The 111,509-nt window shown below is 43.5% G+C and overlaps 3 protein-coding genes across 5 annotated transcripts in view; 2 read left to right on the top strand and 1 right to left on the bottom strand.

The window, feature by feature from the left end:
- Positions 1-1,738: 1,738 nt before the first annotated feature.
- On the bottom strand, positions 1,739-69,971 carry plcb1l (phospholipase C beta 1-like). Of its 2 annotated transcripts, XM_003971525.3 has the most exons (33): positions 69,522-69,968; positions 65,614-65,691; positions 50,367-50,435; positions 32,675-32,815; positions 32,514-32,593; positions 29,840-29,893; positions 27,841-27,916; positions 26,761-26,861; positions 25,881-26,047; positions 21,928-22,074; positions 20,835-20,992; positions 19,693-19,775; positions 19,417-19,501; positions 17,397-17,571; positions 16,474-16,560; positions 16,048-16,118; positions 15,821-15,917; positions 15,630-15,714; positions 15,425-15,549; positions 15,171-15,325; positions 14,938-15,102; positions 14,761-14,860; positions 14,566-14,670; positions 14,365-14,480; positions 13,415-13,553; positions 13,129-13,182; positions 12,814-13,033; positions 12,054-12,222; positions 11,346-11,422; positions 11,179-11,268; positions 10,998-11,055; positions 10,770-10,856; positions 1,739-3,655 (listed from the first exon to the last, which is right to left on the bottom strand). In XM_003971525.3, exons 1-33 carry the CDS (start codon positions 69,618-69,620, stop codon positions 3,428-3,430), a joined length of 3,741 nt encoding a protein of 1,246 aa, XP_003971574.2. In that variant the 5' UTR covers positions 69,621-69,968; the 3' UTR covers positions 1,739-3,427. The 2 variants fall into 2 exon arrangements, 1 of the variants encoding a protein (XP_003971574.2); XR_003891167.1 differs by lacking the exons at positions 1,739-3,655; positions 10,770-10,856; positions 10,998-11,055; positions 11,179-11,268 and having other exon boundaries at positions 12,824-13,033; positions 69,522-69,971.
- A 15,960-nt stretch (positions 69,972-85,931) lies between these two features.
- Positions 85,932-96,728, top strand: bmp2b (bone morphogenetic protein 2b). 2 transcript variants are annotated; one of them, XM_029849920.1, is made up of 5 exons: positions 85,977-86,057; positions 86,168-86,225; positions 91,516-91,687; positions 92,553-92,920; positions 95,488-96,728. In XM_029849920.1, the coding sequence occupies exons 4-5, from the start codon at positions 92,566-92,568 to the stop codon at positions 96,393-96,395; spliced, it is 1,263 nt and encodes a 420-aa protein (XP_029705780.1). In that variant the 5' UTR covers positions 85,977-86,057; positions 86,168-86,225; positions 91,516-91,687; positions 92,553-92,565; the 3' UTR covers positions 96,396-96,728. The 2 variants fall into 2 exon arrangements, with proteins under 2 accessions (XP_003971573.1, XP_029705780.1); XM_003971524.3 differs by lacking the exon at positions 86,168-86,225 and having other exon boundaries at positions 85,932-86,057.
- Positions 85,986-111,509, top strand: part of fermt1 (FERM domain containing kindlin 1) — a 36,187-nt gene continuing 10,663 nt past the window's right edge. Inside the window, exons 1-2 of the mRNA XM_029849910.1 lie at positions 85,986-86,057; positions 86,168-86,225. The gene's annotated coding sequence lies outside the window, so the exon portion shown is untranslated. The remainder of the gene's footprint in view (positions 86,058-86,167; positions 86,226-111,509) is intronic.

Genomic DNA, 111,509 nt, shown 5'->3' with positions numbered 1-111,509 from the left:
GGATCCTTTTGCCACAATGAAACTTGGTGTTTAGCAACAGGTCAAATCACACATATGAGCTACTCCCAGTTTGTAACTTAAGCTTTAGGAATCTCCCGGGAGAACAGTTTCCACAAGGATGTCTCCCAGTGATAGGTCTCTGCAAAATCCTAATATTAACACAAAGTGGGAGCTCTGAGCCCTCTGATAGAGCCAGTGCCCGTTTGACGTTTGAACTGTTGAGCAGAAAAGTAAATGGATAAAAAGATGGAGCGTTCACTTTCCAGAGGACATTTTTAGGTTTTAGGTCATGCTTTTGAAATGGCCTAGATGTGGCGGTGTGGTTTAATGTAAGCTTTATGTAAGGATTATGTCTTGGGGTTAGGATTAAAACGGCATTAAGTTTACATTAGGTTTAGATAGAAATATTTAAGACAAGGTGTAGAGGGTAAAGATTAAATATGAGGGCAGGAAGGTGTATGCTTCTACCTTATAATCAGCATCTTGTAGTCATCTTCCTCTTCTGCTCTCCAGGAGTGCCTCATTAAAGCCCAGTTACAGATGCCGCCTGCTCCTCCACTTCCTCAACCCTACAGCAGACGGACAGACGCAGGGTGACAATATTCCTGGGACTTTGTCAGGGCGTCACTGTTTATATAACCCAGAGAAGCTTATTAAATAGCCACCCTCCTTCCGTCCTGAACTCGGGGTTAATTAGCTCACTTCCTGGTTGCCGGTACGCAAGGAGACCTCCAAATGGTCGAGGCGGTTGTTACGGGTGACCAGGCCCGTCTCATCTCCTGTCGCTTGTTGGGATTCTGCTGAAGACTGACAAGGACACACTGTTTACACAGACAAGGAAGAAAAAAGACACTAAAATATAATGCAGCTAAAATTTTCACACTGAGCCACGTGGACATACACAGCAAGGAACCACACAGCTCGATAACGCGTCACAATCTGATCATGGGTGACTCCTGTTTTCATGTACCCACGCCGCACAAACATGCACTCCTGGCCAGACACAAGTCAACTCAGCTTATCACTGATGATGCATATCAAGGTGAATTGCCAAGGTTAAGTTGTACAAAGCTTGAGCCTTGGAATCGAACACTAAGGTCTGATGTTGCTGGTTGTCAGTCAGTCTCAGTGAAGTGCTGCTACGTGAATCATTGACGTAGAGGCTTGAAATCATGTTCCTGCTGGGTTGTTTCAATGTTACTGTTGCCCAGGAGATCATTGGAAGTAGGTCATCGATGATTTCGCCCCAACATCCCCTGCCCCTGAGTGTGACACATTTTCACATATGCTCACCTACACACACGTACACACACAGACTCATACACACACCCACACACACCTAGCCAATTGCTGTGCCGATGACTCCAAACACTCACTCTATAGGTGGGTTTGGGCCATAATTGCGAATGTTCAGTGGCGCAATCTTCTCTTTCCATTCCATTATGTTAGAATGAGGGTGGGCTAACACTGATATAATAATTCATTCACACACACTGACAAAAGGTGAATTTCAACACAGATGAATGAAAACATAACCGACGATTAATGACAATCACAGTCAAATAATAAGGAACAGTTAGATGTGACTATAAGAGGGTAAAATGAGGGTGTAAAATGACACAATCTGCAGTTATGTGACATACACAGACATAGTTTAGGATGTAAAAATAGCACCAAAATTGTTCTGAGAACAGTGATGACAAATTCAAAAGACACACGACTCTACTCCAGAAATTACAATAAAAGCCACATTTATTGTAATTACAAGCAATATTCCCTTTACGCTATTTTTTTTAAATATCAATTTGACATTTTAGCCTTATGTGATACATACATTTACATTTCTAGAGTGCATACATAGAAGGTGATGAAGGGTGATCTAGGGGTTGGTAAATAGAGTGGTTCAAGATGATAAAAAAAAGAGATATCTTGCATTTCATTTATCAGACCCATGACAAACACTGCTCATCACAAGCATTTCTCAGTAGTTGTACTGTACTTAAAACAGCCTATTTAATACCAGTCTAGAACATAATGGCAATTAATATTATTATTTTAAAGTGAGGGTGTAATTCACACATTCAACATCAAACAAGGCAAACCAATTCAAAGGCACAGGACTCTCACAGCAATATCTTTAAAAAAACTTGTACTTACATGTCAGGTCACCCTTCATTTCTTTTTTAACTGTATCAAATTACCCACAGATTAAATTGCACTGGACATTCAGGAAGTTGAGAACAGCTTATGGGTACCAAATGGGACACTGTGTTATTTAAAGAGGAAACAGACCAGTCAACACTTGACAGGTATAAACTCAGAGTTTGCTGCATGTTTATACATAACTGAACTAGTTCCCCACTTCACACCACAGCTACCAATTATGGGTGAATATTGACAATAACGTCAGTAGGTGACTTATTTCCAGCTGTGCTGGGGCATCTGCTCTGTGTACCGGGGAGCTGCGCGCACATTCCGCTGCATGTACACCACGAACCGAGTAAGAAGACCATTTCAACAAAGTTACAGCAGGATCCTAATTTGGTCTTATTAAGTTTGGTCTTAACTTAAGCCGGCTCATGCTCGATTTAAAAAGTTGTTGCTTATTTAAATCCCATTCAGATTCAAGCCAGACTGCATCCAGGGTTTATATGTTCAAGATGGAAATCATTGCTACAGAGCTACTGTATCATTGACACTTGATCTAGCACATGCAGATACTGTACAACACTTTCCCTTTACATCCGCGCCCAGTCCCAACATTAAAAACTAGCCGAACCAAAGAGAATGACAGAACACCGCCTAATATTAACATGTACAACATCATACAAACCACTTAATGGTTAAAAAAAGAGGATGGATTTTAAAAAGAAAGTAGCAGCAACTCATACCTAGGTCTAGTTCTGTGAGAACTAAATTGAGAACCAGTGAGCAACCAGTGCTTCTGGGTTAAATAAAGATACAGTTACTGGACATAATAAGCCTTCAGTGCAAATATGTAACGATAAATCTAATTCTTACAAAGATGGAAGAGTCAAAGGCTAACTATACACCGGTAACAGTGGAAGATGACTCCACTCGAAATGACAAAGTGAATTCAAACTCTTGGCACCTCGCGCCTCGCTGACCACCACAATCCATGATGGACAATCATGAAAAGAAACTGCACTCTCTGTGCAACAGTTCAAGTAAGGTACTCCTGCAAACATCAACACATCCCGTGGCCATACCGAAATGGACAACATAAAATATGCGGAAAAAAAAACAAAAAGACGAGACTGCATTCCATGAAGAAAGCACCTTTACTTACTAATCCTGTCTCAGAATGCAACTGATCCTGCCATTACGTTGTAGCAGTCTCTTCCTAGATCTGTGGTAAACCCACCCATCACTGTCCCAATGTGAGGCACAGCACGCGCTTTAGGCTCTAGAGGGCTGTGTCGTAGACCCTTTCTGTGGAGCCCTCCTCAATTTCGTCCTCCGACTGTGACGCCTTGTGGTTCAGCCTCTCTGTTGTCGAAGAAGAAGCCGGAAGCTTTCCGTACAAGCAATCCTCACTTAGCTTGGCTTTGCTACTGTCCTGAACAAACTCCTGGATCTCCACAGGTAGCCGCCGAAATTTGTCCTGGTACTCCTGGTCGAGGTCGCTCTGTAGCTGCAGAAGAACAAGGTAGACGTCAGAACAGGAGATTACTGACAGGTGAAGTCACAAATAAGACCCCTGAGAGGATCGGTGCACATCAACACAGGCTTATATTTGAAGCAGGCCTAAAATTAACAAATGTAGCATAGAAACGTGGGCATTTTAAGTTTAGTAACTATTAATCCATTTGAAATGATTTACACTGAGGTACAGTTAGTGTTCTGCACTGATTTTACAGCACTGTTTATAGAGTACCTGCCTGTGATTCTTGGACTGAATAAATAAAAAGGGTTTCAACGCTGCAGAAATGCACCACGGTTGCAGAATCATTGAGCAGACTGTGGGAACATGAAGTGTGTGACACGCACCGCTTGTTTATCTGCTGTCTTTGAACAACAACACAGTCCAACATAAAATCACTATTCATATTTAGACATGTTTCTGGCAGCCTCACAAAAGCCAGTCCAATGTTTGCTTTGATTTTCAGCTCTTTTTTTGATTTCCACCAACTCCCGAGGGACTTGTCTGACCGTTACGCTGCCAAACGCTTCCCCGCATTTACCACGTAGCTACTAACTGTGTCTGTTTGATGCTGCATGAGTAGCGCGGAGTAGGTTTATCTGAGGTTTTCAGCTGAAAACCGTTGCCTGTTGAGTCTGAATAAGGGGAATGGGGAGACAGATGCAACTCACAGCAAAAAAGAGTAGAAAGATGCTTAAATGCTCCCAGGAGCTGAGGAAAGTGAGAACTTGTATAATAATTCTGTTTGTTTTGATATTAGAACTGTCTGCTTTCAAAATCCAAATGCATATAAATTCACTGACTTAGGCGGTTCAGTGACCAGGAATGAAAGCGCCGAGGGGCATCACGATCCCCTCCTGTACAAAATCATTCCTCTTACTGAATGAAATAGGTAGAAGCTGTTTTTCTCTCAGGCATAGGTGCCCACAATGATTACAGATGACAAGGTTGTATTCATTTCATTGTGAGCCAATAATTGCTGTAATGCTGATTTCTCTGTTTAACTACCCCGCTGGTTCCCATGGGAGAGCGGTAATTAAAAGAAAATCTGCTAAGATGAATTGTGTCAGAGTCCTGAGGCTCAATACGGTCACATCAGCATTGTGAGATAATACCTGATAGTTCTTAAGGATTGAGCTGGAATCCATATTGTGGCTGAACAAAAACCTGGGCTAGAGTGGGGGGTTTCTAAAAAGAGCACATGCACCATCGTAGAAGCCCCTGCGCACATAAGACACATTGCTTCATGTGTTTTTTTAACTTGTTGAGCAATAAATGTGGTTAAAAAGACAAAAATTTTATTAACAAGAGGAGTTTTGTGACAAAACACCAGTTTGAACATCTAAACCCTGATAAAACAAATGAATAAATTTAAAGCAACAGTTTGTTCCACAAGGGGACAAAGAGACTGAATAAAAAAGGGGAGAGGAAAAGCAAATGAAGGTCAAGGACTGCTATCCAATGTTCTGCTCCCAGCACTTTAGCTTATGAGATGGCACATCCATTTAATTCAAGAGCACTGCATAGCAAAATAAGACAAGACTGTGACGGAGTACTTACTCTTAGCGCTTTGGCGTATTTCTTTACAATCAAACCACAGTAGTTTTTAATTACTGAACAGAATTGTGTCTCTGCAGTTTCAGATTGCAGTTGGAAAATCCAATGGCAGCGTCTCATGCTCAGATTAGAGTGTTAAACTATTATTACGTCGAAAGGTTTCTTAAGCTGTTTCATAAGAGTAGTTATAGATACCAAATAAATCATATGGTGGCAAACGTGTGTGGAAAAAATGTTTTACGACGCCAAAACTACAACAATGAAATGCTGTTTTTCTTGTGTTTAAGTGAATTATCGAATAAAATTAAATGAATTAGCTAACTAATTCATGAGCCGAATATCAATAACTATGTGGCTGGAGTTGAGTTGAAGCTGTGTTCCAAAACAAAGCTTATATTACCAGCAAAAATCAAGGTGAATTGTTAAAATGCAATTATATATAAAGTAAATGCTTGAATATTAGCTGCTGGAATCGACCGCGGATGAGTTACAGCAATTAGATGAATAAAGACACAAGGCCAGATACGACTCAACATGATAAAATCTCAACGGTTTCAGGTGCCTGACCTGAATTCTAGTAGCACTGCATGGACACAGAGTGCCTAAAACTTGGATAAATACAGAGGTCAGTTTGTCTCGAGTTACGTTTATCTGCTTAAAACATATTAAGGTTCATTACAGAACCAAAGGAATCTTTTCGTCCCCTAAAATAAAGGTGGAACCAGTGAAAAAGGGAAACTTAAACCGTGATGAAAAGGCCCTACTGAGCGCAGCATCATAAGGTCACCTTCTCTTGTTACTTCTCACTCTCTCTGTGGGGCTCTCACAGCGGACATGCAACACACCAGAACCAGATGGCTGAAGATGCCCCATGGTCCCTCAGCTTCACTCTTCCTGTTCTCTGCTGTTCATGGCCTAATTAGGGGCGGAGCATTCCTGCACGGCAGCCACGTGTATGTCCGCACATCTGCGAGGTCGGCTCCATCTCCATCTCCAGACCAATGAGCTCCTCATCTCCAACACGAACATTCGTAGCATTATGTTTTTGTCAGTCCAGCACAGTAAATTCAACCAACTCCCTGTTCGATACTTTGGTAAATCTGTTCCAGCTGAAAATACAAGTCATTGAGTGTTAGCAGCACAGTGGGCTCATTGTAAGTGTCCTCTGAACACTTCTGACCCCGACAACAAACCATACACACGCACGCATGCACACGCAACTCTCACTTTTGACTTTCTTAAAATATAGCATTCTGTGACCTTCTTCACACGCTGTCCTCGTTTAGAGGAGCTATCAAGGGAAGCAGAGGAGGCCTCCAAAGAGCCAAATTAATTCTTTGCTTTGAGCTGTGACGTAACGCCCGCTGCAGCAACATGCTGCTGTGCATCCACCCCGTGCAGCAGTCTCTCATTCCGCAGCTACATTCAGGAGGTCCAAGTGAGATGAGGCTGTCTGTGGCTTCTAACGTTTGCATTAAATGTCAGTTCTAGCTGGCTGATACTGCTGTTTTCACAGCCTTTCTGTAATCTGAATGCATTGAGTGCATTAAAGAAGCAGAAAACACAGCTTTTCCACGCATGCCACAGTAAGGTTAATTCCAACTCTGAGGTAGTCTCAATACGCTTTCCACTATATTAACCATGTAATGTCAAAGTGATCTCTACCCCTGCTCAGTGCAGAAGAGTGAAAAACACGTTAAGTATAATCAGGAAATACAGCATGCTCATTTTTCACCCTTCTATCTGTGTCAGTGCCCTTTCCTGGCTATATGAAATAATTCATCCGTTGTTTTGTGGAGATTTTTTTCAGGTTCAACTTCAGGTCCTGGAATTAAAATACACTCCTGCATACCTCCACCGTGCGCGTACAGTAATGAGTCTTTTCCCTAAAAGGACAGGTTCAAACTGAAAGGCTAGCATTGAAATGTGTTTAGATTTAAAAGATCTTCCATCTAAAGTTGGGATGCTCTACATGAGGCATTTAGCTGAAAAAAAAACTTAAATAAACACAAGTCTATTTTTATGAAGCACTGTTGTTGTTCATTGTTTCAAATAGTGTCTGTTGTGCATGCATATTTAATATCTGGCTGTTAAAAATGCAATAAAAACAAAACAGACCTCCTAACCGAGTGGAAGGTGATGCCACAAAAACAAACATAGTCCTGAAAAGTGCTCTGTAGATCTGGGAGGAAGTGTGAACCCTTTTGCAACAACCACGTGATGCATCGCCGTCACCACAACAACAACAACAGCTTTAACAGGACAAACTTTTGCTTCGATACCACTGAAACGTCTGCTAAATCGTTCCAGTGGAGTCGAAACCCACCAGTTCAAACCCACCTTCTCATTGTCAGGAGTCATAAATGCTTCATTAGTGCTGCTAAAAGGTCACTAAGGTCAAAACTCTTATTTCCAGGAGTCCAGCCGTGCAACAGGTCGTACCCACGACCTGGCTACATCATGAATGCCGGTGCGCTGAGCTAAAATAGCCCAATACAGCACCAGTGTACCCAAGCGTGCACTGCACACGCACATGCATGCACACACAATGGATTTTACTTCACTGTCCCCACTTTGGACTCTGTGTTCCCTCTGGGTATTGTGTGCATGTGTTTGTGAACCCAAGTGCATTATTGATGTGAGTCCTCCAGGCACAGATGATGCAGATCAAAGTCTGTGATGTGGGAACACAGTGGCCGCCCTTACATTAACCCATCGGGGAGGATGGGGGGGGGGGGTGATCAAAAAAACCACAGAGGAGGGGAGAGATGTCACATAAACACTCTCCTCCTCTTCATCTCTTCATCTCATGACAGTTCCGTCTGCGGTAACCTGCTCGCTCTTGCCGCCTTGCCCAGCCTCCATTTTGCTCCTGCTGGGTTTGTTCCACCTCCGGTAACCGTCCCCGCCATCGGGTCGCGAGCGCTCGGTTCCAAATGAACAGATTGCAGAGTGTCACGAAGGGTAGAGGAGAGTTTGAGAAGTGGGGAGGTGGTAAGAGCGGGGGACCTGAGTTTCCATGACAACCGCGCGGGACTCCAGCTTCCTGAATGAGCATGTGTATGTGGGTGTGCGCGTACGCCGGCGGTTCTGCGTTAGTTTAAGGCTCTCACCGCGGGGAGACACCGCCACATTCAGAAGAATCGGCGCGTTTCTTGCCAAAGCGCACACGTTGACACCATGCTCACACATGCTCCGCCGACACGCACTGTTGCAGAACATATTGCTGTAGTGCTACTTCGCACTCTCCTTCGCAGCCAAAAAAGGTGCGTGTGATGGGATGACTGGGAGCTGCAGCATGGCCTGATAGGCTTTCAGCCCAGTCCAAACACAGGATCTTCAAAGAGCGTATGATGGAGTCTTTTCACTAGACTTCCATCTTATCTGCCCCCTTACGTCCAACAATCCAAACACTTTCAAACAGGGCAGACGGAGCTTCAGACTGGATGTTCCCTGAAGTTGTTGGTGTTTTTGTGATTATTTATTGCTCACTCCTGACGTCTATTTGGGCATATGGGCTTTTACTGGCAATGACAAATGTTAAAAGAAAAAAAGAGTATGATCAACATGAGTCATAAGTAATTAAAGGTAGGCATATGGTGACCAGACGGTACATGGGAACCAGGTCCAGGAGGTGTTCCGGAACAGCACCCCCCACCCCCACGTCAGGCAGGAGCTCCTGGAGGGCATTTGATTGGATCATTAACAACAAAGTGACGCTTGAGATTGCACGCTGAGAGTGACGGCAAATCTCACCACCTTTCTTTTTTTTCTCCCCCCCTCTGTCGGGTTGTGCGTGATTATCGGGCTACCAAGGTCTCTGTCACAGGTATCCATTACGGACACCACAGTTGGAGTTTGTGAGTAACATTTGTGCAGCTATCTTTGCGGGGCCTTTCAATTGATATTTCTACTTGAGAATCCTAAACCAAACCTAACCAATTCTGGCTGACAATAACCTTAATCCGACCTTCATTCAGACACAATAACAACATGTCTGCACAAAGCTCTGTTATTATCTGTCCTCTCTACCTGGAATATACACTGTAGTTGAACAATGGTGAATAGCCAGCATTCACAAAGTGCACCATTTGTCTGAGGTGAGTGGCACAATACTTCATTTTCAGAATTGTCCACAGAACAGTTTGGGGTTCAACAAGGACCATTTCTCATGTGGTTACACAAGATAGAAACCAGACTTAACAAAGCTGGATATTTAAATACAGAGCTGAAGCGACATGCTCTATGGCACATGTAGTGGTCTGCATTGTAAATCAACACGGTTGACTGCATCTTTGAACAAACAGAACCACATTCTCCACTTGCCAGGCCTGTTTCCTCCGACATCTCTTGCTTATTTAAATGCTGTTATGACAGGGAGGAGGGTGGGGTGGGGGTGGGGTTTCAGTTCCAGTAATGAATTTGCAGGAAATTGCGTTTCACTAAGAACGAAATCTGATTAAAACACTCAAGAATCGAATATAAGTCGCCAAGGGTTTGACACTGATGATCCAGCTCCACAGCTCTTATTACACTTGTGACGGTCACCATAGGAAAGAACTAAAACAGACATCAGTGAGGGGAGAGATACACAGATATTATGTTCCCATTCATGCAGCGTTTTGCTGGCACTGCCACACCTTATTATGCTATTAAAGGAAATGTAAAAGAGCTCCATGCCAAAGTGCAGGGCTCCATGTCGGCGGCGTCCCTCCTACCCTCGTGTCTGAGCAGTTTTAAAGAATCGAGGAGCAGATAGCCGCCCAGTGTGGGCGGTTATCTAGCCACGGGAACATTCTTCATTCACACAATAGCCCATGAATAAAAACAGCGATCAATATTAACATAAGGAACATACTGTGTGATCTTGACAAATATAGAGCATCTGAAATGGGACACTAACATGCGTGTCCACATATCTAAAACAAATTCTTTAGACTGCTGTCCCAGTTAGGATGTCATGCTGCAGTGTTACTCAGTCTGCATCACAAAATAAAGGAAAAATACATTTGTGAACAGTAAAAGCGCATTTCCACTAATTCACACCATGCTGTAATTCTCTCAGCTATTAAAAAGGTCTCAGCTATTAAAAAGCTGCAACATTTTCTGTTCCCAGGTGGGTGTACGCAGGCTGTTGATAGTGCCACTCTGATGCTGTATACTACTGAACTACTGGGATGCTGGGGGGGGTCTTACCGTATTACTCATCTGCACCGTCATCCTACAGTAATATGGGGTATAGTGAATATCTGATATGCCAAACCTTCACGTACATGTACATTTACTGAGCCGTCATGCCAAACATTAACAAAACGAGAGCGTAGCTACCTTTGACACGGACCGCCCCCTAGTGGCCAAATAATGATTCCATTTAAATTACAGAGACGTACATTTAGAATTTAGAGCAAACTACTGATGGATGATGTCAAGAGCAAAAAATAAATAAATAAATAAAAAATCAAACATCAAGAGTGCCAAATGAGCTCTGAAATAAATCCCCTGTTTCATACACACAAAGACACACATAAAGGTTTGTTTTTTGTCTTACCTTCGGCCTTTCATCCAGGATTTGCTGACGGATGTCCTTGTGCTTCTCCAGCAGCCTCTCCTGTCTTTTACTCTGTGCATCTTCCAACTTTACACAGAGGAACAGAACAGACACACAAGGACAATTTAAGGGTGATACAGACGCCTTCAGGTTGAGATGGATCACATTTAACTCATTAAATGACACATGGTATACAAGAGTATAAATCATTCATCAAAACTAGCTTACTCGTTTGATGTATTGCACCACCTCGTTGACAAATGATCTGTTGATCTCCAGCTTCTCTCTGTGGGGATTTTTTTTCACAATCAAACCCAACAAATCCGAACTGATGCTGAAATATTAAATTAGTCTCTACTGACATCTAGTGGCCAAATATAAAACAGCACATTAAAAGTAAGAAACTTACTCCTCTGTAACGTTCTTGTCTTTGGATTTTGCTTCACTGATCTTCTCCTGTCGCTTCTTGTCCATTCTCTTCTTAAGATCTTTTTTTTCTCTTAAGTTAGACGCATACTTGAAGTGAGTAAAACCACGTGAGAGTTTATGGGAGCAAAATAAATGAACTTGCCTTACTTCTCACAGATGTCCTTCAGCTTTTTGAGCTGGATGTTCTGGCACTCCTCAGCTATGGTGGTCAGTTTCTCAACAAGCTACATTGAGAAGGAGACAGAGAGAGTTCAAAATCCCCTCCATATTCCCCTCCTCCTTCATATTTTCTTTTAATGAAGGAGCAATCACTTGTGCCTGTTTTTCTTTTGCTTGAGCGGACCTATAACATTTGAGTTGTGTTTGTCATGTTGGTGTATTTGAGCAGAAGTCATTTACTTTTCCACACAGCACAGGCAGCACAATCATGGCCGCAGTTTAGTCATTTGTATAATGCAATTAATATGTGCTGACCTGTATAAACTACAGGGCATTGACAAAAAGCACAAACCAGGCAGCGAAATTTCTACTTTCCCCATTTACAATGTAGGTTTTTGTCAGTACTATCGGCTCAGCTTTAGTAGAATTTCTTAGACACATTTTGTGGGGAGGAGATACATTTGTCTATTTAGGTGTCTATTCTCTAAGTGGCATAAAAGCAGGTCATTCCAAAAGAAATTGAAGAAAATTGCATTAAAACAAACAAACAAACAACATTTAACTATTTCTGTAGTCCCACTACAACATTATTTACCAGAAAAGGGAGTCTCAGGAGAGTAAAAGAAATCTGATATGAGACTCATCTGAGAGAAAATGATCAGTTATTGTGCCGACGTGTTTAAAAAGCCCTCGTACCTGTTTGATGTGCTCTCTCTTCTGGTACTTTTCGCTGTAGTACTGTTCCTGGCGGAGTGTGAGGAGCTGCTGCTGCTGCTGCTCCTTCAGCTCCGCCAGCCTCTGGCTGCATTCCTGATCCAGCTCGCACAGCTCCTGGTCCAGGGTCGACAGTGACTGCTCCGACCGACTGTGGGCACAAACACACACCCTCATCTGCACCTTTTCAACGCAAGCGGCGATCAGTCGATTTGACTGTCAACAGGAATTTAGCACAACAATGAAAGAAGCTATTCAGCATTTTGCATTTGTATTGTCTGCCACGTAAGCCATCCAGGCACAATGCGTGCACTTGAACCATATTGCCCTTGATGTAATGTTTGAGATTTGAAACATTGGAGAGGCGACTTATCTTGTAGCGAGGAGGAACTCGCCTGAAATAGGTTATCGGTCTTTCTCAGCGCTCCTCCTCTGGGGCTCACTGGCTGAGAGGACTGTAATCTTTGTTGCTCTCTGAATACTGAATCAGGTGTGAAGGACTCCTGAGGGCCTTGAATGCATCTCTGAGGCTTGAGGGAAGTCTTATCAACTTATTGTTATTCCTAACAGCTTTTCAGCTCTTTCCCTCCTATGGTTTTAAACTTTTTCCCTCTCTAAATCAACGAAATTGCAGCAGCAGGCTGGCGAGTTTCAAAAGTAGTGGGTTTATTTCTTGAAAATGTCTTCTCTAGTTGTGCCTTTTTGAGGGTAAATGTTTGTAAAGAGGTGAAAGTCTACCTACCTTTTCTTACCGTCTCGTTTGTGGCTCTTGTGCAAGGCAGCGCGCCGACGCTGGTGCTGGCTCTGCAGATCGGACATGCGGGCGTTGTGCTCCTTTATCAGCTCGCTGGTCTTGCGATGGTGCTTCCTGACCAGCTCCTTCATCTCCTTGTACTGTTTCCTCTGCTCGCGCACAAAGCCCTTCTGCTGCTTCAGCTCCTCCAGAGTCTGAGCCTCCAGTTCTCGAAAACACAGACAAAGGAAGCTAAACGTGGCCACGTTTGGGTCGCTACACCCAGCTAGAACGTTCACCAGGGTTTAGAAATGGGAGTCTTACCAGTGAGGACACTCTGAATGATGTCTTCAGTCTTTACTGTGGGTTTCAACGAGCCTGACCACCCAAAACAAGTTTACGTGTTTGATCAGAAGACACTTTTGACCAGTAATTTTTATTTTATTCCAGGAAAATAAATAAAAAATCAGAACTTACATGGAATGATTTGTAAACTCCCAAATGTATTTATTGCCAATATACTGATATGATACAAATTGGTATGCACATCTTCTGATGTGAAGGATTTCTAACAGATTTCGGCATGTGATGTTGGTCTTGCATACAGTACCTGCAGATTGAGGCTGGTGGCCTCCCAGTGAGGGGGGTTTGGGGGCGATGATGGGCGTGTGGCTCAGTCCGTTCTCTGCAGGCAGCATGGCCCTCTGGTCCACCTTTGACTCGGACGGGACATCACTTCCTGCCTCCACCTGTCATACACAAGCGGACAGACTGATGATGGATTTCTGGGATGAGCGTGAACTTGTTGAGACCCTTCCCAGGAGGTTCTGGTTGTACCTGCGTCTCACAGGACAGTTTGTAGACGTAGCTGTGATAACCCACTCTCAACATGTCTACCTGCGTGTCCCGGTCTCTCCTCGGTTATCTCTGAGATCTTAAATAATCTCCACTCCCCTCTGCACACACTTTCTCCCCCTCCAACACCGTGGTCTGTTTTTCCCTACACTGATAAATTTGCTGACTGTTGTCATGGCGACAGCATGAAGCAGCTCGCCGCCTACCTTTCTCAAGGGTAATCATATCAGCTGGCTAATCAAATAAGAGGAACCCCTTTGGGAACAAGCCCCTTATTTCCAGTCGCTCCGGCTCATGACCCCAGATAAACCCGAGTCCTGTCTGAGCCGCTCACCTGCTGTTCAGCTAAACAGCCATTACTTAATAAAAATTAAGGTTCTCGCTGAGATGACGATGTTCTATTGTTAAGTCGATAGTCGGGTTCATAAATAAGAGAAACAGTATGTGATTTTCTGAGAGTTTGAATCCAAATAACTCAATAAAACAGTAACGTTTAATCCCAGCAGAGTGAAATATAAGAAGAAAAACAGAGTTCAGGGCCTCCTGGTGTCATTAATCAAATGGAGACTTAAAGAAAAACAGCCTGAAACAAAGTCTGCTTATCATAGCTGTGGCATAAAAAACAAAAAACTGCGATTAGGTAAACTTAGTTCCACCTGCAGCCTCTTCATTTGCCAGCCGTGGATTTTAAATGTCCAAACTCACCTCTTTGTCCCCCTCGTCCTCTCCGCCCTCCTCCAGGGTGAGAGCAGCCAGCTGATTGGCTCTCTGCTCCATCAGGTTGACGTAGCGGATGGGATTGGACAGGGCTTCAATGACGTCTGAGGGAGAGAAGGAACCAGTGTTTGTCTGGGTCCTGCAGAGATTTGGGGCTTTTGGTCTCAGCACATTTCAACGGAAGCCTACCTGCGAATGTGTCGGGGACGTAGTCCTTCACTTCCACGTACACGAACAGAGCGGGTAAAGTCAGAGCCTGATTCTTCTCATTCCTTAAACTGATGTAGTGGTAACCTGCACAAAGAGGGTTGAATGTGGGCTCATCACGACAGCATCACAGTCTGGTGATAGCTCCTATGTGATGAACATAAAAGGTGTCCTCACCTGGACGGATGGCTGAGACGGGGATGATACGGTGGCCGATGAACTTCCCGCCTTCTTCAAAGACGGCTATCCTGATCGAAGCCAGCGTGGGCAAAACAACCTGACACAGACAAAATAAATGACCTTAACTGCAACATCACAACGAAGCAGCTGCTTTCAGAAAGTTCCGTTTCCCACCTTCTTGAAGACAATGGCCTCCTCGTCCCAGACGGGGTTGATGGCGTTGCCCTGCGATGTCTTGGTCTTAAAGGCTTTCCTCTTGGTGTCCACCGGGAGACCAAACATGTCGATCTCCACATAGGTGCCCACTTTCTTATCAGTCAGGAACTGGCCTGAGATGATCTTTAAAAAGAAAACCAGGGCATCAGACACACATCTGCAGAGTTCCACCGCCTCAGTGCAACACACACCTTTACAGACAATGTGTTGGCCACTATTCCATCCACTGTGCTTTCAGTAAAAGGGTCAAAATGCTTGTCCGGCCGCCTCATAAACTCCGGTTTGAGCCTGTAGCCACATTTGCCGTTGTATTCATACATTCCCAGGTTCAACTGCATGGACAAATCTGTAACACAAAGAAGGAATCTTCGTTCACTCTGTCTAGTAAAGAGCTTATTGTTGGAAAACGATGAATACAGGATCGAACAGATTTTTATAAGCATACCAATGGTTTGGAAGTTGAGTGCTACCAACTGACAGCCGGCGTTCCAGAAGAGTTGAGGGTTGTAGTTGGATGAATCCACTCGGGTGCCTTTTGGGTAGATCCTGCTCAGCTGCAGTTTGTTGTATCTGAACGGAACTGTTTAAGGACAATGCTAAACAGTCTGGATTACAGAACCTCTCTCACCTTTCAGGAAAAGGAAGGATACTCTACAAACTCCACTGGGGATTTAGTCAGTTGCTCCAAAGCTTTGGTCTCAACAAACGACGACATCTGGTAGCTGCGATTGATCTCTGTGAAAATAAACATGATAATGAGCAAAAAACACACTCTCCTAACTGACTGAATCTTGCAGTCAGTTATCTAAAAATCTCAACTCTCCACATTGACTTTACTTACTTTTAGATGCCTCAAAGCTGTGAAACTTCACTGGTTGGATGTATATAACCAAGTTGGACATTTCCTCTGTCGCAAAGGCCTCACTGCCAGCTGTGCCCTATGTGTGAAAACACACAATCAAATAATAATAATTGGAACTTTTCATTTTAAATTGCGTTACCACATGTGTCCACTAGAGAGAGCTGTGCTGTAAAGGTGGCGGTGAGGCGCGTCTCGAAATCACAAACCTCATCCATTGAGCCTTTTTTGCAGTCATCATCATCGTCATCATCATCCTCGCTTTCGGCCTCCACCTCACCTGAAACGCGAGTCACCAATATTTGAAAATCATTCAAATGCAAAATAATGAATTCAATTAATTTGGTTTCAAGTGGGAACACGAGTCTTGCAGGTTTTGCACGAATTGTGGCTGGACTATCAATTGGATTTTCTTCTGAGCGTTTTGCTCCCACGTCATCGGTGCTCAGGGCCACAAAATGTGAGCTCAAATGAAGATTTAGCACGAAATCCGTGGTCACAGCGAGAGTGATGAAATTAATTCTGCAACGTGATGGTCAAACCGACCTTCAGCTTTCTACAGCTGGGCTCATGGCAGCATGGCTAATTACCCTCCCCTAAGAATGTGAGGTCACTGTGTGCTATGTATAGCTCACCGATGGACTTTCTGCCGTGCGCCCTCAGGCTGAGTTCAGCACCTTCAGAAGACTGAGAGGGCTCTGCTGTCTCCTCTTTGGTGGAACCTGTGGGGAAAACACAAAGTAATCTTTTAACATAAACAGTGTGCACTCTTTCAAACACTTTGTTTTTAAAGGGTGTGGGGAGCAGAGAGACGGGAAATGTTTTGCTCTGATTTGGCTTCGGATGCACGTTAAAAGTCTAATCATTACAGATTGAGATGAATGGATCAAGTAAATGATTTACAGAAAAAAGATTTTTTTTGCAGCCATAACTCTCTGCCTTTGATGTTCCTCCCACCCCAAATTTCTTAATCTACCTCCAACTGACTGAATTTAAGACATTTTTCCAAGCCTGCGTTGCCCACATTTCCCACCAGGGGGCAGTATGTGTTTTCTGTGTGCGTGGTTGCAAGCGCAGTTATTATGGCTCGCCTGGTCGATCATAATTTACAGCTAAATGAATAAAGCAACCTGGAATATAAAAAGATTACTAAAAAAGTGAGGCACATACTTGCACATGCAGGAGTATGCAAATATATCTAAAGATATGACACATTAACAAAAAGAAAATGAAGAATATGAATTTGAATAAAGGTTAATGGTTTTACTCACACACGGCTGCATAACTGGTCTGTATATAGGACACCCTGGTGACTATAGCAGCACACTGTATATGTCTGACAGGAAGTAGTGTATATGCAACAAGCAATAATGTGTCCAGCTGATGGAGAGAGCAATAAAAATGATGGATGACAAACAAAAGCAGGGTGCTGCTAAAGTGTTTCCTGGATGGCACGGAGGCATCTACCTGACTGTTAAATGGCTCCAGACCTTTTGGCCATATTTCACGCGAGGTCATTAACTCCACAGTGTCTCTTGAGACGGTTTTGAGCGTGTACCTGCGCTTGGGGACGAGGGCTCGCACACGCTGGAAGAGTCGCTGTAGGTGTTGGAAACCTGCTCCGACAGTTTCTTCTTGGTGCTTCCGCTTGTCTTGTGGTGCTTCTTCTTGTTCTTTACCAGGATTTTACCCATCAGCTCCATGGGGCTGGGAAGGGGCACTCCAGACTCCAGCTGGCCACCATGAAATAAAACGACCACATCAATCAAATCACAGTTCAAATCGAGAGTGAGGTCAGAAGAGGGAAGAGGTATGAGGAGACAATCACCACGCTCCATGTGCTGGCCCAAAAGTTTACACAGATCTGCTGCCTGGGAGGAAACTGAGCATCAAACACAAACACTGGTCCTCTCAGAGGAGACGGTGCAATGGAGGCTGATCTTTGATTTATTCATTGGGTACACTGCTTTTGGACAAGTGTGTTTATGGATATTAAAAATGCATTATTGAGGAAGACAGGCTGATTCTGAATAAACACGGCTGTGCTCGAACACATCGATTCAGTGCACTGACAAGTGTGATTTATACCCAGCTGTCACACACATCCATCAACACCTCTGTTCTGATGTCTTTGGAGGGTGATAAATGTATGAGATTACATGTCCTGCCTGAACAAGATGAGGTGCACCCTCCACCATAGAGTTACAGACTCTATTAAGATGCATAATCTTAATACCGTGCAATATTGTTAACCTTCCAGCCGCAGCTCGGTCTGGTCTGCCGCCCACTTTTTACCCAATCTTTTGCCTTCTGGAAGCCGTGCGTAGCAACAGAACACACGACGCAAGATAAGTCGATTTCGCTCACATTTTTAATTTGAAAATCAAGATGTTTGGTAACACGGCTTCCAATAAACCCGCGACCATGCTCACAGCAAATTTTTAAAAAGTAATTTCAGTATCGGTGGAAGTCTAACCTAATCAGACTGTATGGCGGTAGCATAATCCTCTTCCCCGTCACCCAAGGCTCAGCTGAAACCAGTCTAGCCATTTAACCACATCTCTGTGGACTGAAAGAGCTGTTTCCCGTCTCCACGTACGTAAAAGGGGAGTGTTCGTCTTTGCTCTCACCTTTCCCAGTTATTACACGCTCACTGGTGGAAATCTGATTCTTCGACAGCTTTTTCTGTCCGCTCTATCTAAGTTTTCCCCCGGTGTCTGTCTCTTCACAGCATCTATCCCTCTGCTGACGCATTCCAAAGGCTAATACTTCACTGTCAAATCCAGTAAGAAGTGCTTTTAGGGAATTCAGGAGACGTGAAGGATGAAAAGGGGATGAGACGTCCTTGGAGAATAACGAGCGTGGAAAATGTCTATGAGGCCACTAAAAGAGGGAACAGGGATTTGACAGAGCGCGTGAGAGTCTGGGCAACAGGTGCCGGCATTTTCCATCATGCAAGCGCCTACGTGACCTGACACAAAAGACGTCTTAGAGGGAAAAACAAAACAAAAGAATTTGGCCACAAAGAGACAAAAGGAAGCTTTTGACTGGTAGCCATGGCAACAGAGGAGCAACAGATAAGGCGCTGCCAAGAAAAGCAGTTCGATTACGGCTTAAAGCACCTCCTTTTAATGTTACATTATTGTCATTTGTTGTCTCACCCTCAGACAAATGAGTGGTGATGTTTGGGGATGGGAAAAATGTCTGTGGGCTGGATCATTAAAAGTTGAGCATGTTAGGAGAGTGCTGGGACTGACAGTAGGAAAAGCACTGACAACACACTCTGCTATGTGCTGGAGGACATGTCAATATGTCGCGTTTAATGGAAAAGATGCAGAGACAGATGAAAAGGGTCAGAAAAACAAAGAAACCGGAGTACGGTGAAGAAAGGGATACGTGTGGGTCTGCAATAATGTGCAGCTTTTACCCTCCTGATGGGCGTAAAGGTCAGGAATGAATCAGAGATGCGCTTGTGTGCATATGTTAAAGGTCCGTTCATGTCCGTATGTGCACAGCAGAAAGGGCAAACGCACTGGAGAGTGTGAGACGCTCCTGTGAGGAACATCTTATGGACTCACCAGATATTTCTCAAGAGGTTCCGTCAGTAACGCATCTCCAAATATTGACCGGCAGTACTCTGCCATCTTAGCCTGTTGCTTTGGCCTGAGAAAAGACAGAAACAACATCGGGGTTTTTCCATGTTGGCAGTTGATGTCACAACAACATGCTTATCGAGAGCAGAAGCTTGCGGGAAACCCTGCATATCAGCTTGTGCATCTTATGCATTCAAAATCGATGGATGGAGCTTGACATCAATATCGTGGAATTTGCACCCATGATTTGAAATGACTCACGAGTCCACGTGGTTCTCGAAGGAAAGGATGATAGGAAACGGCGAGGTCTTGAAGGCACACTCTGCAATGGCCTCAATCACCTCCTAAAAGACAGAAAGAGCTACCATAAGGTACGGCGCAGCGGAACGTTTCCATCAACGCGAGATGTGGCCTGTCTGCAGCGCTCGGAGGCTGCTGAGGCTCCCCGAGACGGTCGTGGGTGAGGAACGCAGGTGCAGCCTGGAGATGATGGTACATTTTCTGGTAAATAACATGAAACAAAATCCCTTAAAAGTGCGCGCTCAATCGTTACGCCTCGGCCAAGCCGGGATGTTTACGGGAGCTGAGCTATGAGCTGGCACCGCTGCTCAGCTTCAGCGAAGACAGCACAGCATCTCATATTGGATTTCTATGCCACCGATTGTCTAAGTCAATTACGCCATCATTAACAACAGTGGCAGTTCATTTAATGCCTTCATTTCCATTTGCACCATCTCCTCTTATAAAAGTCTGGACCTCCACCTTTCTTATCCTGTCTTTCACATGTCTTTAATTTATTTGTTTTTCTCTGGGAGGCTAATTGCTAATTAAGTTTGTTCTCTTATGTTACTGTGATTAGATCTAGATTTCCTCCAAATCACTCCATCCCATTCTGTCCTTGGATATTCAGGCCTTTCTCCTTCGAAATCTTCAATTACTGACCCATCAGGGCTGACGTCCTGCACCATTTTATCAGCTTCTTTTATTCTCTTCTGGCTTAATTCAATCAACCATCGTCTGATTTTTGGGGCTAGTTTTTAAAGGTGGCCTCTTTGATTTGTTCCTGTCAGGTTTAAACGGAGGGCCAGGTTTAGGCATGCACGTGCAAGCGTGTGTTTGGCCACAGTTTCGCCATATAACATCACTGTTGACATTTGTGCTGACTTCATTACTGCTGACGCAAAAGGAAATCCTCCTGCCTTCATCCATCCATCTTCTGTTAACCAATCATATCACAGCTCTAATTATTATGAATGCATCTTCTAAACAGCTCCGGTCTGCTCGGCTGCATCGCAAACAGCCGCTTTTTCTGACTCTGCAAGGAAAAGCGAGTGTTTGCTATAAAACAAATCAAATCACAGGTGAGGGAAAAAAAGAAGAGACATTGCTCAACGAAGCGTTACCTTAAATGATATTTCCGTTGTCATGGTGAAACCGTGAGTGATGACGGGCTCTTCCTCTGTGGTGCGACCTTTCCAGCAGTCCAGCTCGATGCAGCGGCAACCTGACAGAAGGACCTGCTTGTACATCTCCACTGAAGAGTTCCCGGCGAGCTGGCCAGCTGCACTCCACAGAGAAACAAACAGCACTTGAGGCTGCATCGCTCCCCACAGTACTACGGCATGTGCGTCCACGTTTCAAGAGCACGCCATGAACCGCTATCAACGGCGGGAGAATCTCGTCCCCCCCCCGCTGACATTAGGGAACCAATTACCTCTTCACATTAGAAACAAGTCTTAACGCAACATGTTGGGAATAGTGTCAAAGTGAGAGGCAGATGCTTGCTCTCACTTTTGGCGCCATCATTTATTTCACTGCTCAAATTTACGAGCCGTAGAGACTGATGGAAACGCTTCGCCGGGAAGGACGAAGATGAACAAGCTGCTGTGGCCGTCTCATAAAAATAATCAAGGATGTGTTGTTTGTGTTTACTTCATCTAGGTGGTCTCCCGATCAGACCCCCCCCCTCATTTTTATTTAATCGCTGAAGAAATGTGATCCATTTGAAAGACTCAGTGCTCTCCAGTTCCCCACTGAATAGATTTAAATAGATGAATTCTAATAACCATTACGGAGAAAATGGCCCCTGTGTTGTGCCTGTCATGCTTGTGCACTGCCAGCGGCCAGTTACTGTGACTACCAGTCTAAAGAAATATTTAACTCATGAATATCAATGACTTCAGTCCCATGGCATGACTTGATCAGATAAGGCCTGATGCGGGGGGGTGGGGTGGGGGGGCGCCTTGGGTGCTTCAGTGCATTTCGCTGACTGACCTGTGAGGTATAAAGCCCAGTATAATGTGCAGCCTCAACTGCATTTCCAAATTGGCAACTAATGCGTTCATGCGTGGAAGAATAGATGACGAGCACATGTAATCAGTCAGGAGTAAAACCCAGTCCAATGATATTATGTAAATGCAAAAGCCGACCCGGGAGAAGGAGAATCTACATTCCCCAGCAGCCTCAATGTGTGTGTGTGTGGGTGTGTGTGTGTACCTGTGAGATATGTGTTGTGTGAGGAGTTGATGAAATAGTGGGAGAGGGGGTAGGTCATGTCTTCACTCTGGTCCAGCTTCTCGGGAGGGATGATGGTGTTCTCCTCCCCATTCAGGTACCGGGCAAAACCTTCCACTGAGATTTGACCTGGACACACAACACGTCATGTCATCATCAGCATCCATTTGAATTAGAACGAATGGAATTAAACGATGGCAACAAAACCAACACTTAATTTGTCTAAACACTGTGGAACCTGATTCGAAATGGATGTTTTCTGATCTCCAGAAACAACACCCTAAATTAAATCAGTAGGCACCTTCTCAAACTGACAAAAATAATCTGAGTACCTTCAGTTGGAATATACCCCATCGCCATCAGCATTCAAGAGATGTACAACCGTCTAGTGTGGGAAAGAGTCCCGGAAAAAAGGCAATTTACTCTTATATAAGTCATTTTTAGGAAATATGGAGCATCCGCTGGTCTCTAAAATGTTAACCTCTTATTTAAAGATTTAGATCTTCAGAAATAATTAAAAGTTCTTTCAGCCGAGTACCACAGACGGGGTGGAGGATTCTTGAAATGACAGTCGAGCACATTACATTGACATCACATTAATCAAAGCAAGTAAATCACTGAAGTTAATTATGTAAAATGGAGCATCCTGGTTATCAGATGTTTGAATGCTAGTGATTGAACTGTGCTGTGTAGACACCGAGATGACGTTGGTGCCATATTAGCAATTAAAATTCTTCTGCCAGAATGGGAATTTGTGTTCTTAAGCCTTGCGGTTAATCCTTAAAGCCTCTAACTCCCTGTTCATTTGCACATTTTACGCTTTTAGATTTTATTCTGCAGCATGATTTTGGTTATTCTTTGAAAAACACCAGATATTTCAGGGTCGAGCAGATTAATTAATTAGAATAATTTATTCGGTACATCAAACTGCACGCACAGGGTCTCTAACCACAAGGATGTTCTGGAAGTTTGATGTCAAGGTCACTCGTGCTAACATTTATTTAATCATGAGTCGGGCACGTCTTCACTGCTGGTGCCTGTCACAGCGAATTACAAAAAAAAAGCAGCAACAGAAAAGCTAACATCTTCAGATGCAAGATTAAAATGTCCCTGCACGTTATCATAAGAGTCAAGCGACTCATCTCCAAGAATTAAAAATAGTACAAACTGTAACAAGATCCCTAGGTAGAGCTACAACAACCTCCACCTCCACCCAAACTCACCCACACGCACGGGTACAATCGACTTGTTATGCTAAATATGCTAAATGATGCAAACGCAACGGGTGCGGCGGGTCCCTCTGGCCACTTTATGCTAATTAACGGAGTACCGCCCTCTGCAGCATTGCTAGACTGATGCTGTGTGTGACACTTGGGTTCGGTTCTATTCAGCGTTTCACTTCCTGCTAACAGCCAGCCAGTACCTCCCACTGTGGGCTAAGGGTTAATCGCTTGTCCATTCCCACAAACACGCAGAATCCCCAGATCCTGAGGCATCTAGAGGTCATCCTAGGAAAACTGTCAGAAAAGAGCTGAAAGGAGACAGTGTGAACGTGTTGTAAATTTGAATGTTAAGAGCTCCCACCTGAAGTTGAACAAGTTGTTATCTACTCAGGACACAACAGAGTAGAGGTGTCTCGTTTGATCAATTCCACCAAATCCAACCGATGCCACGTGGCTGAGCGCGCACGGCTGCAGCCTTGATCGTAATAAATTGGTACTTTTGTAGTTCAGCATCACAAACCACTTTTGGGTTGAGTCCATATTATTATGGCAGAAAAGCACTGAAGGCTTTCCTGTGAAACAAAGAGCGCTCCGAGCACGAAGAGCCACCTCCTCCACTATAATCAAACAGTGAAGAGCACATATTTTCACCGATATGCATCCATCCGCTGCATCTCAAAACAATAATCTCAAACCAGCCACCTTTATATGCACTTGCGTCCTTGACAAAATAAAAAAAAAAAAGATAAGAAACGTTTGCATGTATGAGTCACTGAATGGAGCATGTGGGGCTCTGGACCCGTCTGCAGAACAGATGGTAGCATTTCCTCCAGCTAGATAAATACTTCACATAGGGAAAACTGCCAGTGGGACAGAGAGGGGCAGGCTTCCAGACAGCCTGGGACGAGAACAGCGTGACCAGAGTAGACCCCAGGAAGGTCAGAGGGATGTTCAAATGGTCTAATTTTCTCAAATGCTGTGATATAATTAGGGCAACCATGACTCATTTTGTGGGAAAAAAAAATAGAATAGAATGTAAATGGAATGTACTTTCCTGCAGGTGCAGCTGTGACTGGTTTTATAATGATATGGAGATTTTTACACGCATTAAATCTTCACTTCTGGTGCAAAAGATAAGCAATTTTAAAACCACAAACATTAATAACAGCCTCAGGACCTCCGGATAGTTCTCGAAATATTTCAAGAATACATTTAACAAACCTTAAAGCCAAGAATAACCACAAGGAACTGTGAGAAATAAGGACTTCCCATCTTTTTGGAAGCAAAATAGTCGCATAACAAAAAAGGAAAGGACTAAAGCCGGCTCGTAGAGGGCCCTCTTATTTGTGTGGGCTGATCGACACGCCGCATGAATAAATAATGAAGGAATTACTTGGCAGACTAAAGTTGTATTGATCTGGAAACTGAAGCAACATCAATCAGAATAGCCCGTTTGGTTAAATGGCTGTGTAAATTGAACTGCATGATGATACCTAATCCCACCTTTCATCACAGTTTAGCATGTTCGCTGGTCCACGCAGGGAAGGTTTTTAAGGATAAATGCAAATTTTACACCATTTTTACCACCATTTGGACTTGGTTGAGGATAAAACAAGGTGGTGTTGTCACCCACTTTGGCAGCGCTTTTTCAGATGCTTTCCAGCACAGATAGCGTTGTTGGCGCCCGCCCATCCCTGAGCCACGATATCTGGAGCGTTTTCCAGATTTGGCTGCTCCGTGTCCACCGACAGAGAACATAAAAGCACAACAAGACTGCTGAATCCCCAGCTGACATCCGTGCCGGCTGTTCATGAATTATTCTCTGTCATTCCTGATGAATCCAACACCTAAAGCTTGTTTCTTTTTATGAGGGCGTTCATGTGACGTTAATGCTGCCCATTATTGTAATTTATCTGTTTGAATATTCAACTTTTAGGGCTTATATTTTAATTGCTCGCATACAGTGATTACATGCCTGCCTGTTGGTCCAAATTCAACACATAGGATGTGCAATGACAGAGAGAGAACCAACGTGGACACCTGGAGACAAAAATCTAAACTCAAGGACCAGCACAGCAGAGAATTAAGGTACTCTTGACATTAGCGTCACTAATTCGATTCAACTTGTGAAAAATAGTTCATTTTTTTAGTTATTATAGTGTCTGTCTAGAGCCACAGTGGTCTTGGAAGACCAAATCAAAGGGAAATCTTAAGATCTCACATCCAAGGCCCTAATTTACCTGGTCATCATTGGTGTGGATGCACAAAATCAGAATAAAGACATCTATAGTATTGGCAGTGGGACAAATAACCTCAAGCTATATCACAAATTAGAATTAATAAAAGTTTTGTCATTTTAAAATTGCAACTGTTATATCTTAATAATGCTGACTTGTACTTTTGGACTTATACTACTGTTTGTGCACCTTCATAGCTAATTAGATGAACTCATTTGAAGTTACTAAGGCTAGCTGGACACGTCCCTCATTGAGGCTGCATCAAATCCTGACGCCGGACACTTGACGTGACAGCTAACACTCGGTTGATTCTATCAGTTCATCAGTTACCACGGAGTCTACAGCGTCACCCTGCAGCCGACAAGAGCCACAGAGGCTGGAAACTGCCGCTGACGGTGCGTTTTGTTCTGTTTATGTGTACGTGTAAGCATTTTATGTGCTTGTGTTTGCACTGAAAGACATTTTAGCCGCTGACCTTTCTGTGCCAGCGAAGCGTTGGGCTCGTATTTATCCACCAGCAGCTGGACCTGTTCTGCTTTGAGAGGGGGGTAGAGTATCTCATTCAGGCGAGGGTCTCGTTGTTTACAGTTGATAAACTCCGTCATCTGCTCCACCGTGAGGTATGGTCGGCTCTTGGCCCCTCTGAGGAGAGGAGATAAGGAGGAGTTTAAAACAACAACAACAACGTTGGACTGTGGACTGAAGATGAAAGCAGGAGGAGATGATGGAGGAGATGAGACGTAATTAAAGTGTCAACCAAAGAAATGTGGAGACGGAAACAGGAATGAGAAGGGGCACAGGATTAAATATTGTGTGGAGTAAATTACAAAAGTAAATTACAAAACCTGATTAAAATGCATTATGTCCCTTCCACTAAGTTATTATCGTTTCATCCTCCTGGCTGTAATGCCTTCTCACTTAACCGTGATTAAAATCTATGACTCTGACTGGGCCTGGCTGAGCCGGCATGCTGCCTCGGAGTCCCTCAGGGCCGAGGGGGGCGCTGCTTTGGCATCACGAGGGGCCGCAAAGGCAGACTCCAGCAGCCACTGCTGGGGCGATTACAGAATAATTACAAACCACCTTCCTGTGCGGATTAACTGCTTATGATGACACTAATGGGCAGAAGCAGGTGTCTTATACCTGCAAAGAAATATTAATCTTTCATGTATTACACCTTCACTGTTCTCAGGCTGCCTGTCGAGGGCGACACTGTTTCAGGGTGTTTAGCACATTACGTCCCATCTGTAAATTACTGTGCTACTACTGCCGACAGTTTCGTTTTGGGAGGGGAGATGGAAAAGATGGTTGCTTCCCAGCAGAAAACCACAATAGAAGGGAACATTGGTTCTTACACTTCAGAAAAAATGTGATCCAGCTCTGATCGAGGGCAGATATTGCTGAGGAACATGTTGTAGACCTCTGGGGTAAAATCTTCTTGTGGGATGGAGTCATTCTGTGGAAGACGACAGCATGGATGGTCACACATACGTCTGCTGGAGCAGACTCCAAAGACAAAATACTGAAACATCTACAAGGAAAGTGGTCAAGACAAGCTGTAAAATCTGTCACGCTGCTGTACATGGTGCGCTACTAAAGTCTGCACACCCTTGATTCCACCCTAAACACAATGAAAGCGCGGAGACTTGAACTGAAACGCCTTGACTGCAAGAACTGTATAGAGTTATCAGAGCCAAACAGGTGTGATGGAGGTGCAGCACGCTGAGCAGCAGGCAATAACGTCAGGACAGCAAGATGCAGAGCAGAGGCAAACACTGGAGAAGAGTGGGGGAGAAAAAGGATGCACAGGGGGGAGGGATGGGCAGGTCAGGCCCGGCTGAAAGTCAGTGATTCATTGTAAAGACCTTGGTGCAAGCTCTAGCGTGCGCGCGCTGCTGCCGTGAGTGTTTAAGTGTTTGAAGGATTAACAGGACTATCATTTAGATGCAATTACCAGCAACAGTGGAACAACAGCAAATCCCATAAGACCTCCATAAAGCAACCCATTTTTATCTCCTGCGCTCACTCCCTGTGCTAATTATCTATAGTTTGCTCTGCTGGTGTGTGTTTTTTAATCCTGTGTCTGTACGTATGCTCATCCTTGTCTGATCTAACGTGTGAACGTAGCGTGATAGAGAAGGCGGCCCAAAGTGCATTAGCAAGGAGTTGTTGCTGCCATATTTTGAAGCTGTTTGCTGAGGTGGGGGAGTGTTTACAGCCCAGCGCATGAGGGGACAGCTTCTCCCCAGTGACGTCTAAAAGGGGTAACAATAAAACACATCTTGTCATCTCTATCGCTCCCACCAGAGCTATTCATTTCGACACTACAATGGCAGCGCTGATAGAACAGAGGTTAGGCAGGCATGAAGAAAATAAGACCACAAAAATGCTAACGCTAAGATCTAAAATGGAGGAAACGTATGGACGATGCCCACTCTTCCTGAAGGGAGGTTGCAGTTTTCCAGGGCCGTCTCCACTCGTTTCCGGTCTGCAGAATACATCCTGAAGATGCTGCAAAGACAGAAAAAAAGCCTTGTAGGATTAAAAAAAGGATTAAATCACTGGATTAATCACAGCGTTTGCGCTTTACTTGAGAATAATTGATTTTTTTAAAGCAGAGAAATAAAAACAGACTCCAGAGAAAAAAATGATAGTCACAACAACCTTGTATATAAAGCCACTGTCACCTCTTTAAAACAATTAATGGAGGCTGGTTATTTATCTGCACTTGGCTTGATTTGATCGACTAACAGTACTTCATGTCAATAAATCTGTTTAATCAGGGCCCCACTACCCACATGTGGCCCACATGTGTAAGAGCCACACGGGTAGACAGACAGTGGCTGAGTTCAGTGTGAATGATCAAAAAGACAATCACAAATCTATTATAGGGTAATAATGTAAATATAAAAAGATTAATTGCCTCAAATGAAGGCACTTAGCAGGAAATCAGAGGAGGAAAAGCAGCCATAAATAATCTTTACGGATGCTAAAAAACGACACATAACTAGCAGCAAAGAATTGCCCCAAATATCAACTTCACACAGGCAGTTTGTCTCATAATGAACAGCAAAATTAAATGGAATGATTTTTCTCTAGTTGCAGATCCAGAAATATAATACGGATGGAGAACAGAACAGCTACTGTATTGCCTGTAGATGAATACAAATATAAAAATGAACATTCACGCACTCAAGACGAGTTTAAAGCAAAATCTCCCACTTGAATGAAAATGAAGCTCTGGGAGTGAAGGAGGTGTTGTAATCTGGGAGCTGCAGCGAGTGTTACCATCATCACATTTAATGCCATCAGCGTGGTGAATAATAGAAAAACCTCAAACAACAGTCAAATTTGGGCTGTTTTGTTCATTTCGCTCCACAGAACTTCAACTGGAAAACATTTGCTGAGAGGAATTAAGAGGACCTCATATTATTCATCAGTCATATTGCAGCATGCTCTTCGCTTGAAAATTTGCACCCCTAAAAGTGTGGTACTGCTGCTAATCTTTTATCACATTTCCTTTTTTAGGACCATTTACCACTTCCATTCCAATCCATTACAACCATCGCCATTCTTCCCACGCTTGTCCCATCTCACCAGATTCAACGGTGGCAGTCCGACACGGCTGAATACATAAACCACACGTGATAAATTGTTTGCAACGTCAGCCATCCACCATCTTTTTACCAGCCTGGTCTCCCTGAAGTTCTCATGCAATTTAATATTTTCCCTTCTTTTTTCTCTCTTCTCCAGATACAGGATATGTCTCGTTAATCCTTTGACGGCCTGGTTTAGCTCCTTTCCCATGTTTTATTCCAGTACACATGCACATGCGTACATATTAAATGAGATTTACTGCAGTGAACTCCAGACACTGCTGGCTATTTAGCCTTGGATGGCCTTAATTACATGTAAAGGTATGCGTGTGCGCATCCATGTGCGAATACTGCATGCTCTGCGGGATAGCATTGTCAAGCTGACATTAGTCAAGCTGACATGTCCTCCCAGTGAGGAGGTTAATTCCCTAAACGGCAAGGAGTGTCTCTCTTCCACTCTGTGATGACACCCACTGTTTCCCTCTGTGACTCTATGGGAGATTATCACACAAGTGCACAGTTGCTTGCCTGAAAACTGAATCTGAGCAGTCGTGATGGCGGAGGGGTTGGGGGGAGGCTTTACAAACAGCTTATAGCAAAATTTCTAAACGTGCCCAAATGTGTCGGGCACGGCACATACTGGCACATTTTGAGGGTATCTCTGGCGCTGTCTTTGTCTCCCACGTATCTTACACACAAGTAGATAAAAAAAGGGGAAATGAAGAGAGGATTTAATAAAGGCACAAATGGATACAGAGGATCTTCCTTGCAGAAAACACAAAAAAAATGTGTTGATCAATACTAGAGAAGAGAGCCGGGATGAGTTGCTTGTACTTACTTCTTGATGGGAATTCGGCCCTCAGGGTTTAGCTGCAGCTTCAGTCGAGTGTACCTGTATTAAACATGTCCACATGTTATCAAAAGCTTGTTTGTGTGGGCTACAATATCAGTTTTATTATTACAATATTTCAGCACACTGCGAAAAAACACAAAGTAGAGCTTCGGTGCTGCGGCACCAACTGTCTGAGGAGCTCGTTGCACATGATGAAAATAGCTAGCTTTGTCAGATTGTGGCTAATCTCTGCAATCTTGGGCTGGTAGGAGCGGACCATGCTGCTAGCAACATAGAGAGATCTATAAATAGCGTAACTGCAACAGGAGCCTTCATTACAGGCTGGGCTTTAAGTGGCTTCTAGCTAATAATTAATATCCATTACGGTGTCCACTTTATGGGGCAGACTGGATGCCACAGGCAGAGGCACTGGTAATTGTAATAGTTAACCGGACCAGAATAGGTTTTTCCTTTTTTCTTTGAGGAAAGGGGGGAAAAACCCCAGGAGGGGGACAGAAAGAGAGGGCTTGGTGCTTCCTGGTGCATTCATCTGCCTTACGACGGCCTGCATTATTTATGATCAGGGAAAACTTGACCAACCCTCTTTCAATGAATAGTTTCTCTTTTTTCCTGCCTCAACTTTTCTTTAATGCTAATTTAAGAATACCTCAAATGCTAAAACATACCATTGTTATTTTATTTATTACATCAGAGGATAGGGGGGTCTTGCACTCTTACAGGCCCTCACAGGCCGTTCTCTTGTCAACAGGAATCCACCTTGCTGTTACTGTCTCGGTGCAGCACTCAAGTTCACTTCTGGATCTGTCCAGATCAAAATGATGCTGCAAATGGAGGTCGTGATTCTGCTGACACACTATTCCAGCGAATCCCAGTGAAAGGTATACAGCTTTACGGAGCAGATGTGCGCTAAATTGAATGGCCATTGCAAAAAGAAACACAATCCAGAGAATATCCTCAGCCTAATTGAATTGAACTGATGAGAACATTTGAGGAGACACAGTAATGGCCTGTTTCCTGTAGCCTGGAAAGTTCTCCATCTAACTCCCCTGCCCTAAAAAATGTATTACAGCTTTAACAGCTTGTGAGCCTGAGAATAACCGACATGTTGAAGCTCATCTACTGAGAGGAAGTTCATCCATGTTTTAGTAGTGGCTGTGCTACAAAGAATCGCCTTATTTGTCAGCAAATGGCACACAGCAGCTGGCGCTGTGAGCGGATAGCACGGCTGTCAAACCTGTGTGACTCGATTTCATTCAAATCCCTGTGCACTTCGTGGTCAATGGCGGATTTCATTGTCTCAGAAGTCAATATGGCTCCTCGGGGGAGCGAGTTAATGGCTTCTGTTCACAGATAAACATCAGGGAAGCTGGGAGTTGTTATGAGCAGAGCTGAGCATAATTTTTTTAAATGTAGATTTATATTTAGTTGCACTGCATGAGCTTCACCCGGTCAGTTATATACATGTAAATCAGCTGTGAGCAACATAGCAGCTCAGAGCAGAACAATAGGAATTTGATGAAGACAGCTGTTACATGCAATTATTACAAAAGATTATGGGTACTGTGCGAATAATTGCTGGTAATAAGGGTCTTCCTAGACACATGATGCATTGTCGGGAGGTAAAAGGTGATGGTTAATATAGTAGCGAGGTTAAATTGATATCCTTCCAGTCGTTACACCTGGTGATAAATCTGTGTTTGTGAGTGATTTCCAGTCTCAAAATAAAAGGTTTTTAGAGACTCAATGCAACAGGGGAAATAAGAAAGACAGTAAAAAATAGGCAGCCAAACCCAATGATGCTTCTGGGCACCCTTTTTACAGTATCAGAGTCAAAATAGAAATGATGCATTGGGGCATTAACAGGGCATCAACATTAAGAGTGCCATGTGGTGGCATATTGACAGTAACAGCATCACTGAATAATGGCAATAAAGCACTGGTGTGGAACACATCATTTTCAGTTGTAAATAGACTGTGACTGTAAAATGATGGATATCAAACGACCTAGAAGAGTAGGGAGTGATCAAAAATCTACCAGGAGCAACTGCATTGCATTTTAATCCAGCCCGTCAATGGAGAAACTGGATTTGGCACCAAAAGGGGCTCAGATCAGGTTCTGAAACGTGTCAACGATGCGATTGTGTAGAGCTTCTGACAGATGTACTCGCACACAGAGGAAAGGAAAATCCCGCTAAGATGCAGAGCAAAGTTCATGAACTTTCACACATTTCCAGCTGTTTTATTTCTCTCCCGGCGCTCTTCCTGTCTGCTTTCCCCCCTCTTACGCTCTGCACCAATGGTACAGAGGTACAGTGCCCTTTGTAGGCTCAAAGCCTCAGGCTGCCTTGTGGAGCTGTGAAAAGCAACATCATACCTCTTTTTTAAGTTTGTGTTTAAGCAGAGCACGGCCCATATGGATTTGTTGCACATATATGTGATCCACGTGTTTATTTACAGTTACGTAGGTGCGTTTGAAAAAAATGTCCTATGTTGATTTGCTTTTTTTCCTGCTGTTGCCTTTTCCGTGAAACACAAGACAAACATGATGTGACAACCTTTTCAGAGCAGACCTGATTTGCATTTTCCTCTCAGGATTCATGGGGTAAACTTTGAGTGACTCATGCATGAAAGCATGTGTTTGTGTGTTTGGATGACATACGCTTTCTCGAGGCATGCCTCTCGGGATGTGTTCTGTACCAACAGATTAGATGCGAGGTTGAAAAGTTCCTCTGCCCATTCCTGCAAAGAAGTAAAATTTAACTGTCTGTAAATATATTTGAATGCATAATTGGTCTACACGTCATCGCTCTGAATATTTACCTTGGCTGTTTCCTCCTGGAAGGCCATGAAGTTCAGATAGGTGATGTTGACCATGTCAGGTCCAGTCACCACTGTCAGCATCCTGTTCTCCATCTTCCCTGCCAGGGTGCTGACATCCAGCAGCTCCCGCAGCTTGGCCTCCTGAGAACAAAACAAAGACAAAAAAAAAGCTGATCAAACATATAATAGTTAAACAACTGAGGTCCCGACCGCTGAGGAAATAGGATACAGCTTTGAAATGCAAATGACCATGTCATGGCACTGAAGTCAGACAAGAGGTGCCAGAGTTTGGTGTGAAAGCTGACTTCTGTGATTAATGAAGGGTCATTTGTTTGGGAGAGAGGGCGGCTCAAGGTGAGACAGCTCCAGGCCTCAGTTAATCCTGGTGCCACCAGAGGATTCCATACTCCAGAGCATAAAAGCAGCAAGCAAGCGAGACATGAAAATGTGCTCAGACAGAGGAACATGTTATGATATTTTGAAACACTTTTCCTTAAATATAAATCAATTGGCTTTGAGAGAGGCAATTGTTGGGCTTGCTGTTATTTTCCAGCTTTCATTGTCTATGAAATTCAGCGAGCTATATAAGGGTGTTTTGGAGACAAAACACAAGCTGCTCTCAACTCAAAGGAAAAGGAAACTAAACCTCGACTAATGCGGTGCAAATTTATTTAAGCAGCTCATCTTTGGTGTAAAACATATGAAAAGCAAGTATAAAAGCCTCTGAGGTCCAAGACAGGAATAATAATGAACTTCTTCTCTCCTTTGCGGTCCAGTACTCAAGCGCCATACAAAATGGTTGCTGCAGCTTAATTAACACAACAAAAAAGGGCTTTAAAGCATTTAGCAGCAGAAGCAAATGAGCTCCCTCTAATTTAACCTATCAAACAAAGCGCATTGGTGCCCTGTGTCACGATGATGAATGTCCTCTATGTGTTCCTCACAATCCTGATCAAATTGTGGAAGGTGCAAATTATCACACTGAACTTTTCGGAGACTGCGCATTCCCCCTGCATCCCGGAATTTATCACTCATTGGTATTTGTAGAGGAGTACAGGGCCACATGACTCACTGCACCCATTACACAAATCGTTGATTTCTACTGGTCTGGGATCTGCTGATGAGTCACACTGATTCCGTGAGAGTTGCACCGTCCAGAGCCTCACCACCAATCAATCGAAAACAAAGTGCTGACTTGAGCAAGAATCCATCATGATCCTCTCATATATTCAAAAGGGCCCCACCCACATCAACCAAGGGATAAAAAACACTTAACTGGCTAAAACCCGTCATACCCAAATTATCCTGGGACGCTTTGGCACACTGTCAAAGGCAAAAAGGCATCCGAGACCAGCAGAGATGACGTCTCGATGCATATTTCATATCTCGCAGTGAATCAACATCAATGCAATTGATGCTATTGTTGCCATTAGCTGAGCTAACGGCTCATCTTCTCGTCAGTGGTCAGTGCAAAGACGACCTGGGAGGCAACACACAGCGCCAACAGCACATCAGCTGGAGAAGTTTCAGCAGTAATGAGGGATAAATGAGCTGATGTCAGGGAAGAGAAGGGCAATAAAGACAGCAGCCTATAAGGAGGGAAAACTTACAGGCTCCTTACAATCTGAATGTGATGCTGTTGTGAGTGAGTATTATGAGAAGTCTCTATCAGCAGCTGCCGTGTGGGAACGTTTCTCGATCTCTAGTGCTCGGGTGGAACTGCACCTATAGGAAAAGACTTCCTCTTTTAACATTACTTACTACCTGTCTACCTGTTTCACACTCAGCCAGGCACCAGACAAAGAATTCAAATTGGCAAAGGGAAACACACAGGTCATTAAACCTGCAGCACCCGTGCAGACGCAAATCTATACGTGTGCAAACTGCGCTCAAGTAAGAACAAATCAGGATGCAGCCACGATTGAATGCACATGCTGTGGAGCCCAGATCAAAGGAAATGCCAATATGAATGATTGATGCAGACTCTGCTACCTACGCACATGCCACCAAACAGTTGCCTTTAATCACAGGTTCCTATGTGTGGGTGACGTGGCGGCAGATGCCACACGATCCACTTTAGAAACCCGAACGGGTCGGGCAGATGAAGCAGAAATGTTGCAGTTAAAAATATTTCATCGTCTTTGTGGCGCACAAGGTTGCTTGAAATAAATAATACATAATAGATATTTAAAAAGTGACCAATGGCCAGATCAATGAAGGTGTCTCTGGTGGAGATATTGATGTTACAAGTTTTTTTGTGAGATTGAAAAATGGCACATTAAAAAAACGAAAGACAAGAAACATGATGATATTCTCATTCTGTACACAAGTGCACTTTGGTGCCTTGGTGTCTGTGTAAATAGGTAACTATTTACTGTTGCATGAAAGAGTGTGTGTGTGTATTGGCTGTCACAAGTGCTAACTTTTTATCAACCATAAGACTAAAAGTCCACAGAGCATTTCACCCAGAGCAAAGCTAATTTGAGATCCACTCCAGGCGATGTAGTCATTTATTTAAGAAGGTCACGCTGCATTTACAGAGCATGTTTTAAACATTGGCTGCTTCATACTGTAAACCAGACAGAGGAAAAGAGCCCTAAAACTTTGATCCCATTAGAAATGGAAGCCACTTTTTCTGGCAAATAATAATAAAAAAGTACATGATATGGAGTTTTGGACGTCACATTCTTCGAGTATACAGCTACCAGCATCTGTTTGGGTTTTATGTCCTCTTATGCAAATGATGCTGACATCGCTGCATCGGTGTCAATGGGGAAGTGGGAAATGAGGGCACTTAAAAACAACTGCAAACACACATTTACTCAGCCCCGCAGCTACATGGTTTGAAGAAGCTGTGTGGAGAAACACACATAGCCAAGTAGACTTACAAACAAAGAAACTCAAACTCTTTTTAAAAACTCAAGCTTCTTAGCCTCACAGTGGGGAATTTCAAAGCAAGGTGAATTGCTGCTGCAGGGTGACACCACCATGTTCAGTTCTTTAAAGCGCTTCTACTCATCAAAGGGTCTTTTTAATTCAGCATCAACGGCAGAAGCCTCACACGTCCCAATCTTTAAGCGGTCAACTCATCTTACGGCTTTATAGTTCAGAGGTTTAACTTAAAACCACAACATTTTCGGGGCTAAGGATATTCAGTGTGTACACACTGAGGACAAAGTCTGAGGACAAATACCACACATATGCTCACAAACACCACTGCATTGTTAAAAATGATCAAAGAATGTCATGGAGAGGAGCTGGGGATAAAATGGAAGATGTGACGGAATCAGAGAGACGGATCATAAGGGAGCCTTTGATTCTGGGGCATCCGTCTCCCCATGCCCTGTTATCCTCCTCCCACTTTTATCCCCTGATCTGCAAGACTCTGTGTCTCTCCTACATTTTATTCCTCGCCCACATGGTCATAAGTCAGTGTAGCACTCGTGTGTCAGCGGATGCAGACCACCATGGTTTCACAAGGCCAGGAGCGAAAGGTCAGGGCTTCATCAGTCAGCTGTCATGTGATGTATCGCTGACCACAGTATGGATGGAAGAGTGCACAAACTTGGATTTTTATGTGAGTCTCTGCAACAAAGCCAGAGAGACTATGGGAAAGTAGTCTGATGCTGTTTGTGTGCACTGCAATGATGCAAAATAACTTAAAATGCCACTTTTTTTCTTATACTCCATCTGGTTTTCCTGTAATGAAGCTGCTTTGGCAACCGTCCATAAATAAAGCATCAGTAAACACAAAGGAGGAATGCTAAGCGGTGTGCTGAGGCTATGTGTAGACAGGGAAAACATATTTAAACAGTATTTGCCCTGCACCAGAAGATGAGGAAATAGCTTTCTTTGAATTTCTGGTATCTGATTAAGGGTTTAGAGTATCACACAATCAGATTACAACATTTGTTCAGCTTGAAAACACTTTTTTTCAACAAGAATATTACTGATGTTTGTGTGTTGAAGCAACAGTCCAGAAAATGTGTGGGAGGCTGCTCGCATAATCTTAACTAGTCCATCTTCTCTATCTTCAACAGGGGCATTTCAATGACACTCCAAAGTATTAAATTAAATGAGAGGTGGCGGGTTGACGGCAGGGAGTTCAGGAAATTCAGAAAATGATTATTCCCTTAATTTTAGTTTGATGATGTGCCATAAAAATATTATTTATTGATTTGACCCTTCTGCCAGTTGGATGTGCAATAATACGATACCCTGTGGTTCACTTTTAGGACGACTTCTTCCATTCTGCACATAAAAATCAATTTGTGCTTCTGCACCATTGAGCAGAAACTCATCCTTCATTGGGAACAAAGACATGTTGACAGCAGTTAACTTCCACCTGAATAGCTTGAATTGGTCACAATGGAAATGTCAGCACTTCCAACTATCCTGCTGCAACCCCTCTCTCTCTCAGTCTTTATTTATCTCTTTCTCATGCTTGTGAGGGTTTTATACTTCCTACAAGAAAACTACTGGACCCAACTGTCCTGTCACAGTCAGGATTCGGGCAATTGATTTGGGCCAATTGATCATTTTCAATTGATTGCACAAACCGTTTGATGGACCTTCATGCTCATTTTTTAAATAATTTGATACTAGTTGCTACAGGCTTTAATAAAATGTCTTGGTGAGTGTACAAGATCATCATAAAACTAAACTTTACTCAGTGATTTACTCGGTGATCTGCAAAGCCAACATGTAAAACGTATCTTAGGTTAGAGCGGCAATGAAATAATATATTTTTTGTGAACAAAAGAAACAAGCAGAGATTCTATTTTGTTTCACAAAACTATAAAGACCCTTATACTTGTCTTTTGAATAAATTATAATGGGTATGTTGGTGCTAAAAGACATGTTTAATGTCCATTTTTGAAAAATCCATATTACTAATAAATATTATTATACTATATTTAAAATAGAAATGCGGGAAAAGGTTGGAATCTTTGCTAACAACTTCCTCTTTCCCTAATCACAATGCAAAACCACAATGAGATGAGGCCAGTTTAACAACCCTTTCAGTCTGAGATCAATAACACCAAAGACATAAAAAGGCATATTCTTGCAAAGTCCAGAAATAAAGAAACCCTGACATCATTTAAGAGGAAACTTAACATGGCAGAACACGGCTCATGTGAGGGAGATGCGTCCAACTTTTTTCCCCTTTCTCTCACTTTCTGAAACGAAATAAATATGTATGCATGTACATATAGCATGTACACACTTGTTGCATGTGACTGCATGACTGATGAGAAGCCACTGTGTGAATCATTGTGAAAGAAAGACGGAGAGACAGAGAGGGCAAGGGGCAGGTTTGATGAGGTGGAAGGAGTGTACCTGGCATGCACTTGTTCTCTCTGGCTGAGTTCACATCGAGGAGACAGGGAAGCGGTGGCACCGAGAGGAAGGAGCTGACCTCAGATACACCACACACACCAACTGGAGAAAATAATCAGCCACTCTGACTCACAAGCTCAGCATTTCTATTCAACGAGCAGAAGTGGGAGTGCAGTGCTGTTAAAAAGTCTGTACTGGAATGTCGGTAAATAATTCCTACGCAAATGAGAAACAGTTGCGACATGATGAAACTTGCTTATTTTATGATTTCTTAAAGGACAGTTGCTGCACCTGAACATACCATGGGTGTTTTGGTCATCACACCAAGCATCGCTCTACAGAAGTTTCTCATCAATTTTAAGTTCACAAGCGTGGGTCTGTTAGAGACACCCATCAATTTTCAGTCTCTCAAGGTTGGTAATAACGAATAAAAGATCCGGAACACCAGAAACCAACAAACCTGCAGGTGCATAAATACAGTAATTATCCTGTAGAAATGCATAAGCTCTAATTTTGCCCAGGCAGGCCTGGGCACATGTACATTGGTGACAGCAATTGGTACATACAGTACAGAAGAGAAACACATGGAAGCAACACATGCACATGCACTGGCATAGAGAAAGGCACAGATGCATGTGCACCCACACAGCCTTTAATAAACACAGTTGGTGCTGCGACGAACGGAAATGGATTTGTTGTCCATCTTTCAGACAGACAATGAAATTTCCTCCTATTTTCCTCTCTAAGTGACTCTGTGGAGATGGACGCTAATAGACGTTAATAAAATACACCCAAGAAGACACAAACATTGCGTGTAATTCTCACAATTTGTGAGTCCCATTTCACAGCTAGAGAAACGCTCGACTTGTCAAGGCGAAATGCTGAAAATAACAGTGCTCCTAAACTGCCAATAACCCCAACCCCCCCCCCCCCCCCCCTCTTTTCATCAAAAGAACCCTGTGCCTATGAGGCCTTTTCATGCGGTACACTTTGTTGTCCTTCCTGCTGCTTTCTAACGTGGATATTTCACAGCCTGATTTCACTTTCTGTTCTGCAGGCGAACCCTTTTGTTCCCCCAAAGCGGCCTCACGGCGCTGGCATCCTTCCCCTACCCAGAAGTCACATGGAGCGAGGCTCTGCAGGGAAAATGTCCACAGTGGGGTCCAAGAGTAAATAATTTATGAAGGTCCCTGTTGGCATGGTGCAGCCTTGGAGCTGTGGATGCTCTGCCACTGCTGCTGTTTCAAGGAAGGGGCATATGTTCTTTCCTTCTGGCAGTTTCCATTCTTGCCATCTATTCCTGATGCCATACTTTTGGAAAAAAAAAAAACCCAACTTGCAACATGCTTTTTACTCTGAGGGTGACGCTGAGCAGAGCTGAATGCCAGTGCCATCCATAATAATCTGACCAAAATGGATTTAGCTGGTGAATCTCACAAGAATGAGCATGACTCATGCAAAATTTCCAGTTTTCTATGATTCTACGGTCTGGTCAGGTCTTCTCAAAAGAAACAGCTGATTAGCAGCGACAATGTCAGACAGACGGATGAAAATATGTTTTCATTTGTATAAACAAGCCTAATTGGATCTCTGAAGAACTCAGCAAACATCACACCATACTAATTTTGATTTATTATCTGTATGTAATCATTTAGCCTTCTGCCATCATTACTTTGTTGTTCCTTCACCAGCAGACCATCTGCCAGGCCTGGCGATGCCAGTTACCCAAAACCAGCTACCCCCCCTCCCCGCACATAACGTCCCGTTCAGTATCGCACCTGATCCGTTACCGAATGTCGAAACCACCTTTTAGATGTTAAACATGCGCACATGGTCATCTAATCCCAGGGTTTGTACTTGATCTGTGGACAGCTAATTTCGAAATGGCACGGCATTAATAACAAGCGTGATGATAGGAATCAACACACTGATGTGTTACGAGCCTCTGTGCGTGATTGCCTTTGATACGCTGTGACTGAACTCTGATAAAAGATGATTATCGGTCCATGGTTATTCTGTGCCAGACAACAGAAGCACCAGGTTTAATTAGCCTGTCTCGGTTTCCAATGACAGGTCAGGAGATGTGTCTAGACAAAATGCCTGCCGCATGATTAGAAAAAAAAAGGCAATCCAGAACAGCTGATTATCTGGGGAACCTTTCACCCTGCTTTTTTTTAGCTGCTTGCAGACATTTTTCCTTTATTGTCAAACCTTCACAGAATTAACTTGGATAAGTCTCTGTTTGAGGATAATACTTTCCAAAGGTGCCACAGGTGTGCAGTGCTGAATGTTACTGGTGGAATGCACGTTATATAGTTCACTATTATTACCGGTTGGGTCTTTTTATTCATGCTGCAGACAGAAAGTTGGAAGCATGAAAATGAATATCGGTGAGATTTATTGTTTGGACTGTGTGCACTGGGACAACACTGAGCTGATAAATGTGACACCTCTAAAGTAAATTCATGCTCTGGACTTTGTACATTGAGGAAGCTGTGGGTGTGTGAGAATGGCCGAATGTGTCACTGCAGCGGGTTGTGTGGGTTTATGGGCTGTTACCTGCGTGTTACGGATCAAACAGAATGCTTCTGTTTATTATTTATTGTTTGTCCTAAAGGAAAATTAAAGACATTAGTGTAACTGCAGAAGAAGATCATAGAAATAAATATTGTTAGTTCAATCTACGACTTTCTGAAGCTGAGGTTTGCTCGTGGATGATTTTCCTTAATTTCTAAATACATCAGAAATATATAAGATTATAGAAATATTGATATTTTCTCACACAGTAGGTAAAAAATGTAATCAAATTCAAGGTAGCTCTGAGCATATAAGGTGGTTCTCCTTGAGGTGTTAAGGTTGAAGAAACAAAACCATATAAGAGATATGTTTTGGAAGAATCTAACAACTAGCCTACTGTTAAGTGCACGTGCTCTCCTGAGAGCATGGTGAGAGTGTTGGAAGAGAACCGACATTCCGGCCCAAACAAATGCTCCGAGAATAATAATGGATCTATCTGAAGAGACAAATGAAAGTGAAATTACTCAAGAAAAAGCTGCCCTAGGTTTGTGCTCTCAGACACGTTCGCCGCACACAATTAAAGCGGAAAAACATAAGAGAATAAAAATCTGCCATCTCCCACCAATTGCTCTGGCAGGAAATAATCTAAAGCAGCGGCTTGGTCGGCAGCACAGCAGCATTTTCTTTACTGACGCCTCTCAGATTTACTTCCGAAAACTAATTAAGTCCTTGGCACGCTTGTGAGCTCGGAAAGGATAGTTAGCGGGAGTAAAAAAGGTCACCTGTCTTTTTTATGTCTTCGGATTAAACCCAACCCCCCCAACCCCCATCATACACACAGACATTCCTGTGTAATATGTCCCCCAATGTCACCTCTCTTATTAATGATGTTAGGAGCTGAATAATTTCACCACAGCAGCAGCAATCAGGTCCTCTCTTAGTCTGGCCCTCACTCACAAAATAGCTAATTTCTGTGTCTGCTAAGAATAAACTGATAATAAAACCGAGATGGGAATCATGTAAAAGATAAATAGTAAAGCCTCAGAGCCCATCTGTAGGTTTATTTTACTGAAACTGTTGGCTCAGTTTTTTTTTTTTAAATGATGTCATATCTACAATCTAAACGATCAATGTTCATTAACATTTCTGCTGCTATTTTTGATAGTTGATAAATTAGGGCTGATTAGAAGTTTCAATCGTAGGTCCTTTCACACATTTGCTTCAAAAACTATCATCTCTGGAATCTTGAAAAGAATCTTTCAGTAGAATTAAAATAGAAACAGCCCTAAGGTTCCATAAAAGATGCATCTTTGCTCAATTAGGGGCTTAATGGAAAGGCAGAATGAATGAAATTGAAAAATTTGTTATGTGTTTTGGCAAAAATTCATATTTGACTTAACTGTTCAACAGAAACAACATTTACTCCACTAAGACAAATGGCGACATTGACGAAAACATTTTTTTTCTCCCTAAAAAAAGTTTAATGGAGCGGCAAAGATGGAGAAAGCAGAGGTGTGAATTTTTCGAGATGGCAACAGAAATAATTAGTGGTTGATGTGATCATTTCTGTCACCTCTATCTGCTCCTATGATTCACAACGACTTCGGTTTATGATGGTCCTCTCAGCCTCCTGGTTTCCATAGTAACATACCTATCAGACAGCGCACAACCACTTAAGATTAATGTGCAAGATGTACTGTATATTTTTGAGTGGCACAGCTGTCTTCCTTTTTCATTTTACCCTGCTGCCTCCAAACCCTGACAAGCATTGGAAAATGGAATGGAATGGATCGGAATGTTGGATCAATGAGACTATAATATTAATTTCTTGCTTATGAATACAACAATATAGGTTGTGAGTTAAATCCCATATGTACTCAAACACCTCTGCACAAGTTAATGATTTTTTTTTTTAGTTATCCTACCTGATTGCTGCAAAAGAGATCCTGGTTCAATACTGACTGTGGAACACTGAGGATCCCACATGGAAAAGCAGCTAGAAAGCGACCAGGATCAGTTGATAGTAGGAATGCTGGACACTGACTGATAGTAAGTTAAGAGTCAGCGTTGTATTCAAGTTACACTTAATATTCATGCTGCTTCACTACGCTGATCCCAGACCAAAGTGAAACCAAAGTCTGTGTGAGGATTCAACTCTTAAACATCGTTTGGAATAGTTGGCACTCTTAGTGCTCATTGCTATTTGTTAAAATGTCTTTCAAAAGTTGTACACACATGTTGCTGTGACTTAGTCGGTCAAAGTCTAGTAAACAGGAGATCCTGGGTTCTAGTCCCAGCAGTGCCTCTATCATTTATTTCTAGCAGTGAATAAAATGCTCTCAGTGAGATTATATTAGCTTTGATTATGCTGAACGCAACAAACTACTGTTGACCAACAATGGTTTAATTTCCTTATGCATTTTTCTATCGCACCCATGTCCACCCAGATGAGCTGCACTCTTACCCCATGTCACACAACATAGAGACTCTGCTGGGACTCTAACCTGAGGTCTTTTGTTTCCTAGATATTTAGTAGAAATCTGCTTAGTTAACAGGAAGTAGACATTTGTGTCCAATTGTGGGTCCTAAATTGCAAGACCCTCAGGTATGGGTTAGGATTACCTTTGTGTAACGCAAAAAGAACATGCACCTGGACACTGTAATGAGGGAAATAGGTTGGTGAGATGAAGAAAAAGGTGAGGTCATTCTCTGTACTATACTTTTATTGATGTTCATTTCAACTTCAAGAGTAAACTGCTCTAGAAAACCTGGATTTTAAATTCTTTGGAGTCAAAATGTCTGGTGCTTATCGTAGGTGTCACCTGTACAGACCACCCTGTCACTGGGAGCACAAACTGGAACAATCCTATGGCATAGCTGCATGAAAAAATCCCGAAAGTGCAGGAAAGGAAGTTATTGAGTTGTTGAGCAGCACGATGGTTACTCGCACCAACTTGGGCCACATTGAAAACATTGAGACTCAGATATATCAACAAGTGTTTTCTGTAATCACAGCTCAATGTCAGTATAATGGCATTAATCCCCGTTTAATATCATGACTTATGGAGATGCGTCCCCTCGACGGAAGCAATTCTAACAGGACAAAGACAATGTTTTGGTCTGTCACCTGACAGTAGTTCTGCAGCCTGACAGCTCTCGTCTGAACCCGGCTCTTATCTAATCTAATCTTTGCAGAGTTGATAAAATGTCACATTGGTTTTAGGAATGAAGTGACTTGAAGATGCATGCCGCCTCACACGCATTTCTTTCAGGAGTTCAGGTGGCTGCCAACTGAGCAGTGATCTTAACACAATGTCTCAGCATCATTTTGTTAGACTGCTTGGGGCCTTTGGCAGATCTTTCGTGTGTAAAAGGCTTTTTTCCCACCTGGCTTGCAAACCAAATACAAAGGAAGCAAAAAGAAAACGAAATCCATTTTTCTGCATAAATACTTTGACATTCTAGTTGGGTAATTGGGGATTCCACCTGCACAGGTACACCATTGTGTTCCTTCTCACTGGTTTCGGTAAGATAGCCATCTTTGAACCCACTCGGGCAACTTTCCCTCTGCGGTAACACGAGCAGCTCTGTTCATTACCTCTACCTCTGTTGCTCCCTTTCAGCTTTTCAGTAATTCTCTACTCTGCGGCTGTCCGGAGAGAGGGAGAGAGAGCGAGCATCTCATTCGATTTCTTCTGAGAGAGAGATAATGAGATGACCAGTTTCACATCAGGGGAATTCATCCACATGCCTGGATCATCTGAGTAATTGGCTGTGGAATCAAACCCAAAGCTATCAGCATCCATTAATGCTAACCTTTTCTTTACTCGGCCCCTTTCCTGTTCTGTGGCAGCACTTTCATTGATTTATGGTCATAGTCAATTGCTGAGATTTGACTGATGACAAATGATGCTGCAGTTTATGTTATGAAAATCAATGAGTCCATATGTTCTTCCCCGTGGTCAATGCTGCTGAAAACGATAACAAACCGTATCGGTCTCCAGTTAACTACAATCAAATTTAAGGACTGAAGACCACAATGGAGGGACCAGATTGTTTGTGCGACACTTTGATGATGTTGTGTATCCTCAGTCGATGAGTGTGTTTTGATGAGTGGTTTTAATTTCCTTTAATCTGATGCTATTTAGAGAGACTGAAACACAGTAACTGTCATTTGAGCAATACTTGTGACTGAGGTGGTCAGGTGGGGAGACAGAAACTCAATACTGCAGCTCCACTGCCTGGTCAACACTGCACAGGTTGGCTCCAGATGACATCACTGATGAATAACGGCGGGGTGCATATTGGCTTCTTTGTTTCAAATATCTCATCCATCTTTGTGTCAATAAAGGTAGACTAAAGACTATTTCATGCCGCGTTAACCTGTTTTAAGGTATGCCAGTGCTCTATATTTCATGTCGGTTCTGTCAGGATGATTTGGAATATCCTTGGGCACTTGCGCGCAAATGTGCACATCATGTTTAAAATTGGAGCATAGGAGTTCTTTCTGAAGACCCTATGAAGAGGCATATGATTTTACGCCTTCTTATTCCAAAATGTCTCTTGGGAAAGTAGGAAACTCAATAGCATGTCAGTCTGACAGAGCTTCTTAAACCCTTTCATGCTACAATGGATGATTCCTCCTTTTTCGCCCAGTTTTTTTCTTTTCCAGAGAGACAACGTGTGCGTATTAACTGTAATGAAGTCAAGATGAGTGTTAAATTGATTAGAAAATGAAAGGTAACAAGTCACTGGATTCATTTCCCCAGGAGCAAAATGATCCCATATTAACTAGTTCCATATTCTTATGAAAAATGGTTCTAATCCGCAGCAGAAAAATGCTTACACTAATAAATATCAATTATATTTATATAGGGTAAAAAAAATCATGCACTAGTTATATCTGGGTACAGTGTGGAAAATACATAAAATTAGTTTAAATAAAGTCAAATTAATTCCCAAACCACAGATTGTTCAGTAATCTAGAGTAAAGTATTAACTATAATAAACAGCTACATTAACCTTTTGAGTCCAGAATCCCTGAGCTGTTGAGTAATTTGTCCCTCTGTCTCTCAGACCCTCAGAGACGCTCATTTCATTGATTGCACACGCAAAGTTTCCTTTTGCATTCAGCTGCTCATCTCTCAAAGGCCTCTTCATTTGCACAGCTGTCACTTTTACGGATTTCCTCAGTGGTGTGCACACTAATGGTCAAGTCCATTATTTCAACACACCGGTCGTGTTTTATGTCAATCTACTGCGCAACAAGTGAGGCAATTTAGATCAGTTTTCCAGGATTATGGCTGCAGAATCTCAAAACTTTCCAAACCACAGAAATAAAACTGCACGCATCAGTACATACACATCCGCCTTAAAGGGGTGGTCAAAGTGTGCAACAGCATTTAAAGAGTGTGCAGTGGAGGAGCGTGGGAAGTGCTTCGCACACATCTTCAATCACAACAGATCGATACAATCAGTTTCAGGTGGGTATCCAAGATTAATGTTCCCAATTTAGCATCCGAGCAAATGTCAGATACATTCAGAGCCAATCCTTCTAGTCCTGTGGAGTAAAAAACAGAAGGAGCCAAAGGTAACAGTGAAGTGTAGCTGCTCCATCTTTTCAGGTGATTAGACATTTCAATCTGGTCATAACTTGACTAATGCGTTTTAACAAAGGTTGAAATGTTCCTACAGAAATATTTGTATTATTGTTGAAGCGTCTGCTCTTCAGCTTTGGGATAGTTATAATTTGTTGAATCTAAATTTCTTGAGATCGTTGTGACAACCTGTTTGCCTGTAATTGTTTTTGAACCAGTAACTCAGGCTCATGTTCCTTCCACTGACATAGGCAAACAAACATGTTTGAACAAAGCACATGCTTTGCACACAAATAACCACACAGTTTCACCTCCTGCAGAGGCCTTTACATTGGCACAGACACTGTTTAAGTAGTTATATTTAGATAAATATTTCATCTCTTCCATCTCCCACTACAGCTCATAGATATCCCACCTGTCACTCGTTTTGCAGCCACTTTAGTGCACGGTGTACATTACAGCGTGCACACGTCACATTGTCCGTGACCCCTCGTTACCTGGTTCCCAGTCATCAATCTTGTCATGGCTACAGATGTGCTCAGGGTCATTAAAGGGCATTGTCTTCCAAACATCTATCTGGCGTGCTGTGACCCACGATTGAACTAAAACCGCTTGAGGTTTTATGGAGCATTTGATTATAAATTTAATGAGGATACAGGAAATCTACTCCACATTTGTAATTTAAAAATATATAAAGGAAAAACTGGTGTGTTTACAGATCAAACTGCATTAAATCCCAACTTAGCGTCTTTGAATATGCTTGTTGTGCTAATGCGGGAGGAGTTAAGCATTAACTGCTGTGCAAGTTGCAGTCGTTGCTGGTCGGACGGAGCCAGTGATCATGGCCTGTCCCGGATCCTGTTACACTGCTGGGGACACTCAAGCTGCTCTGTATTTAGCAGCAGCCCTCTCTGCTTTGAGCCCAGCCTTTAACAGAGCCCCTGGCCACTTCCTCTCGCCTCACAGTGAAGGTCTGAGGAAACAATTAGCTCTGGAAATGAAAACCAGAAGCTTTACTTAGCTGCTCTCCTACAAAAAAGGGCCACCTTTTTAAGAGAAGTGTCACTCTTAATGTGACCACAGCTTTGTTTCATCCCAGTGCGACCATTAAGAATCAGCACAGAGGTGCACATCAGTCACTCACCAGTTGAAATATATACGTTTCACAGTATGTGCAGCAGTAATATGATCCTCATCAATTGTTGGCCACATACGAGGGCTGCACACCGCGTTGAGAAATGAATCACCATGCCACAAAAGATGTCTCAAAACTGGCAAATATGTAATTAACTGTTCCATGCATGCACATACTGCACACATCAATGTGTTAGGCTGATGGACCACCATTGGACTGTGACTAATTTTCTGAATAATCTAATGTGCTGCAATGGTGCAGTAATGATTGGAAAGTAATATTAAAAATATAATAAAATCTATAGCACAATTCTAGCATTTTTCATATCTCATGCTTGCTTGATATTGCCACGCACACACACACACACACACACACACACACACACACACACACACACACACACACTCACACACACACACACACACACACAATAACAGCCACCGACAACTAGGCAGCCACAAGCTGAGGTAAGATAATGATCTTTGAATTATCAGACTAGATCCTGCCTGCACACTGCTGCGAGATCAGGCTGATACACTGTGGGAAGGCATTTCCACTATCTCAAATTAAAAACACTCCTCCGAATGTATATGTATATACAATGTATATTGCAAGCCTGAGATACAGGAAAGTACGAGCATGATGTACGTCCAAGGCAGAAAACAACACAATATCTGCTCAGATTGGAAGAGGTGGAGGAAAAGCAGCACACTGTTTAATTCCCTAACCACCGACGGCAAGCAGCGCGATTACCTGCTGATTACATTTACCTCTTGCCAGAACAGTTGAAAGCAGTGAACAAGTGCAGGAAGCTAAATGATAATTTGAAGACACACACCTCACAGCACGTGAATGAAGCTTACCTTTGAATCAGTTACATTGATTTGCTGGTTAAATAGAAAGACTGTGGAACATTTGGGCCGGCAAGGGGTTATATATATACGAAATGTATTCAAAAGCTTGAGGACAGATTCACACCTCTGGGTCTGTCTCATTATTTAACCAATAACAAGTTAATACTCATGTTACATAATGAAATCATTTGGCATTACATTAACACGTTCATTGTTTTCCTGTCAGGCGTCGATTATTATTAGTAACATTTCTGAATTATTCAGACATATTCTAAATTTTTCCATCACATAATTCCAATTGTTTGTCTGTCTCTGATGATTCACATTTAGCTTAAATATAACTGCATCATTAAAAAAATGCTTTTAAAACATGCAAGCAATGAGGTGTTTGGAGGCCCAACAATTGTATCCTGAGCCATATTGAATTAAAATGAACCAAAAATCAATCAAAATGTGAAAAACGCAGCTCCCTGTAATGCTCCGCATCGATTCCTGTCCCTTTCCCCTGAAGAGTAAATGAAGAACGATCGTCTGCTTATGGTCCTTGTGGCAACCTGAAGTGGAAGACACTCTGAAAAACAACACCTGAAGTTTCACTGCTCAATTCCAGAGACACCTGTCTAACAAAAGGTTTCCTCTTATCAGCGATGATCCGGCCGGTGTGAATAATGACAGTGTTGACGTAGGCTGATTAACATCGCTGTGCAGGGAAGAGCAGAACAAAGGACGGTGCTTTTGTGTTTCTGTATGATTCTGTATGAGTCGAGAACATTTGTGCATCTGCTTTAGATTTGTGTCTCAGTACTTGTATTGTACAGAAGCCAGTGGGATGTTCTTTCTATAAGCTCTAAAGGAATTTGAAGCGTGTGTGTGTGTGTGTGTGTGTGTGTGTGTGTGTGTGTGTGTGTGTGAAAACTGAACTAGGTATGAAACCTGTGGGCATCACGGAAGATAGACGAGCTTGTTTGACCAGCGTGACGAGCCAGTCAGCAGCAACGTGCCCCAAATCTCAATGACGCCGAGACATAAATCCTGATGGCACCGAAAGACAATATGAAGTCACTTCAGCTGAAGCGCAGCTGAAAAGAGGTGAGCCAGGACAGCTTTAACCCAATTAAAGCCGGTCTGAGTGGGACGATATTTAGCTGAGCACTTTAAGCACTTCTGAAGCTTTTTACAGACGTGTCACCAAGGGTCCAACAAGAATGTGGTGCTTTGCATGAATAAATTACATGTGAGTGAGAGCAGTGGAAGAGCGCCCGTGCGTGTGAAAGGAACTTATAGATTCAGACCAGTGAACTGTCACAACCTGGGATGAAGAGAGTTTCTCGACTCGTAGAATCACCACAATATCCTTAATATTCATCACGTCCCTGCTTCTTCTGCAGCCACTGCGTCTCACCAGTGTTCCCACTACTGTGGCCAGTGCACATCACCACTCCACAGTCTAATGGATTAACAATGCTTCCACCATCTTTGTGGTCGCACAGATCCCCTTGTTTCCTGGGCAGCACCACTCTACAGTATATTAGAAATGCAGGAGCGTTCTATACTGTTATGTCCTCATTTTAACACTACTCAGACGGAGCAATGCTGACTTTACACTTCTGCTGAGAGAGGAAAGCTGCCGCTCCAAGAAATTGAATAATTACTGTTATCCTGAATGAATAAAGAGGACAAGAGAACAAGAGTATGGGTTGTGGGTGTGAGGTCCATAATCATGTCAAGAATGGTTTACTGGCATTTTAATTAGCTGTTCAATTGGGAGTTTGGTTAATGTCGAATTTCCCATTTTGGGGGAAAGAAAAAAACTCTGACTGTATTATTATGATTAAAAATTTCAATTCCCCTCATGCATTCATCATTGTGAAATATGCACTCACCTTCACTCTCTCCCATTTGTCCCTTTCTGTCTGCAGCAAATATGCAGATGAATTGGGAGCAACGTCCATAAACACACACACAAATGTCCATCAGTCAAGTTCCTGAAGTGCCAGACAAAGTTCGCATCTACCTGAGTCTCAAGGGTAATTTTACAACGAATCAATTTTATGAGTCTTCCTCTTTGAGAAGATCCAGACGGTGTCTCATTCACGAATGTGCTCGTGGCTTTTATGTGTAAAAATAGAAACCATGCCTCCCCAAATGCTGCTCTTTTCAGTTGCTCATTGTAAACTCTCGGGAGACAACGTTTCTTCATTCAATATTTAATAAAGTGTGAAGAAAATAAAAAGAAAAACATGACTTACCTTTGGCGTTTTGGTGCACTTTCCATTTCTGGCATCTTTAATATATGCAATATCCAGCAGCTCTGTGTCCTAAAAACACAACAAAAGGAACAACTACATTAACTTCTAAATCAAACAGCGTGTGTGGCAAAGACAAATTTGAGGCAAGGACAACACGTGAGGCCGCCTTCCTGCCTCCCACCCTGCTACCTGCACCTGTGGCTGCAGGCCTTGTGTGTTTTGGTTGAAGATGCTTATATTTAAGGATGCATATTAGCATCAATACTGTGTGAGGTCGTTAACGCTAGCGTAGCTGCGTGTTAAAGGCTCATGGTGTTGAACACCTACAGTAAAGTCCCGTGTTGACTGATTAGCGTTTCAGTGCTGTTATGGGTACAAACAACATGCTGCCTATTGTGTTGCCTGACAAAGAAAAACATTGGTTAATCTTTATCTTCTAGGTGCAACATTCCACCACAGAGGCTGCGATGGCCTCCGAAGCCTCTCCAGCACTTACTGTAGGTTGCACAGATTTGAATTTCAGATTTTAACCCTGGCATTTACCTTCCCTTGCTGAATGAGGACGCTGAGTTCCTCATGACTCCAGTCTGTACAGAATACAAATATGCACTTTTTCCTCATCTATACATTCACTCGTCAACAAAAGAAACCCCTATGTGCAAGGCTGTGCATCTCTGAAAGCCACTAATGTGATTAAAAGAAAAGCAGGCAAAACAGAATCCTGCACAGGAAAAGGGCTGCTGTGTGTGCCGTTATCAGTCTGGGATAACTCTAGGAGAGTGAGTTAGGACACGAGGTGGAAAATTAACAGAGTGAACTGTGTCCACTCGCTATTATCAGGGGACACAAGGTGCGATGGCGGCTTGACTCAAGATTGAGCCATTCTGTTAATATCTGAACATCTTGAGGCCATGAGTTTTGCGCAAAATGGCACCTGGCTTTTTATTGGTTAGCTTTATTCCCTCAAAGGCCGTTCCTAAATTTGTTCTGTTGCAACACGAGTGAATACAAACGATCGGTCGGCAAAGGTCTCCTTTGCCGCATGGCCGCTGTCTGTGGGCACATGTGAAGGATAAATTACAGCAATAATCCACTAGGACCAGCTCTTTTCCTGCACTGTACACACCACAGCATCAATTAGGCTGCCTGTGCCTGCACAGAGAAAAGCTGCAGGGTCAAAGGTTAATGCCCACGTCAGATCTGCAAATGCACCCCTTTGAAGTCCCTTTACAGAGTCTCAGCTCCACATGGGGGCCTGCTTGAACAGTGGGGCTGCAGGAAGCGGCTCGCCGATGGGGCCTCTTTATGTGCCCTTGAGTGCTGTTAAGTTAGCACAGCTCCGAGATGGTCCGACATCATAGGTTAAGTGTTAACCCACGAACCGCCTCATTAAAAGTAAAAGCAAGCTCAGTCATTATACACACATCATTACGGTGACATCCAAAGGCCCAGGTCAGTGTTTCATGCGTCGTTCATTATGCAGATGTAAATAAAAGCGGATGTGGCATTTTATTAATATTGATCAGCAGATATTAGCAGAGTAAGCTAATGAAAGTATCGCCTTTCCATTTTTTAGTCGGCCCATAATGCGTCTCATCTATTTCCTTCAGGAAATCATCTTTACATTTTAATGTATATACATCAGTCTTGCCTCCTTTCATTTCCTGTCTTTGTTATGATTAGTCTTTCTCTTTCTGTGTGCAACAACACATCAAACAGGCATCCAGGCTATTGAGCATCCCAGGCACGTGCAGGAAGGGACCAGCAGCAAAAAAACAAGCAAAAAAAACCCCTGAAATAATGAAGATGTTTAACATGTGCTGGCCCTGGGCTTTGTTTTCTGTTTTCCCATCTGCTGCTTTTCATGCAATATCTGTCACTTACTGCCTACCATGTAAGTGCAGTAGCTATAACTTTATTGAGGTTCTTCTGAGCAAACTCTTGTCTCCCCCAACAGCCTGAGAGGCTCAAGCAACGCGAGGATGTGCCAGTGTGAAGAGGAAGTGACAGAATGTTAAGGAAACGTGAAATAGATGGTCGCGCTGGACAAAACAGTAAGTGCAAAAGGGGAGATTGAGAGCCACAGGTTAGCTTGCTCATTTACCAATTGTGCTCTTGACAGCCCCGGGGCATAAAATGGATGTGCGGTCCACAGGGCTCAGGGGGCCTCTGCTGAGCAACGGAGACAAGGAGACAGTGAGTGAGGGGAATACAAACAGAGTGGATGATGGGAAATTGGTCCCTGATTCCTGACACTAAATGCGCAATAGGGAAATAATTGTATTCATTTGAATAATTAAAAAGGCTTGTGCCAGGTGTACATCTGTTAATATCTGGCGAGCACCAGTAACGTGCAAGCTAGTCCCTTGTGTTTGATATATGAAGAAAATGGCAAACGAGGCCCTTAATTAAGCTCATTACACAACAGTGAAGGGACTTGGATGCGGTTTCTCCATGCACTGACGACATCATTTGACGTGAGTCTGTGCAGCAATAATGGTAAAACAGAGAGCACTGAAGCTGTCAATCATCATTGGACAGCTATTTTAAATTCAATCAAAACTAAATTACATGACGGTTTTTATTCTGCTCTCCAAACTTAAAAAGGTCAGGGTTAAACCTTGAGGGTGCTGACAGGTTTAAGCTGGGCTGGTGTAACATGTCAGGGTGCTCCGTAACCAAGCTTCATGCGTCATTTGGACCAAAATAAGCTCCGTGTGCATCCCAAGACTCTTTGGGCTGTAATTAACATAGACTGCAATGATAGCATGTATTAAATGTAGGTTTATAAGGTTGTCAGATGGACAAAAAAGAGGTAGTTAAAAGGTTTCACTTGGACATGGATTCAGATGTGGGTTTGTATTTGCATGTCTCATACATAAGTGGAACAGAGCAGCATTAAGGTACATCAGGGGGGTTCTTGTCTATATAAGAGGCTCTCCAGTGGTGCTCAGCTAGCAACAAATATGTCCTGTCACAGGAAAAATTCTATGTAGAGAGCTCCGCTAGAGCTTGGCTGAGAGCCACTCGGCTGCACCATTCTTAGTTTCCTCTGGAGTGACTCTAACAGCCCTTCGGTCGTCCAACAGTCAAAGGGAAGAGTAGAGATCATTTGTGTAGGCTACTAATTACATTCCTACATGTTTATAGCACACAAACGGCTACCTACCTACCAAGCTAGATAGCTAACTAGCCAAACACACACCACTTTAAGATGCATTTATCTTACATTAGCTGGTTACTATTGTAAATTAGACATTACAATTTACTTTTCAGAATTACTTCTGCGTGACATTAAGAAAATGATTGTTTGACTATCAAAATATTTAGCTCAGTTCAGGTTTAACTATGCTCTTACGCGTGCCGTTATGAGTCACCTCACCGTGTTATTTTTCCGTGTTTACTGACCTTTTGCGGGTTGGTTTATACTTTGTGCAGCTGCTCTAAAAGCATCCTCTGCAATCGACCAGTCGTTCTGTACATTAAAAACAATCCAAAATAAGTGCGGCAATTGAGGCATTCCAGGTTCAGGCGATGTTATATGACAAAGACTAATGTAGGTAAACTAAAATGTCAACAGATAATCTTTCAAGAACCTTTAATTTATGTTTCTAACACAGGACCATTGATGTGATTTGAATTTTTCCTGCATACATAAAAATCTCAAAACATCTCCCCAAGTGTGCAAATGTTATATATATATAGAATTTTTTTAAAGCCACAAAAATGGGCAAAAGTCAAAGGGAAGAAGATGTGGAGAAACAGGGAGATGGAGAAAACACGAAAGCCAAGCGATGGAAGAGTGTGGCTGTTGCTGATAGAGGCTATCAGTGGCAGACACACTCCACAAAACAACCAGTGTTGCGATAAAAGTCCCAGGAAGCTTTGTTCCATACACAACCGTGCTCGCACACACACAAGGTAATAATCACAAACAGCCTATAGGATGAAAGGCACATGCTGGTCCATACAAAGCTCTGTCACACGGCTCGCTTTGGACACCCAGAGTGGCGACAAACTCTCATGCTGGCCACCAGATTCCTCTCAAGCAATCAAGGCAGCCACTCGTGGTGCAGCGCAGTAAGAGATACTGAGGGTGTGCGTGCTGCCTGCGACAGAAAGCAGAGCAGAGCGGGATGACAGAGAAAGCAGAGCAGCTTCCTTCATCTGTCCATCATCCTCTGTTGTTCTGGCTGGCTCTCGTCTTTGGGATGTTTTGTGGCTGGACTTTCTCACACCGTCCCCCCCGTCCACTCGCCCTGGCCTCTCCCCTCTGTCTCGGCCTCCGCTCTTTTGGACGCGTGCCTCTCCGTTGCTTGGATTTTCTCCTGAACTGAGGTGCAACCCAATCCAGCCACCGGCCCTTTTAAAAAAACAAGATTCAGAGGATTCTTCCTGCTTTCATCTCTTTGCTAATGATATCTAAACCCACTCTTCTTGCTGCATGATGCAGATTTCTCTCATGTTGCAGCAAAAGCCCAATATAACCTACAAGAGCTGATTAAAAGTCACGTTTCAGCGCACGCATGCTGTTTCGGGAACCCCCGACCCCCCCTTTGACTCTTATTTCTTCCATTGCCTTCACTGAGAGACCTTTGCAACTGCTTTTGCAATTTGAAGTCAGGATGAACCAGACAGCGATGATAGAGATTCATTTTCTTTCAGGCAAAATCATCGGTCTCTCCCTCCAGTGTCATCCCTTTCTTCCCCACCCCTCCCCTTTAAACACAGCTCCATCACCCCCCCTGACGAACTCCTGCTCATTTTTCTGTCGTCTTTTCCAGGGGTTTTTTTCCCCGACGCAAACCAAGGTTGTCAGACACGATTTCATTGACCGGCAGGTCCTTGCTGCATCTGTCAGGGGCCGGAGGAGTTCAACACTGCACGTATCACTCCCAAAGCAAAGCATTTTCAACAAATATGCATCGCCTAAGCCATGAATATTATTGCCTTGCTGAATTTTTAAACAAGCCTGTGTCAACAACAAAACAAACCCATTTGTCTTAGAACATCCTCGTACAGCCACCAGATTTGATTTGTAGTCATATGAGAGCTCATTCAGAGCTCAGAACTGTTCACTCTGCTCGTAATGTTCAAATCAAGCAGAACACAGTGACACTCTGGAGTTAATCTGCGTAAAAAGTTTCGCAGATTATAGCTCGTCTGACTATAGCTCGTCTGCTACTGCACCCCCGGAAACTAATTCTCCTTTTCTTAAAGCGAACCAGCTGTTCCGACTCTTGAATAAGACTCTTAGAGATGTGCTCTAATTTAAGGTTTCTCTGAGACACTTTTCCTCCCTGCCCCTAAGAAATTGTAAGTACTTTCAATTTGATACCTTCTCCCCATCCTCTAAAATAAATTGACTTTTTGGGTGAAAGGAGGGCTGCTGACCCACATTTGCGACACGCTTAGTCGTTCGAGCGGAAATGGAAAGAGGAGAGGCAGTCAGGAATAAAGGCACATTTAGGAATAAACAACACAGGGATAGCTTGGAAATTCAGATGAGATACATGCAGATTCCTGAGAAGTGTCCACTTTATAGGTTGCTGAGAAACTATTCCCACATCAACAACAGCCGAGTAAAACAATATCAGGGTTTTATCACCTAAATAACACATTTAATCTGATTAAAGTGCTTGATATTATCTCCCCTCCTGCGTCTCATGTGTGCAAGATGTTCAGGATTCCTGAGAGAGCAAGAGGTGCTAATAACAATCCCCATAGGTTGACTATCTAATGGTAAGAAACATTGTATTTACCATCCCATTGTTACTTTACCTGAGTCTATTTGAAGGAGAGAAGAATGCACCCATTCAAATACGCCCACTCGAACGATTATGGTCATTCATTCACTTGCAGGGTGCAAGAGAAATTGCTTAAGAGCCAAAATACTTGTAATTACCTTTTACGCAAATGAAGCTGCCAGTAGAAAGAATGAAGTGAACAGGGGCCTTGAATGGATACGAAAAATAGAGCTCATAGGCGAAAGAGGGGAAATGAAGAAGGATTACGCACACTTATGTACGTTAACAGGTTATTACTGTGTTTATCCAGCGCATTACGGGTATGCTACTGATTCATGATAAAATGAGGCATTCAAGTAAATAAAAACACTCCTGAACTAAACTGATGATGGCTAAGTGATCTAAAATGGACCAGACCATCACTAAGTGGTGTCCTTGTAAACGATGCTTTCACTAGTTTTGTTTATTAGCATCTCTTTGTAAGTGAACGTGAGCGTTTTGCCAGCGTTTCACAAAGATCCTTAAATCTGTTCATTGCGGTTTATCAACTGTACAATGTTTTTAATGAAACAACTGATTTGTGATTATGTGTTTTTAAGACACTTCAGGATTTACTGGACCTATCGCCAGAGAGCTGAACTTTTAAGGCCGTTATTGGAATCAAATTTCTAAAACTGCAAAATTGATATGAGCATGACCTCATATCAATTAGAAACACCTGACTTATTAGCATTACTGTAAAGATACAATGGTACTCACAGACATACTAATGCACATAGCTAAGAGAACCATGTGACAGGACTGTTGTTGGTTTGAATCCTCAGACTCAGGTAGGGAACTAATGGTTCCCACCCTTTGAGTCTTGCTCTTAATTATCTACATTTCCCTGTATGCCTTTTAATGTATATGAAACAATAAAATGTAACTTAACTAAGTGGTAGCAAACAGTTGTATTGGCAATGATGCATTTATTATACATTAAAATGAAGAAACGGCGCATGTTTGGCAGCACCAGCATCACAACAAACACGTGCAGCACAGGGTTGTGCTCCCTCCAAGCTTTTGCTCCAAAGGCTGGTATGAAACAGGAAGGAAGCGCGTCTCTTAGTGAGCGCTCGTCTGCAGCACAGCTTCAAAGTCTTTTGGCTGAATGTCTTTATTTGAAAGGACTCCCTGAGGAAAGCAGCCACCTGGCTCAGTAAAGCAACGGCAGTCAAATCGCAGCAGCAGGAGGGTTTGAGGACTTTGCAGTATCAGGAATCAAGCTGCACTGGGTTGGATTGTCATAGCAACTGGGCTGGGTTTGAAGTTAAAATAAGGAGGAAGGAGAAGTCCGTCTCTTTGAACACAAGTTCCTTCATTTTCCTCCATAACTAACCATAACTGTAATGCAACACAAGGCGTCAGTGTTTACGTGTTTAATCTGGAAATGTTCAACCTGAATTGATTCAGCAGTGAATCAGTGTCCAAGAGCTGCGTCTCCACGTGATGCTACGCAAGTGCACCATGTTGTTTTGATGCTGTTTTTGACAGATGCGACTCCGCCGCAGAAGCCGCTCAGGTAGAAGAGGTAATTAGACAGCTGATTTACATCACGGTCACAGATCAGCTTCTTGCTGCCTCTGCTGTGACATGACATCAATTGTCAGAGGACCTACGGATATATATATATATCAATAAAGGTGTCTTCTCTCTCTCTCTCTCTCTCTCTATATATATATATATATACTGTGTATACTGTATATATACAGTATATATATATATATACACATACATATATATGGCTGATATCGAGTAAACATACCAGTGGCTGGAAAAGGCCGGACTGAAAGACAGCACAGAGGCACTACTCATGGCTGCACAAGAACAGGCCCTGAGCACCAGAGCAATAGAGGCCAGGGTCTACCATACCAGACAGGACCCCAGGTGTAGGCTGTGTGGAGATGCCTCTGAGACAGTCCAGCATATCACAGCAGGGTGCAAGATGTTGGAAGACAGGGCATACATGGAGCGGCATAACCAGGTGGCTGGCATAGTGTACAGGAACATCTGCACTGAGTATGGACTGGAGGTCCCAGGGACCAGGTGGGAGACACCCCCGAAAGTGCTGGAGAACAAGATCCTGTGGGACTTCCAGATCCAGACCGACAAGATGGTGGTGGCCAATCAGCCTGACATAGTGGTGGTGGATAAACACCAGGAGACAGTGGTGGTGATAGTAGCAATCCCAGGTGATAGCAACATCAGAAAGAAGGAACACGAGAAGCTGGAGAAGTACCAAGGGCTGAAAGAGGAGATACCAGGAAGATCCTGTGCAGAACCCTCAGACTCCCAGGCCTCTGGTAGAGGACCCGAGTCCAAAGGAAGGAGGTACACACACACACCCTTATATATACATATATATGTATATATGTGTATATGTACGAATTATGTACAAACACATGCGCACACACAGAACTGAAACAGAAGAGCATCTGTGTCGTGGGGAATTTAACTGAAGACACAGGAGGCATTTTATTGGTCACAGTGTTTAGTCATAGGGCAGCTTTGTCTTTTTCAAGTGTGCTCACTACCATCAGCCTGCGCTGGCTTCACTTTGTGGCATTACCAGACTGGCCAAGGGGGGTAAGACGTACCTAACGAAGCTGACGTTGACTGACTCAGCCAAGCAGAGATGCACAGTTGAACCGACAGCTCCGCTCTGTCTCAGCCGTGCAAATATCTGACTGACAGCTACAACAGCAGAGGCCAGGCTGCTGTGCATTTAAATCTATTCATATCATGACTGACATGTTGAAACTTCAGCAGAAGCTGCTCCCCGCGGCCTATAAACTACAAAGCTTCACAGACAATTTATGGAATCATTCTGAATGGCCAAGGCTCGTTTTTGCTTATTTACTGGCAGTGATCAAATTACTCCCAGTTGCCTCAGAGGATGTAAGGAACATCGGGTTTGTAATATACCGATATTTTAATTTAGTCCTCACACACAGCGAAGCATCAGTCAATTTAGTCTGGCGGTTGGGAAAGATTAGCCATTAATCTGATTATAATGACAATTATTAAAAATGGAATTTAATTAAGGAAAAAAGGGATGTGAAGTGGTTACCAATAGAGTTCTGCGTGTCTCCGCAAGTATTGTTTTTCCAGAAGCAGGCAGGTAATAATGGAAACTGAATCGGCGTATATTGAGATGATACGAGGGTGAAAACATGATAAAAATGGGGCAGTTGAGGCACATCTTTACTGCTACTGTCTACTGAGCAGAGACAAAGTCAATTTTCCGGCGTGCACCTCAGCGCTTTGCATCACAATTTTATTTAGCTCCTTCTTTGACGCCAGGAGGACAACCTCACATTTTTGAAGCGGATCTCAAAGGAACGTAAAAAACAGCTGGAGGCAGGCAGCGTCATTTTCATCTGGGGTAAGTCCGTCCTGCCTCATTCACTCTCCGCTCATGTGACCATGTGCGACGCTCCCCGTCAGGTGGCGGGCTGAATTTGGCGTGAGCGGTGGTGGATGAAAACACGCTAACATAATGGAGATGATTTTTGAATAATCGGTGCAGAAATGGGCCAGCAGAAATGTTATAAATACCTGGACCCAGGAGACAAAGAGAAGCCCAATCATCCTCTCTACTACGCAGTCATATTTTAAACAGCCGGTCAATGTCGCAGCTGAGTGCGCCCACCTGAGCCGTCAAATGTGCACAGGCCCTCGCATGTGTTGATTATTGCGTTTGTAGAACCAGCTACAGTTAATAGGCACAGCCCCCAAATCTTTTTTTTTTTTTTAAACCTTTCTTGTATTATAAGATTGTCAAGAATGGCATAGATATTTATGAAACACACCCTTATCAAATTAAATGAAACATTCACGTTCCTCATTGAGAAGTATCACGCTGAGTATCGTGCCACTGTTATCAAGCGGGTACCTGCAGGCCACCACACGTCATCACCAGCAGCTAAGAGCTGTGTAATTGATTCGGTTTATCACTGGAGTCCAGGCTACCTGAACTGGCCAGTCAGAGCTGTATCCCCTCCCCATAAATCACCTCCGCAACCGTGGCGGACTCGAGCAAGGCACTAAGACTGAGCTGCGTTAGCACCAGCGGTGACTTTAATCTTCCTGAGAGCTTCCAGCAGACAAAAAAGAGGCTTTTTTCTGTATCTGTGGATCTATGCATTGTGCCTCCATTTGCTGGTGAGAGGAAATGAACACAACTGTGTCCTTCCTCCTTCTCAGCGCTAAATGCTCTGCCTGAAAACTGGCTCAGTGCAGCAGGTCAATCAGAGAACAAGGAGGGAAAACAGGCAACTCGTGTGCAAACAAAGCCCTCTGAAGTCACAGATGAACTGCTAATCCAATCGGGTTTTAACACTTTTCTTTTCCTGATCGACTCCCAGCTTGGATAAAGAACGAATCACTCCGTGGCACCAACGCCGGCCACAGTTGCTCTGGATTACAGTTGTATCCTGCTACACATGCAGATTTATATTTTTTTGTGTCTGGGCTGTCTGAGCCAGGATGCTGTTCATGTCGCCAATAAAAACTAGAAAATGGGGCGGGATGTCCTTATTTTCTATTTCACTGAAGAGCACATTTGCTCCTCTAAAGCAGCGTTGAAGGAGGGGCTGACTTAACTCTAAGTACCAACAGTAGCGGCCAATAAAGCCTCAATAGAGCGACATCTAAGGTCAATATCAATAACACAGCCGTGACCTTTTACTTAAGCTTCACATCCATTTTGTGTTGACTACAAAGCCGATGGTGGATGCTGGAACAGTTGGGGTGCCTTATGTAATCGATTTCATCTTGTGAAAGGATTCGATTAAAAAAGGGGGAAAGAAAAGCTGGATTTACAGATGAAAAGGTGCCGAAGCTCTTAATTTGTATAACAACGTGTTTTGTATCTCCATAAAAAGGGGCCAAAGCTGATTTCTTTCCCCCTTTAATCCTTTTTCACTTGACAACAGAAACACATTCAATATTTTGAGGTCCTCACTGGAACACACACCCACACACCCACACACACACATACAAACAATGTCAATTGACCATGATTTGGTTTTGTTGGCTGCCACTTTAAGAAGAAAAATCTGCGCCTTGAAGAAAACAGACCTGCGACCATAACCATCAGTTAGGGGAAACAGAAGACGTTGCACAAGTGAGGATTCTTGTAAGTGTATTTCTAGCGATTCAAGTGACCGACTTTAGCCTCCAAACTGGATGCAGCCCAACAGCTGGCGAGATAGATTTGTTCTAAAACCCAATTTGAAGAAAGAAAAATAAACGTGGTGTGTTTTTCTTCTAACCTCAAACATGAAGCAGCAGTCGGGTTTTCTGGACGCGCCACCAGATTTAGTCAAAGATCGCAAATCAGTTATATTTAATTGATATTAAAGCTTAAAAGGCCGTTGGTTTAGGGGCTGAGCAATGCAAAGACTAATCTCTGTGCAGGGTGAAACAACATATGTTCATTTAAATAATGTAAAATAATAAATCGCACACATGCAGGATTTATTGATCAAAGATGGCCTTAGAAATGATGACTTTCAACACTTAAAGCATCAAAGCAGAGGTCCGGGGTCCAGAAAGACTCATAATGTAAATTAATTACATGTCCATTTCTCAATATCTTCATCTTCTGTCTGACTGTTTGACTCCATCTCTGCTTCTCATAATACTGGCACAGATGACACGGAGCCTCCGTGTGGCACATCATAACTTGGCAGAGGTCACAATTCACTCTCAGCAGATTGGCTGCAGATTTATACCTCATCTCTCACCACGATATGGCAGAGGAAGAGGAGCGGCGGCAACAGTAATCACACAAAATTGCTGAGCTGGGAGAACAGATGTGCGACTCCGGCTACGACGGTGCAGAGAATAGGGCGCGCGTCTGCATCTGAGAAAGTGTGCATTTGGATTAACGCAGGACAGCCGTCCTCCTTCCCCGGATCGGTTCGGTCCAAGGCCCGACGCTCGCCAGCTGCCAACACTGCGAGGCTGGTTTTGGCCAGGGACGGACTGACTGTCACCTCTGAACATCATTCAGAGCCATATGCTGATTGTCCACCGGCCGGCCGGAATTTGGCACGCTAGAGAAACATAAATCTCCCAAGAGAAGCATTCATCCTTCAGTCCTGCTCAGGAGAACACACACACACATGCACACACACACACAGAAACAATGATATCAGTTTCAGCTGGTCACATTCTCCAGAATAGGAGCGGGGGCTGAAGTGACATTTCAAAGGTGTGTGCTGTCGCATGGCAACTAAACCATAAACGCCGTTAATTTGCCTGAGTCAGTCCACCTCTACAGTGTTGAATTATATCTCCGCCCACTGAAAACAAGCTCGACCAACTGAGGGACAAATTATTTTTAACCTGCAAATGAAGCACCTGTTCCTGCTCGGACATTATAGGAATGTTTGTGTGTGTGTGTGTGTGTGTGTATGTCTGTCTACATATGTGACTGTGCAATGCATGGGCATGTAAATGTGCTTTAGGTAAGCCGGAGATACACACTTGAATGTCTGGCTGTAAATACCTCAGCTTGATCTGTGGTTACCATGGCACTGCCACAGCAAAGGCTGGAAATAGTGACTAATTTGATCCCATTAATGGTTTATGTCAAGATGTTCTAAAGGCACATGCTGGCCGAGAATCCTTTACTTGTTTGGTTTTCCTGAACCAAATCAGTTGCTGGAAGGTTAACAGTTCCGCTCACGGAAGACAAGCTGTCGGGCTGCAAGTGATATTTTTAAATAATTAAATAGTGTATTTATAAATTCACCAATGCTTTCTACACAAACCAAACATCCGACTCCAACGAGGAAGCGAACCAGTGTGTTTTACTTCCTTGTTCACGTCCAATTTTAATCAAATACAGGGAAAATGCTAATCTGTGTGCTTCAGAAACGTGAGATCTGTGATTTAATAACCAACTAAACGCGACCATACTGCTTCACAGAGAGGACAAAGGCTTTTTTTAGACACACTTGTGTTATTGCAGGAAATTTGACCATGTGCTAATCATTTACATCAACTGTTTTGTTTGAAATGATGTCACAAATGTGACAGATTCGCCATCATTATCATTTTTGCGTGTGTATATTCGAGGTCCAAGAGAGGATGCAGGCACCTAAAGAGACAGCCAAGTCCTCAGAGCAAACGCATACAAACATTTGAGACTTATGGCAGTTTACAAAACACAGCAGTGTGCAAAAATAGTAGCATCAATCACACCCAATCACCTGCATCTGTATCTGTTCACACATGAAAAGGTAAGCATTTGATGACGATCTAAGCATAATATTACCATAACCTTAACAGGAATAGCACTGTTTAGTCCAGGGAGGGTAACAGTGAATCACAATAACAAACTTTTATCCTGACAGACTAATCAAGTATTAATGAATGTCTAATTGACCTTCTGCCAACTTTTCCACCATAGAAAACTTTATTTTTAAATTGAAGCTGTATTATTGGTGCAGCAGGCAGATCTGTGAATGTTGTGCTTCTGTCAGAGTTAAAAGAGGTCAGAAATCCTGGGATAGTCAAGGATGGAAGAGTGTGATCCAATGGAGAACCTCTACTATTAAAAATATGACAAATGCTTTGATTATCACAACTAAAGCTCAGACTTTTAGAACTTAATTTAAATTCCAGCTACATGAAAGCTATTTCAGTCATACTGTTCATCATCAGATCATTTTATTTGCAGCCATATGACACTAGCAACCTAAACATTCTGAATGCTCTAAACTTGACTCCTGATGTGGTGGTCAGGTGACAATCATGTGACTGGACAGGAAATGATGGTATCACCTGTACAGCACAATGAAGAAACCAATATAAAACAAAAGAGCAATTTTCATAAGGCGTAAAATGCTTTCATTTTTGCTTATTTTTATATAAGGACTACATTTACCACTAAGGTCCAATATAACATAGCACATATGTTAAGACAACGATTTGATTTAAAATCCATTTTCCTAAAAGGCAAATAGGTTGGGTTAGACACTCAAACAGATCCTAGTTCCAAAATTCCAGAACAGTTGTAGACGGTATAGTTATTTTTATCTGTGTGGGTCTTAAAAGAGAGTCCACATTTGCAACCTGAGCAGCAACAATTTGTGTGTGAAAGTGAGAACTGTCGGTCCAGTTCTGCCCTGCTTCTAGAGAATCTGAGGAATGCTTTTACTCTGCAGGTCATCGGTTCGACTGGACACGACATCCCGTCCTGTTTGAATCAGTCTGGGGAACAGATGTGCAGGAGACAAGCACACCCAAAACCCCTCAACCTTTAAAGCCGTATGATACAGGAAACAGTAGCACAGGATGGTGCCACACTCGGGGTTTGTTATCACACGTGTATATATGTAATTTTCTGTTTATATCACTCATCAAAGGAAGCAATCTGACTCCCGGGTGGTTTTTAACAAACATTAACATGGGCCCGATGGAGAACTTCTCACAGTGAGGTAATCCGTCGCAGGTCATCTTTATCAGATCCATTCTCTGTTGTGTAAGCGAGCCCATAAAATTTAAGGTGTGTGCACGTGTAGTGAGGTGTGTGTGCAGAGGTAAAGCCTCGGTCAGCACTCCTGTCTATTGCTGCTGTGAAATACTCTCATCTCAGCTAACATAAAATCAATGGGGGCTATTAATTAGTCTACCTCTGGCTGCCTTTGCTGATACAGTTATACATACAAACAGAGCAGGAATGCAGTACAACGGGCAAACTGTTGAGGGACGGAGCAGAAAGGCAGCTTCATGCTGAAGCTGCGAGAGCAAACAGGCGGACCTGGAACAATCCTGGACACCCACGTCTGCTGTGAGGTGCTCCACAAGGTTATAGAAACGTTCCCGACCTTGATCCTATGACACTCTGTGCCAAAACCAGGGAGGAGGACAAAACACAATGCGCTATGGAATATTCTCACGAGTGTCAGGTGAGGCAGCGCAGGTGCAGCAGTTCAGATTTCTATCACCTTTTCCCAGCAGCATTGATGCACTGGCTGAAATCACAATACAGTGTGCTACTGAGCATAAGGATGAAATGTGGGTGCGTGAAAACGAATTGGCTGTTCTTAAATTGGGAAGAATTGGCGCAAGTTAAGCTGGGAGAATTTTAAGTTAAACACAATGAGAGTTAAAATTAGACTTAAAATCATTGGCAAGGAGAAGAGCTGAGGAGCAGCAACGGCAGCAAAAGTCCAACTAAAATGTCAGGTACACACTTTGCGGGTGAAATCACCCTGTAAGCACATCTCAGGGTACTGGGACTAAAGTCTCTGCCCCCCCCCCTGCTTCCGTTGGCCAATCAAATGTACGCAGTGGACAGAGTCCAAGAGGAACGCCTCGTCCCTCATAGCGTCATGTAAACACTTCAAACATGTGCATTAAGGCCCAAGTGGGAAAAAAGCAGAAGCAATATGGACACTTCAAAACGTGTGGGATCAGAACAGCTTTATGTGCAGTGTTCTCACCTTGTTTTGGTCGGTCCAGTACAAGAAGTAACCTTTAGGGTCCACTGTTAAGGTCACTGGGGTCACTGTGGTGGAATCCTGGATGAAAAGAAACGAAAGACATCTGAAATCAATATAAATGTCTGCTATGCGCTGCTGCCTGCGAGGGTGCGTGCACGGCTGAGCATGAGCGTGGGCCGCCTAGCGACACAAGGGGCAAACTAATGAAACGATCCCTCGGTGTCTACTCTTCCTGTAATACTGCATGTAAACCACAATCTGAAATGACATTTAAAGTACTGTTTATGTCATCAACGGGCTGCTTACAATCCTTTCCTTTTAGGGTGCTTTCCCCCACCATGAACTGGCATTGCCAGGAATGACCACAGAGCCGTGCGCATGCGTGTGTGTGTGCGTGTGTGACTCTGTGTTTGTGCCTCTGAGGCCACGGCAATCAGGGACTGCAGGTGGTTTCACAGCTGATGTTTCCATTTTCCCCCTCTTGTAACAGACAAATGCTTTCCCACAGTCCCCACTTACAAACGGCTGTAAGCCACAGACACGCACACACACATGCACGCATACACAGTTTGACCCTGAGGCGTACATGGCATTGCCAGATATTATTGGATGCTTCTATAAAAAGACAGAGCCTTTGCTTTGTGTCCACAGCGGTTGTGGTTTGGCTGAACAGTAGCATATTGTCGTCCTCCATCAGCCGGGCCTGTGAGATCAGAGGGATGGGAGCTGCATTTGCTGCACAGAACATTTTCATGAGGCTTCTAATGATGTTGCTATCAAAGCTCCGGGAGAGGACGCCACACGCTAGCCATGTCTTCCACGCTCTTCATTTCTTGGAGCAACCCTATATGCGCTAAATATGACGCGCTTAAAGGATGGAATGAAAGCATCCGAGCTGGGAGCTAGTGGACAGCAGGGGAGTGGGCATGTGCAGACAGCTATTGTTGCTCTCAATTAATTTGATATAGTCCAAATAGGACAATCATAAAGACCAATAATGGAGCCCCCTCCTTTATCGACACATGAAGGAACTGGAAAAAAAAAACCCCACAGAACGGTGGGAAAAAAATGTATGAGAGCAGTAATGAGAAAGACCGGGGTGTTTGCAATGGTGACGTTCGCTATGGCAACCCAGCATTGCTATGAAATCTATTAGAGACCCAAGAGGAATCGTTTAGGTTCTATTCACATGCTTGCACAATCTCTGCAGGCTTGATTGAATGACAAAAGATGCAGCTCATACCAATGATCTCACACGCACGCATGCACGTACGCACACACTTACATCGTGAGGGGACAGTTTGCAATTCCTCAATCACAACATCTACCCTACTTAATTTCTTCTGTCTTTTTTTTTCATATTGCTATGTGTCCCACCTTCTATGCATATATTCTTAAAAAAACAAACAAAACAACCTACAAACACACCGGCTATGCTACATACATTTATGGGCCATCTCTTCTTTAACAAATAAGCCAAGCCTCAGAAATCTTAGCGCGAGGGGGTGGTGAGAGATGTGGTGTCAGAGCAAAAGACAGAAGACGGCTCAGGCGTTGTGGGAATATGGCTAATGGCGTGAGAGCAGTCATTTTTTTTTGCAACTATCTCTTGTCAAACCTCTCCGGGGCCACTGCAAAAAACACATTAAGCCATTACAGACTCTTAGCATGGATTTCCTTCGTGGGTCTGCCATTTACAAAAACCATCAGCACTTATAACACGGTGGTGTGGAGTCCAGTGAAATTTGCTCCGATTGCTACCTCGGGCTGTGGTTATTGTGATCTTGAAGAATGATCATTAATGAAATACATTAAGAGGCAATAAAATGGGGACTGGCATGGTCAGTTACAAAACTGAACTGAAGTGGACAGAGTGGACGAGTTTATGCTACAGGCGAACACCTGAGGGAAGTAAGGGGAGATCTGAGCACATTTCTAGTCTTTATGCTAATGGATTTCTGTGATAATATCTTACTGCACACACAGCAGACACGAGCATAAGCCTCCGAGCGTCTGTGATGCACAGAGCCAACATCCTATTTCTCCTTCTTTCTTACTGCCAGTCACTGTCACCAAACTTCAAGATGGAGCTGCCAGTTTCTTAGAGGCTTTGGGTACCTGCCCATCATGCAGCCAACATTAAAGGCAAATTATGACACTCGTGGACAAATGTCCTTTGTTCAATGGACTGAAAGCACAATGCAGGGCAAATTTCCAACCACAGCGAGCTAATTTTACAGCCTCTGCAGCGGCAAATGACAGCAAAGGTGGTTGACTGTGTGACTGAATGAGCAAGATTGTCCTTTCAAGGATTCCACAAGCATCTGGAGAGCTTTTCAGATCACTTATCTGGCCTTCACAATAGCAGCCACAGCCTTAAGTGTGCGCCGAACGTCTGCGGCGCTTCTCTCCGTGGCTTCATACGGGGTGTGCTGCTCCAGCCTCATCGCACTGGCAACCGTCTGACATCCTCACAGTCTGACAAACGTACATTGTAAACAACACTCAGACTTTTATGCCCAGTCTGAAATGTTCATCTGGGCCAAATGTGTCAGTATCAGCGCCACAAATTAAAACTTATTTATGCATCTCAACATTCCCAGCCGTGCAAAGAGGGAAAATAATTAATTTAATCCTTTTAACTGATCTTTTATAAAGCCTCCTTTTCTCTCAGCTTCCCCATTTCTCTGTCATTCTTTCCATGAATTCAACCAGGAAAGAGGAAGCGCCAGTGCATGGGAAATAAAACAGAGAAAGCGTCTGTGGGCATGTCTGCATTCACGGGTGTGTGTTTTGACAGGAAGGACCCGGTGGCCACTCGCTCCTGCAGATATGCACACTCGGCCAAAGTGCAGCGCACAACAAGGTGAGTGTTATGGGAAAATACACACCTCGTGCACACCCTTCTCGCAACACACCGGCCAGAGAGCCGAAGGGTCGAGAAGACAGTCGCAACCGCTGGCAAATTCAAGCACAAGAATGACAGTTGACAGTTTTCCTAATTTAATTCACACCCTGAACACTCAAATATGAAAGATGAATATGATCAGACCGGTTAGCACGGATATGTCGCTATCATCTCATTAAATTATAGATTAAAACATCACTTATGGTACCACAGGAGCCTATGAAAACATTTGGCTTGACATCAGGAGAGATTAAATCCCAGTTTAGTCAATTCTTTCCAACATAGGTGTAAAGTTTTCAGTAAAAAAGAACCATATCTATATTCAAAAGAGATTTCAGCGAGGGGGATTCCTGCAGTTGTCAGGTGTGCAACAAATGTCAAAGTCCCTTTTACAGGGGTCTGTTTTAGTAACACTGCGGGTGACAAAGAGGCGAATTACTGTAAACTCACGCAAACTCATTTGCGCTGTGCTCAGGATTACAAGAAGGAAGCGTTGCTGTGTTGTTATGGGGGAGGCTCGGTGCAGCTTGTTTGAAGGCTGCTATTACTGGGCAGTGGCGCGCAATCAATTTTAATCAAGGTCATTTCACTTTGCACTGATAAAAGAGAGGCGAGATCGGGGTTCAAACGGTGCCGCGTTGTGACAGCGTGGCCATCAGGGCGCTGTGGCTGAAACCCAGCGTTTGCACTTGTCTTCTGATTCACAATGTTTAATTTGATATAATGTACACGCCTTCGCACGCCGGAGACTGGCCGGGCGTGCACGGACGCACACGCTGGAGATGCGGGAATGTAAACACAGCACGCCAGTCTCTTATGGCTGCTGGGTCCCTTTATACAATTAAGCGGTACCCCAGACAGCCTGTCACGGTGCGGGCTCCGCTGATTAATCTATAGGCTACTGTTGCACGAGCACAAAGATTGTGTAATACACCTTGTGGTATAGTGGTAACTGGTGACACCTCGCAAATGGGGAAACAAGAACATCAGTTTTACTTACATCATCCCATTTCATAAATTTGTTCCCCCTTCTCAGGCTCTCCGGAACGGACACCGGCTTGAGCTGCAGCGCATGAACTCCAGGCTGTGCCCCTGCCATGGACTCCACTCTTCTCGACGCACGGCGGGACTGGGAATGAGTCACTTCCCTCTCTTCTGTTCCCAAGTATCCTCCGCTCCGGTTGTATTTTGCTCTAAAGCAGGCTGACGGAAGCCCACTACTGCTGCCAGAATGTCATACCCGCAGTGACGGCAGCAGTGGCGCGTCTCGGCTTTGGAGAGCGGTGGAGGCAGACGCAAGCGCAGCGGACCGGAGGCACCAGACTGCTGACTGACTGACTGAGCGACATGCAGCCGCGGCGAAGACGACAGGAGAAAGAGAGAAAGAAAGGGACTGACAGAGGGGTAGTCTAGTTTCAAAGAGTAGAATTCTCGGGACATAAGGGACGGGATCGATACATGAAGCGGTGTAGCGCCGCCGTGTGATGGACGTGGACCCTGCTGGAAGGAGCGAGGTCGCGCAACTTTCACGTCTTGGAAATTGTTCTCAATGCATTTTGCTACTTTGCAGCGACATTTTGACCGTTATTGAGAACCACAACGGGCCAAGCTGCAATGTGGCAATTTTATTCAGTTAGATCTGATAATTCAGGTCATTTTTGCCAAGTTTCCCCATCAAATTAGCGTTTTTAAGGAGGGCACCAAATTTAGGAGCTCTGTGACCAAAGGAATTCCGTTTATAATATCCAGCAATTCATTTTAAACAGGCTCAAAGCTGGATTTATATATAAATGAAAAACATAAACATGCCCATTGGACTTTCCCCATGTGAAGGAGGATGCACATATTACATGACAAGCTTTGATGCCTAATCTAATGTAACAAGTGACTTATGGTCGTAGGTTTTTAAAATAAAGCAAATGGTTTAAATATTGTGCTTGAGAGCAACAAGGAACAAGTCTTTAGTGTTTCTAAAATAAAGATAAATGTATGGTAACCCACAACAGAATGTAACATTTTTCATTTAAATGACTGTTGAGATGAGAACAGATCCATCAGTCCAATTAAAGAATTCAAAGATATGTCACGCTTAAAGGTCCAACATTTCAGTGAGTCAGTACTTTGTCACCCCCTCTGGGATGTTTTTTTCAGACTAACTTAACGCTCCTTTCTCAATAAAAGACAGAACCCTTTGGGCCTGAACCACCCACACCCTTTATTTCCTGCCTTTTCCAAAAAAAGACAGCACGGCTTCTCCCAGCAAGTTCCCCTGTTGTGTCTCTGCGGTCCGTCGCTGGGCACCGCTGAGGTCCAGACATGTCAAAGCAGTCTTCCTGGCACTCTTCATGCAGTCGTAACACTAGTCTGACTGTGTCATTACTGACTGATCCACAATGGCGGGCCCTGACTGGTGTCATTGCTGGGCGACGGCCCGGGGAAATAGGCAAGAGCAGGAGAGGGTGATAATAAAAGGCAACAGTAACCGACTCAGTTTGGATTTATTGGGGTAGTTTTATTTTAGTTAGACAAGATTCCATAGTAAAAGCATTTGACTCTCAATGTACAAAATTTTCATTTTTAAAATGATCCTGGTTGGACAAGTTGATTTCCATCATCCTTGATCTTATCAGCCCTGAGCTGAATCATCTGTTAAATCTGCTACAGCGCTCTCAAATGAAAGCCGTTATGTAAAGGAATATAATTGGAACGTCACTGAATGAAAGAGTTTCCCTACAGCGCTTTCGCTGAGCTTTTAACATGAGCTCATCCAAGCTGACAGTGCACGTTAGCGCTGCGTCTTCCAATTTACTGAAAGAAACAAGTGTGTCATAGTGATCGGTGATGCATGAGGTAGATTTGAAGCTTGAGCTTTATATGTATTTAATAGCGTCTGTCGGGAGCCATGACGCGTCACACGCTGTGTTTTACAGTGATAGATGGAGCTCACATTTTAGAGCCAATACCAGCAAGATGCTTCAGCCTAAGCATGGACAGTGGGGTTCCCCACCTGATTAGCCTACCCACCTTCTTTGGCACTTAGCATTAACACTTTGATTAGGTGTGCACCAACTAACTTCACAAGTTTAATTAATTGAATGTTTTATATCAGGAGATCCATTTACAGGATGAATGACCCTTATGTATATTTAATCTGAGGCTAGAGTACACCCCAAGTACGGTCTGATAGGCTGTATCGTATACCAACCCTCTTCTACTGCTCTTCCCTTAACAGAGATGCAAGGTGGGCCGAGCCTGTCCCAGCTTCCTTTGGTACATTTAGGACAAACACTCACATTCGCCTTAGGTCATGTTAGAAAGAGCACTTCCTGTCCCCTAAATGTATGGTTTTGGACTGTGGAAGGAAGCTGGAATATCCAGAGAGACCACATGCAGACATGGGGAGAACATGTTAACTCCAAAAACACCTGGGACCAGCAGGATTAGAACCTGTTCTGAAGCGGCAGTGCGAACCCCTGCGCCACTGTGCTGCCCAAGTAAGTAAACAGCCACACTTCCTGTTTTACACATGCAGTGCCACGAAATGTCAAAGATGCATGCGCTGCCAACTTGTGTCTTAGCCATGTGACTGTATTGGCATCCAGATTTGGCATTCAGGCATCTGGAAGCCCCACAAACCCTGTGTGAACAACGGGCATCTCGCCAATTGCTTTTATAGCAGTTTGTACCGAGTTTGTGTTAGATTCTTTTCCTCAGTGATCTTTGACGTGGCAAAAACCATCGCTCAACTGGTCAAAACAGCAGAATTGAGCTAAAGGAGAAACAAACCCCCACACACATGCAAACATTACCTTTCATGCTGTTGCTACATTCATCAGATATCAGTTGGAAGAAGAGGTGTTCCCAAATGTAGTCAATCTATCCTAAACGAGTTCAACTTATATTTCCCCACAGAAACTGTACTGATGTGTTCAAGATTCCATAGACAGCTTGATGGATAACAAAAGTGTCTTCCAGCAAACCGCTGTAAAATGCGCATCACGAGTAGGTTTTTGACAGGTTGCTTTTCAGAGAGAAAATAGTTATTTTCACGATCAAGGGTGAATCAGTGTTCGACTGTCTCTCTGCTGGTGAAGGACTTTTCTGCATTCAAGGCAAGACATAGAGTAGCTTTCAAGATCGGAAGGTCAACGCCGCCGTCATTTACAGGCTGAATTTTTTAAACCACACTTTTATGACCCTGATATCGACCTGCAACCAGGCGGAAAGGTGGCCTGCTTAATAAATTGTGACATGGTTAATTAAAAACAGCCAGTTTTTCTGAAAGAACACGTTGCATATTATTGGTGCTGAGGCTCTCATCGTTGATAAAGTCGGCTGTCACACAAGCTCCTCCTTTCATGCTGCAATACAGGTTATGGTGAAGTATTCCATAATTAATAGGAACATAATTATTTCATGAGCAGTTTAGGTTAATTTCTTACTGAGGCCAAATAAGTTTTAATTTATTGTAAAATGTAAATCATTTTCCTGTAAGAATCATTGTTTCTGAACTAATTAACTGACCTTTCAGATATGATAACGGCATCTAGAGTCTATTAATTTAAAAACAATAATATGTTATTGCCTGCATTGGCCGCCCACGAGTCTCACCCTACAAACTTAAAGACTGTCCATTAGCGGCACCTAGTGGTTATCTACTGTTTGTGCACTTTGTAAAAACGAGCGCTTAACGCTTCTTGGTAGGAACTTCAAAATTAACAAGATTTATTCATTGACTGATGGAGAGTAAAGTATTTTTTTTTAAAAAAAACAACAATCATTGTTTTCTTAAGTTGCCAAGAAAGCTAATTTGAATGTAACTTTCTGCGTATCACAAATAAAAATCAAACATTTTGGTTGAAAACTCAAATATTTATCAAGTCATTGGGCAATTTTCAGAAGGAAAAACAGCTAAGTTGAACAGATCATATTTACATTTTACAGGTCACAATTATATTTAATGGTCAGTCCAGACATCCATATACTTTATGCCTGCCTCAGAAATGACATCAACCACAGCCTCACAGTATCTGTATCTGCCCGTGTGGTAAAATGACTAATGTTTAAAATAATCTAAGCTGTCAGCCCAAAATTCTGTAATTACAGGATAGACAACATTCACACTTCAGTGGCTATAAATTAACTATAACTAAAACGATTTTATGGGCTAAAAAGCAGTAACTTCCTGTTTCTCTGGTGTGGTTTGGGACCAATTTAAAAGTTGCCTTTGACGATTAATTGGGCTGTGTATTCCTAAAGCATCTGGTGCTTGAAAAAAACAACAACTCTTTTTTACACATGGTAAGCAGCTGTTCGTCAACAAATAGAGAGAGAGTGATTAAATCCAGTTAGCATCCACCTGTGCACTCCCCCCAAAAATCTGTGCTATTTATGTTATCATGGTCTGTTGACTTCTGTAATATTGAGCCATCAAGCTTGAAATTCCAAATGGCTTCGGTTCAAAGAGTTCCTCCACCACTCATACTTACAAAGTACTCAGTAAGTACTGGCAGGCCTAACTACTACTTAGTGAATACGAGCTCTTCAAAGACACCAGGGATGTGGGTTTTGCCTATAAAAAGACCAAAGCCTTACTGGGACTTGCGGGGCTCTAATGGGACAGTGCAGCACATGCACCAACAGGGAGTGCTGTGGCATAACATTGTGCGTCCCTGGTGACTCTCCTCTGCTTGTGATTAGCAATAATCCTTCTCTCAAGGTTCAGGAACTTCATTGTCCATTCAATCCAAATTCCTGGTTACTAACATAACAGGGAACATGTGCAGTGAAAAACGATATGTTAAAAACTTAACAGCTTGCAGAGGGGCCCGTGGTTCAGGTCAAATTATGAGTTTAAAGGAAAGTGCTGGAGCTTTTTTCGCTCCCCCGGCTCAACTGTACTGGCACAAAATGTTATGTTTGTCTTTTTAAAATATTATTCACACCTGGAGAGCTGCATCGACCTTGTGGGGGAGACGGAGTCAGCTTTAATATGCTTCATTCTTGCCCCGTTTCTGCTCGTAACCAAACACCTCTACTATTTCTTTTGTCTTATCTGAGATTGAAGAGGAGAAAAAAAAACTGGCAGGTGTCCTTCCCCTTGGGGAAACAAAGATCAGACATGAGGAAAGAAGAGAGTGGGAATTGAAATAAAAGGAAGAACCCACGCATGCATGCAGGGATACGTCCAACCAAGGGAGCACAGACGCGTACATGTAAAAGGCTACAGCTTGACACATATGTCTGAGAGTGTGTTGCAAGATCACACAGGCAGCGCTGTTACAGGCAGTGTAAACATGTCTGAAGGTGTGTTTTAAATACTCATTACAGAGGACTGGGTTAGCTCTGGGAGAGACTCGGAGAGAAAACAAACAAACCCCACAGGGTGTTTGAGAGGGGTGGTAAAGGGAGCGAGGGTGGGGGGTGGGGGTGGGGGGTTCTCCCGGTGTAATTCAAGTTCAATAACTGACCTTTCACCTCAGCCTAACTCAGGTTTCACAGTTCTGTTGAGACAGATTACATGTGCAGTTACCTCACAGCTGTGGATACTATACACCTCCACAGAAGCTCTCTCAAAACACCAAAAGGTCAGTTTGGAATGTCAATAATCAACCAAGTATTATTGAATATCAAATGGCAACACAGATGACAGGATCCTAATCCAAGCACCTTTTGGTATGATGTAAAGAAACCAGGACCACACAGAGCCCTTTCACTGCCAGGAAGTAGGAGACATCATTCACCTGCGTGGCCACAGCTGGGCCAGTTTCGCTCAGAAAGAACCTCATTACCTGCACGTCAGAATGATCAGAGAAAGAAAACACAACCACATCAAACCAGCGGGAAACACTGGTGACTGCTCAGTTTACACCTTTATGCAGATGTGGAAGACTGTTTATGTTTTGGTAGTCAGACTGCCACCCTTTTACGCAAGTTTCTGTATGGTAAAAATATTTGCATGCAAGCTAATGCTAAATACAAACCGGACGGGGGAAATTTTCTTAAACTAACAGACAGCAAGCAAACAGAACTACTTCCTCTACTAATTTATATCCAGCAACCGAGTCCGGATTTTGCATGTTCCAGAAGAGGCCTGGGGAAGGGCGGCAGATGCCATGCTGTGGCCACAGACTTAAAAATGGTTTATATCCCATGCTACGTTAGCATAACCACGGTCACATGTTTGAGGGAGAGACTAAGAAAATGAAGAGGAAAGAGAGATGTAGCTACTGAAATCATTTTCACGGAGCAGCGCCCCAAAAGAACAACACATGACAGTGCCAGAAAATGCTTGGCCAAAGTTGATTGGATTCCTTCTGACCACATCATTTCCAACTATGTATTGCTTTAGTTAAGAGACATCTGCGCCCCGGGCATCTTTTCCTTCTACTGTCTAGCGCAACAGTAGGTGGGGCTGCAGGTCTGTTACACTACAACAGAAGTGATAGAGGCTTTGTTCAATCCTTCCTCCCAATAATTCTCTATCCTTTTCTTTCCTGTCCCTTTGGGCTCAATATCTATGGATTGGTAAAGACCAACATGGAATGGGGGAGTTGACCAGCATATCGAGTGTCAAGGTCTCGTCAGAAAGACCCTAAATTTGCATCATTACAGCTCATCCTCTAGGGAAATGCTGGGGCTAATTCAAACCATCTATGTGCAGTTGGAGAAGAAGACTGGGCTCTTTTTCTGAGAGGAATAAAACAGAGAAAGCATGTTTTATATCTGTTCAGCCAATTATTCCTTTCTGTATTGAATTCCCTCTATAATAACTCTGATTGTCATTTAACTTCAACATCTTGAGAAAGTGAGAGATCATAATGTTGAATTGAAAAGCAGGATTTATTAGACTGCTTCACCCCCTAAAGCGCCTTTACAGTTAGCTGTGATCTACCAATCAGCAACGTACAAAGGGTCCATTGTTCGTGGCTCACTGTGGCACAGTTCCAGAGAGGGTACAAACTTCTGTCTGCCCTGATAATGATCTGAAGCTAAAGCCCTTCTCCCAATTCCTACATGCAGAAACAACCCAGTGCTGACTAAACCTAGGCTGCACTAAGATGCTGATCTAAGGTCAGTTCTGTGCCCCACAAATGGTTTTAAATGGAGGATTAGTTGGGGTTAAGATGGTCACAGGTCCATGCCTCAGGCCAGCTGTGGAGTTAGGGATCAGCCTTTGTGCTGTGGTAGAGCTTTTTTTCCCCCTTCAAGTGGGTCTAAATCCTTTTAAGAAAGAAAATGTTGATGTTTACATCCTAGCTGTGACCCCGTCTTGGCCTCCTCGTGCGAGCATTCCTGCCATAGCTGTGACATCTAGCTAAGCTTGAGGACACCAGAGGGTTAGTGGAAACAAGACATAATCACAGCCACAGGGTACCTCCATGGTAACAAAGCAAAGCCTGAGCCCCTATGTGTTTGTACGTTCATGCATCTATGCATTTATACGCGCCTGTTGTGTCTGGGTTTGGATTTTAGGGGGATGAAAAGGAACCCAAATGCTATCACAGAGCTTCACACAGAGTGCAGCACTTTAACATGTTACCTATTTCAGAGATTTTTGCTCCAATGATGACAGAAATAGTGGTCTTAGTGGTCATAGAGTACCATTAACATTTCCCCCCTGAATGTCTTGGACCTTAGTCTTGTTCTGTTGCAAGATGGTGCTGGGTGCGAAGCAGGGCTCTGGCTGTGGACTGCTGAGTCCGAGAAGATCAGAGTCAAAACAGGTCAACCACGTCCAGCTAAACAAACACGCCTTATCAAAGAGGAAATTTCCTGTCCAATCTGCAAGTTTTCACTTCACAGCTGGTGTACATTTGGAATGCCGTTGCATCTGCTGTGGCCATCTCCACGATGATAGAACTCAAGACAGTCAATATAGGTATCCTCAGTTATTTTAATGTTTAAAGACTGCTGCTAAGAACTGTACTCGTGTGTTTTGGTGGTACGCTCACCTTGCATGCAAAACTACACCCAGGAGACGGACTTCTTGCATCTGTTTCACGCAGCAGCGAGGGTTTAAGTCTAAAGCCAGACGGTTCAAATTGCTCCGCGGCCATAATTCCTCCATCCTCTGTCTCAATTACCTGTCACCTCAGCAGACAAAGGGCAGACTATGCAGGGTTATTTTTTATGCACGTATGTATACTTACACACACACACAGCCCACACATACACACGTACGTACGGACGCTCCCGCACACACTGACGATGATACGATAGTTCTTTGGGTTGCTAGGTGCTATTGTAATTTACGGCTGGATAGGGTTGCAGGCTTAGCAGTGCATCAGTGACTTGGTACCAGCTGATGAGGGTTTACTGACAGGAGTTTAGTCCGGTGACTCATATATTTTACATAATATGTGTCTGGAAAACACACCAGCAATTAATAGTTATGCAGAATAAAGTATTCTATTTGTCAACACAGATCCTTTTTTTTCCCCTTTGCTGTCAATTATTGTGCATCATAGATTGTTTATGGCCCAACAGCTATTTTTATGGAACACACTTCAGAAGAATTGTTGGCTTAACCTGACGTTTCAGGGTGTGCGAGCCATTTTTCCCCGAAATCGGAAAAATGTCTCCTGATTGCTTCCAAAGCCTCGTGTTTGCGATGTTTCCCTGCATAGAGCAGTTACCGAGCGCGGGTGGAGCATGTGCATCTGTCAGTGCGTGTTTATTAATACGTGCGCATATGTGTGCTACATATGCGCATCGTGAGGTCGGCCTTCCCCCTCCACACTACAGAGATTTTTCATCACATGAAAGCCAACAGGGGGTGGTATGCATGCAGGGCGAGTCGATTCCATCTGCCCTGTCCACTTAAATTAGTGGGGCCTCGCATCCAGCAGCATCTGGTTCCAATATGGAGCCAGGCGGAAGGGTGGGTGCCTCACTGTGCGGCGGAAAATACAGCCTACTGTACCTTTAAATAGCCCTCAGGAGGCTAGGGACGGATGCTGGCCCTGTTGCCCTATCCCAAGACTCTTTGTATCTGGTCTAACACTTCTTCCCTTGAAAAGAGCACAAATGTACAATTAGGTAGGAATGCCTGTAATGCTGTTTTCCAAGCCCATGTTCATAGCGCTGTCGCGAGGTTACATACTGTCAACCTCTTGCTCTCTTCTGGAGTAAGTATAGCCAGACCGTCCCTGAGCTGGGTCTCAGTACCAGTCCACGGTTGGGTTAGCTTTGTTCTGGTTTCGGCTGCAGTTTGCAGGGCCAGGCCAGTGTCACCTCCCTTGTGTGGCACAATGTCCGTAAAGATCCCTCCTACTTCTCTGCTTCTGTCCCTGAACACAAGGCACTTCAGCGCTTACCCATAATTCAAAGGTTTCCATCTCGACCATAATTCACACTACACTCTAACTAAAGGGGCAGTCTGTAACTACTGTGATTGCATGTTTGTCAAACGAATTGTCAGTGCGACAGACTTAAGAGGAGGAAGAGAAGAAGAAGCAAAAACATGATGACACACACATACACAGCTCAGCAGAATGGCATGATCCTGTATCATTAACACGACGAAAAAAATTAACGACACAAGGAAATGCAATAAGTACACATCTATGATTTACAGTCTACACATGAGACCTGCTGCCCGTAAAGCTTGCACTCAATTCAGTGATTAAACTGGTCGGATCATCTGCAACAGAACAGTGCCATTGTTAACCCCCCTTGGGGATTAACCTTATATATGCATTTTTAAATAATCTGAGGGAACACATGCAAAACAGCATCAGACCGTTGTGAAAATTAATTCCCAACAAGAAGATGACCATAGCAGGAGCGACAAATCTTTAGATATTGAGAACATTATTCAATGAAATATTCAGAAGACCCTCTGGAGGCATTTCTTTGGATCTCTGGATCTGTGTTTGCCCTAGCTGTGAGGGAGGAAAGCCTCCTGTAAGAAACACAGTGGGATCAGATAAGACTGATGACAAGGCAGAAAGAATCGATGACAAACTTTTGACAGTCTTGGCCCGTCTCTCCAGAACAAGCCCCCCCGCTGACATATAGATCACAGTGAGCCTCCTGTCTGATACTTGTAAAATATGTGAATGGTTAGCCTGACAGATCAGAGGGGAGCAATGCTGTCAGTTTAAGAGAAATCTAGATGTGGATTCCAAGAACAAGCAAAACATGCACACAGCGCTGTCACTGTTATTGTTGCAAAACGGCATCTGATGTGTTTGAGAGCTCAGCTCAGCTCCCCTTCACAAAATGAGATCAAACGTGGGAGATCCTCTTAATCATGAAATAACAAGGGAATATTTTACGCCTAAACAGCCCTCCAAATGTGGACAACCCCCCCCTCGGCACCCAAGCAAGTGCTAACAACCAGGTAATTTTATTAAGTTGTGACTTCCCTTTTTCCCCTTCTTTACATCAGCAGTTCAGAGGTCAAGAGGATCTGTCAGCAGTGACAGAGAGGATTATGGGTGTAGGCATTCCATTGGCAGTTATTACTGCCCTCAGTCAGCACCCCGTCCTCTCTCCCCTCCTTTTCTCTCATCCTCTGTCTTTTTGTCTTTTCTCCCCTCTTGTCCTCTGACAGACTAAGAAGCAATTAGTGTCACATTAGTGGTATCCAGGGTTCCTATTCCTGTTAAAGCTGCAGCTGCTCTTCATCTATATCTATATCTATATCTATATCTATATCTATATCTATATCTATATCTATATCTATGTATATGTATATGTATATGTATATATGTATGCAAACACACACGCGCACGCACGTACAATAAAGTCTCTCCTTAGTCATTTGTCCTCTCTTAAAATCACCCATACTGTACAAAAAGTGAAAAGAGTATGAGTGGCAATGTAGGGTTTGGACCCCACCACTAGAACCCCAGCCCAGTAAGATTCTTCACATTCCAGCCCATACTGGAGCTGGAGCTGGTAATAGATCTGAGCAGGCCTGCTGGGCTCAGCTCATTGTGGTCTGTCCGCTCTTCCTCGGTTTTCAGCCTTGGAAGGAGCCGGTGTTTTTTTTGTTGCCGGACACCATCCTGAGAATAACCTCAGGTACTGACTTTCCCTCCTTCTGTAATCTAAAAAAGAAGACATGAATACATTTCTTGTCTTTCATTCTGAAAATTCCTCTTGTTTCCCCTCATGCAACTGGAATGGGATAGTGGGAGTTTACATCACGGCAGAGAGGGGCCCGGTCTTTTTGACAGTAATGCAAGGGACACTTGTTTACCTAACCTTATAGGCCAGAGTAGTTTAGCAGGGAATGAATGACTTCATTTTTAGGGTTTAAATTAAAGGGTTCCTCCTCTCTTGAACTTAAAACAGATTTGTGCATGCTTTGGAATGAACAAAGTGCTCACTCACAAAGTGCACGGACCATTCTGCTCTGGCTGTAACTATCAAACATAAATGAGGTTCAGGACCATGGCGAGGCCAAAAATTTTATATAATGCAAATCTACAATCTGTGTATAATTACAGATCTTTAATGTCTTGGATATAACTATTGTTTGATACATCTTGTTCAAAAAACACATCTTTGATTTCTCCTGACAGTCAGTTACTTCAACGGTTATCGGGCTATGCCATATTTAAGGGAAATTGTTACCTTATGTGCCTTAAAGGGGAAAAAACCACTAGGTTTTTGAATGGGACCTTTTAAAAGGGAGGCAGTGTTTCATTTAGTGTTGGTGGTCATTTTGGCACTGTGATTCACCACCGAGGAGCCTTGGAAGCTCACACGTGGCTTCAAGGCCTGCTGTGGCGGTGATCACGTCCTTTGGAGATGCCTGGACAACACAAATTAGAGCCTATCTCTCCTCCTCTTCCCCCACACTGAAATGTTCAGCCTATTGGAGCACGATCTCTCCGACTCCTTTCATGCAACGTGCTCCAAAGGAGAATTGATTAAAGGCCCTTTTAAGTGACTTCCTTTTCAGAGCTATTATTTCGCAATAACCAAAGGAGAGTAGATTGAGATCAGCGGTGTAATCTGTTGTTTCCCTGTCCTCCTTATTGGTGTTTTTGTTCGGGGCTAGCAAAAGAGCTCACCCCATTTTTCCTGTCAGTCATCGGGTTGTAATACTGGGGCTCATGGCTGTAACTTTAGACCGCTCAAGCACTCACGCAGAGGCCATTTTCAGAGGACAGAGTGAAACAAGTCAGTCTCTAAACCCTCTGACAAATAACTCATGCCACAAAGAACCTGTAACTCTGCCGCTGGAGGAAAAATGCTTTGAAGCTGCAGTAGAAAGGAGGGCTTCTTCACTGCAGCCAGCGCAGCGCTGGGTGCAGCAGCAGAGTTCCGAACACAGAGGAGGTAATAGCATCTTTCAGAAGAAAACATGCCCTTGAACTCTTCATCCCACAATAGAAATGTTCCCTCCGTCAAAGGTTGGTGGGAACGATTATTGACAAGGATTTTTCCTGTCGCTGTAGTATAAAGAAAAAGTGTTGGGTAGGGCAACATGTCCTGGCACCCTGGTGCCAAATTGAGTTGAAAATCAAGTTTATTCATCAAAACACGGAGCAGATGGGTAGACGAAATGAAAAGGTCCCTCCATTCTGTGTAAGCAGAAACACCTACAGTGTCTGTCTTACTCTGAGCTCCTATCGCAACACGCCATCTCGCCCCAACTTCAAACATTCCTGTAAACACCGACTTGTATCTCACCTTTGAATCTGTGTGGGTAAATGCCACCCATTCTTGTTTCGCTTAGGTGTAGATCAGCTACCTCCGGACGGTTGTTTCTTCCGTGGCCATGCATCACAGCTCCTCTCAAGATGAAGCGCTTGGGGAGATGAAAAGCAGACACGCTGACTCTCTGAAGGGGAAACCCATTGTAAAGACCAGACCTTCAGGTGAGCAATGTGCAGCTATGATTCAACCAGGTGGTCTCGGGCGTCCTATCAAAACAGACATCTCGTACTGAGCGGCATCAAGATTACCTTAATGACTAATCTGATCACGCCGACATTTCATCTGTCGACACCAACATTGGTGGAGTTCTTTAGAGTTGTCATCTAGACAAGTAATAACAAGAGGTGTTGTGTCTCACTCTGTCGCCTTCCAGAGCGCAAGATGCCTGTTTCTCAGACGGTTAAAGTACAACACTTCTTTCAGATGTGACCAAGACACACTTTTATGTTTGGACGTTGATCTGTATCAGGGACATCAATCAAAGTTATTTGCTGATCTCTCAATCAGCCCCTTCGACGTCATTCTTCCTTCAAGCTGTTGTGGGCCAAGACAGATCCATAAACTGTCTCTGATAAACAGCACTTTTAGCAGGTAAGCCACCTCTAGGCCTTAAAATGCTCACTACCTACCTTCTTTTCACCCATTCTGATAGAAGTTGTCAACTGTCCCATGCAGCCCTAACTATAATGCTCCACTTGCCCCACAACTTGCCAATTGACCAAATGTAAATGTAAAACCGTAGCCTATGTGCCACTCAGGCACGAGATGTAATTTTTTTTTCCTCCCCAAAATGCTACTTTTAGCATCGGTTTCAAACATTAAAGCTTCAGTGATTTTTTTTTTTTTTAACCAGGAACCACAGATGACTTTCAGAGAAACAAAGCTGGCTTTTGTGCCTCGGTTCTGGGAGGCCGCTCGCTCTTGTCATGTACATGTGAAATTAATTAAGAGGAAATACTAAAACACTTGGGTGGAAATTGCTTTTCACCAGATGTTCTGCATATGAAGATCAATTTGGTATTCTTAGCATAGCAAAATGACTATATAACCTCTATGGCTGCCTCTTTGATGAAAGCCAAACTGTCACTCAAGGCACATAAAAAGAAGTTGGGGTTGTATGCTACTGTTTCTTCCACTTTATTGAGTCTTAGGTAATGTGATTATTTAACCAGGTTATGAAAACAGAATGTTTCATTCAGCGGTAAAATTCAACATACTGACAAGAGGGTCCAGTGTTCCACTATGATCTGTGCATAAACCCAGCGAGTAGTCTTTTCCTTGTTCCTTGCCCCAAACGCAGAGCGGCTAAGTAATCACAGATAAATCACTGTCGGATGTGAGATAGCCACCATGGCAGAGCTGTTTAGGTAAGGCTGCAGCTGACAACTAATACATCATGCATATGTTTTTAGTGTGTTCTGGAAGAGAACCAGCCTTCACACATGCCCCTTTCTGCCACTGTGGCGAACAAATTCATGATATGCAGAGAGGAATCACAGCAGGCAGTGTCGAGGCAAGAGCCAGAGGTAATCAGGGGAACAGAAACATTCGTTTCTTACCTTGTGTGGACACAACCTGCTTCGTTGCACAATACCGATAAGATGTGCAGAACCAATCAGCTGCTTTGGCACAGACCAGCTGATTTGAGTCTTTCAAACAGAACCGAATCGAAGTAAAGCATCTCGTCAGGGAAACGCCGACATGATGCAAACTATGGCCGAGGACAATTTTAGCAAGTATGTGATATGACAAGTCAAATCTGGGTCTTAAAAAGCTGCCAGCTCAATGGTGATAATGGCTTAGCTTGAGTTAATTAACAATCTGCGAATCCTGTTCAACGCAAGTGGAAAAATCAACATTTATGACATTTTTTGTGCCCTCTTATGCATTCCAGTTAAGAGCAATAATGGATAATATGCATTAGCTTGACTTAGAGGCTTGCAATTTACTACAATGAGTATTGACCCTAACGAAACGCCTCCCAGTGTGGCCATGTGGATACTGGAGATCTCTTTATTACCAAACAGACAATGGAACAGACTCCTGAGGTTGGTTAGAAGATAAAACTGTGATAGTCTTCTACAAAATGCATGCATTCCATGTAGTGAACTGTTTTTAATTGTTGACTTCAATCCCCTGTCAAATTAAGCTAGAGGTCAAAATAAAATATGCTAGCCTCTGAAATGGAGCAACCCTGGCTGTCTAGGAAAATGTGGCTTCCCAGTAAAATACAGCAGCTTTCCCCATAGCTTCTGTTGCTCTGTGTATATTCAGTAGAATCCAAGCCATCTGGAGCCTGTTTATTGTATTACAAATGACACATAATGGTAATCTGGCATGTGATGAGAGAATGTAAATTAGATGGGGGGCATGAAATGGGTATTAAACTTCATTTGATTTCCTTTAAAAAGGACATTTAATTTCAGGCCACATTTTATCGACCTGATTATTCATTACAGTAAGTTCAGCCATCACCATATGAAACAGGATAAACAGAGGAAACCGCCAATTAAATCACATTCCAGGGGAGATTGGGGGGCTTACTGTATACAGAACAGTTAGTTTAGACACATAAATATTTAGATAAACTGCCACGAATTAAGACAAATGTTACCAGGAAAAAAGGCAGAGTTTTGAGGGGCCGAGCGAGGGTTTGTCTAAATTTATTGGACTCCGATGAGGCCCGAATTTTGGAAAACGGGTTCCCAGTGATTCAAAGTAAATGAATCAAGACAACTGTCAAAGTGTGAAAGTCCACAGTAAGGCCTGGTAAATCACCGCACCGGACTTGTTCTCAAAACACAGCCATCATTTCCCTCAAATTCCTTTTCCCTCACAACACTTAGCATTCATTTTCATTGACATTTACAGCAAATATGAAGGCGGATCATGTATCTCAAGCAAAAGCAGTGGGGTGGGGGGGTATAAATAGTTGCGTCAGACTGGCCCTAGTAGAAGTTAAAGATACATACTGCATGCCCAGGGAGTGGATGTCAGTTAAATGTTTATACAGCTGCTCCGAGGATTATTATTATCATGAAACCACACAGCTATAATGTCATTCTGCGGATGCCAGAGTACAATCAGGTCCTCCATATAGCTTTCGAGCCTCTTCTCTCCCACTGTTAGGCATCCCTGCTGCTCTGCTCCCTCAAAGCTGTACGGCTGGGATCAAACTCAGCACGACACCATGATAATGAAATGTGACAATAGATCTTTTTTTTTTTTTACATACTAATTTGAACCATGTGAAACAGCCTTGGCATTTTGTTACAGCTGCATATATTAATGCTGTGGTCCATTTGTAAAGAGCAGCATTACTAAGTACTCCTGTAATGCACTGATCAGCAGATAAAGTTTTTCCATTTATCCTCGTTTTATTTTATTTTATTAATTTATTGCCGTTTTGCCACTTTTTAACATTAATATATATATATATATAGCATGATGGCCAGGCTTTAGGGCCAGGAGTTTTGAAACATTTGAGTTTGCTAGAGTCACGTTTCTGCCTGCATAGCAAACTCCAAAGTCCAAAGCTCTGCTGTGTAGAGTGCTGAACTAATGGACTAAGTAGAGAGTCGTGAACATTGCTCAGCTATTGAGCTGGCCTCAACGGAGAGACGGCGGGACAGTCCACCTACTGCTGGACTTAACGCTTCCATCATATGGGATTTAGCTGTTATTTGGAGCCCTTACTCAGCAGGAATACCTGAGAGAGTACTGTAACCCTTTACTTTACAACCTGTTGGATTATTTGCTGTATATCTACGAGCTGCGGAGGTGCCAACAATCGGGTTCCAGCCTCATGAATGTTCAGACTAGATCAAGGAAAGAGCCAGAGATACAAAGACTCCAGGTGGGTGTTGACAGACTAAACTGCCTTTAAACACACTCCCGGGTAGCTCGTGGCTAATGCTCAGTAACATAAGTATTCTGGCTTTTCTCCTCTCACATTGTTTTAAACAGGAAACAGCTGCCCGCGGAAGCTGAAATTAATAGCGAGGAGGGCCAAGAGCTGCGATGGGTCAGTTGCATTCAAAATTATTTTTTAGGTACTGAATTAATGCCGAATCCTTATCAGAAGTGAACTACAGCATATAAAATGCATTTATTCCAAAGATTTGTGGTTCAGCGATACCAGATGCTGCCCAGTACTTATTACATACTCTGGCCTTGCTCTGTTTGTTAGGATATGATCTGACCTTCTGAGTATCTCACTTAAGATAAAACATCCAGACTCTGCAAGTCAGCAGCTCGGGCCCTACATTACATCACACAGCAATCTAATCTTGAAGCTTCTATGTGAGTGGTTCTCTAACTATGCAAAAGAAACAGCTGAGCTGCATGCACATAAATAATATGCACAAAACCTTAAAATAAAAGCCATGAATGCCACAATGGGGAAAAGTAATCCCTGGGGGTGCAGCACATGATCTCCGCTTAACCATCCTTCCTTTGAGACGTGCGAGCCCCCCTGCTCCTCTTTCATGTATGGACACTTGCTCTGTATCTGCCTTCCTTCCTTTGCCCATAAACAGCTGCTTGTGCGTAAACTGTAAAATGTAAATCTTGACACTGACTGTTTATGCAGCCCAAGCTTCTAATCATGCAGACGTATAATTGAGAGATGCATGGTGTCTTTATGAGTGGAACTGCATTCAAAGGGCAGATCCCTGTATTTATGCCTCTCACTCAAATGGAAGTAGTGCTTCTCATCCCGACTCTTTTACTAGATGCAACTTGTGTTTATAAGAAGCCTGTTATAAGCTGTTAAAGCGTGAGGTCCGTAGGGTGCTAAATGTCTCGTACTTGTGCACTGATTTGACTGCTGTGCATTGTTATCACTCTTGGTCAGAGCTAGCAGCAACGGTTGGGTTTTGAATCTGAAAGACATGTGTCTCCCACATTAAATTGAATTCCTTTATATGAAGGATTATAGGCTTCCCCTTCACTAAATATGGAATTCTCTTTGTGGTTTCAATAAATGTTATTAACTTTTTTTTTTTTACAGCATGACCATGAAAGCGATATCTTTAATGCTCCATACAAAATGGAATGAGCAGAAGGTCCGATTCAAAGCCCGTTTGTCACCCTATTTACACAGGAAATTAAAAGACAAACACATTGTACATAAATCTGTGAAATGATTTTTGAAGTCAGGGTGATTCACAGCATCTGAAACATGCAAGCTGGCCTTCGAGCTCCTTTTGTGATCCCTGAAAGGCCATATAATCTGGAGGTGGACCTGTTGCTCAAATTAGTGGGTAGAGAAGTGTGCCACATGTTCAGCATCCATAAATATTGACTCTGGCTTTCTTGTTGGTTGTCTCTGACCTTGGTGGGTTTCCATTTTGGGGCCCAACCTCTATGCAATGTGTCCCATCTACCCACAATCTCTTTCATGCTACATGCGCATGTGCTCGGCATAACCCTGCAGTCGTGCTTCTGCTGTCAAACACATGTGGATTGATGATGAACTTTTTACTGGTTTCCAAATTAAAAAGACAGCTTTGCTGAAGCGTTGAATTAGAGGTGAATCAAAGCAACAAATTGCTCACTTGGTTCTCCAGCTACATCTGCGGAGATTATCTCGCTGTAGGTTTGTAACTGTGTGTTCCTGCTCACAGAAAGCGGAGGAATGCAGGGTCCGGGCCTAGCCAAGTTGCTGTTAACAGCAGGTGAAAGGCTAATAGTTGGATCTGCGGTGTCATCTCAGGGTTTCGTCTGCCCCCTGACTCTTGGAATGTACGTGATGACAAGAGAAGGCTGCGCCATCCGCATTCAGCAAAACACACATACCTGAGACACACACGAACACACACACGGTGGCATGCACTATGAAGAAACCCTTTCCTATTAAAAACCAAACACATACTAGCCTAATCGTCCCCAGACAACCTCAGATATTCACAAATGAATAGATTTATTTTGCTTCAAACTGCGGCTCTTTCTTAACCAGAGGTGCCTCCTATAGTAAACTATATTTTCTACATTTTATATTTGGTAACTTAAATATTTGGTTGGTTCGGATGATACATGAAATATGTGAGCTGCAGTCTCTGTCCTGCAGTCAGAGGATGACAAAAAAACCATCTACAAAATCCAAGTTCAAGGGAGAAAAGTATATAAAAGTATTTGGAAATAGATGGAAAGGAAAAGGTGAGCTCCACAGGGACTGAATCAGAGAACTATCATACTGGTTCCCTCACAGTGACTTTTGAGAAGTCCACTTTAAGCTGATAACAGCAGTCTGCAGCCAAATGATGGTTATACCGTAGGAGGTACAGAAGGTCTAAACATTAGTTTCAAACACACCTGCGGGTTTAGATAGACCATCAAGAGATTACAAACTGCTTAACTTGTATCCTGAAAAAAAATAAATCAATAAACAACTGTGCCTCTAAAAGTGTTATTTCCAGTTGTACTAAAGATTCAGTAATATTTACCTGCCACCTGTTCGGCTTTCAGAGCATCTCTCACTTTTATACCATGACTCCTGACATCATGTAGAGGCAGTGAATAAAATGTACTGCAATACTTTACAGACACATTATGGAGGAATGTATATCTAACTAAAACCAGCCACCGGAAGACATGATTACATTATATGTCTTGTGGATTTCGTCTAACTTGTTAGAAGACAAAATGTTCAAATGTACAGTAGCATGTCATTTTACATATGTGTCAAATAAAGTCCCAGAAATGTTAAAATATCCTGCAGAACCTGAAGCAGAAAAAAGTGACTGTTTATTATAAATTTGCTAATCCTCAGAACTGAGAATATAAGGATGTTAGTTGAATACAGATGTTGAGTTTTAAAGTGTATAAAGAGTTGAAAGTTCAGGAATAGAGTCAGAAAAGCATCTGTAACCCTCTGATTTGCTAGCAGCTTGTGAACTAACAGTGCACTTCAAGTGTGACCCATGTTGACCTTGAATTGTGTGCAGTTGCTCTAAGAGAATTTATTGCTATCAAAAACAAACAGATGCCTGCTGAAAGAAGATAATGAGTGTCGGTGGTCATCGGTTTGACACCGTCACGGCCTCACCTCTCACAGCCCGTCTCGCCCCGACGTTCATATGTTTGGATTTAAGATAGCGTATCTCTATCTGCCCTCTCTGGCTGTCAGAGTTTCACTCAGTGATTCTGTCTTCTCAATCAGCGTGTAATTGGATCAGTGGCGGGGAGAGATAAGCATTGTGAATCTGGCTCAAAGCAATGATTTATACAGACTTGCATGAGTTTCTCAAACCATTCTAGGCATCGCTGATCAAGTCCTTCAACAGCCTCGGCTCAAAACATTCCTCAGCGTTGGCCTCACGCACGACGCGCCAAAGCAAACAATACGTGCACGTTAACGATGTGTAGTCAAAATATAGATCCACAAATGAAGGTTCTGGATGCCTACGAACAGATATAAAAGGCATTCTTTTAATCTTACCACCTCATGTCCAACTGCGGAGGGCTTCAAAACCTAAAGCACCGAAATCATTAATAGCTTTTTCTCTCAGTTTTGGCAAACACTAAAACCAAATAATCTCGACCGAAGGGTGCGGGATAATCCAGACTGGGATGTTTTAACAGTTTGGTACAAAGTATAAAAAGTGACTAAACGATCAAGAAAGAGTGCCCACTGCCACTCTGGTAATGGCATGCACCCGTGGGCCTCTCTGTATTTTAATTGCTAAGTAGATGATCTGGGATTATCCCTCATGAAATGTTATTGTCCTGGAAGGAGACAAAGATATCTTGTGATCTCTGTGGGATTTAATCTATTGCCATCTTTCTGGAGAAAACAGGGCTGATGCTTTGGCCAAAACACAGCCGCCTACCCCACCATCATCACCTAATGGAAGTCACTAGAGGGAATCGATGGGGGCTTTTCTTATGGTGATGACCCAAACATTGATGTTGTTGACTACACCCCAGAGGCTAAAAACAAAGCAGCAAAGTTTCTCTCACCCTTCTGTTACACCAAGAGTGCTGGAGATACAGCAGGCCGACTTTCAACATAAACCAAATGCAGTTGTTGAACATTCATATGAACCAAAACAGGCCATTTAGATTCTATAGCAGACCAAATCAGCTTCTTGAAAACAGAACGGAGCAAAGTTCTGCTCTTCAACTGAGAGGAAAAAAATGGCTGTCTGTGGAAATTGTTGGCAAGTCTCTAGATTTTCACAGTATTATAGAGATGAGACAGCAAACATGAAATAAAGTGCTGTCCATTGAAATAAAACTGAAGGCAAATCCAGAAGAAAGTGTGTACAAACCAGCTCAGACACATACAGAGGATCCCCACTCCAACACACACGCACGCACACACACAGAGGATCCCTACCCCAACACACACTGAAGCAGAGCGGGAGGATATGACAGTCCCTCTACAGGGTCTAATCCTTTAAACCACAAAAGCAACATGATGTGACGCTGTTATCAATTAGCCTTAATCCGAAAGCTAAACATATTTGATCCAGCCCTTAACACCTTGATCAATCATCTATTTTTGAAACAGCACCGGGCTGACATGTTCCTTGGTTTGTGCGGTCACACTCACACAGTGGCACCGTGCAACAAGCCCCTCGGATGCATCTAAAAACGCCAGGCAAACAGACGATTGCTATTCCTATATATGGAAAATCACCCCAAAAGCAAACAACTAAAAGCAACACTTTGGTTTCAACTGTTTACCTTTAAACTATTTTTATGGTGTGAATTTCCAGGATACGCACCAATGCAGGAAAATAGTGTTGTTTGTGATGGAGTTTGCTACTCTGATTCGGAGATGCATTGTGAAGATCAAAACACATTTGCATTTGGTGTAAATTATTAACAATTCTCACTAGGCTGAACCATTTCAAACATAATCTTCCTGTTAAGAAGCTTGAAAGAAAACCTTATCAAAAGCAGGTCCCTGGCTCTGATGTGTTCATTTGACATCTAAACATGAAAAGGGTTAGAGGTCTGCAGGAGGTGCCTTACGGTGGACGGATGATTGACAGCCCCTTAGTGACATCACTGCACGACAAAAGGAGTCGCGGGAGGAAGAGAAGGCACCAATCAATCCAACCACTGCGCTGTGGCGCACGGAGAAGCTGACGCGCTCTCCAACTTTTAAGCAGCAAGTCAGAGGAGCGACGGCTCAGTGTGCGCACGTCCTCTTAAGACAGCTACCTTCCACTTTTACCCCGGCGAACTTTTTCATTTTTAAGATGTTCCACCAAGATGCTTTATACTTAGATCGTTCATGCCTACGAAACCCCGCTTGCTCCTAAACTTTTCGTTTTGTTTTGTTGTTTTCCGTGCCGACCAAGACCTATCCCGAATTGCATCTGGTGAGAATATGTGCAACAGGCGAGCAACGAAGGGCATGGGCTGTCTTTGGTCCACGAAGGAGAAGCAGCGTGGATTAAACACGAATTAATGTGGAATTTATCGCGGAGTCTAAAGGTGGAACGACGACCGGACACAGCGCTTCCTCGTCAGGTAAAATGCGACTCGGTGACATTGCTAAAGTGTCGTGGGCGATATGTTATTGTCATTTATGTAGGTGATTTCTTTATTTTAATAAAAAGGTCATTTTTACAGCTGGAAGTCGATATTTCCAGCTCAGCGCGTGTGCGTAAAGTGTAAAACGTCCAACTTCTGATGGAAGCGAAGTAACAAATAAAGTTTAAAAACGAAAGAAGCTTATTGACACTACGATATCTTCTTTTTGGTGTTTTGGATTATCTTGTCCTGGGCTACATCTGGCTCTGGTACGCACGCCAGACTTAACACCTGCGAGCCTCATAAAGTAACCCTATCCCTTTTGATTATACAGGAGCGTCAAAGCCTCTGCAAACAGACGTTTGTGCTTCTGACCGCCTCTGCTGCACATTTTAACCTTAAACTTTCCTGACATTTTAATTCCCCCCCTGATCTCTTATTTCATAAGACTCTCCAACATGATTTCCCATCTCATGGAATTGGACAGCTTTTCTGCACGCCTCCCCTGGCACAGCCTCCTTTGATTTTTTTTCTTTTCTCTTGCCATTCTTTTCTTTTTGTTCATGTCTTTCATAAATTCCCTCACCTTGATATCTTCCTGTTTCGGTTTATGTTGAGATCAGTGGCGTGAGCGAGAAGCGAAATACTGCCGGGGGTGATATTCACAGCCTTAATCTCAGTTTTTGTTTTACTTCAAAGTGAAGAGGTGTCTTCCTTTTTAACCTGCTCCCCTTCAATCATTTCCACCATATGGGGGGAGATCATACAGACTTCTGAGACTACTTTAGTGAATCCTCAGCTGTGTCTACCTCATGTCATACTTAAGCATCAGTGAACTGACAGAAACCAACCTTCTCCCCAGGAACTGACTGATCATGGTCGCTGTGGTCCGCTCTCTCATGGTACTGCTGCTCGCTCAGGTGTTGTTGGAAGGTACCACGGGACTTATCCCTGAGGTCGGCCGGAGGAGATACAGCGAATCTGGGAAGCAGACCCCACAGCAGTCGGAGGGCTTCCTCAACGATTTTGAGCTTCGGCTTCTCAATATGTTCGGGCTGAAGCGCAGGCCGACCCCGAGCAAGCAAGCCGTGGTGCCACAGTACATGGTGGACCTTTACCGCATGCACTCGGCGAATGGAGATCACAGCACTAAACGACCCAGGAGCATGGGGAGACATGCAGAGACAGCCGCCAGCAAGGCCAACACGATTAGAAGCTTTCACCATGAAGGTATGTATTAGCGACATACCTTTACCTGTCAGCCGGACAGCTCTCTGGTTCTCTCAGACAACCCAAACCTATATTTAAAACATGACTCAGAGTGTCAGGACTGAACCTCAGAGTCCTCACTGTTTTATGGAGCATTAGTCATTTACAGGTGACACGCGTCCAAGTCACTCGTAACCCTATAATGTGTTTGAAATTAGTTAAAACTCGCAGACACGACTGCAAACGAGCTCCCCATTCACGACAAAATTAGACCGACTCTCATAAATGGCAGTGATGCAACCTTTAACAAAACATTCCCTTGGCGCAGCTGTCACAGGCTTCAAAAACATCAAGGGGCGGTGGCGTCCCTGGGGTAATTTGTTTCTTAATAATTGATGGTGTTTGCGTGGGCCCTGAAAACAGTTTTTCCAGACACGCACTACAGGAGCAGGATAAAGGGCGGTGCTGCTTTGCGCAGGTGATAGTCATCAGCCTCCAATAACATGTGGCGTGACATTTTACTAACATGCGTTATGACAAAGTCGTCGTGTCAGACCAAGTTCTGAGTCACTTTTAACAGGGCTGGAATTAGCTCTTGTACGAAGCGCAGCAGGGTTACGTGCCTTTTCTCCACATGTGCACCATTACGCATGTCTAATAACACCACAATTTGACTTTGGCTTTCCCTGTTTAACATTAACATCATCTTAATTCAAAATCAAGTTGTACTGGACACGTTTCCCTGTCCCGTATCCAGAAATAAATAAGTGCCCGGATTCGCCAAACGTGCTATGACTGTGTTTATCTGACGATGTGGGTTAGTTTACACGCACTACAATTATCCAGCAGGAGTACTTTAAACATAGCTGATGCTTTAATTATGTATTAAGTTCAGCTGCTCAGCAGCAAAGTGGTGCGCTTTGAGAGACTGATACAACGATGTGTGCGCCATAGTAGACGACTCTCAACATGTGGCTTATCTGTACGCAGCACCCGTTCTAACACGGATCACGGTCCAGTTTTTATAACATACAATCGACTGAGGGTTAACACAGAGTCTTTATAGACTCCTAAGTGTTTGAGTGGGGAAGTTTCCATCAGGGGTGAGTCAGAGGGGTGGTTGAGTGGTTGCTTGGGTGCTCTCCAGAGGTCTAGTGCAATGACACCCAGTGGCTACACTGACACACTACAAACAAGCCTGGCCAGGACAACCTGGCTGACTGATTGCTCCCTGCCCACTGGTGGAAACCTCTGCAGCCAGCCAGCGTACACCTTGACACCACCAGCCATTAGGAATGTGCTCAGACTGTGTTTACATATGCTTCTCTGGCTCTTCCATCCTATGCTAACAGAATTGCAGGGTTGTTAAGTATTCCCATGTTCTGAGACCTGCAATTGATAGCTCGTGCCTATAATAAGCATGTATATACAGATGTAACGGCTGCAAATCAAAGAGATCCGCTCTAATCGTTCATCATTCATCTGTCATACAATATTAATTTCACCAAAATAATTAGTTTCGCTGCTATCAGTTTTCAAAAATAACAGTTTCTGCTGCCAAAGAGAACATTTCTTTTATTGCACAGGAAGTGGCTGCCAAAGACATGTTTGTGATGAATGACCCAACATTAGGCTTTATCTTTCCTTTTGGCATGGGGTGCAGAAAGAAATCAAGAATGTGGATACACTCATATCTGTGGTTCACACGTTTTTGACAAGCCCGAACTTGTTCACACAGCCGTTTCTCAAAGGAGAGATGGAGAGAGTGAGACAGCTGAAGAGAAGTGACAGAAGAAACAAAAAAGAAAAGAGGATTTGAGGTTAAGGGAACAAAGGCAAAATGGGATTTGGGAGCTAAAGGACGAGAGAGAGGTTTTGGGGACCTAGGATAGAGGCAACGAGAGATTGGGGGCTTTCCCACATCAAATGGGGAATGATATGCCTAATTGAGGTCTTTGTGTCTCTGGAGGGAGCTTTAGGATGAGATGGTGGAATTTCCTAAATGCTGCCTTTGAAACAGCACATCGTTCAACGTTTGTGTTTATTTTACCACACTCGGCAGATTAAAACGTGTGTCTGTGCACCATCTATGAAATTCACAGTGAAAAAGTTCAAAGTTGATGCCTCAGAGTTAAAATTGAAGGGCTTCCAATTCTCCCCAGGATGCAGATGCCTTTTGCAATATCTTTTTCTTCATCTAAAGGAAACATCCAAATTTACAAAGATGGTCAGACCTGCAAAGGGTAATGGAGCAGTTGGTATTTGTGTTGGCATTTATGTAACCCATTTGCAATTGATTTTCATTGGGTTGCTGCTCCCTTCCCACTCGTACTAGATAATTCAAAGCATTCATAATGGTTAACTGGCAGTGGTGGATTCTTATAGGGCAAATATTCCATTTAAAAGGAGTCAGAGAAAATACATCTCACCAGGAGACAGATTTAGACTGTTCCATCCTCCTACATTCAACCAAGTATTTGTAATCAGAGAAACCTGCCGGTTTATTCCCACTCGGAATATCAATTCTCACTGATTTGTTTTATCTTGTATTTAAATAACCCATAAACATTTTGTTTCATGTCTTATAGAGTCAATGGAGGCACTGGCCAGGCTGAAAGGCAAAACAACTCAACAGTTCTATTTTAATTTAACGTCCATCCCTAAAGAAGAGCTCATCACCTCTGCAGAGCTCCGTATCTACAGGGATCAGGTCATGGGAGCTGCGTCCACCAACAGCAGTTCTAGCAACAGCAGCACCGGTGGTAAGGCTCATGCTGGCCGCTTCCATCGCATCAACATCTACGAGATATTCGGAGTTCCTCAAGGCAGGGAACCTCTGGCCCGTCTGCTGGACACTCGACTTGTTCAGGACTCTCTGACCCGTTGGGAGAGCTTCGATGTCAGCTCTGCTGTGCTTCAGTGGACTTCCGGGAAAGGCCACAATCACGGCTTCGTGATAGAGGTGCTTCATCCAGAGGAGAGTGAGGTAGAAGAAGAGCATGCCCAGAACCATAGCAGACACGTCAGGGTGAGCCGGTCCTTGCACCAGGACCAGGACTCGTGGCCTCAGGCCCGGCCTTTGCTAGTAACGTACGGCCACGACGGCCGTGGGGACTCAGTGCTCCACACGAGGGAAAAACGTCAGGCGGCACTCCGCAAACAGCGCAGGAAACACCAGCACAAGGCCAACTGCAAGAGGCATGCCCTGTATGTAGACTTCAGTGACGTTGGGTGGAACGAGTGGATTGTGGCACCCCCTGGCTACCATGCCTTTTATTGCCAAGGAGAATGTCCATTCCCCCTGGCAGACCACCTCAACTCTACCAATCATGCCATTGTGCAGACACTGGTGAACTCAGTCAACTCAAATATTCCCCGAGCGTGTTGCGTGCCCACTGACCTCAGTCCCATCTCCTTACTCTACCTGGATGAATATGAGAAAGTCATCCTTAAAAACTACATGGACATGGTGGTAGAGGGATGTGGCTGTCGGTGAGGACGCGGACAGAAAGACATTATGGAGAGTTATCATGGACACCCGATTTCCCAATGAAGACATTTATTTATATAAAAGACAGACAAAACTGAACTATTGTGGAAGAATAAAACTATATATGACTATATTTATGTCTACATAAAGTTGGGAAAGAAATATTTTAATCAGAGGATTTTTTTTTCTTAAAAGGTTCTGAAAATGTATTTCTGATGTACATTTCAAAATGGGTGCAATACCACATGAAGTATAATGCTCAGATTTTTATTTTGTATTTATTTCTATTATAACCACTCTATGTGTAAATAAATATTGTGTATTTATCGTAAAAAAAAACAAACGGTGGCCACTTTAATTTTCCGAGGTCTCTGTGTCCGGGGCCACCCATGTGCGGCTGACGTTTAAAACAGTCTCAAATTCTGCCAGAAATTAGCTGTGAAAATACATCACATGACAGGAAGATCATACTACACTGATTGCAAACCAAGCATTGCGTTTATTTGGGGGAGCGGGGGGGGGGGACATGTAACTGGAAACCTACAACAACAGTAACAGAGTGAGAAAAGTGACAGAGCTCGAGCTTCTGTAGTGAACTGCAGCAGGGTCACAGGGCAGGAATGACAAGTTCGCGAATGTGATCGACTCCCGTGGGAGGATTAGAAAAACAACCAGCATTACGTGTCACTGCAAAGATCCATGGGAATAACTGTCCAGAAAAGCAAGCTCCTGTCATTTTCGTCCTCCAAACCACCTCACATAGGAAAAAATGGACCTGCGGGGCTTTGCAGGAAGGTCTGGGAGGGCAGAAAGTTTATTTATAGTAAGATTTAAGACTAAGAGACCACAAACTGCGGCAGACTGTCACACCAGCGGGACCTCGGGCAAGAAAAGAGCCTACTGGCACTTTAATTAATAAAGACAAACACACGCAGTTGCACCTGTCCACATACTGCACATGCTCAGACAGATTCTTTCCCACTTCAGAATTTGGCTGTCTTTGTTGTCTCTGACTCACCAGGCTTAGATGTGATTCACCGCCGAGCTAAAGAAAAATATAGAAACCTTTCACAAAAGTCCGACACAAAACCATCTGCGGCGACAGATCAACTGCAACATACGCGAACACTTAAATCAAAACAGCTCAGGAGTCATCTTTTATTCATAGAGAGTGTCTGGCAAAAACAGAATATCGCGTTTCCAAACGATATTCCGAATCATTAACACCTGAGTCAATATGTTCGTACTGTAATGCTTTGATGGAAGCAACATAACACGCAGGCTGAACTGAATTGAATAAAACAGCTAGAGAAAGAAAATTTATAGCATAGCCACAATAGCAGATCAGATAATGAGAGGGAGGAGAGAAACAGAGTGGGAGAGTTCTGCGGACTTTGACTGACCATTTTTCTGCTGTGTTTGCATTAGAAAGGGTTTGGAGGGATCACAAGGCAGCTCTGAAATGCTCTAAATAGAACCTTTTTTTAACGTGAGCGTACATTGGGAATGTGGAATGTCGGTTTTCAATCTCAGACATACACAGATTTACGCATAGGTTTGCATGGAAAACCAACACGGTTGTTTTTTCAATCATCTACGGTGGGCTTTAAAAAAAAAAAGAAAAAAAAAGAAGCAAATCCACGTTTAACAAAATACAGTTCAAACGTACAGTTGCGAAGTGTAAAACTTTAAAGGAACATCAGATTAGATCTGTTTTCATACTCCTAATGTGCTGTGGTGCACAACACACAACTCTAGATGATGCAACAATCTAATTATGAAAAGAAAGCCCCACCACACACACACACACACACAAACACACACACAAATGCACACAAATGTTTTTTCTCTCCTTCCCCATTTCAGTTTCAATCTTTTGCATGTGTTATTTTATTCTACATTGCATCTCCGCCCCCCCTTGGCCCCATCTGGTGTCCATTTCTCCACTGCGGACCCCACGATACCACAAACTCTGCAAACAAGCTGCACATACCAGTAGCAGCACAGTTTTAATAGACTTCAACAGGAAGTTCACGGCACACTTAATGAACATTCGATAAAAATCAAGCACTAAAAGCCCTAACTTCCCCAAAAGTTTTGGAGATTTGTGTTTAAAATGTGGCAGATTTACAGGGCTGCTTCCATATTTCAAGTTCACAAACATGGGGTGAGGTGGAAGTGCTGGTCCCAGTGTGGGTGACACATGGGAAGCAGCCTTGAAACTTTATTCCATCTGATTTTGAGCAACGCTGCGACTTGTTCATTTTTTTTAACGACTCTACTGAGATATGCTAGTATGCTAAGAGCTAGTTACCCCTCAGGGACCACTCCAAAACAACTCACCAAGGACAAAGGTCAGGGGTCAAAGTAATGGGGACTTATTATCTTCATAATTACAAACTGACTGACTGACCTCAAGTGTGAGCTGTATTGGATGCTAGTAGGAGCATTTCGGAATATTTTACCCAGGTTTTTCTGAACGTGACCTCTAAAACAATCCATGTGGTGAAAAGAAATGATGATGAACTCAAAAATATTTTGCTTCTATTCTATGGTTTAACCATAAGCACGAATAGGAGATGTGTTTTTGGCAAGAGTCTTCTCACCTGCTACACAGGCCTCCGCAAAGCCACTCTATGAAAACAGATTTTCCCTTTCCTTTTCCATGCACATCTGGTAAATCTGTTAAAGGTGCCTTGTGTTGTCTTTATTTATGCACAAACACACAACAGAGCAGCCACAGGACTGATGAGCATAACACTGGAACTTACTAGCGTGGCAGCACTCTTTCGTTTTGTTTAGTGCATAGAAAACCACACCAAAACTATCTGCAGCTCCAAACAACCCAAATCACAAGGTCCGTAAAATCCGATTTCCAGATTTCTGACTGGCACAGATTTGGAAAAGTATGTGGTGTGCCATGTATCTTTGATTAAACGGAGCTTCGTCTCTGGTAAAACTGAACTGGCTCCTTCCCAAGGGTAAGAATAAAATGTGCTGAAGAGAGACGTCAGACCGTAGATTCACTGCTAACAGCCCTCTCTCCTTCCTGTGCACGTTATTTCAGAGGCAGCGCACACATCGCATTCAATATAGGTCCAGTTCACAGTGAACTGCTTTTCTTTTCTTTGTGCTAAGAGCGAGCATAAGACATCTTGCAACGCTAAAACTGAGTCATCTGTGCTGCAGCTCTGCACACATCAAACAGATTAAGGAGCAAATATCAATATTACTTTCGCAGATTCAAATGATAGCACTTCACTGTATCTGCAGTCTCAGCCTTTAATGCTTGAATCTGCACAAGGAACCCATATGGGGTGAAAGAATTGATAAAGCACAAAGCTCAACTCGCCGGAGTGAAAAAAATGGTCTTTATATAAAAGACCCGTATGAAAAACACAAATTATTACACAATTGAAACTTAATTTTCCTCCCGAAATACGTTCTGCTGCTACCGTCGCTGTAAGTGGTAATTGTCCATGCACTCACACTGGAGTGGCCGGGGGTGGTATGTTGAAGTCATTACCCCTGGCTGTAACTTTGTGGAAAAGACCAATATATACCCTCGTACTAAACCTGAGTTGGGCTGGAGTAGAGCATTAAATGTACATCTGCTGTTATGACACTCTAGAGAACAAGGCAATGAAACGTTAGAGCTTCAGCCACTCACTACAACTCAGAAAGGTTTCAATATCGTGTTTTCTAATAGGAAACAGTTGATAGACACCTGGAGGCAGCTTCTGGAAGGGAATTTTAATCAAAAATAAAAGCGTTACTTGTGGAAAATGTGCGTTAATCACCTTGCAAATTACCACACTCCTATGGTGTGTTTGTATTTCATTTCTAATTACATGCATTTTCTGATGAAGAAAATGAAAGCAATACAAGACCTGATTGAGTCAGGAGTATCCATTGTTACCAGGAAGTTCTAGGTACCGGTAGTTGATCACGTCAGTGCTACAGGATGTAAAACACTTGCTATGGTGCAGCGTTGCAGGGAGGTTTTTGTGAATAAGGTTATGCTGTCTACACTGTTTTACCTGCTCAACTGTTGGTATGAAGCAGCGTTCCCCTTTGAAAATCATCAAAATGCACAGTAAATATAAGTTAACAGCTCCTGTTTCCGGTTTGGATTTCCAGCCGCTGTAAAGTTTATACCACACATTGAGTTTAACTGGTATTCTGTGATCAAACAGCCTGGAAATCAAAAAGTCTGCCTCACACTTAATATCTAAGGAAACAGGAAGAGGTTCCATATGGGCCACATATGGAACAAGATTAAGGATGTATTTGCCTCTAGACACTGATGTAAGGTCAGTTTTGTGTTTACTCCTCTGATGGTTACATTTAGGGTTTGAGGGGGAGGGTAAATCTGACTGATCCTGGAACTGTGCCAAAGGGCGTCTCCTACACCCTGAGCTTGAAAAAGACTTTGTGGTTACGGAAACAAGGTCTATCTTTGTGAAGAAAGTGAGGAGATCAATCATAGGAAGCTGCGTGACATCCCCCAGCTTGCCCTTGAAGTAAATGCCACTCTCAGGCAAGGTAAGGATGTGTAGGGGTCAGATCGAGCAAAGGTAAACCAAAGATGACATTAATGACAGAAAATAGCCTGTAAACCACCCACTCAGGCCTTTTCATTCAATGGGCACTTCAAGGCTCAGAAGGCACTATTATATTTATTTATTTGATCAATTGAGTTTACCAGTAAAATAATAATTAAAACAAACTTTAGCCTTGTTTCTACCAATCTTAGCAGTTCAGTTTGATATGCCCCAACAGACTTCTGAACTCTGATCAGAGTTTAGGTCCAGCAGCTCACCAGTAAAACAAAACAAGTTATTTCAATTCAAACGATCATTTCGATAAAAACAAATCAATGCAGACATCACAAACATAGTCATTTACCCTCGTACTCTTTTAAATGTACAGATAAGTGGAAAAGTTGAACTAAACTGAACTAGACTGGATTGCTCGGTGGAAACGTGGCTTTATTTATCCTTAACTAGCAGAAGCAGTGCAAGTTGCAGCGCATGGATACAATATCTTCAATAGCTCAAGGCCCTGGAGCCCATTCCAGCAAACATTGATTTATCCCAAACTATGAAAGGAGACCTGTTATGGCGTTTAGAAGCTCGCTCGGTGGTCTACGAGAACAAGCTGGTGCAGAAACGTTTGTACTCGGAACAGATTATCAGAGGCTGTTTCCAGATGCAGTGTACCAGGAGAACAGGCTCTTCTTGCCCTGAGTGGTATGGGGCAAATCTCTTTCCCACACTGTTCTCATTAGCTTAATAAGCTTTCTCTAAATCCCAGACTGTCACTGTCAGGACACTTGCACCATCCATTCATCCATCCATGCAAATGCTCTCAAACACACGGTTTCATTTTCTTCCTAATCCGGACGAATTAAATATTACTTGAAACTGTATTTTCTGTGTAGAATTCTTTGCAGTGATGCCTCATCGGCGGCACGAAGGAGGTCTGTTTATAGAAAGAGGTTCAAACAACCAGTGGGCCCCAACCAGCACAGCTATGAGGTGTACCTCACCCTCATTTACCCCGCTCTCCCACAGCCTGTCAGCGGCATGGCAAAGTCTGCCTCACCAAGCTTCCCGTGACTCACTTCCTGTCCCAGCCCTACACCTGCACTGGCCCGTGATGTCATGGCAGGTTTTCCTCTTGGACGCGCTGCAACCCTCCCCATCTGGCGAGTGAACGAATGTGTTTACATGCGCACATCCATCAGCGTGCCACGCTCCGTCATCACGACCTTCTCCATCTAGAGTTTGAAGGCTCCTCAAACTGATTGGGAGGGACAGTTCTAGACGGAAGACTGATTCAGAATTGGTAGTTTCCACTTTTTTCCCCTCACTAAAATAAAAATAGAGCTTTTCTCCTTATGTCTGTGCATTCCATTACTCGTAAGAGTCCTTCTATGAATCCATGTTAAGCTACACGTGATGAAAACTTGACCTTTATGAGAACCGAGCTCTTCTGTTTTCCAGTGAGGAGAAACAGCCTCTAGATGTCCTCAATATCTGTAGAAATAATTACAGTCAGCCGTTCTACCATCAGTGACCGCAGTGAAAATGATAGATTGAGGGGAAGGCACTACTTGGACAGGCCAGTGACTAAATGGAAATATTGGAAGAGAAAGACTGTATATTTTTCCCCCTCATCTGGGCTGTATGAAAGGTTTTTTTTTTTTACATTTTTCAAACCAAACAATAATTTTGTTTTTTTCCGTCACTCAGACTTTAAAATGTACGCGTGCGAATGGGCAGGAAATACCTCATAGCTCCTGTCAGCAGAAGCGAAACGCTGTTAGAAGTCAGGGGTCACACAGATATCAATATTCATTTCCTTTTCTGGGATGCTCAGACCTCTTGCTAGTTTCACCCCCAAATAGAGCGCGTTCTGGACCATTGGTCCTTGCTAGCTGCCTGTTGACAATATTAGTCGCTCTGATGGTCGTCTGTGGGAAAAGTCGGCAGCACATCTCCCCTTTTACAGTGTGCATGTGCGTCACATTTATTTGGTTCTGGTGCTGATAGATGAGAGAGCAGTAGTCCACTGTGAAAGAAAAGGAAGGCTCGGGGACTCGTGGTTTTCATTGTTGTCCTTATAATTTCATTGGCACCAGACCCACACGGGGTTTTTTCCCCCTAGTTTTAGTGAATATGCCATTGTGATGCTGTAAGTGTCCACAGCTGTAACCACATAATCTGAAGCACTATACTTAGAAACATCTTATGTCATTAGAATGGGCAGTATTTGGAGGGTCAGGGTACACCATGGATGGACATTGGAGCGAGCAAATCTCTGAACAGTCACTGTGCAAACTGCGGGCGTTGTGTTGACGAGGACATAAAATAGTTCTGTTGGGTTTTGGGTTTCCAGCACAAGATCATTGCTGCAGTATATTGAGTCCATGTGGGGAGCGCATTTTTAATCTGAGCTTTACCCACAGTCCTTCCTGTTTCTAATTTGGCGCTGCAGTGGTTTTGTCCCGGGGCCAAGAGCCTCTCTTCCACAGTGTCTATTTCCTCTGAAGTGAATAGTAGCAGGTGTGCTGGCCCAAGATCCCTTGCAGACGTCTGCTTATGAATGGCCCACATCTCACTCTTTCTCGCTTCTCTTTGTTTTCTTCCTCTCTTTCTTTCATATTTATTTTTCATTTTGCCTCAGTCTTTCCCTTTGTTTTGTCTTCACCTCTCCATTGTCAACCCTTTGTCTCCCTCACATCCGTTGATTTCCTTTGTTTCCTTACCTCTGCGGTCTTTGCCTCCTTGATTCCTTGAACATCAAGGTTCAGTCATAAAAAGGCAGCTTGAGCCAATGAAAGAAAGAAAAAAACCCAACAAAACCAGGGTGGACCAGTCCCATATCAACCCCACAAGGACATCTGTCAAAACCTCCAAATTAGGTTTTTAATTAGCTTTATAGGAAATGCCTTTTTTGTGGTAGACAGAATACCACAAAACATAACAGCAACTACAGCCATTGGAGTGCAAATGTAAATATTAATTAGGTGAAATATATGAACAAGTAATGAACACAGGGCTGGTGTTTATACATACTGTGTTCTGGACAGATTTACCAAGAATTCATCTAATCTATGAGCAGAGGAGACACGTTGTCATGTTGCTTCATGGATGCGTTGTGATTGGAATTAACCTCTCAAGACCTTTAAGTTTCCACCCACCATCCCCAAAACACGCTCCCTAATGAGCTGGGCTCGAAAGAGTGCCGGCAGTAAAGACAATTCTTATAAAGATAAATCAAATATGATTTATGTTTAATCGATGCAGAGGAAACATTATCACATGAAAGCGGTAACAAATGCAGCTGTTTAGGGAACCAGTCCACCCAAAGGTTGCTTGAACTGTTCACGATGTTTGTGTTTATCCAATTTGGCTCCTTTGCCAAAAGAAGAGTGTGATGTAAAGATTATTAGATGTTTCAGATTCCATTCCCAGATTCTCTCAACACAGTAGTGAGGAACAAAAGAATGTGAAGTCACTTATCATTAAATTAGCCATTATATAAAATATTGTTTTTGTTTTTTTAACTATGCTGTTTTCATGCTCCGTGACCCAAGACACCACCCCTTGACCCTCCAGCAACAATAGAAATTCAAGGATGACGCTGAACGTAGATGCACATTTACTTTATGCTCCTCTGATTTCCAGCCAAAGTCAACCATAAGCATTTACATTTCCAGCTGTGGTGCGTCAGACATCTGCACACGCTTATGTTTACACAGGATGTTCAAAGTTGATACAGATTAAACAAATCCAATTGGGGGGGCCGAGTTCAATCACCTCCTTTATTTTAACATGTCGATGAAGCTGGCAGCCAGATCGTCACTCGCCTTTCCAAGAGGATTGAGATAGGGGAGCGATCTCTACACCAATAAGTCTAGAAAATATTTTCAGAGTATTTATATGTAGACAGATGTTATCCGCTTTTTCCCACAGGCTTGCATGCGGTCGGATTTGCTCAGTGTGGTACAGAGTTATTTTTCAAAAAATCCCCAGTCCTCCCTGGCAGACTGCTGTGGGCCTTCACATGGTCCATGGTAGCTTGGCATTGGTTCTGTTCCCACACTTTCGGTGTAAATGGAGGCCTTGCGTTGTGTTCACGAGCCCGGGCTGGCCGCACGGGGCACAACTTATGTTCTGAGCGTTCACCTGTGCCAAGAATTTTCATCCTGCATCAGATACCCATTGATTATCCAGGAAACGGCGTAGGTCACATGGAAATCCTGCCGCTTTCTCGGATGTGAGATTAGACAGCTCTTAGATGGGCAGATGGCAGTTTGCTGGCCAAATCTATTTAGACGAAACCTCAGGACACTGGGCTCAGGAAATGTCCCGGGAAATGCTGAGGACTGTTTGGAGGGGTGACCTTTCAACAAGGACAAAGACACCTTTTTTTGCGTCCATCAGAATTTTTAATTGCTGTTGCCTGAAAATGAAAAGTGTGCCTGCAGGAATCCTCACCTGGGACCTTCTTCACATTCGAGGACGGCTCCGAAAATCCGTGGCACCTGTTTGGCAAGTGTCCTGCAGGCCATCTGCTTGCAGCTTCTATGGAACAACTCCATTCAGGATGACTTGCTGTCTGCCTAATTGTATCACATTCTAGAGGCTTTGTTCTGGCATTCCCTCGCTGGCTAATGGTTGCAGAAATCTCATCCGCCACATCAGAGGGACTCTATTAACCCTTGACCCCTGGTTGGTGTGTGTGGACAAGGTCGCTCCTCACACCCAACTCTGGGCCCATTAACACGTCGCCCCACGGCAGAAAAACAATTTTGACGGGCTGTAATTGGTGCTAAGTGATGGTGGACAAAGGCCCCCTCTGTGCTGCCCGCTGGACTCTGTGGTACTGACCACTCTCTGAGCTTCACGCTTGACATTTTCTTTCTTAGTCTGATGTGAGAAAGAGGAACTCGGGGTGGCCCTCTTGCGCCACCACCATCTTCTTCATTTATACGTCCCTTCAGCCCTCTTGGCTATTCTTCCCGGCGCTCCTTTGAAAATGTGAGATAATGAGGCTCTTGTGGGCAGAGTCTACCGGAGCAGAATCGCACGGTCAGGATCTGTGGAGGTTGATTAATCCAACGGCAGACCATTCCTTTCAGAGCCGGCCTAATTAGTTTATGTTAGCTGGAGAAGGTCAGGGGGCGTGTTTGACTAGGGCCCTTCTCTTTAAATGCCACAATGGTGTGATGATCTGTGGATGCAGGTGCAGCCATCGGCTCCTCTAATGTTGCTGCTCTGCTCTGAATCGTGCTTGCACGCTTCAGTTGCAAACTGGAAATGACAATGAGGTCTTTTAAAGGGAGAATGTGACATTTTCTGACCGGTCTCCAGCTATCCCGCGGGTCTTCCAAGTTTATTAGTCACGAAGTAATGATGCTCCGGGGGAAAAACCCTCGGTAGAGCGTGGGGGTAGTGGTTGAAAACCAAGAAGATGGTAAGCCAGGACATCTGACCAACTTCAGACGGCAAAAAATAATTTTACGGGTAGTCTTGGCCCATGTTATTGTATCGCTAAGCCGAGTCCACCCAGTGAATTACAAACCTTTTAGAATGAGTCACCATGTTAGTATTTCAAACTCCCTCCTTATTGGCTATAATCATCATTTACTTTGACTGAATTCATATTTATGGCAGATGCAAATCCCTTTATTAATTGACTGTGATTCTAAATCCCCCCTCTCTGTGCTGTGTGCAGCCTGCGACCTTAGCAACACAATCACACAACGCTGCACAGCGAAGACAGCTCTAACTCCCTTTAGCATGTGCCATGGCGTGCTCTCATCCCTGCATTTAACATTCTGACGTCAGACAGGAGCAGAGGAGGCAGCAGAGGAGACTTTAATACCGAACTTCTCCCCCTGTCATTACGGGCCTGTGCGACCGCCTATCAGATGCCTTTGAGTGATGTGGGAAACCCTGGGCCCTGTCCTCCCAACCCCTGCAGGCCAGACTGCCTGTTCTGTCCAAACCAAATTGAAAACTACAAGACAGACACAGCTACGGTTTACATCAATGAGTCCCCGGGATCTATATGCCCGCTTTGTGGTCGTGAAGAGAGAAGCCTGGATATTAATCTCTCATTTATCTGGACTCGGTTCGTTTCTTCCTCTTTCCCCTTTTCACCGCACTTAGTTGCATTTCAGGGCTCTCCATCCTATTAAGGCTAAATTAAACAAAGGCAGTGACGAATTATTCTGATAACTGCTGCATTTACAGACACAGAAGAATTATCCTCTCACACGCTTCTACTATGAGTGGGAGATAGAAAACAATTAATAATCCTGCCTAAACCCAATTCCTAGTGATGGATCATCCCAAGACTGAGAGCGGAGGTTGTTTTCACATCATTATCTGTTCATTAATAATCGCCTGGAGTGTAAAACCTCAGCTACAGCTGCAGGAACGCTGAAGCCAACTACATTCATTCCGCACGGATCACTTGTCATATGCCATAAACCATCAACAGCTTTAAATTAACTCACTGCTAATGTATTGCTTGTTTACTAATAACGACACATACAATTAAGAACTAATGATTCAACCAGTCTTATAATGGGTTTATGGCCCTGAGGTTACGGCACCTGTGTTGGGGGGGGAGATACAAAGAGACCAGCTCAGTCAGTCAGTCAGTCAGTCAGTCAGTCAGTCCACCAGACCATGTGATGTGGTTCTTTATGCAAGGACACCTGCAGCACCCAGTGTCCCCAGTTGGCTTTCTGAAAGCCTCTGAAGTAGGTGGGGAACAGAGGGGAGAGCTCGAGGGCCAGACCAGGGTTTGGCCTTGAAAGCCTTAACTATCACTACATCCACGGGTTGCCTTTGGCCTTGCTAACTGTTCCATGAAATGGGCCCCAGGAACAGTGCAAACCTCCCAGAAACAGGCTGCTCACTGTTAGCTAACAGTGCTGCCTTTGTGTGAAAATTGTCAAAGCTGGCCCTTTTCTACAGTGGCTCTGCCTTTCTTTTGAACCTCAGCTGTGAGCAAACAACACCAACTTAAAGGTTTGTATGATAGTTAGCTTGTTAGTTGACTATCAAATTAGCAATGGAGTTTGTGTTTCCTGTGTTTGGCAGGTGGAGTTTCAACGGCTAATGAAGGAAAACAGTCGACAGAGGAGGCTTTCGTTGGAAATGCTAATTCTGCTTTTGAACTGCATCCTAATCAAGTACAATGTCATCGCACATGTGAGGATCTCATTAAAATATTTAATGCTAAAATCCTTTTTTTAATGTTTTGAGATTAAATCTCAGGAAAAACTCAAGCTGCAATCAGGAAACTATTAGCTCAGCTAACCTTAAAGACATGCTTTCATCAATGTCTCTTTGTCTTGTAGAGAGAATCAGAAATGATTGTTGAACGTTTAACTTTATTTCAAACAAAGGAATTGTTAATTTAGCAAGACCATTGACTACACATATGTGTAGTGTCACTTCACAAACAACAGAGGGCGCTGTTGAGGGTAATTCTCCGTCTAGAACGTGTCTTAGGAACTCAAGAACAGAAGGTATTCAATTGACATTGGGGCCTAATTCATGCTTTGTCTTCCAATTTACCCAGTCCTTGGCCACTGGATGCATGACTACATCCAAATCATCTGACTGGGACATGCCTGTGCTCAAAAACACATGTAGTCAGCAGAAATCCCATGTGTTATAAAAACTAGCATGTCTCAGATTAGCATTACTCCATCTTTGGATAATAAAATTTGCTGCAGGTTTTTTTCTTCATTTGTCTTTTTACCATCAAATATTTATTCAAGCAAAACTAGTGACTCAACGTATACTGGAGGAATAAAACAGGTTTTGTCAGATATTAAATCATCGAGACAGTAACAAAGGACAAAACCGACTGCCACGGCGAGTAGACATTTTAATGCTTTCTTTGTATATTTTCATGCTGGTTCTTGTTGGAGTACTTCTGCTGAACTTGTCTGCATGGCACACTCGCGAAAGGGAAAATATTGACTCGATAAAGCTCAAAAGCTTGAGACACACGTACGCTCATTCTGAACCTGCACTCCTCTGAAGAGCTGTATCTCTGTTTAAAAGCAGCTACTGCAAAAATCAAACAAACTATTAGAGAACGCGCCTGACAATGAGCGCCCTTTCATGGTGTATCAGCTCATTTGAAGTATAATAACAACCTTAAACTCCCACCACCAGAATGAATGCTTTAATATATTTATTAAAGGGACTTGCTAAAGCAGGATTTTCCTTTTTTCCCTCCCTCCTGGATGGAAAGGGAAACCAGTAGCACGTGGTTTAACCACACTTCACTTTGCATAATTGTTCCCAAGGTTGCTGTTTTTTTATTACTACGCCTTCTGTGCCAATATAATTCAATTTCTGTGGCCAACCTAAATATTTGTAGCGTGGCTTATGCTTCTAAACTGAGCTTTTGGGCAAAAGAGGTTTGGCGTGACGGCAGCACAGCACGGACGAGGCCGTAAACAGCCATTGCTCATCATCAACAACTTCTAATCAACTGTTCCTCTTGCCCTCTTTGTTTAGCGGTAAATTCTCTTGCCAGTAGCGAGACAAACACACAATCATTGCAGCCATTGAACTTTTATGGCGTGTCTCTCCACACCTTCCACTGAATTGAGCGATGAGCCGATGGTTTGATGGCAAAGCGACTGTTTACTACAGCTTGGGAACAGATGACACAAAGTGGAGGCAGTTGGAGTCATTTACAGTTAGTTTAATTCCCCGATGAGAGGCCCCGTTAAATGAGTCTTCCACAGGCCTCGCTGGGAAATATTTGCAATGGTTTCCATCCAGATCTGGGTCACTCGGTTCCACATTCGCGGCACAGGTGAGCTGGAGCAGGTTTGTTTGGCAGCGGTCGCTGGCAGTCTTTTCTTTTCCACAGGATTGGAAAGCGATGTTAAATACGCAGGTTACGACAAGAGACGCTTTTGTCCTGAGCGTTTCTGTGGCGAGATGACACCACGCCGCCGCCCGCTGCCAATGTCATCCAGGTCTCCACAACTGTCCCCCGGGGCTGCAGAACCCGAAGAGATGCGGGCCAGTACAGACATAGAGAGGAAGCCTCCGGGGAGCAGGTAACGCCGTGAGCCAGTCGTGCTCTCGCAGCCCACTGATGAAAACAGCCTCTTTTGGAGCTGGTGTGCTTTGGCTTTTGAGCCTGTAATCAAAGACGATTCCCTGAAGAAGACGACTCCAGTAGACCAGTCGGGGTTGCTGTCACACCGTAAGAGGTGACAGTGAACTGCTACTTTCCACAACTGAGTCATGAAGCCAGACATGAGCCGCGGGAGTCGGGCAGGTGCGTCGACATTTCATTTTCAAATGCATCGTGTCGGTTTCTATTATTAGTTGTAAGATCTGAGCAGCTCCAACATAAAATATAAAAAGGGGGCTCTGCATTTTCAAACTGCATCAAAGCGCACATAGAAGGCATCATTTTGGAGTGAGTACAAAGAGCCTTCGCTGCCTTGTAATTGGTTACTGACTCAAGCAGCATTACACATTACGAGGACTGATGTCACAGATGAACAGATCATCGGGCCGCAGCAGGTGCAGCCTTCCTTCTTCTCTTCACGCTCTTCTTGCTCCAGCATGTTTTCCCTCTGCATATTGAAACCATTTGCAAGGGGGGGGGGGGGGGGTGCCGCCTATCTTTTTCAGCTCTTCCTTTCTCCCTTCAGCCCTTTCATTTACTCCCACTCCTCAGCTCAGATGGTTCTTACTGTACGTAGAATATTAGCTGTATTAGTCTTTGCTTGGCTGCTGCTATAATCTGCTCTTAGAAATACAAATAAAATGGGGCAAAAATGGAGAGGAGGGTTTCCAGGATGCATCGGTTTCATCCATTTGAGGCAAAGGGATGTCTTCAAAAAGGACACAGAAAATGTACAACCCATACTTGTCCATTGCTAATCCCAAGACTAATTTATTTTGCTAACTTTTTAAGGAAAGGTCAGTGGCTGAATCAACATACGATATATTAACCCACCCCCCCACCTTCCCCCAACTTCAGAGCTGCACCAATGTCCCTTCTGTTCGTTCTCCATACATTTTATTGCGCCATGGAAAATTCTATTTGCTTTTAAGTAATTTGCTCTGGAAACCCCCTGTAAAATCTAGGAGTACTGTACGATTGCAACAAGTAACCATTACAAGCCTCTGCATGCAGGCACAGACGCACATACAGCACACATGTCTGACGGGGGGGTTCCCCTTTAAACACCGGATAAATAACTAACTTCAAACAGTAAACTAGGTGCTAATGAACTGGATCCTGACAACGTTTGCTTTCTTCGCGGAGAGACCCACCCCACAATGGATCCATTCACAGGATCCCGGCCATGGAAAATGTTGGTAAAGTAATCCTGCTGGAGTTTATGCAACCTTTTCTAACTCTCAGTACGTCTTTCTCCCCTCGGGCCTTTGAGTCCCGCCAAAAACAACCCTGACCTGCATCAGCTGATACAGGCCGAGGCTAACCGCATTTGCATGTTTCAGAATGACACCCATTCAGAGCCAGTAGGTGAAACGGTGTTTAGGAGGAAACGCACGCAGCGCCCCACTTCCTCTTGTGCTG

The sequence above is a fragment of the Takifugu rubripes genome, chromosome 16, assembly GCF_901000725.2.
Source record: "Takifugu rubripes chromosome 16, fTakRub1.2, whole genome shotgun sequence".
Classification (NCBI taxonomy): domain Eukaryota; kingdom Metazoa; phylum Chordata; class Actinopteri; order Tetraodontiformes; family Tetraodontidae; genus Takifugu; species Takifugu rubripes.
The sequence above is the reverse complement of the archived record's forward strand: the minus strand, read 5'-3'. Positions and strand labels throughout refer to the sequence as shown.

Coding starts and splice junctions, on each gene's coding strand:
- plcb1l (XM_003971525.3), bottom strand. CDS start 69,620: ATGGCAGGGGCACAGCCTGGAGTTCATGCGCTGCAGCTCAAGCCGGTG. Junction 29,894..32,513: donor GAGGCATGCCTCGAGAAAGC/GTATGTCATCCA, acceptor TGTTTAATACAG/GTACACTCGACTGAAGCTGC. Junction 15,326..15,424: donor ACTCAACTTCCAAACCATTG/GTATGCTTATAA, acceptor TTTGTGTTACAG/ATTTGTCCATGCAGTTGAAC.
- bmp2b (XM_003971524.3), top strand. CDS start 92,566: ATGGTCGCTGTGGTCCGCTCTCTCATGGTACTGCTGCTCGCTCAGGTG. Junction 92,921..95,487: donor TAGAAGCTTTCACCATGAAG/GTATGTATTAGC, acceptor CATGTCTTATAG/AGTCAATGGAGGCACTGGCC.